The sequence below is a fragment of the Citrus sinensis genome, chromosome 6, assembly GCF_022201045.2.
Source record: "Citrus sinensis cultivar Valencia sweet orange chromosome 6, DVS_A1.0, whole genome shotgun sequence".
Lineage (NCBI taxonomy): Eukaryota > Viridiplantae > Streptophyta > Magnoliopsida > Sapindales > Rutaceae > Citrus > Citrus sinensis.
Genome location: NC_068561.1, coordinates 4,086,425 through 4,215,573, shown reverse-complemented (window position 1 = coordinate 4,215,573; position 129,149 = coordinate 4,086,425). Strand labels below are relative to the sequence as shown.

The following is a 129,149-nucleotide window of genomic DNA, read 5'->3' as shown; positions in this document are numbered from 1 at the left end:
CTAAGCCCACCCGCTTGAAGATTTCACTATCCAAGCCTCCCAAGATTTCAAGTTTTTACAATTGACTTCCAATGTGTCAATGAACCTTTACAATCAAGAGATTATCTCCCCAAGTGTTTCTCACACTTGTACACTCACAATTTGATAAGAAATAAAAATTACAACAATGAAACTCTCTTTAACAATGGATATACAAATGATAGCTCAATGAAGATTTAATCTATGATGATTTTCAAATTTGAAACTCAATATTAGTTGTGTGCACTTGTTTATGCTTGCTTAGGTTTTCAAAAATGAATTGGTTTTGAGTTTATATAGTTTGAACTCAAAAACTAACCGTTATACACTTTTTGGTCGTAACTGGCTTACCGTTTATGAAATCCGGTTAGCCGCTTTTATGTTACCGTTACAGCAAAAATTTAAATTTCAGAATATCTGGTATGCCGCTTATGAAATCCGGATCGCCGTTTATGCTCCATAAGCTTACTGCCCAACAACCGGATTACCGTTTGTCAGGATCCGGTTAGTCGCTTTCAATTCGGATAGATTCTGCCCAACATCCGGCTTACCGATTTTTCACATCCGGTTAGCCGCTTGCTACATTAACTGCTACAGTGAACTATTTTTTAAAATTATAGTTTGGCCCCAAAACTTTTCATAATTATACTAGGACCCAAAACGTTATACATTTTACAAATATGTCCAATTTCAGAATTTCTAAATAATATTGGCTATTCCCAAAACTTTCTGAAATTATGATATGGTCCAAAATGATATGAAACTTTTCAAATAAGTCATTTTCTAAAATTTCAAGCAATACTTATTGATTTCAAAGTTTTCAAAATTCTTTCAATTAAACCATAAACTTGAAAACAACCAATTTCATAAAATCATTTTTCCATTAAATATGAAACCTTTATAATGAGAAAATAATGATTTATTTAAAAAGTATAAAAAATAATTTGAGCTTAAAAGATTAATCATTCTTAATCTTGTTTGTTATCATCAAAATCAACATTATGGAAACATATATGTTAACACCTATCCTAATTCCCCATCCTTAAATAAGTCTTTTCAATTAGTCTTTGAATGAAAAATTAGAAGCTTTCTCAACTTTTCTATAATTTAAAGCTCTTGCGGAAAGGTAAAGTGGATGTAAAATAAAGACCTTGAGAATTGATCAAGATAGTTAATTTATCTGCATCCCATTCATGAATTATTGTAGGGATAATGGGATTCAAAGGTAGTTTACTGCTAGCTGAAGTCCACAACAAAACATAGTGGCAAAACAGAAAAATGGTATCATTGTAGAGATAGCGAGAAGCATGTTAAAAAGCAAAGGCATCCCTAACAACTTCTGGGTAGAGCCATGTCATATAGTTGTGTACTTTCTCAATAGTTCTCCTACAAAAGCTGTCAAAGAAAAAACTTCATTTGAAGCTTGGCATAACCAAAAGCCAACTGTTGATCACTTGAAGATTTTTGGGAATATTGATTATGCTCTTATTCCAACTCAAAATAGAGAGAAGTTTAATGAAAAAGATAAAAAATATTTGTTTGTTGGCTATAGTGACGAGTCAAAAGGGTATGGATTGTTGATTCCCACAACAAATAAGCTTGTTATTCCTAGAGATGTGGTATTTAATGAGGCATTAGCTTGGCAGTTAACTTTTTTAAATCTCCTACATCTCCACCAGATTCTTCATAGTAAAATAATTTAGAAAAAAATTCTCAAAATTCAGCAATAGATGGTTCTTCAAATGATGAAAGCCCTCTAAGGAAGATAAAGTCATTGAGAGAAATTTTAAGTCATGTGAACTTGCTTTATTTTCTTGTTAGCCTTAAAACTTTAAGGAGGCTTCAAGAAATTAAGATTAAATCAATGTGATGAATGAGGAAATGGCCACCATTATGAAAAATAAAACTTTGATAGCTGGTTAATTTTCCAAAAGGAAAAGAAACATTTAGGCTGAAATAGATCTTCAAAATCAAGTACAATGAAGATGGTTCATTTCAAAAGTATAAGTTTTGGCTTGTTACAAAAGCTACTCTCAGCGATTTAGAGTTGATTTTATAGAAACTTTTGCTCTCGTAGCATGAACACACACTATTCAAATTGTTCTTGCCTTGGTAGTCCAGATGGAATTGAATATGTTTAAGCTAGACGTAAAATCTGCATTTCTGAATGATGGAAATTGAAGAAGAGGTCTATGTTGAGCATCCCAAAGGATATGAAGTGGAAGGTAAAGAAAACAAAGTTTATCAAATTCGAAAAGCCTTATATAGCTTCAAACAAGCCCTTCAAACATAGAATAGTAGAATTGATAGATACTTTATTAAAAATAGATTTGATAGAAGCTCAAGAGAACCTTCTCTCTATGTTAAAAAGGAAGGTATTGACTTTCTTATTGTTTGCTTCTATATTGATGATCTAATTATTGCAGCAATAATTTGAAATTGGTGGAAGAGTTTAAAAAAAAGTATGTTGGATGAATTTGAGCTGAAAGACTTGAGCTTAATGAAGTATTTTCTTGGTATTCAAGTGAAGCAAACCAAAGGAAAAAAATCTTTTTTTTTTTTTGTCAAGAAAAATACATAGAAGATTTGTTGAAGAAATTCTACATGTTCAAATGCAAACCAACACCTAGTCTTATGGGTTTGAATGAAAACTTGAAGCATGACAAAAAAGAAGAAAAGGCAAAAGCTTGGTTGGTTCGTTGATTTATCTCACCAACTCAAGACTTGACATTATGCATTCAATGTTCTTTCTAGATTTATGAATAACTCAAGGAAGTCCTGTTATATTGCAGCAAAGAGAATTTTAAGGTATCTTCTTCGAGGTACAAAAAAGTAGGAGATCATATATAAAAAAATAAGACAATTGCAAGCTTGTTGGTTTTACTGACAATGACTGAGCTGATTCACTTGATAATAAAAAAAGCACATTAGGTTATTTATTTTTTCTTGATACAAATGTAATTTTATGAAGCTCAAGGAAGCAGAAGTTAGTAGCTTTATCCTCAGTTGAGGCAGAGTACATTGCATCAATTAGATTAACTTGTAAAGTTGTTTGATTAAGAAGCCGCAACAACAATTTATTGTGACAACATGTCAGCCATTTGCTATGACAAAGAACCTTGTTTTTCATGCTAAGTCTAAGCACATTGAGCTGTGTTGTCATTACATCTGTGACTTAGTGAGCAAAAGAGAAGTTAACATGGAGTTTATAACATTAATGAACAGGCAGCAGATTTTCTGACCAAGCAATCATCATTGAGAAGTTTAAAAATTTAAGAAGCTACTGAAGATTACCAATTAAGAGGAGGTGTTGAGATGTAATTAATTAGTAATATAGTAAATTAAGCAAGAAGTTTGAAGGGTTTTATGGCTTGTTTTCAACATGAATTAGAGGGCAGAATTTATGGTTGCAATGTGGCTTGGGAAATCTAAAACGTGATTAACTTAATCTCTAGAATTTTGTATATCACATATAAACATGAACTCTAATTTTACTCAAAAAGTACCAGAGAAAAGTTAAGTAATAGAGTTAAAGCAATTTTCCAGCAACAAACTCTATTCTAAAATAAAATTTCTTCTGCACTTTCACTTGCACCAAAAAATATTATTATGATAGTTCATTTCCTTTCGTGCATGTGAAGACTTGTCCTACAATAATAATTTGCATATAGAGCTCATTAAAACCTAGCATACCAAAGTATCCATATGAAGCCCGCTATAATTGACTATAAGAAATCACTTTCTCATTAGTAAGACTTGAACACTCCACCTTAGAGTTAAGAGGAGGTGTTATAGCAACAAAATCTTTTTACACATCCTTTAACCTTAAAATTATTAAATTTTGTAATAAATAGGATAAACAAATGATAAATTTAAAAATATTTGTCACAATTATATTGAATGCTTTAATAATCTCCAACCAAAATAAACAATATTTCAGCCTTTTATATTATTATTTGATGAGTTATTTAATAGAGGAGATATGCTTTGCAACACGCAGTTGTTTGTTTGTACACCACTACAAACATCATCACCTAGCTAAAAAATACATGTTTTTATATTCTTTACTTTTGTTGAAGGGCCAATAAGCATTATTTTTGGAGTAATGTTATATCTACAAATGCTTGTACAAAATATTTTTGTACAAATTGATGTGGTATTACAATATGATTAGTTGTATAAAAAAAATAAAGGGTAAACATCAATTTCCACTAGTTAGAATGATGTTACTCTCAGAAGTATGAAATTTTTAATTTATCCCTCAACAACCATTAACACTTTGTTAGTTTTAGGGATGGGTGTTCAGTTTTGGTTGACTCAAACAGAACCGAACCTGAATTTTTATTCAATTTTTGGTTCGGTTAGAGTTAACCCTTAAAACTAAACTATCTACACTTACAAACTCGATCGGTTTTGCAATTCGGTTCGGGTTAATGGAAACCAAATTGCAAACAGATCAGGTTATAATTTAAAAAAGAAAGCTTACATTAAAAAAAATCCCCAAACAACCAAACTTGATCAATATCAATCCTGATTTCCCAAAGTCACAAAAGAATTAACTAATTGTAACTCATCTCTCCTCTCTCAATTCCCCAAAGTCACAAAATAATCAATAAACTATAACTCATCTCTCCTATCTATCACGTCTGAAGCCATCAGCTATAGCCACCCGCTCCACATTGGCACGACAACACAGCCCACCACGGTAGAGCCATTGACAACCTCATAAGTCCCCAAGATACTACAGTCTTATCTCTTCTCTCTGAAATCAGCATAACTAAACCGAATCGAATTAACAACCCGAAATCAAACCGAACAATGGACCCGACCCAAATCGAAGTGAATATGAAATCGAGCCAAGCCAATCTTAAATAATATTTCAACTAATTTGGGATGAAATCTTAAACCCAAATAGGTTGCAACCTAAGCCAATAATCATAAAAAATGAATTGAAAACCAAAATGCACACCCCTAATTAGTTTTAATAGCCAAAAAGATAAAATTATATTTGTACATTTTGTTAACAATTAACTAATTGATAAAAAGTCAAAAGTCTTATCTTTTTATATAGTAAAGATTGTTTGTTAAATATCTAAAGTCTGAAATTTTATTAATTAAAGACATTTTTTAAATTTACTTCTTTGTTTTTTTATAACTTATGTTTGATTTTCAAACATTTAATTTAAATAGAAAATGTAAATTTTGTGACTTTTATCTTGGCAGTCCTTCATTTTATCCTATTAAGACTCAGAATATGATTATCATGGCATGTTGCTTGTTACACAATTTTATTAGGAGGAGATGCCATGTAATCCTTTTGAGGAGTCATTTGATGCTGTAACTGGGATCGAATCACTTGGAAGCTCAATATCGAGTATCAAAACTTCGGAAAAGTGGAATATATGGAGGGCAAACTTAGCTCAACATATGTATAATCAGTGGACAACAAATAGATAGATGACATGGAAAATGGATGTAATACTCATTTTTATTTTTATAGAATTTTGTTGTACTTTAGTATCTATTGAGACTTTTGAAACTTTTGAAACTTCATTGACAATATTATTTTGAATGTGACACAGATGATTTATTTTATTACCACTTGTAATTTAATTTGAGTTTATTTTGTTTGATATTGGTGCAATTTTTATGTATATGTATTGACTTTTTTATGTCTATGCATGTGCATAAGTTGGTTACTTAATGCTCTGGTTATGCAAATTAAAAATTTTGTTTGATGTTGTTTTGCACCTAATTGACTATATTTTTATTGTTTAGTTTTTGTTTTAATATTTAAATAGCATCACAACCTCCAAAGTCAAGATTTTGGACCTCAGAAGAAAATATTAAGCTCGTGGAGTCTCTTTTAGACTTGTATCATGATGGGAAATTTATGCTGACAATAACTTTAAAAGTGGCTACATGAAAACTCTTGAGACTACTTTGGAAACAAAACTGCTTGGATGTGGTACAAAAGCAAAACCACACATTAAATCTTGCATAAAGACTTTAAAGATACAATTCCGACCCACAAATGAGATGTTTATTGTTATACTTGCTGGTTACTATTTTTTTTTATGTGTTTTGTTGTTTTTACCGTTATACTTGTTGGTTACTACTTTTTTTGCTGTTTTTAGTTGTTTACTTGTTGTCTTTACTGTTATACTTGTTGGTTACTACTTTTTTTGCTTTTTTTGTTGTTTTACTTGTTATTTTTGCTATTTTTTTGCTGTTTCACTTGCTATTTTTGTTGTTTCAGCCATTGTTTCACTTGCCATTTGCTGTTATTTTTTGTTTTTTTTCTATTTACTTATGTTTTACTTGTTGTTTTACTTGCTGGTTACTATTATTTTTAATATTTACTTCTTGTTCTTGCTATTTTTACAACTATTTTACTTAATTAAATGCAATTAAGCTTGCTTAATATTATAAGTCTATAATTAAACTGATGTTATACTTGCTGGTTACTACTGTTTGACTTATTGTTGTTGTTGCTATTATTGTTTTAACTCGCTGTTTTTCACTTTTTACTCATTGATTGCTAATGTTATACTTGCTAGTTCTGATGTTTATTATTGTTGTTTTCCACTATTTTATCTTTTGTTATAAAGTCATAAAGAACAACAAACTTCAAGAATAAAGTTTTCCCATATTATGAGCACTTATGTATGATTTATGGTAAAGACTATACAATTGGAAAAAAAATGCTGAAGCTCCTACAAATATGTTGGAGGAACTTAAGATGACAAAAACGAACAATGAAGCTCAATGAGAGAATTTGAATGTTGAGAATGTGAGAGATGATGTTGATGATATTCTGTCTTTCTCACTTGCTTCACAAAAGCGTCCAAAAATTTCAAACAACTCATCAAGAAGACGGAGAAGAAATGAAGATTCAGAAGAGTTTGGAATTTGAAATTTGATTAAATATCTTTTATTATTTCATTTGAGCATTTGAAATTTACTATTTTTGTAATAATATTATGAGCTATTTTTGAAATAATATTAATGTTTCTTATTTTGAAAACAAAATACATTTGATGAAAGCATTTGGATAATAATTGGTAAAAACATTTTTGACGATAATAAGCAAAAACACTATAAATGTAGTTAGGACATTGAGAATGAAACATTAACTTTGAGGTTAATTTTAAAATAGTTAAACATATCTGTAGTTTTATAATTAATTTAATAATAAATATTAAAAATCTAATACAAGGGTAAATTTATTCGAACGAAAAATTATAAAATTCCTTTCCTCTACTAATTTTATTTTAAACTGAATAAAGGAAATTAAACTCTCTACTTTTTTCTTATCATTTCCTTCTTCCTCCTCTCTTTTCCTCTTTTTCTCTTTTCCTCTTTTCCTCTTTTCTCCTCTCCTCTCTCCTCCTTTCCTACAACCGAAGATGGCCTAAAGGAATCGGATTTTATAGTTTTGATTTACAAGATTGTAACCCAAATTTATAAATATCCTAAACCCTAATTCATTAATAGCCAATTCACAAACACTTTAAACAGTAATTCATAATGCCCAATCAAACCCAATTCATAAAACCATCATAAACCATAATGATACACAGAAAATTCCACGGCCTAAGCCTTAATTCCACAGCCATTGGAAAAATAATGGCAAAGCATTACAAAAATTGTAAAAAAGTTTGATTTTACAATTTAAAAGCAAATGGGTCAAAACAATTTTTCCTTCAGACGTATGCCATCATCTTGTTAACTGAAACTGGTTACATTTTACGAGTAATTCTAAACCCTAATAAACTTACAATTCAACCTTGCCGTGCAGTAAAAGAAAGAGACAATAACACTTAAATCCGTGTACTAAAAAAGGAGATAACATTTAAATCCCTCAACTTTTATGATTTCTCATGCAACAATATAGTTATCCATTTGTATTAAATCCATTCCTCTAATGAAATTGTTATGGTCAAAACTTAATATTATAAACTACAATTTAGAGATTTAATAAGCGGTTTCTTTGAAAATTCAATTATAAAATTAAATCTTTTTTTCGTAGACCTAATTAGACTAAAGTAACCATAGGCTCTATGACTAGAATGAGATGGAACAGAGCATAAGAAATGAGAATAGATTTGAGATAAAATTAACAACTTCTAACTTAAATTTTCTATTCGATATTTTTTTTAATTAATACCAATTAAACATGGGGTGGTGATATTTCTACCCCATAAATTCTATAAATCCATCCACCTCTAGAAAATAAATACAAAAACTTCATATTATACAAAATTCATTGTTTCTAATTAGCCAATGCCACTTTATTAGTATGATTACTAACCTTTAATTAAACTAACATATTGCCTTTATAAGACAATACTCTTGTAAATTATCAACATGTCAAATTTATGTTATTGAATGAAAATTATTAGGCTTCATTTAAAAAGTTAAATTGTAAGTCACAAAATTAAATACCTAAAGAATTGGATAAAAGAATACATAATCCTTCAAGTAATTAGGTCATTTTATTTCATAAAGGTAAAATAATTAAATAAAACTTATATTAAAACAACTCTGATAGTAAAAAAAAGGGGTAAAAAACCTAAGTAAAAGAAATATAAGAGTGATTTAATTAATTAATCATATAAATATTATTATTAATCTATATTTATTAGAAATAATGTGAAGTTATTTTTTTTATACTTTGAAAATGGGGTATGTTTACACAAATAATGGGGTAGAAATATCCCCATCTTTAAAAATGTGGTTGGGAAATCTGGTGAAATAAACCTAAACTATTAACCTAACTTGAAAATCTCTAGTGACCAAGATTGACAAGGAGGAGGAGATTGTATCAATCTGATACAAATGAATTAAATTTATCCTAATTTGAGGGAACGTGAAACCATAGGTACTCTAACGTAATTATGGTTGATATATTGTCAGAAAGGAAAAGCGAAGGAAGGGAAGAGATTGAGAAAGCAACACGTGTCGGAATCAGAAGGATTCATGGAACATTCGAAAATGGGAAAACAAAACAAGTTACAAGTCCAAGTCCACATTTGAATTTTGAACCTACGACTAAAAGACTACTTCAAAAATTATTTATTCATTTATTTGATTAATTAATTTTTTCAAATTCTTTAAATAATCTCAAAATTGACCAATCAATTCTAAAGTCCAAAAAGACCACTAACACAACCCCAGTTCCCCTTTTCCCTCCTTTTACGCCGCCTACTATTTAGAAAATAAATAAATAGGACCTTTCTATGGTACAGGTTCTGTAACAAACATCTCCCGTCATCCCAACATCCGATTTTCTATTGTTTAGTTTCTCACTTCACATCCAACTACATCCAACGGCTGATGCTGCAGTCTGTAGCTTACAGATTCTGTAAGCTAGTCAAGTCCAAATAAATAAATAATTTTTACTTTAAATAAATAAATAATTTTATTCTGTTATAAAACCACCGGCTTTTCGTTTTCTACTTCCCAATTACGGATTCGGACCCTACAGGGAATCTGAATCCTAACAAACTCGTGCCCCTTCTTAAACGACGCCGTTTTTCCTCCTCCTCCTCGCTTCCGAGTCCTAATCTCCCTCTTTCTCTTCTTTCTAGAATTCTAGTTCTTTGAATTCTAGTTCTTTGATCCTCCATTTGAGTTTTAGGAGAAGAAGAGACCAGAAGAGAAGAGAAGAGAAGAGAAGAGAAGAGACGAGACGAGAAGCGTCGATGTGTGTAATAACGGAAGGAGACAACCAAAGCGACGGCGTTTTGGTGCCGCCGCCGAATTTCTCAATGGTTGAAGAAGGCATTTATCGATCCGGCTTTCCTCAATCCTCCAATTTCCCTTTCCTTCAAACCCTGAATCTTCGATCCATCATGTAAAATTTTTCTCTTCATTATTATTTTTATTAATTGTTTCTAATTTCTTTATAATTCATAATTATATTTTTCTCAAGATTTAAATTTGTCAAATTTTGAGCAGATATTTGTGTCCAGAGCCTTATCCAGAAGAAAATTTAAAGTTTCTTGCTGCTCAGAACATTCGGCTCTTCCACTTTGGAATTGAAGGCAAAACGGTACAGTTTTTGCTTTTCTCTCAAAGCCCTGTGTAGAATGAAATTAGCAAATAGCTTCGAAGTAAATTTATATATTATTCGGCAACTTATGATGGGGTTGTCTAATGAAGAATTGTTTGTTATTTATTTATTTATTTATTTTTCCGCTTTTTTTTCATAATTTCTGTATGCATCTACAGGAGCCCCCTGTATCAATTCCCAAGGATACTATCATGGAGGCTCTGAAAATCTTAATTGGTACTGACATAGTTTCCTAGATAGTTAGCTCTATATTCTACGAGAATCTTTAATTTTGCCCTTCTTTTCATTTTTATATATGTATATATAAATATATATCTTAATTATATTCTTTTTTGTCTGTGTTTTTAGATGTAAGAAATCATCCAGTTTTGATCCATTGCAAACGCGGAAAGGTATGTTGAGTGATTGCTTAATTTTATCATTTAATGCACATGTCGCCGTCATTGCTATTTGAATAAGACTGGCTTTTTTTCATGCTGTTGGATCGATTAGGCAGTCATTATCATTTTGTTATGGGATACATTTTTAGTATATTAACCCATCTTCAGGTCTTGCAATGCATCTAGAAAGCTAATTTAACTCTCAGCTATTATGTTAAAGGGGACAAGGTGGGAGCCATTTTGTTCTTATGGATTACATGAACTACAATCGACTCCATTCAACATTTTAATCATTTGTTGTTCACTAATTGTTTGAATTTATGTGCTTCTTATTTTGAAATTAGTCCAATGAAAAACATGAGCTTCTCTGGCATTTCTGTCATCTTATCTTTATTCCACTAGTGGTCTTTTTTAAAGTTGATGTGAATGGATAGTCTAGATAACGCCTTTAAATTGAAAAGTAAAAGGAAGTTAGTCATTTGTTCAGTTCAATCCATTTGCACATTTGCTATCCCCTTTTTATGTAGAAAGCTACAAATATTCTTTATTGAATGCAGACTATTACTATTTATATTTTATTTGTTTGCATTACAATCTTCATCTGAATGCATTTCTGGTGAGATTTGGTTTTTAGGTCTCCTTTTGATTGCAATTAATAAGGCATTTTAATGAACTCGTAGCTTTATGAGTTTAGCCAACGTTTGTAATGTCAGCATTTTTCTAATGTTCTATCCTCTTGCTTTTACTTCAGCATCGGACGGGTTGTCTTGTTGGTTGCTTGAGAAAATTGCAGAATTGGTGCTTGTCTTCTGTGTTTGAGGAGTACCGGCATTTTGCCGGCTTGAAATCCAGGGATACTGATCTGAAGTTTATGGAGACATTCAACGTCATGTGCCTGAGGCAGTGCCTATACAGCATTATCTATCAATATCAAGGATACGGTTCAAAGAAAAGACGGCTTCTTTACAGAGAAGAAAATCTACAGAAGCTGCCTCAAGTGTCTCCAATTTAGCACGAAGCTTCAGCAATCTACTTATTTTGGTTTTCTCATACACATCTTTTTTACATAATTCATTTGACCATAGTTTACATTAATTGTTTTATCCTCAAATTGCTTATAAGTTGCTTCTGTCCAAATATCAATTTACATTCTTTTATTTCATTGTTCTGTGGCTTACTCCCGATATTCTGTAGTTTTGTTCTACAATACATAGAGATTTGTGTACACTTAATCCCCCACCCCCCCAAATTTTATGTTCTATGTGAAATTTTTAACATTAGATCTTTGGGTAATTTTACTCAGCCCCTTCAATTACTGATAAATATCTTTGTACCTGCCTCCTTATTATGTGAGGTTAATGTTTAAAAAAATAATAATTATTATTTTAAAATTAGTTACCAAATGATTTTTTTCCCTCGCTTTCCCTCTCTATCCCATTTTTTCTTTTTAACTTTAAATTTAAAATTGGCTCATCTCATCTGTATAATTGTATTTTACAACTCATTTACTTTCATACAACACTCTCATGTAGGCTATTGTTCGATTGCATTAGCGTTCCAAATAAATCTAAATTAGGATTAGATTTGTACATAATTCATGTTTGATTAATTTAAGTTATATGTTTTATTAATTTAGTTTATAACATAATCACTTATCAAATTGTTTTTTAGGTTGTCTGTTTGATAAAATTAATCCAGTCATGTAAATTGAAATGACCGAAATGGATAAATTATATTATTTTGTTTTATTATAGATAATTCAAATTTATTTCAAAGTTTTAGAAGAGCAATTGGCAAGCAACACGGTCATGAAATAAAGAATGGAGAGAGAGGAAAGAAGAAACCCAATAGATCATAGATTAATTTTAGGAGATTACTAATTTTCCCTCTATTAAAATTAATATATGGTACTTATTAGGCTACAATTTTTATAATATCTAAAAACCTCCATGATACTAGAAAAGTAAATTACTGGCTTGGGTTTGACTTTTTCAAACCTATGCCCATCTTTATATTATTGGTGACAGGTTCAAACCTTTTAAAAGTTTTTTCAAATTTAGACAGATCAGACTTGAAGCAAGCCTCCATTGGGCTAGATTAGGCCTGGGTTTCTATGAATTTTTTATATAAATCTTTAATAAAGATAAAATAGAAAAAATAATTAAATTAAAGATAATTATTTGATACATACTAAATTAATAGTGTAATACACAAAATAATAGGAACACAATTTTATAATAAACCACAAATATTAATATTAAAAACAAAATATTTACGGGTCATTTTCTTCTTCATCCTTCAATTACACACAAAATTTTAGTTGTGGATACTTATAAGGTCCAAATTTAAATTATAGAAATTTTCTTTTGCGCTATCACAGAAAAATCTAAATTGTTCAAATCTGTAATTTATTGTTTCAAACGTTTGTAAGTACATAGAACTCCTGAATGACCTCCCATCTTAGTGTCGTGGGCTTCAAAAAGTAATGATTGACGGAGTCGAAGAGGAACTACAACTTGGCCCTTGAAGAAAATCATCCTGTTACGCATGAAATAAGGGTCAGCGGGTTGAGTCAGGGCTTGATGTGTAATTTGCTGCATGTAATCATCATCTTAGGCAGCCGTTTTTATTTCGTTCCAAATAGATACCTGCGCCACAAATAAACTGTTAAGAGCATAATTGTGAGGTCGTCGTGAAAGGGCGTCGGCGGCAACATTCTCACGGCCGGGTCTATATTGGATTTCATATTCAAACCCCATCAATTTGGCCAGCCATTGTTGTTGTTTGGGTGTCGTAATTTTCTGCTCCAAAAGGTACTTAAGGCTGCATTGATCGGTTTGGATGATAAACTTTCATCCCAGCAGATAAGGTCGCCACACACAGATAGCTTCTATAATCACCAACATCTCTTTTGCGTATGTGGACCAAGATTTTTTTTGTGATTCCCAAGCCACAACTCATAAAAGCGATGGGCTGCCCTTTGTTGCTGGAGTATTGCGCCGATGCCATCACCGAATGCGTCTGTCACAATAACAAAAGTTTCATTAAAATTAGGCATGGCTAATGTAGGTGTACTTGTCATTGCCTTTTTTAAATTGATAAAAGCTTTGTCCGCTTCTGCAGTCCATTCAAACTGCCTTTTTTTTAGAAGATTCGTGAGTAGTCAAGCTAAAACTCCATATCCTTGGACGAACTTTCTGTAGTAACCCGTAAGGCCAAGGAATCCCCGCAACTCTGAGATGTTCTTCGGTTGAGGCCAGGAGACCATGGCCGCAATTTTTGTCTCATCTACTTTTACCCTGTGGCTGGTAATTATGTGGCCAAAGTACTCGAGTTCTTGTTGGCCAAAAGTGCACTTGTTTGCTTTAAGGAAAAATTGATGCTGTTTAAGAACCTCCATTGCCTGCTTAACATGAGTAAGGTGGCTACGCCAAGAGGGGTTGTATATCAGTATATCATCAAAGAAAACAAGGATAAATTTCCTGAGATAGGGACGGAAGATAGAGTTCATGATGGCCTGGAATGTCGATGGTGCGTTGCATAAGCCAAACGACATTACTAAGTATTCGTAATGTCCGTTGTGTGTGCGGAAAGCCGTTTTGTGTATGTCGGCTGAGTTTACACGTACCTGATGGTATCCGGCCCTTAGGTCCAGTTTAGTGAAGTACGCTGCTCCATGTAACTCGTCCAACATGTCATCGACTGTAGGGATTGGAAATCAGTCTTTAACAATGGCATTATTGAGAGACCGATAGTCGGTGCAAAATCGCCAACTTCCATTTTTTTTTTGACAACTAGTACTGGTGATGAAAAAGGGCTGGTACTAGGCCGAATGAGTCCCGAATTCAGCATCTCCTGGACTTGTTTTTCAATTTCGGCTTTCTGGAAATAGGCGTAGCGGTATGGCCGTACGTTGACTGGCTCAGTTCCCTCTTTCAATGTGATGTTATGGTCGATGTCTCGTCTAGGTGGCAGTTTTGTTGGCTCTTGAAATAAAGTGTTGTATTCCTTTAACAAGTCTTGCATATCTAGAGTTGTTGTGTTGAGAGAGTCTTCTACATTCACATGGAAACAAATGGCAAAACCGAACTGCCCTTGTCTCAGCTCTTTGGTAATTTCGGTCAAGGATGCTGTTTGGATTGATTGAGGCCCGATGCCTTGTAACCGGCAACTTTTGTTCTCCCAAGTGAAATCCATGGTAAGTTGTTTCCAGTTGCAAACCACTGAGCCTAGCATCTCAAGCCACTGGACTCCCATCACCATATCCAGCCCTGTAATTGAAAGTGAATAAAGAGTCAAAGTGAATGGAACTTCTTATAATAATACCTTAACCTGTTCGAATTTTCCCTTGCATGATAGCGTTTCTCCGTTTGCCACTCGCACCGAAAATCCTGTTGTGGGAATGATTGGCAGTCGTAACATGTTGGCCATTCGCGAGCTGATGAAATTATGAGTTGAACCGTTATTGATCAGAACCATAATCTCATATGGTCCTACCTTTACCGTGACCCGCATGGTTCTTAGGGTTGCCCATCCAGTGAGGGCATAGAAAGTGATTTTTGGATCGGTTGGCTCTCTAGTGTCAGGTTCTGTGCATAAAAATTCAGGAATTCCCTCATATGTAGTTTCATCATTCATTGTCTCACTTTCAAGGAGCAATAACTGAGGTTGGGTGCACTTATGATCTGCTGTAAATCGATCATTGCAATTGAAGCAAAGTCCCATTGCTCGACGCCGCTGCATTTCGTCCCAAGTCAGCCGTTTGATGGGTCTCGTTGGTTGGGCGCGGGTATTGTTTGTTGGTGCTAGTGGTGTACGGTTGAGGTACTGTGGTCACAGCAACTTCCTTTGTTGCGTCAATTGATCATCCTTCATAAGTGCAAGGCTTATAGCTTTTTTTAAAGTTTTGGGCCGAAACATCCGAATTTCCTTTGAGATTTCCGGCTTCAATCCTCCCATAAAGTTCCCGACCAAGGCCTTTTGCGTCCAGCCTCGTACCCGGTTCCCAAGTCTTTCGAATTCCCTCTGATAATCACGTAGTGACCCTGTCTGCTTAACCCTGGACAACGCCTCATCATAATCTTCGCACTCAGTAGGGCCAAACCGTGCCCAAAGCTCCTCCACAAAAATTTCCCACGTTACTGTCATTTCCTCTTCTTGATAAGTTCGTCGCATCCACTGCCACCATTGGTTGGCCTCTCCTTCTAGGTGAAAAGAAGCTAAGGAGACTTTCTGTTCGTTGGTTGCTTCCTGGTACTCGAAAAATTGCATGATCCTATTATACCACTCCGTTGGGTCATCACTGGAATATCATGGACACTCCAGTTTGGTAAGTCTTGATGCTAGCTGATGGTGGCTCCCTTCACTATCTCCATGGCTAGGCTGTGAGGATCTGGCGTGATCAAAATTGTTGTGACTTGGCGTCCCTTTTGAAGTTGAAAGTGAATTTACCAGTTTGCTCATTGTTTCTTCTAGGCGGTGCAATCTGTCAGTAAGCCCTAGTTCCATACGCTTCATTCCATCTTGCAAGCTTCCGATCTCAACTTCCACACGCTCTATGCGTTCCTTGTTGGTTGACATAGTAACTTCGCTCTGATACCACTGATAGCGGTCCCAGTCAAAGCGTAAGTGATATATTTCTACTTAGGGTGAGAAATAAGACCACAAGATATTTGAGTTTTTGGATAATAGTCAATGCCCTTATTCAAGTCTGTTGGAGCTTATTTATACTTGAAACAACTTAGCCAAACAATCTAACTATCACTCGAGATTGTAGGCAGGTACTAAGCTAACAACTTGACTTATTCTTTTAGCTTAACAAAACAACCGAATATGAATTAAACCAAATAATAAATCTCCATTAAATCAGCAAGTGATCCAATGTTGACCGAATCAACCTATGATCCATGTAGACTGCTCCAACGACCATTTTCCAATCGTGCTGCATGTTGCATGTAACGTATGCATGAGTCTTGAGTCATGTGACCGTTCGACTTCCAAGCATCCATGCATAATTCAAACGTACCCAGCATACTTGTTGCTAGGCTTTGGAATCCTTGACGACCTCCGCGACGTATCAATGATATAATTAATAATTAACATTTTTCCAAGTTGTTACTAATAACGATTATTTTAAAAGACTGAATTAATCTGTGGGCAAAATCTAGAATAATAATAATAATAATCGCAGACGACACACACCCGCAACCATGAGTATCCCTGGCCCATTGCAGGGACCAGGCATGGACATTTGTTAAATTTGGCTTTTTTTTTCAATTTGATTTTGATTTTAATTTTTTTAATTTATGAATTATAAAGCTCAGGCTAACTAGCCCATTCATAATGGATTTTAAAAGTTTTAACCTATGCCAAGACCTCGAGAAGTTGGCTGGGCTTAAAGCTTGCAGGCCTAGTCTGGGCCCTTTGAGAGCTAGATTGGCCCAAACTTTTTTATTTTTTTATTATCCCTATGTGGTACGAAAAATTTAAAAGAAAGATGTGTAAATGGGTCATTTGATTGATAATTTATCTTGGTAATATAGAATATATATTTATTATTAGAAAAATACTTAAAAAGTAACAAAAATTCTAAGAAAAATATCTTATTATTGATTTTTTATTAAATCAAAATATATATTTTCTTATTTTTAGTTCTTAAATTTTTATTTTAAATTCCATTGACATGAATTATTTAATTTATAATAAGTATGAATAAAAATATATTTAAAAAAGTAATACTGCAAAATTATACTCTCAAGGAATTATTGGTTACTATGACAATAGTAAGATAATTTTTTATATATTAATTTTAACTAAGGGAAAACTGACAATAACCCTTGATTTTATTCATATTAAGTAGGGATGGCAAATTAAGAACTTGGACCGGACTTTTTTAAGCATAGGCCCAGGCCCAAGTTATTGACAGTAAGCCAAAGCCCTCCAAAAGCCCATCCATACCTGATGGGTCGAGCTTGGGCCTAAAACGCACAGGCTTAGCTAAAATTTTTAAAATGAATTGTTAATAAATTTTAAAATAGGAAAAAAAGAAACACTTAAATTAAATATGATTAATTAATTATACAATATATAATATACTAATAATCAAATATGCAAAATATAAATTTATAAAATATAAAGCCTATAATATATAAAATAAAAAAATTTTATTTATAAAATTTAAAGGGGTCAAGTACGGATTATTCTCATGAGCCCATATCTAGGTTCATTCACTGTGGGTTTTTAAATTTTCAGTCCATGACTAAACTCATTCGCTGTAGACCTAGCCTAAAACCCGCAGGTCTGAACGAGTCCAGACTTTTTGCCAACTCTAATATTGTAGAAAATAAAAAGATGAACTTTTTTTTTATGATTGTATAATCCCGACATGGTGTAAATGAATAACAAATGGATAGATAATGAAGCACAAGTTAACTCTCTTTTTATAGTTATATAATGTCAATACGATGTAACTGAATAATAAATGGATAGATTATGGAGCATAAATTCTTATAAAGTAATGGGAGTTTTGGAGAAATAAAGGGCTGCTGGTGGGGATAAAAAATGTTGTTAGGAAAGCAATTAGTAAGTAAAGAAATGAGAAAGAGTAAAGATGAGATGTACAATAAATGATAGAATGATTTTGGTCGTTTCATGTTTGTACGAAATAATGGCTTGCTTTTTATAGTTATATAAGCATAACATGAAGTAAATGAATAATAAAAGAATGGAAAATAGACTTCTTATGAGATATTGGAAGTTATGGGAAGTTAAAAAGAGTTACTAGAAGGGATATTAAGATTTTTATGTTATAAAAAATTCATATTAAAATATTAATAAAGTCATGAAACAAAGCAAATTATTTTATAAAAAAATATTTTTAATTTCTGTTTCATTGTATTTTATATATTATTAACAATGATTACCAATAAAAATAGCATTTTTTTTCTATTCGTGTTTCAAAAAAAATTAATATTAAATACTAATTAAGTAGCTATTAAATTTATTTACTCACTATAATAAAAAGAGTAGATTTTCAATTAAATGAAATTTTAATAAACATTAAACTTTCGATAACTATCCTGTCGCTAACAAAACAATCATCATCTCAGTGATGGAAACTAACCCTACATTAATACTAAATAGTAAACAATTTTGTGATCTATACCAGTGTGGTATCGTTGCCATCAAAATAGGAATGTAAGAGTTGGACACACCACAAGAATGAGAGAAGACTATAAATTTTAGAGTATGTTAAAGTAACTATATCCAATTAATGCATATATGAAATGTGTAGTTCAATTAGATATAATTACAATTAAATAGTGATTTTTTAAAATAAATGCATACATAATATACAAGCATTTATTAGGCGTATTACCTCTAATTTACTCTAGAATCTCCTATAAACCCCCACTCATTTAAATTAATCATAAAATTTGTAATATCAATATGGGTTGTGTCAACATAAAGTCAATTCCTTCTATAAAAAAAAAAAAAGTCAATTCCCGTTGCTGGTGACAAAACAAAATACTGATGGCGTTTTTTCTTTTAATTTCCTTTAATTTCTTTAATTAGATTCTCTAATAATTGGATTTCAAGAAGCTTCTCAACGTTGCTTTTAAGAAAAATCTGATTATTTGAAAATCAAATTGTTTTTTATAAGAGAATTATTGTCCACTTTTATTGAAATAATAAAAGTAAACATACTTATGCAGGCTATAAACATAATAAAGAGAAAACTTAAAGAGCAAAAAACCTAATTAGATCACTGATATGTACAATCATAAAAGACATCAACTAGAAGAGTAATTTAAAATTTCAAAGTATAAGCAAGCTTATTCCAAAATTCCCCTCAAGTTGGTACATAAAATTATCTTGCATTCCCTTCGCCTGCTTGTTATTAGGAAGAAAGCTTGACTCGGTAGACTTTTAGTGAGAATGTCGGGCTAACTGGTTAGAGCTTGATGATACATACGAGATTTTTAAGCAATTCTTTAATATACTTTCTTTGAGAAATAATAAGACCATATTTTTATCCAGCCACCTCAATGGCTCAATCTCCAGACTAGCCACCGTAATGGCTCAATCCCTAGGAAGTATCCAAGTTGTCCCAAGTCTCTAATCTCAAATTTTCTTGCAAGATAATCTTTTAGTCGCATAATTTCTTCTTGATCAGCTCTAGCGATAACAATATTGCCAACATAGACAAGGGATATATCTATCGCTACCTTGCTTCTTGTTGTAGTCCATTTTTTACTAGCTAAAACATAAGAGAAGATTGGTCTACTAGGACAATTAAAGAATAATATAAAAATTTCTTCGCAAGACACTTATGATGGGCTAGGTGTTTTAAGGACCTACAAAAAGAAAACATTGTTACAAGTCTGCGCCGAGGCGGCTGGCAACAGTACTCCGACAGTCAAGTTAAGTTGGTTTGAGAATGAAGGGTGACTAAAGAGCAATGATATAAAGAAGATGAGTTATCAAGAAGAAGATACTTTCAATGGCGTCTTTGAATCCATATGGGAAAGATTTATTGGTCTAGCTCCTCCTCAAGTAGGGCATGATGATATATTTGTCTTACACAAAAGTTGGAGCCTTACGATATTCTCATGGTTGCACATGTGTATTTTTTTAATTGGTGGGTTCTTGAGTTTGTTTGGGATTAAGAATACGTTACAAATGGTAGGCCTTTTTTAGATCTCAAGTACCTTAGAGAAATTAGGTGTTCTTTGATTCTTGGGGGTTGTTCACACATATTGATCTCCTTGGGACCACTGGTTGAGGTGATGTCCCTTTCATTGACAGAGAACCATTTGACTTGCTTAGAGAGAAAGTTGATTAATTGGAGCAAAGCCTATTAGCTCATGGAATGGGTTGTCACAAATGTAGAGGTCTTGTCACACCAAGGCTAAGAGGTAACTGGGAGAGGGAAAAGAAAAATCTTGAAACCTAGAATTGCCTAGGTCAGCTGTGGTCTCCATTTTCCTTCATTTCCCATTTGGTGTTCCCTTGGGTATTCTCTACATCCCTAGGGCTCCAAGCCCTCAAACGGTAAATTTAATGGGTTCTCCCCAAGAAAGAGGGTTCTTAAGTCTTTGTTTTGTTTTTTTAGACATGTGGCACTCCATCATAAGTCCCAAAATTAACCGTCAATACTATTTAAAAATAATTATAAATTCAAAAATTGAAGTTTAGAAAATTAATCAATTAAATCTTTCTTTATTTTATTTTATTTATTGTGACTTGGGTATCTTGAGCATACTTGACCACTAAGATTTTTCATTTTTGGAACACATTAAAATTTCAGTTCATAACATCAAACTTAGGTGTAATAACATACGTAAAAATACAAGATTTGTTTACAAACAATCTATTACAATAGCTAATTGGTCAATCCATTGTATTTTCACATTGAAGATCAAGATGACAGCTATTGCAACAACCAATAAAGGCAATTTTATAAGTAAGATGCTCAACCGTAAACTATTGTCTTATAACCGCACGATCAAAGTAATAAATAGTAAACAACAAATTATTATTATGATTATGTGGTTATTAGCAGTACTCTAAGGTAGAGCAGCTCCACCATAACTAAACCGTATAAATAATATCTCTTCCAACAATTTTTCGTAAACATATGTGATTTAATTTCTACATGTTATCCCCTTGGCTCTTTCATAGATTCCTCTTTTTAATGAATTTGGTGATTATAATTGATATCTAGATCGTTTTTCTGTAAACATTCACAAATTATAGCATGAAATCTCTGGATTTTAATCTCTGATCTAAGAAAATTATACAATGTCACACAAAAACAGAATAAGATATATAGAACCACCACAATTCTGAAAAAAAAAAAGGGATACCTGTGCAACTAAAGATTGCTTGTTTGATTGGACAAATGAACCACCACAATTATAAAGATTTGAGTGGATAAAGAAACAAATAACACAAAGGGAAAAAAAGAAAAGAAATAAAGGAGGCTTTTGTACAAGCAGGAGGGAGAAAAGAGAAATGAACAGGGGGAAAGAGACAGGAGCCAAAACATTAGTAAGATTGTTTTAAGACAAGTCTAATTGGATCATTTTATTATTATAACATTAATGTATCACAATAATTTATAATAATAAAATAGTATCAATAAATCATTTAAAAATTTTGAATTTTGTTATGAAACAAAAAATTTTATAAATATTTTAGTACTTTCATCTGAGAGAGTGATCCAATTAATTTATTTTAAAACAATTTTAATGGTTGAATATAGTAAGAAGCTTAAGTATAAAAAGAATTTTAATTAATTAATTATCTGATTGTCCGCTTTATTTGAATTTTATAAAAATAATATGGATTTAGAGAGTGCGCTTACGGTAAATATATATAACGAAGCAATCACATTGTATGACACAAGTCTTTAGTTTGTAGGGTTTTTTTTTTCTCTCTCTTTTCTCATCGTCCTCCTCCTCCTCCAAACCCTTTATCGAATCCCAGCCGTCGGATCCTCGACATCAAAGATCACGATGACCGGAAAGGCGAAGCCGAAGAAGCACACGGCGAAAGAGATAGCGATGAAGGTGGACGCAGCCACCACCAACAGAGGCGGCGGCAAGGCGGGTATGGCCGACCGAACCGGCCGAGAAAAGGGCGGCCACGCGAAATACGAGTGCCCTCTCTGCAAAGTCACGGCGCCTGACATCAAATCTATGCAGATTCATCACGACGCTCGTCACCCGAAATTACCCTTTGATGAAGCTAGTCTCGTCAATCTTCATGCTGCTAGGGTCGACGCCGAAAGCTCGAAGCCGAAGCCTGGCATTCGAGGTAGCCTCAAGAAGTGAATGGTGGTGGTTATTTATTTGCTCTTACATAAATGTTTTAAGAGTTGTTATGATGATGATGATGATGATGATGATGGCTTTGTGTTGCTTAGAGATGTCTTCTTGTTGTTTGATGTTTTCTTTGCATCCTTTTGGCTTTGTGAATGTATTATACTGTGACTTTAATGCCATGATGTTATTGTCTGTCTTTATGTTTATTAATATTATGGTGGTGATAATTGTGATGTTATGGTAATTTTAATTTTGGGTCATAAATGCTTAAGCTTGTTGTTTCTTGTGTTGCCTTGTCTTTTAATGTATCGTGGCTGAGTATATGTCAGAATAGGAGCTAAATAAAGATTAGCTAACAAGTAAATGTGGGTGTATACTTAACAATTTGATTGCCGTGTTTACGTGGCCTAACAAGGTTTAAGCGTGTGGGATTCCAAATAAGGCGCACGCGCTGGTTATTAAAGTGGAAAAAAAAGAAAGAAATTGATTTTTGGTTTTGGAAGTTTGGATTTATTGGGGGTATGTTTGAAATAGAGGTCTTGTGATATTTGCGAGTGAATAAAATGACTGGCTGTCAAATATAAGTGGGTGGATGGTAAACATGTTGAGTAATATTGGGCATGCTGTGTTTGGATGTTGAGCAGAACCATAGCCTTAGATATTTTCATTTCTAGGAGAAAATGGGTTTACTGTGTTTGAAAGCATGTTGATCTAACAGTTGTTCGAAAGGATTTTCAATGTTTGAAAGCATGCAATCTTGAGATGCTGAGATTGTTGGACTATGGGTTATTTGTGTTGATGATGTTGTGGGCAGTGCAGTGTATTTTGTTAAATTCTACAGTCAAGAATGCCAGCTTGTTTCTTCTCTGTGTGTAAGTTTATTTTATTTGGATGTTGTATGCAAAATTTCTTTATTTCGAACTTTCGTAATATTGAATGAAAAAAGATTTTTAGCCTAACACTACCTGCATGTGTTGCGTTGTCACTTTTTTCTTTCTTTCTTTTTTCGGTTGTCATTATCGCATGAGAAGTATTTCTATGGCTAGAAGGACGAAAAGTTGCAGTCATGATTTTTAAATATTATCATTGCCTCAATGGTTGACAAATGCATTAGAATCCTGTGGTATTTTTATTTACTTCTGAAAATTATATTAGCACTTGCAGTGCTTTTTTCTCTTCTTTGTTGGTCTTGTGATCTGAGCGTAATTGTGTGTTGATTTGGAATCATTCTTCATATCGAGTCTGTAAATAAGAATTTATACAGGAGCAGAAGTTGATGCTTCAGGAATCAGGACCGTGTTCCTGTCATTTGAGCCTTACAGAACTGATGATCTAATTAGATTTCTCAAAATCACTGAGCTACCTAACTCTTACTTACCAGAGCACTTGTGATGCAGGTTGCCCTGTATTTGCAGTTAACAAATATTAGTTTTCAATCACCCTATGTTCCATCTATCTCACATACAATTGGTGAAATAGAAGTAGTTATTTTGGAGCAAAGGTTCAATAGCATGAGTAGACAAGCAGTTAAGCTAGTTTAGGTAGAATTTCAAATCTCATACCACTCTTATGCTTTTGCAGCTCAAGTTATTTGTGAATGGGAGTCAATCTGATATTGCTATGGCTTCTTATTGAATGGTATGAACTATAGTGTCTTTGCTTGTGAGTAATCAGAATGCTGTTGCTTTGTTGTAGTTCTTCAATTTTAGTGTGTTGAAGGCATTTGACATGTGCATAAAATATAATTGTTGTCGAGTTCAACTTGGATGGTTTGTTGCTATCAATTATCGGCACTGAAATGTAATGTGTGTATTGTTGACATGAATTATAGGTGCGACTTGCAAGTTGTGGTTTCTTGCTGAGTTTGTTCAATTCTATGTTTCTTGATGAGAACTTATGGAATGGTCTATGCATCTGGATAATGATATGAAATTGTCATTTATTTCATGATTTTGTTCAGACTATATGTTTGACAGCTGATTGTGTTTGCATTGCGAATTGAGTAATTGAATGTAATGCCTTTTACCCAAACAAGTATGGATAGCTTAAATTTTCCTAATATTTTGATACCTGATGCGATTATTTTCATATCGAGTGACACATAATGTGCGTGGATTTGAGGACTGTTTTTGTATTCCGACTTTGTAAGTTTAGCATGGTATAGGGATGGCAATAGGATTTAATGCCATGTTTATGCTTTTTTAGAAGTGATGACTTCTAAAAGTTTGTTAATGGCAATCACGGCATCATGCTCATCTGTAACGGCTTCCCTCATTCGTTATCGTACTTACCGTCTTTGCTTCTGAAACTTTTTACACCATAATTCTAAAGATATTTAAAATTATTTAATTTGAATAATTTTTTTTAATGTTTTTATTAATTAAACGCACGCATACTAATCAATTAATCAATGGAGTTAGGTTTCGGTTTTATATTCAATGTAAATCATCTATTGGTATCGAGTCTTATTAGTATTAAGCCTAACAAAGAAGTTTAGGTATGTTCACCGTTACTCGTCTTTCAACAGCAATTCACCGTTACAGCTCTTTCCTAGTGCCCAAAATCGGCTCATGTTTTACACATTCTCGTCTTTGTTCTTGTTGTTGCTGCTCCGTCTTTGCTGATGCTACTGCTTCGTCATTGTCGTTGTTGATAATATAATCAACTATTTTTTAACTATAAATATGACTTAAATGTTTAGTAAAAATTGTTTTTGAAAATAGTATTACTGAATGTATATATTTGTTATTTTTATCTTTCTCAATTGTATTTAGTGAACGCATTATTATTTTCAATTTTAAAATAAAAAATAATAGCAGACACATATAAATTTAAAATATAGCAACTATAAAATATTATTTATTTTTAAAAAATACCAATTAAATACCAAACAGGTACTCGATTATTTAGTAAACTAAAAAAGGGGTGTGGATAAAGCTCCGGCCCGATCCAGTTAAGTAAGCGTCGGCTTTACAGGGGGCCAATTGAGGCCAGCCAGACCGCTCCTTTCCATCATCAACGGAAGAAAAAAAAGATGTTTTGAGGTTGACATAACTGCTTAACATGGGGTTTTTAATTAAAGATGCCTTAAAAGTAGGGTATTTAGTTAAATATACTCCATGCTTAAAAATTATCTAGATATATATTTTTATGTGTTATATTGTCTAAAATATTCCTAAAAAAAATATAAAACACACACAACTCACCTCTAACACTCTTTACTTCTCATTCTTTTTAACTCCACACAACAAAAACTCACTCCACACTCAAAATCACTCACAAACAGCTAATGCACTGAGATTTTTATTTGCAGTTGGGTGCATTATTCATCCCATAAATAAGGTATTTGAAACTTTTTTTTTTATTTTGTGTTATCTATTCAATTTGTTGACATTATATTATTTTTAGGGTTTTGTTTGGTTTGTGATAAACTCTAAAGCAACTCATATTTTCATTACATTTGCATCATATGATTATTATTTGATGGATTTTATAACTACATTCGTTAAAACCTGAAGTTGTTGTCAAAATTTATTTATGCACCCGACATACACGACAGCAGTTGTGTATGTATGGATTTACACGAATGTAGTCGTGAAAATGTGCAAAAGATTCTAATTATTATGACACTTTATCATTCTATTGGTGCAAAAAATATTTTTTTTCACTATTTATATCCTTTTACTATTACTGGACTATAGACTATAGTTGTGTGTGTTAATAAGTTATACGACTACTATCGTGTATGTATGAACTTACATACTATAATTGTGTATATATGTAAAATATTCCAATTGTTATGAGATCCCAACATTTTTTTAAGAAGAAATATCTCCTCCGATTATTTACTAAGTCATGTATTTTTGCAACTTGCTCGACTTCTATCATGTATGTATGAATTTACACGACAACAATCATGCAAGTTTGAAAGATATAGTAGCTGTTATGACACCTAGTATTCTGTTAGTACAAAGATTACAATTTTTTTTATTAAATATATCATCTGACTATTTACAGAACTATAGTTGTGTATTTTAACAAGTTACACAACTATTGTCATGTAAACTATCAATTACACGACGTCAGTCGTGTAAATAGGCAAACAGATCCATTTTTATAGCCAAAATTTGGCTATTAAAATATTATTTTTATTATTTTTACCTGCCTTTGATTTTTCTTCATTTCAAACTTTCTAGATAATTGTGGCTTCAATTCTTAGACTCAATCTTTGTTGGGGCCTGCTACTAACATGTCACCTACGTACAACAACAAAAATGATGAGATCATTATCTTCAAACCTCTTGTAATATGCACAATGGTCTGAACTGAATCTGGTGTATCCAAGACTCATGATGAAGGAATCAAATCTCTTATACTAGCACCCCGGCACCTGTTTGAGACCGTATAAAGATTTTTTTCAACTTGCAAACCAATTTCTCCTTTCCTATTTCAGCAAAAAATTTTATTTGGAGCATATAAATTTCTTTTTTAAGTTCTCCGTGAAGAAATGCAGTTTTCACATCTAAACTGTTCTAAATGTAGGTCAAATGTAACACACATTGTCAAGACTACTCTTATTGTTGTAAGTCGAACCACTGGAGAAAATATCTCGTTAAAGTCAATACTTTCTTTTTAAGCATATCTTTTCACCACCAATTTTGCACGATACCGCTCCACTTGGTCATTGCCATCACGTTTGATCTTATAGACCCATTTGTTTCTAATGGCTTTTCTTCCGTGTGGTAGTAGTACAAATTTCCATGTCTTATTCTTGTGTAAAGTTTCAATTTCTTCCTGTATTATTGTCATTCACAAAGTAACCTCTGAGCTGTTTAAAGCTTCATGGAAAGTTGATGGCTCTCCATTTTTTGTTAGAAGACAATATACAACATTGATCTCTGTGACATACTCCGAGTGCCACGCTGGTGGTTGTCTCTCACGAGTTGATCGACGAACTTCTGGAGCCTCAAACTCTACTGGTTCTTGTTCCTCGTGCTTTGGTACTACTTCAGAAGAATTGAATATTCTTTTTTCGGATTATTTTTCACATATATTGGTACAGTTTCTAACTTTTCTTTTACAGTGCTATCATCCTCATCTCTTCTTTACAATTGATCTTCTACAAAGATAACATCTCTGCTGATGACAATCTTGTGGGCAGTGGGGTCCTACAGACGATACCCATTTACTCCATCAACATACCCTAAGAAGATACACCTCCTAAATTTTGGATCTAACTTTGTTCGTTTTTGGGTATTGTACATTATGTACACAAGATATCCAAATGCATGTAGGTAGGAGTAATCAGTTGGCTTTTCAATCTATATCTCCATCGGTGTCTTCAATTCAATTACCGTGGATGGTGACCGATTTACTATATAACAAGCAGTTTTGGCTGCTTCTGCCTAGAATGAGTTAAGTAGACCAACAATTCTCAACATAGCTCTTATATTTTCTGTAAGAGTTCTGTTCATCCACTCTACCACCCCATTTTGTTGAGGAGTATATGTCATCGTGAATTGCCTCTGAATATCTCCTTACTTACAGCAAGCAATAAACTCACCATTTGTATACTCTCCGCCGCTATCTGTCCTCAAGCACTTGATCATTTTTCCGGATTCAAGTTCAACCCCCACTTTGTACTGTTTAAACACTGGAAACACATATGATTTTTTCTTAATTGGGTACGCTTAATATCTCTTGGAATAATCATCAATGAAAGTCATCATGTACTTTGCACCTCCCATAGATATTTCTGGTGATTCCCAAACATCAAAGTAAACCAAGTCTAGAATGCATTTACTTCTAGCAATAGATCTACTGAATTTTAATCTTTACTGCTTTCTTGTAACACAATGCTCGCAAAATAGTAAGTTTACCGATTTGAGCCCTAGAAGCAATTTTCGCTCAGAAAGAATCTTCAAACCTTGTTTCGACATGTGGCCAAGTTTGAGATGCCACATCATCGTTGACTCTTCTCCGTTTGATGCAACACACGCATCAGCTTCCTATAGTGTTTCTCCTTTAAACATGAATAGATTAGCACCGAGCTTTTCTGCCTCAATCAATACAAGCGCGCCTTTAACAATCTTCATTATTTCATTCTCCACATGAGTTTTGTACCCATGACTATCCATTTTTCCTAATGATAATAGATTCATCCTCAAACCTTTGACATGTCGTACCTCCTCAACTATGCGAATTGTACCATCAAACTTTTTTATTTTGACTATACCAATACCAGCGATCTCCAAGGCATGATCATCACCCATATATACAGATCCTCCTGAGATAGATTCATATGCGTGGAACCATTCTCCCCAAGAGGTCACGTGCCAGGTAGCTCCTAAGTCTATAAGCCAAATGCCAGACAACCATTTTCTGCCTTCTGAAACAGTTGTTGCCTCGCTGTAGAGAATTTCGCTATCATTTGAGGTACTTACTACACACCCCTAAGCATTGGATGACTCAGGTTCCTTGCCATCTCTTCTCTTCTGGTTGTTGCAACAGTCTTTCTTGACGTGCCATTTCTTGCCACAATTGTAACATTTAATATTCTTCTTACTTCTAGATTTTGATCTACTATGATTGTAACTCCCACTAGAGCCACATTCCATTGATCTCCTTCTCGTCACCAATAGCGCTTCTGCTTGTTGCGAACTTACTTGTCCGTCTTCCTTAATTTTCCGTCTGCTCTCCTCATTTAATACGGAGGCTGCAACTGAAATACTAACTAGGCAACCCAAGAGGGGGGGGGGTGAATTGAGATTTTAAAATTATCCTAGGCAAACCACACAACAATTTAATCTAATGCCTTAATAAATTCGAAAACAATAAATTCAATAAAAGCACAATAATAAATGAGTAAGGGAAGAGAAAGCAAACTCAAGGATTTTTACGTGGTTCGGCAATCCCCGCCTACGTCCACGCCTCCAAGCACACCGGGCTTGAGGATTTCACTAAGCTAGCCTCCCAAGGCTTCAAACGCTTATAATTGACTTCCAAGGTGTCAATGGACCTTTACAACAAGAGATTATCCCCAATCTCTTAACCCAATTGTATCCCAACACTTACAATCTTTTAACTTGATTTTACAAAAAAGATTACAAATGAATCTCTCTCACACAATGTGTTTGATCACAAGTGAAAGCTCAATGTGTGAATGAATGAGATGAATACAAAGATTTAAAGCTCAATGAAAGTTGTATTCTCTATATTTTGCTCAATGATGATCGTTGGAATTCTCCTTGTTTGAATTGGATTGAGCTTATTTATAGTTGGAGCTGAAAAACTAGCCGTTATAGACTGTCGGACAGAAAACGGTTCGCCGTTAACCCTAAACGGTTAACCGTTTCGGTCGGTCAAAGTTACCGTTGGGCTAATTTTCAAATAAACGGTTAGCCGTTTAGGCTTACCCTTTCGCCGTTAATTTCCAGAGACCTGCAAAACAAATTTGGTTTAACCGTTCTTACTAAACGGTTCAAGGTTAGCAAACTGGAAATAATCGGTTAACCGTTTTTAATAAACGGTTCACCGTTAGTTTCCAGAATCATCATATTAACAATACTTTAAAGAACATGCTTTCTGGAAATTATCGGTTAGCCTTTTTAAATAAACGGTTAGCCGTTTTTAAATAAACGGTTAGCCGTTTGCTACAGTGATTGCTACAGTAACCTGCACAGTGCATTATTTTCTAAAATTACAGTTTGACCCCAAAACTTTACAAAACTGTACCATAGCCCAACACGTCATGAAACTTTGCAAATAGGTCCAATTTCAGAATTTTTAAGTAATGCTTTGTTAATCCCAAAACTTTCTGAAATTATGTTATAGCCCAAAAATGCTATGACACTTTTCAAATAAGTCCTTTACCAAAATTCAAGCAATACTTGTTTATTTCAAAGTTTTCAAAATTCTTTCAATTAAACCATAAACTTTGAAAAACAACCAATTTCATAAAATCATTTTTCCATTAAGAATGAAACATTTATAATGTGAAACTAATGATTTATTTAAAAAGAATAAAAACAATCAATTTCATAAAATTATTTTTCCATTAAATACAAAATATTTATAATGTGAAAATAATGATTTATTTAAAAGAATATTAAATAATTTGAGCTTAAAAGATTAATCATTCTTAACTTTGTTTGTTATCATCAAAATCAATATTATGGAAACATATATGTTAACAGCAACATCGTTGAAAAATAGACTGTCCGTTGGATTGTTGTTCATCAGATTGATGATGAGTTGATCATACCAACGTTGTGAGTTGTGAGTTGTGAAAATAGAGTTTTTGAAGGTGTTGATGTGGTCGGCCACCGATGTAGATTCTACTATTCGAAGAGTATAGAGTCTCATTTTTAAGAAGATCTTGTTGTGTAGCGATTTCGCCTCGTACAATTTTGTGAGAGTATCTTATATTTCATTTGCTGTCTTTTTCTCTGCCACAGTGGATAATACTTCATCCGCAAGTGCTAAGTGTAGATAAAAAATGGTGTTGCCATCTATCTGTTCCACTTGTCATCAGTTATTTCTATGGACCTTTCTCCAATTGTTGCCAAGCACTTATTTTTCCTCAATACAACTTTTATCTTTATTTTCCACAACAAAAAATTATTTTCGTTGAACTTCTCAATTTCGTATTTTGCCGCCATCGCTTTTCACCACAAACTAACTTTGCTAAGATTGGCTCCCACTGTATACGTGAATAGTACCGTATACGTGAATAGTATCGTATACGTGAACAATACTGTATACGTGAATAGTGCCACTGACTCCAAAAAATACAACCAATAGGTCTAATACCACTGTTAGGAAATTGATGGATGAAGTAGGGTCACAACTAAAATGAAATTAGAAGAAAATAAATAACAAGCATAAAAGAGGACAACGGAAAATTACGTGGTTCGGCTTTTAGCCTACGTCCACAGGCAAAGACAGAAGGAAAATATTTCACTACTGATATACAGATTACAAGTATTGTAATATTTTGGTTCACTACCCAAAACCCAATACACCCAATCTCTCACTCACTAGACTCACAAGAACTTTATAATTTTAATATCTTAAAATTACTCAAGCTCTCTGCTTTCTCTCTCACAAAAAATTGAATGGAAAAACGAAATGGAGAGCTCCCTTTTTATAGCCAAATTTTGACTATTAAAATGTTATTATTATTTTTAACCGCCTTTGATTTTTCTTGTCAAAGTTTCCTTTTTCTTTCCTTGAGTGGCACCTTCTTAGACTACAATTTGAGTCGTTTGTTTTTTTCTTCTTCTTCAAGCATTTCACCACCACAAAAAATGACGGGCCGTGTTGAAAATATTAATGGTTTGGCACCGCCCATCTAGAAGGGTGGTGCCAATCTAGAAGGGTGGTGCCAACCATGACTTTGACATTAAATCGGGTTGATGATGGATCATGAGGCTCTGTTGCAGCAGATGCAGATGATGTGGGCCAGTTGAACCGAGTTACACAAGTAGCATTGCTGTTACTTCTCTCCGACACTTCATCAAATAAAGCTGCCGATCCAAGCAACGGTTGGCAACTAGGCTGAGGTTCTGGGTGATTGTGGACACCCTTGTGGATGATTTTTGTAATTTGTTTATCAAAGGAATGCTCCACCTTCTTTTTCACATGGCTGTTTAGATGGGTGGTACATTTATGATAGCTCCTTGGATATATTCACTACCTTCCACCTGTTTCTGCCCATATTTTCTCCTGTTGTACTTGTCTTCATAAGTCTTTACCATTTCCAGCAGAAGGTGTGTTCCCTTCTGGCTGGTCTTCTTCCAAAAGGTTATGTGCACCAATATCTTCCTCGTGGTCACAGGGGCGGAACCCCATTCAGACTGGAGGGTGCCATGGCACATGCTGACTTTTGTAGAATCAATGAATTCCTAAATAAAATATGATAATCATGAGTTTTTTTTTGTGTAAAATCTTCATTTTGATCTTTTAGGATTACAAATTCTCTTATAAATTTTAAACTTAAAAAAAATGTCATTTAAATTATATGATTCCATAAATATTAATTCTGGATTGCAAATTCTCTTATAAATTATTAGTTTATTTTTAACAAATTCTTTTATCTTTCCTTTGATAGAAATAAGTGAAGTTAATTTCTTTGTTGATGTTTTATAGACTTCGTTTTATTTAAATTTGTATTATCATCACTTTTTAAAAATAAAAGAACTTTTATACTGTGAAACTAAAACTTTTACATATTACACCATATTCAATTTTTGAAAAATTCATATAATCAATTTTGAAATGATTTAATTTAGCCCTCCGCAGGGTTGGTCTCCGAGCTCTGCCTCTTCTTGTGGACAAGATCATCCTCTTGTACGGTCACTAAAAACCGTACTCTCGGGAACATTTCATTTGCATATTATCACAGTTACCATTCACAATCACGCTACTTGAAACCTGGACATCATTTATTTTATCAATGGCGCAAGTCTTTCATGCATTCTCTTTCGGAAGCTCCACTGAAAATTTGGAACCAATAGGGAGATCCACTGTAAAAAGAGAGTGATAAGCAACGTTAGCTGTCTGAGCATGATTGAAAGGAGAATGACTTCTAAACATAAGCATAAATGAAACATAATTTAATGTTAAGCATCCACCCCACTTAAAAGCCTAAGTTTACAATTAAGGATAACGATTAGTATTCAAGTTCTAACACACCTTCTCAAAGAGCGAACCGCGTAATTTAGCACAAATATCACAAATATTACTACGAATACATAAGCTCAAGTTATTATATTTTAATTAATTTATTGAAGGGATCTGAACATACCTACTAAATCAAATTGATTTTAATACCATGTTAACTACACAACCATCCTAAAAGCTAAAGCTATAAATAACGCCTAACAATAATATTTAGGATTTATTTATAACGCTGTATGAGTTTTTACAACATTGATAATGAGGATGTTGTGGACTGTTAGATTTTAATGGTGTATTTACTAAACTAGAATCGAAATTGGCATGAATGGGGTAGGTGAGAATTAGAATCGGAATCGGAATGAGTTAGATTGTAACAAATTATTAAAAAATACTTAATGAACTATTGTCATAGTGATTATTTATTCAAAAATTATTATTATTATTAATTATAATAATTAATATATTAATTAATTGTAAAAATGTTTAATTAAGTAATTGTTAATAATATATCAATATAATAACTAATTAATAATAAAATTAATTATAATTGAGGATACAATGGGTATTTTTGATTTTTTGAGGGGCAAAATAGTCATTTATGGAAATAGAAAACTCATTCCCACCACCGCTCTTGGGAATCAATCTCCCATTTCCTATTCCCTAATTGGGGTAGGCCCCATGATACTGATTCCAATTCCCAACTCTATTTTGCGAAGTAAACGTTGACAATGATTCTGATTTTATATTCTAATTCTCCAATTTAAGAAGTAAATACACCATAAGTGTTTTAATCTCTACAATTCATTTAATATTGTGATGGTGGATAAAAATTAATTAATTAAAGAATAGCAGGTAAATTTTTGGTTGCAAGTAAATGTAGATTTTTTTTTTAAATTTTAATTAATTGATAAAAGAAATTTTCTATTGGGATAAAATTCCCATAATCAATAGTGGGATCATTGGATTTAAATATTAGAATTTTCATCCTTAATTTAATTTTAACGGATAAGTAATTATGTGACTAGTGATTTCCAAGTTGTGGTACTTTCACATTTTAAATTATTTTTAATCTAGTCAATTCATAATTTTTTAAAGAAGTCACATAAAAAAATACAAATAATTTTGAAACTAAAATTATTATGTACAATCTATAACTTTGCAACTTTACATATTTTCTTTTACAGTTAGAATTACACACAGACACACAGAGATATCAATAATACTTCATATAAAGCTATTTCATATGGCCTTATAATAATTTATTGTACGAATTTAGTTATAAAAACATTAATACTCAAACAATAATGATCATAGAAGGCATTGTGAAAAATTATTTGACCTATGCTTTATTAATAATACTTATATGAGTCACAACAAATGAGAAACATCTCATTTAACAACTATAGTTAAAAACTATATATGTGTATATAACTACATGATGGCTTGGATGTATAATTTTAGAGTTATGTTATTTTAACTTAAATTTTTTAACACAAAATATAAACTATTAATTTCATGTAATTCAATGGTGGATGATATTATATCATAGAATGTTGTTTTGACTTTCAATGTCAACCATTAGATTGTGAGAGATTAATGGCTCAAAATTTGTATCAAAATTTAAATTTAAAATATCCTAAACCATGTTTTTATAATGAAAATATAAAAAATATATAACAAAATTTCTCATTCTTTCCCATGTAAATATTATCGGAGGTAATATTTTATTTATTATCACCATTAATTATCATAATAAGAGTAATGACTCTTAGTAACATAAAATTTTATAATTACACTATAAAGATATTAATAAACTAATCTTTCATGGAATATGTATGCTAAATGAGTGTTAAAAATAATATATACTTTATAATTAATTATACAATGTTCCTTAATATTATATAAAATAATGAGTATTTTAATATGTGATATTAAGTGTTATTAAAACATGGATGGTCAAGTACTTTTTAGGTTACAAACAATCTCACCCATGAGTTTATTAATGCAATTTATGACATTCACTTAAATATATATATTAATTCTATCATTTACAGTTGTTACACCATATCTTAAGTTTATAATTACAACTTATTTATTTGATTTGTGTTAAGTGATCCATTAGATATTATATCTTATACTTAAACGTAATAGATTTTGAAACATTTATACTAAAAAAATTATCACATTACAAACTTAAAGGGGGGTTGAAAGGTAATTTTTAAATAAAACATTCTATTCAAACCAAATTGTTTTAAATATAAGAAGAGTCAAAGTTAGTTTACAAAAATTCTCTACACCCTCCAATTCTTAGCAAATTGGTTGCAATTATCTTTAAATTATTTATATTTTTTAAAATACAGATATTATGCAATTAATTAAATCTAATGGTACATGATTGAAACATAATTGACGTTAATAAAATATTGTGGCATCATAGAGGACCCTAACATTTAAGCTCTGACATAAAATGCCAAAACCTTTTTTGAAATGGAGTTTTATCATCTAGGTCCTTGAGCTTTTGCATTTTGTTACATTAGGCCATTGTTTGCTACATTTTAATAAATAGGTCTCAAACATTAACTTTCTCCATTTATCGTTGATTGCGGGGTCTATTTTTTATTGAATACTTGGCAGTGAGCTTTCACTGTTTCCCCCCAACCATCGGTGTTTCTCCCCCCCCCCCCCCCCTCCCAACAAAAAAGAAAAAGAAAAGAATCACCATTGAATGGGCCTAATAAGTAAAACATGATATGTACATTTTGTCTTTATTAGAACATGAAAAAATAAGGGTGGGCATGGGTTGGGTTGGATAGAATTTGTGAAAATTCAACTCAATCCAATCCAATCTAATTAAATAAACATGTTCAACCCAATTAAACCCAACTCTTAAATTATCGCGTTGAATTGGGTTGAAGATTTAAAGTCAAATTAATATTAAAAAATAAATTAAAAAAAAGATATAAAAGTTGAAATAAAATTTATTGAAATCAAATATAAAAATCTTATATTATGAAAATCCTACCCATTATCTAGTATTTGATAAAGAAAACTAAAAGAATATAGAATGAACAAAATAGAAAAGTATCTTAATTGATTGAGAATTGAGATTTAAGAGAGTGATTTTATTTTTGGAATTAGATTCTAGAGAAGTAGATACAAGAACAAAATAATCTCTTTTATAAAAGAATAAAAAGAGGATAAAAATATAGATTAGCCGTTTCGATTTTTAGGATTTTGCAATTGAAAATTATCTTCTTCTTCTTCTTATTATTATTTATGTGGGTTGGGTTGGGTTACATGAGTTCATCATAATTGACCCAACCCAACCTAATTATTGATTGGATTCGAAAAAAATTGACCCAATTAACCTATAATAATACACTCAACCCGTCAAAATTAAATTGAGTTAGATTGGGTTAGGTTGGGTCAATTGGGTTGAATTGAGTTTGCCTACCCCTTTGAAAAAATATGGAGATGGATAATAGAATTCTTTTAATATAGCTTTTAAAATGGAGTTTATTTAAATAAATTTTTTTATTAACAGAACTTTTATTAGTAGAGTTTTTAAAAGTAGAACTTTCGCCGAAATTTTTTTTTTTATTTGGTTGATGATGAAAGTTTGTATTAAAAATGATAAAATATTTTAATATGTAAGTTTTTAAAAGGTATGTTATGAAATAAATGAAATACGATTATCAAATAAATAAAAGATATTTTAGATATTTTATGATTTTAAAAAAGCTTTGCAATCTTTACTCCTAAAGCCAAAATTTAAGTTTTTACTTATAAAAACAAAAAAATTTATTTAATCTTTAAAATCTCCGCTTAAAAAATATCCAAACAATATAAAAAATTAAAAATAGTTTAGTTTACTCACTCTAGTTGCTTGCCTGTTAAATGAGATTCTATAAATGCAGATTTATATGATAAAATAAAGAACAATGCACAATGTACAGTTGCAGGGTAGCCAGTTCTGTAATACAAAATATAAAGTTGATAAATATGGTGGTAGCCACAGCACCGTAGCTTCTCCTTTCTTCTCTCATTTTCCCACACACATTTTGACACACAGAGTTCATATTCAGGAGAATCTTGAAAAAACAAAATAAATTCATACAAAATAAGAGGATCCCTCCAAAATAATGTTGAAATAAATTAAAAAATATAAATTTAAAATAGATTCTCAAAGAAATTGAACGATGTCATTTCACTTAATATTGTGTTAATAAAGATTATTGTCAAACCACTTGGTTTAGAGAGGACAAAATATCTACTTTTTTTTAGGCCAGAGTCAAACTATCCGAATTTTACCATGTACATTTTAAAAAAAAATTTTAATTATCTTTTGCAAATTTATAATGTTAATTTTTTTTTTTTACTTTTTGTTGGATCAGACCGTAAAATTTGGGCTTATAAGATTTAAAATTATAAATTTATGCTATAAGTGAGTTAAATATATGTAAAAATAAGTGTTATATATACTTAAGTATTTTTTAGACTTTCGGGCTGGACTCCGACTTTTTAAGTGAAGTCCGAGACCAATCCATAACAGCAGACTCTAATCGGGCAAGCTTTCTCTGCAATTTATAAAGTAGAGCGTAGGAAGCAAAAACAATTATTTAGAAATAACTTATTAGTTATCCTAAATATATTATGCTTTATTGTGTTTCTCATTTGGCTCAGAGGTTCCACATTTTACATATAGCATAAGCACAAATGGATTCAGCAATGTTCCACAGATTTCGAGAATTAGAAAATATGACATTGCTTCAGCACAAAAATATAAAGTAGCAGAACATTGTCAAGGATCTGATTACAAAGAAATTCTAAATGTAATATTTTGAGAGTTTTTGGTTTGTTTAAATGGTCACATAAATCTCCTTAGTTTCATAAATGGTCACGCAAGACCCTTTTTAACTATTATACCCTTTAATTAAAGTTAAAATAAATACAAATGTAAATAGTAATAAGATAAAAATAATAAATAAAATATCATATGAGACAAAAATATTTTTTCTATAGTAACCTATAATTGGTCTACCCCAATTGATTTTATTTATATCAAAATCTATTAATCCAAAAATTGGCTTTGTTATACTAATAAAAATGAAACTACAAAAATTATATATTATTATGAATATTAAATAACGTAAAATTATTAATTTATTACAGAGATTTTATTGTTATTGAAAAATATAGTACAAATCAATAATATCAAAATAATTTATAAAGTTTTTATTAATTTATGTATTACATTTTTTTATTTTTTTATTTGTATTTATTATAGTTTATTTATAGTCATTTTTTTTTATTGTTATTATCAAAGGGTATAACAGTAAAAAAGGAGTCAGTGTAAGCATTTATGAAACCAATGAAATTTATGTAACCTTTTATGCAAACCTTGATAGTGTGGGTGGATTTTTCCCTTATCCTTATTACTATTTGTTGTCGTTTGAATTTAATGATCTTATCCCCTAAAAATCTAATCTCTTTCAGAATAATTTCTTTTTGTGATTTTTTATTTCGAAAGCCTATTTTTAGGCCATCCGCATCTGGACCTTTTAGATTTACGTTTCTATGGGATCATTTGTGAAGTTGTGAATTTGTTCGAGGTCTACTGGACATATTTGAAACCCAGTTAAGCACATGCAACTTATAATGTAAAAGTGGCCATGCGATTGCCCCAGTAAAAATCTACAGACGTAGAATAAAGCAATACAGACATGCAAGCAAGCTAAAACATTTTCCTTTTGCTAATGAGAACATGAAAATATATTTACAGGATCCTTAAATTCATATGATGGCCATACGTGCGAAAATTAAAGTGTTATGCTTCATTCTATTGATGCTATGAAAAAACATATTTCGTGCCACGTGCTTTACATTGATCATATCACTCGTCATGCAATAAAATATATTTCTTATGCAGTATAAGTGGAATCAAGTCATTCTTTTGGGACTTACTTAGAGGGGTTTGGTGTGGATGGTAAGAGAAACGATTTAGACTAAGTATCTAATAAATCTGTCGAGACCCAGATCCAATGGACTTGTGCGGGATTTATTAGATAATATAGCAAGCAAAGAACTTAGGTTATAGTATTTAATACAACTAGGGACCTATTTGATAAATTCCAAAATTGTAGACAATTCTTATACGTGATTATCATGTTACAGTTGTTTATTATCTAAACAATAAAACTTAGATTAAAATTATAAATTTATTTTAATCACAATTACGCCATTATTTATCTAAATATATATTATTTAGTAGCATATTAAAAGAAAACCACTTGAATTGCTATATATATAACTACCAAAGGGCTTAGGTTATAATATTTAATACACAACTAGGGTTTTATTTTGATGAATTCCAAACCAAAATTATATATATTACTTATACGTGATTATCATGCTATAGTTATTTATTATCTAAAAATTAAAAAATAAAACTTAGATTAAAGTTATCAATTTATTTTCATCACAATAACGCCATTATTTATCTAATTGTATATTATTTAGTAGCATATTAAAAGAAAACCACTTGAGTTGCAATGTTTCATTTCTTCATGCAATATCCATCCGTAAGATAAGCAATATCCAATTAATAAAAGTTTAGCCTAAATGAAAGTCCAAGAATAAGCAAATTCTGTGACTTTTAGGCTATTAAAGTAGAGCCAACATGCATTGCCGAGACGGGAGGGATCATGCAGAAATAAGAGTAGGGATGGCAAAAATCCCCACGGGGACGGGTACCCTCGGGGATTTTCCCCATTCGGGGAGGGTATGGGGATAATTTCATACCCAATTTCTTATTCGGGGAGGGGACGGAGAAATTTTTTTACCCAATTTCTTATTCGGGGAGGGGACGGGGATGAGGTGGAATCCCCATCCCCTACCCATTTCCCCATTTTAATTTTTAATTTAATTTTAATTTTTTAAAATTACTAGTAAATAAATTATAAAATTTAAATTATAAAATTATAAATATTGGTAAAAATAAAAAATATCAAAATATTTATATTATTAAACTTTTAGGCCTAATTAGCTAATTAAAGTTCTAAATTTTTATTTAGGACATTAAAAAGACTGAGTAGATTCTATTAGCCAAATTTTTTTTTTAATTTTGATATTCTTTAAATATTTTAAACTTAAATCTATTTTTTATTTAATTTTAGATGTTATAATTGCCCACAGCGAATCACAATTTTAATATCTAATCTAATCTAATCTAATATTTACTTTTGATTTGCTCCGATTTAACTATTGTGTTGTAAAGGGAATAGTCCACATTTATAAAGTGCCCACGCCACCATTGAAAAAGTTAATTTTGAATCTAAATTTGATTTTATTTGTAACAATTTTGTATTAGACTATTAATTTGTTCATGATAGTTTGTAAAATAAGTTTGTATCTCTTGTATGTTGCGTTACTTACTAATTTAATGTATGTGACTTTTGTAATAGATATTAATGTAAGATATATTTCGAACTTTACTTTTATTTGAATTTTTTATTTTAATATGATTAACTCAAAATCGAAAAAAAAATGTATTAGTTATTCGGGGATCGGGGACCCTCGGGGATCCCCTGTTATTATTCGGGGAGGGGATGAGGATTCTCTCAAGTAATTCTGACGGGGACGGGGAGGGGATGGGGACATACGTAAAATATCGGGGATGGGTACGGGGAGATCGGTCCCCTCCCCTCCCCTCCCCATTGCCATCCCTAAATAAGAGAAAGAGAAACAGTAGTTAGAATAGTCCTTTGTTACGGAAACAACATTATACTCTTTGAGTGTCATCCCTTCATTATCGGTATATTTTAACTTATTTTTCCATAGTTTCTTTCTTGTGTCTTTATGCAGTTGTTCTTTCCTTGAACTATGAGAAGCTGCAACACGGTCTTTTTCTAGCCTATTAGTACTTCAAGAAGGACATGGACTCAATTTTTAAAGAGTTCTGCTATTTGAACTTTATGACGACAAAAACGTGGGTTCATTTGTCTATTGCTTCAACTCCATTCATCATCCTTTTTCAATTACTTTTTTCATTTAAAAAATAAAATAATAAAAAAAATATTAAAATAATGAACAAGAAACCACAAAAGTAACGAAAAGAGATGACAATAGCAGCACTTTTTTAGTTCCGATTTTTCTTATTGTCAGTACACTGGGATTGATACTTTCATTACTTCCCTAATCATATTAATACACATTGTCTGGAATGTTTAATTATGCTTTTAGTAGTAATTTATAGCCAAAGTCATTATGTCTATGTCCAACACTGCTAATTATTGTAGAGGCACTTCTGTGACTAGTGACGTGTCCCCTCGACTGGATTTAAAAAAGAAAAATGATAAAGGAACTAAAAGAAGACAAAGGGACGACAGAAATGCAGCGCCCACTGTCAATCTCAGTGTACTGACAATAAGAAAAATCAGAACTAAAAAAGTGTTGATATTGTCATCTCTTTTCGTTACTTTTGTGGTTTCTTTTTCATTATTTTAATATTTTTTTTTAAATAAAAAAAGTAACTGACAAAGGATGATGAATGGAGTTGAAGCAACAGACAAAGGAACCCATGTTTCTGTCATCCCTTTGTCGTCATAGAGTTCAAATAGCAGAACTCTTTAAAAAATGAAAAATGATAAAGGAACTAAAAGAAGACAAAGGGACTCTCTTTTCATTTTTTATCTCCTCCCTCCACAACCAGATTTTCCTTTCCTTACTTTACTCCCCTCATTCGTTCTTCCCTTTCCGTTCATCTGGAAGGAAGAGGAAATCGACCCCTAGCAATTGGTCATCATTCCTGGGCGGCTGGTGCTTTTCCCTCATTTTCACAAGCTTGGTTAGCAAAGTACGATTCTCATTGGCCACCAGCTCAGCCTCGATCTATGCGCATTCATCTCCATAGCTCCTCCACTCATTTTCCTCGCAGCTTGTTCTTGCCCAGTCCCTTCTTTTTTTTTTCTCGCCCAGCCCCATTTGCTTCATTACCGGACGATGCCTGCTTCTTGTTACCGGACGACAACCGCTTCTTGTTCTCGCCCAACCCAGATCTACAATAGACACGATCGAGTCTTCTTCATCTACGACGTCGCTGCTTTGGTGGAATGATCTTGTTATGGCTCTTCAAGCTTCTAAGAGACTTCTAGCTGTTGCTTGTTGGTGCAGTTCTAGTGACCCATCCGTAAGTATTTTTTTATTTGTTTTTATTTTATCTTGTGGATGATAAAATTTTGAATCTTTATGAACTTTCAATTTAACAATGTGGTATCGTCGTATCATTTATATGACCATCCACTTAATTGAATTAATTAAATGTGAAAAATAATCTATGGAATGTGAACGGTATCTAGCTACTTGACACTGGGAGATTGTGACATAAATCGAAATGCTGAGCACATGTGTTTTATGTGTAATTTGGATACAAATTCTTGATTATCAAAACAAATGGTACTGAAAATCTCGAAAATGGCAAAATGGGTAGCATGTGGGTGTTAATCTCTTAACACAATTTGAATCTAGAAGTAGGAAATTATTGTATTTGTTATAATTTTTGGCTTTGAAATGCCCACTGTTGAAGAGTCCATTCAAATGAGACATATGTAAAATACAAGCAGTTTCACATTTTGTAGCTGCGGTTGTGTACATATCAATATATAGTTAATAAACCCCTGTATTGCATATCAATATATTATCATTAGGAGTTTTTTAGCATAAATGTATAGAATATTTATTTGTGATAATATTTGATCTGAATTTTTCCAATGTAGAATTCAAATGCCTACTCAAAGCTGTTATGTTGTTTTCAAAGGACGAAAGCTGGGCATATACAATTCTTGGCCTGAATGCTAGATGCAAGTAAATGGATTCAAAGGGAATTCTTATCAATCTTATAAATCTTTGTTGGATGCTGAAATAGCCTACAATGATTACAAAAAAAGGCATGAAAATTGCCAGAGACATCCAATATGTTAGAAACTATAAAATTTATTGTGGAAACACTCGAAAATGGGGTGCAAACTGAAGTGTCTACATGTGACAAAGCTGTGCAAACTGATAAAGGCAGAAATGATTGTATTTTTCTGCCTATATTATCCATTGTATGTTGTATTTTAGGGATAACCGTTGCTATATGTATTTTGCATAAATGAAATTGTACCCTGTGTTATGTACAAATTTAAATAATTTAAATAAAATGATTGTTATTTATGAATTGTAACGTTTAACTGTAAGAAGGAATAACATTTTCCTGTAGACCCTATTCATGTTTAGAGATATTATGTGTATAAAAAGAAACAACAATAATGCAACGATACACAAGTCGCTAAATCTAACATATATCATTGATCTATCACTACAATTGCAAACATTTAAAGTCAAATCTAACATAATTTAAAAAATTTAAAGTTCAATTTAACACAAAACATTATTCCATCACTACAATTTCAAACATTTAAAGTCAAATCTAACATAATTTTAAAAATTTAAAGTTCAATTTAACACAAAACATTATTTCATCACTACAATTTAAAGCCAAAATACAAGTCAAGTATCATGATTGTTATCTTTATTACGCTGCTACTGCTGTAGTAACTGTTGGAAATTCTCACTTTGAGATCCTTGATAAGTCATCGAAGGAGAAGAATAATGCAACTGCGAAGTATACGGTGGGACTGGTTGCTAGAATACATAAAAATAAACATCATATTACATTACAGAAATATTAAAATATATGTATTCATTAACGACTTGTAAACAACAACTTATTGTGTGCCAATTATAAGGAAATGACTTATAAATGTTGCTTCCACCGAATTGGATTGGTAGATAGGTACCTAATCAAATAATAATATATATATAAAATTCATATAAAAATCTTAAAACTAAAATTTAAATAATTTAATTCTTACATTATAATAGCCCATAGTGCTGCATTGGTTGAGATTTCCGTAAATAGTACTTCCTTGTTGTAGCGTCTACATATGCGCAATCTTATACTTAATTACATATCCTCGAAATAAAAGAAAATTTTAAAAGAAAAAATTCACAAAATTTACCGTGGCTATGTTGCTCCCTTGTATGGAGATTTCATTAGGCACATGATAAGATAATGGGGCATTTTCTTTTAAATCCTACAAGATTATTAAAGACAATTAAACTAAGACCAAATTAATTAGAAAAAAAATATATTTTTTTAATCATACCTTATTTTTTGTGCAGACTTGTTCTTTTGAACAGATTTCTTAGGAATCGAAGATTCTTTCTTTAGGTAAGGTGGACGGCCTTTACGACGTGTCACTACTGGATCATTCAGTGCAAGTTGAACATTGTTGCTGCCACAACTTACTTCTCCAATAATAGTTCTTTCCACACTCTCACTGTGAATTTGTTTGTTGCTGCTACAACTTGCTCCACCAGTATTAGTTTTTCCCACACTTTCACAGCGAATTTGCTTGGGTAGATCCTTCATTGCTTTCTCAATCCAATCCAACACCGTTTTATAGTTATTTTCATCATCAGAGGCTATGTCTGCAACCTCACTGAAAGCGTTACACATTTTTTCATATCTTTCTTATTGGATGGACAAATTCAGCTTACTATAGCATCTCCTCACATCTTTCCTCCACCTTGATAAAATGTATCTTTCTGGAAGTAATTCAACTGAGTTACATATCAGCATTGCAAGGGTGTGTCTACAAAGAATCCCCCTAAACTGGAATTTTGAACAGATACAATTAACTTCACACTCAGCTTCTTAAAAAACAACCTCAAAGAAGCCTCTCCGACCTTACCCAAATGATTCAATTATTTGATATATTGATCCTACAGAATCCGAGATATCACAATACATCAGAGCAGTCAATTCTTCTTGAAATTCTTAAACTTGAAAATGGTGTACACCTCTTCAACTTGCCTCTCCATCTCATATCTTGATACACATGGTGTCCTTTTACTGAAACACTTGGCATCTGCTTGCCATTCTAATTCAGCTTTCCTCCTCAATGCATTTTTATATTGCTTTACAAACTGTTTCATATTTGTTTTTGAGTTAACAAACCCATCAAAAAATGCATTCATACTTTCACTTCGCTGAATTGTTGACATTACTGCCTAAAAATAATCTTTTAAATAGCATGGGACCCAACGATGCCTCTCCTCATACAAACCATTTAACCAATCATTATCTCATAAATCATATTCTGTAATCATGCAATGCCAAGCTTCCTCAAACGCATCAGAACTCAATGAATCATAAACAACAGAAAGCAAGGAAGATATAATACCTTCACGTTCTTTAAAAGTCCCTAACTTCTCAGGCACCTTCTTCATTATGTGCCATAAACACCATCGATGCCTAGTAGTAGGAAAAATATTTTCAATTGCCTTTTGCATTGCCCTGTCTTGATTTGTAATGATACCAAGGGGAGGAGAATCACACATGCATGATAGCCACGCCTCAAATAACTACGTAAATGTCTCTGTATCCTCGCGTGAAATCAATCCGCATCCCAACAAAATAGATTGTCCATGGTGATTAACTCCGACAAAGGGCGCGAATGGCATGTCATACTTGTTGGTAAGATGTTTAGTGTCAAATGTGATGACATCTCCAAAATATTTGTAACCTGCCTAACTCCTCGAATCTGCCCAAAACACATTCTTTAATCGATCCTCTTCATCCAAATCAATGCTAAAAAAAAATACATTACATTCTGCTTGCTTTTTCTGGAAGTACTTTAAAAGCGCCATAGCATCTCCTTCCTCAAGCTGTAATCGCCTTGTTTTGTCAACAAAATTTCTACAATCTTTTTTCTAAGAATGACACATTTTCATACCCACCAGCTTCAACAACAATAGAATTGAAATTTTGGGCAATTCTAATTCCTCACAATCATTCATTTCAATTCATTTTTTAGCGCTTGCACTAATTCTGCGATTGCATGGGAAATACCTAACTTTGTCTGGACTCAATCCATGGTTGTGTTGAAGATTTAAAGTTCGAAGAACCCATTTTCCATCTTCATTTAGATACCCTCCAATTTTTGCATCACAACCATTTTTCACATTCGGTTTCGACTTCAATGCATTAGTTGATTTACTTTCTGACTTGCCTCTACGTCCACATGCAAATGTCGCATATTTTACTATTCCATTGGTCCCCTTCTTAGTACCTCGAACCTTCACAGGAAACCCCTCTTGTTTACCATAAGCTTTGTAAAATGCAAACATTTCTTCATGATTATCAAATAACATTCCAAGAGCTGGCTCATATTTGTTCGGTTCCACAATTTCATCTACATCGTTAGCTCTTGTTTCTTGCAACTCTTCAAATGCATGCTCATTTTCCAAATTCTCCATTTCTACAAAATAATTAACATTTGTATTAAGAAACTTATATAACATTTTTGTCCAGCAACGAAAATTCCTAACAATTTAAATATATAAAACACATCTACAAATTTTTATAATTTATTCCATTGTCTCCAGCAATTTAAATTAAAAAATCCTAACAATTTAAATATATAAAACACATCCACAAATTTTTATAATTTATTCCATTATCTCCGGCAATTTAAATTAAAAAATCCTAACAATTTAAATATATAAAACACATCCACAAATTTTTATAATTTATTCCATTATCTCCAGCAATTTAAATTATAAAATCCTAACAACTTAAATATATAAAACACATCTAGAAATTGTTATAATTTATTCCATTATTTTCAACAATTTAAATTAAAAAATCCTAACATATATAAAACACATTTAGAAATTGTTATAATTTATTCCATTATTTCCAGCCATTTAAATTAAGAAAAATCCTAACATATATAAAACACATTCAGAAATTGTTATAATTTATTCCATTATTTTCAGCCATTTAAATTAAGAAAAATCCTAACATACATAAACACATTAAAAAATTGTTATAATTTATTCCATTATTTCCAGCCATTTAAATTAAAAAAAATCCTAACATATATAAAACACATTCAGAAATTGTTTTAATTTATTCCATTATTTCCACCCATTTAAATTAAAAACAAAATCATAACAATTCATAACAATTTAAATATATAAAAAGCAAAAATCTAGGAATTTTTACAATTTAAATTAAATATTCTAACCATTTAAATATATAGAACACAACAAAAAATTTATTTGAATGTAATAAGAGTCACCAACTTACCAATTAATCAGTACCAATTTTATCAAGTTGCCTCTGTTTGCAGATCCAGATCTAACTTCTTCCTTGTGATAAGCGAGATGCAGAGAGGGAGCCGATTTTTCCTTGTTAAATGCAGATGGCTCATGTTAAATGAGAGGTGAGAGATGGAGAGAGAGAAGACAATAAGAAAAATCGGAACTAAAAAAGTACTGCTATTGCCATCTCTTTTCGTTACTTTTGTGGTTTCTTTTTCATTATTTTAATATATTTTTTTATTATTTTATTTTTTAAATGAAAAAAGTAACTGACAAAGGATGATAAATGGAGTTGAAGCAACAGACAAAGGGACCCACGTTTTTGTCGTCCCTTTGTTGTCATAGAGTTCAAATAGCAGAACTCAAAAAGGAAAATGATAAAGAAACTAACAAAAGACAAAGGAAACGCGTGAAACGGCAGTGGGCGCTGCGTGTCTGTCGTCCCTTTGTCTTCTTTTAGTTCCTTTATCATTTTCCTTTTTTAAATCCAGTCGAGGGTACACGTCAGTAGTCATAGAAGTGCCTCTACAATAATTAGCAGTGTTGGACATAGACATAATGACTTTGGCTATAAATTACTGCTGAAAGCATAATTAAACATTCCAGACAATGTGTATTAATATGATTAGGGAAGTAATGAAAGTATCAATCCCAGTGTACGATATTTGAAAATTCAAGAATACAAATGCTTAATTAGAAAACGTGAACCAAAATCATTGAGCATCACATTCTAATTCCTTCTCCCCAACAACAGAGTGATCCCGAATCTTGGCTAAAGCATCCTCTCTGATTTGTTTATTCCGACTCTGACGTTCGTCACTGGCCATCTCTTCAGGAAGCGCAGTAACTAGTGTCTCAGGCTTCACCTCTCCAAGAAGAACCTTTCTCCAGAAGTCAGGATTTTTTGGATCCTTAACATTGAACAAGAAAGGACACATGTTCTTGAACAGCACAGATTCAACCGACACAGCAACTCCTACAGGGTCACAAGCTCTAACTTGTTCCTTCTTCTCCATCTCTTCAACCTCGCCAGCAACTTTAGAAAATGCCTCTGCAAGACGTTCACGGATCAATGTACGTGTAGCATCAGAGCACTTGATCTCCACTGCCGATGCAGTCTTTCGGTCTTGTTCTTGTTTAGGAGGCTGACTTTGTCCCAGTGGTTTCTTCATGAAAGGAAACGCAGCTTGGTCCTCTCCTTCAAATTTTCTCTTCTTGTTAGTTCTTGATGATGGCGCCTTGAATTTCTTTGATTCAACACTTACACGGTTCTTCATTTGGTTTGTTGACAAACCCATGATAATAAACTCAATCAAAAGGGATGGATGATGCTCGCTTTCTTGATTTTTGTTTTTGATTTTTCGGAGACGGACTGAATGGTTGAAGAATAAAGTTGCAATAATAAGAAACAGTCACAAACGGAGCAAGCAAAGTGAATTTTGAATACTTGTTTGATTAGGAAATTATTATGTACATATTTATAGAAGATGATGATTTCCAAAACCCAATTTGTTTCCAAAATCGTTTCCTTATGATAGAGGAATTCAGCAAGGTAGTTAGCTTCCTAAATCAATTAGGAAACCTCAACACATTAAACCCTAGCTTACCTGGTGACCATTATAGTTAAGTCGGTTAGTCAGTAATATTTATTTTTATTTTTATTTTTGTTTTTCTGTAAATCAAATGTACAAGAAAAAAGCCAGCATTTAATTATAAGATCAATACTTTCGATTTTTTTTGCGCAAACATGATCTTTGCATCTGGATTTAACGTTGGTAATTTTTAATTTTTAGATCATGGATTTCATGGATTTATTGAACTCTCAGATATAAGACTTGGTGATATTAAACATCCGGATAGCCGCTTCACGGAACTTAAGCTTCACAGACAACCTTGCCTAAGTTGAAAATAATTTATGCACCAAGTTTTAGTTGTAAACTCTGCCAATAAATTAAACAATATACTTTGCTTGCTTAACAAGTTGATGGTTGGTGATTTCTCTTTACTCTTTATCTCTTCTTCAGAAGTGTAATTTCTTGTCTTTAGTATTTTTTTTCTTTATATTCCTGTCAACTGGGTAGAATACATGGTACAATTTTTGAGTACTTGGTTAATTTCCTCTGCTTCTACTGCTGTCATGTTGTTCAGAAACCAACTGTTATTAGTCCATGCAAAAGTCCAAAATACCTTTCTAGATTGTTCCAAGTGAAACTTGAGTTTTGCAAAAGTATCCAAATCCGAGATATAAATCTCGGCGCTTGATGGTACGCACAAAGCCTACTTGAAAATCCGTGGACGTTGTACTCCCCACAATCTTCCTTTCTCAATATCTGTAATCCAAAAATAATAATTAAAAAGTGTATTAGTACGTAATCATGACAGAAACTCTATGAAGCTAGCCTTGACATGCAATGAATGTGTGATTTTGGGCTGGTCAATATTTCACTGTAAACGTTACTGTGTAAGGTGTTTGAAATATTGAACTAAGTGTTTGACCAAAGTTCTCGATGAGGATCCTTGCACCAGCACTCGTCACCTCACTTATATCTGTACAATGACTTGGCATGACTCAGCACTTGCCGATGATCTGTTCAGATGATACAGCTCACTCCCCAAATCATCACGGATAAGCTCAACGAAGGTAACAACACAAAAGAGAGTTGGTGCAGCAATTAATAGTATAAACTACTAAATTGGTACTCTTTTCATGATAAATGGATATAATTATTGAATATTAAAAAAATTTATTGGTGTAATTTGGATTTGTTTGCTATAATTACTTTGCTACAGCGTTGTATTTGCAGAAATTACGTAGGAAATAGTTACAAAAATTACAGATCACTGTCTGTGATTACAACTTTGCTTCAAGGACTATCGTCCTGCCTCCCTTCGGCTTCAACATTTCAACTTCAATCAACATTAATCCCTTTACTGTACCAATATTATCAGATGTAATTTTTTTTATTGCCACCGTTAACTAGCATCACAAAAATAATGACTCTAGGTAACATAAATTTTATAGTTGCCATCCAAAAATATCAATAAAATAATCTTTCATAATTCATAAACTACATCTAATTAAGAATATATGTTAGATTTAACTTTTATGAACAACAAAGTGATATTAAAAAATAAAATGAATGTAGGCTCACAAAACTTAAATTTTAACCATAATTTCATGGTATAGCTATATATGCCAAATGGGTGTCAAAAGTGATAATAGTTCATGATCAATTATAAAATGGTCCTTTAGATATATAAAATAATGTGTATTTTAATAATGATAAATTGCATTAAAATATCAGTAATTAAGTATTTTTTATATTACAAACAATCTCACCTAGAAATTCTTTAATACAATTTATGTTGTGCATTTATATATGTATGTATGTATGTATGTGCATATGTATATTGCAACTTATTTATATGTTTGCGTTAGATAATCTATTAGATATCATATATTACATAATTAATAGTAATAAATTTTGAAATGTTTATATTAAAAAAATTAACAGCATTGCAAAATTTAAAATAGGGTTGAAAAGTAATTTTAAAATAAAAATATTATTCAAATAAATTACTTCAAACCATAAGGGTAGTTATAGTTATTTCACAAAAATTATCCACCACTTTAAATCGTTAAGAAACCGGTAAAAATAATTATTAAATAAGTTATCTTTTTTTTTTAACACAAATATTATGTACTGCTAATATAATCTAATGATGCACATCTATTCTATTATTGATGTCATAAAAAAATTATAGCAGGTATCATAGAATGACCCAATTTTTAGTTATACAAGATTTTCCTAGAAAATGAAAACAACTTCACATAGGATTTTGATAGCAACATTTCGGACATAGATGGTCAAATTAACCAATATCCATTATCTTTTATCTTGCGTACTCGTTGTACATGCGAGCACATATTGCTAGCTCAAGTGATCAAATACGCAGTAGGAACTCTCTATAGATCATCATGGATGATCTCAAGGGTGGTAACAAGAAAAATGAGAGTCGTCAATTGTGAAGGACAGCAAGTTGCTATTAGCCATAGAACGAATTAACAAACCATGTATAATGTAGCATACGAATGAAGTTAAGTGGAAAGCAGCCAGCTGATTGCTTCATTGAGGTCTCGTGCATGCTTCACCTGCATGCTTGTAAGCTAAACGTGGCTGATTTTCAAAAAGCAACAGCAAGATGCTTGCTTTAATTAGAGCATATGCATGCTTCACCTGTGTGCTTGTCATGCATGCTTGGTGGCGGTGGGCATATATAAAGTGAAGAATTGAATTAGCTCTCACCATTTCCCATAAATCAAACCAAAAAAGAGTAACTCGAAGAGATAAGAATTGAAGGGAAAGGAGAGAAAGAAAAATGAAGAAAACAGAAGAAAAAAAGAAAAAATAAAGAAAAGAGAGGCCAAGAGTGAGAGAGAAGAAAAGAAATAAGAAAGTTATAGGAATTGAGGTTGGATAGTTTGGATTAGTTGATAATGTATTTATGAAATTTAAACAATTATGATTTAGTTTACATTATACATATTAGTTTTTATATCAGTTCTAACGGTTAATTTTTTAATCTTGTATAGGAGAAATTCAAGTATCTAGGAACTCACAAGAGCCCAAACGAATCTAGGGTGAAACAAGATATGTGAGTAGATTATGATGATGATGATGATGATGATGATGATGATGATGATGATGATGATGGAACATTTGTGTTTGATAACATGATTTAGTATCATGTTATGATTATATGCATGCACATTATATGATTGATTCTGTCATGAGGTGTGATTGCTGAAATAATAACTAGACAACCTAAGAGAGGGGTTGAATTGAGTTTTTAAAAACTAATGCAAAACGAACCACACAACAATAATCTAATGCCTTAATAAGAACAAAAATAATAAATTTAATCAAGCACAATAATTAAAAAGTAAGGGAAGAGAGATTAAACACGTGATTTTTACGTGGTTCGGCTAACCATGCCTACGTCCACGCCTCCAACCTCACCAGGCTTGAGGATTCTACTAAGCAAGCCTCCAAGGCTTCAATCACTCTTACAATTGACTTCCAAGGTGTCAATAAACCTTTACACAAAGAGATTATCCTCAATCTTTTATCCCAAGTGTATCCCAACACTTACAACCTCTCAATTTGATTTTAAAAAATATTACAAAATAAATCTCTCACACACAACGTGTTTAATTACAAATGAAAATCTAAAGTGTGAGTAAGTGAGATGAATACAAGAATTTAAAACTTAAAGAAAATTGTATGCTCAATAATTTGCTCAATGATAATTGTTGAAATCGTTGTTGTTTAAATTTAATTGAGCTTATTTATAGTTGGAGCTAAAATATAGTCGTTGTTGACTTTTTACTCAATGTCTGATCGCCGTTAACTAGATATCGGATCGTCGTTTTCAAGATGTCAGATCGCCGTTAGTATCTAGAGGCTACTCTTCAATTCTGTTCGATGTCAGCTAGTCGTTGTCAAGACGTCGGTTAGTCGTTTGTTACAGTGACTGATACAGTGAACTATTTTATAAAATTACAGTGTGGCCCAAAAAACTTTATAAAATTATACTATGACCTAAAGCTTTATAAAACTTGTCAAATAAGTCTATTTCTAGAATTTTAAGCAATATTTGCTAATTTCAAAGTTCTCAAGACTTTTTCAATTTAAATCATTAACATAAAAATCATAAAATTACTTTTTATTGAATATAAAGCCTTTATAATATGAAAACTATATGAAAGAATAATTTGAGCTTTTAAATCAATATTAATAAAGTTTGTTATCTTCAAAATCAATATTAAAGAAATATTTATGTTAACAATTGCCAGTCACCATATGTGTACTGTTCTTATTAAGTGTTGCATAGGCATATTGAGACTTAAATTACTCTGTCTGTACAATGTAGTTAAATTCCATCAGGTATTTGAGAGGTTTTTCCCCTACTCTGCTCGCGCGATGATGATCCTGACAATTATGATAGTTATGCTTGGATACTATTTGGTGCAATTTTGTCATGTATGTACGTATAATTTTCATGTTTGCTAATGCATTATATTCAGTGTGGAGTTATCTCATGTGACTATATATAAGGACTAGTACACTACTTTATATATATATATATATATAAAATTATATTTTGATTAATCAAATATAATTTAATCAAATTCTATTTTTAATTATATAAATTAAATAATTTTCTATTAAATTTTATCCATATTTTATATTTTGAAATTTTGATTTATTGTAGACAAACATGAGAGTTTGGCACAATAAATTCTAAATATCTTAGTATAAAGTATGATAAAATGATATTTTGACTTACTGTAGACAAGTTAAGTTTTGTCACATTAAGTACTTAATTCATAATAAAATTAATGGGAAAATAATTGTAATTTATACTATTAATCTTTTGGGTAATAAAATAAAAATAAAAGGAATTTATTAAATTATATTTATTACTAAGAGTGGATCCATAGCCCTAACTATTTTAATTTCATAGTTTTTCTCAAATTAAATTGCATATATTTAAATTTTATTTTCATTTTTTAGATAAACTTAAATAAACAAATTAAATCATTTTTCTGTGGATCGACTTTGAACTCATCGAGATATAATATAATTAAACACTCTTATATTTGAGTGTAAATTAAATACTTTTAAGTTGTGTCAAGTTTTTGACGTTGTTGCTGGGGAAAGATATTTATTTTGTTTTTTGTTTTTTTTTTTACTTTTTGTGTAAATTTTCATTTACCCCCATTTTCTTTCTTAAATTTTATTATATCCACAACATCTTCCTGAATCTCACTTTCACCCCAAAAATCTCGTTTCTGGCTCTTTCTTCTCATAATTGCAGTTTGACCACAAATTATAGAAAAATTTTGAATAGGTCCCTTGCCAAAATTTCCGTAGTACTCAAATTCAGACCTATAACTTGAACTTCTTAGGACCATATTTGGACTTCTTTAAATCTTATTTGGACATAATAAAAAGAATATTGACTTTAAAAATTACTACAAAGGCCCATTAATTTGAATTAATCAACTTGGAATAACATGCTAGAACATTTTTTGAAAAAATTCTTTCCACCTCATAGAGCCACTTCCTTTAAAAGGCAAATCACTTTTTTCACTCAAAAAAATGGAAAAAACATTATACCAATATTGGAATAGATTTAAAAAATTGCTCAACATATGTCCACACCATGGTTTCGAAACTTAACGATTTGTCACTTATTTCTACAAGGGCTTAACACCCCAAAATAGACAAATTGTAGAAATGACGTGTATTGGCTACTTATTTCTACGAAAATTAAATTGCAAACATTAAAAAAGAAAGAAAGAAAGAAAAAAATAATTATCTCAAAGTGTAGACTTTTTTTTTCAAATTTGAAAAATTACCAACCAATTAAGTGATTAATTTAAATTAATGGGTCTTCGTGGTAATTTTTAAAGTCAATATTCTTTTTATTGGGTCCAAAAAAGTCTAAATATGGTCAAAAGAAGTTTAAGTTGTAGGTCCAAATTTGAGAATTATGGGAAATATTGGCAAGGGACCTATTTAATTTTTTTTTATATAATTTTGCAGTCAAACTACAATTATGAGAAAATGAGCCAGATTATTTTTGGGGTGAAAGTGAGATTCAAAAAGATTTTGTGGATATAACATAATTTAAGAAAGAAAAAGGGGTAACAGAAAATAAACACAAAAGTAAAAAAATAAAACAAAATAAATACCTTTCCTGATAATGGTGCCAAAAACTTGACACGACTTAAAAGCATTTAATTTACTCCCTAGTATAAGAGTTCTTAATTATACTATATCTCGGTGAGTTTGAAGTCGATCCACAGAGAAATGATTTAATTTGTTTATTTAAGTTTATCTAAAAAATGAAAATAAAATTTAAATATATGCAATTTAATTTGAGAAAAACTGTGAAATTAAATAGTTAGGGCTATGGATCCACGCTTAGTAATAAATAAATTTTAATAAATTCCTTTTATTATTATTTTATTGCCCAAAAGATTAATTGTATAAATTACAATTATTTTCTCATTAATTTTATTATGAATTAAGTACTTAATGTGACAAAACTTAACTTGTCTACAGTAATTCAAAATATCATTTTATCATACTTTATACTACGATATTAAGAATTTATTGTGCCAAACTCCCATGTTTGTCTACAATAAATCAAAATTTCAAAATATAAAATATGGATAAAATTTAATAGAAAATTATTTAATTTATATAATTAAAAATAGAATTTGGTTAAATAATATTTTTCTACTAAGAGTTTCACCTTCCCCTAACTATTAGTATTTAGCTAAACATAATTGAAATAAAGGGAATTATTAAAATTAAAAAATATATAATAAAAAAATTAGAAAATTTAAAATAAAACTAATTTTATTTATTGAAAATATATTATAAAGAGAGAAAGAAGAAGAATTTGAGGGGAAAGAAGAGAAGGAAATGTGTGTAGAGGTGTGTTCCCCTCTCTCTATTTACACTAATACAAGATTAATCCACACCACACAAATAAATAAAACTAATTACATCTTAATCTTATATTTATCCCACTAACAAAACATATACCTAACTAAATCTACTCAGGTACATCGAACACATTCCACTAACAATTACCATACCTAACATGATAAAAAATTATAATTTCACAATTACCATATTTACTGTGGTAAAAATTTATAATTTTACAATAAAAGTCGTGAATCCTCCTCGACAATGACCTAATTTAATAAATTCCTTTTATTTTTATTTTCCGCCCAAAAGATTAATTGTATAAATTATAATTATTTTTCCATTAATTTTATTATGGATTAAGTACTTAATGTGACAAAACTTAACTGTCTACAATAAGTCAAAATACCATTTTACCATATTTTATAATAAGATATTAAGAATTCATTGTGCCAAACTCCCATATTTGTTTACAATAAATCAAAATTTCAAAATATAAAATATGGATAAAATTTAATAGAAAATTATTTAATTTATATAATTAAAAATAGAATTTGATTAAATCATATTTTTTTACTAAGAGTTTCACATTCCCCTAACTATTAGTATTTAGCTAAACACAATTGAAATAAAGGGAGGTGTTAAATATATATATATATATATATATATATATATATATATATATATAATTAAAAAAAAATTGGAAAATTGAAAATAAAACTAATTTTATTTATTTAAAATATATTATAAAGAGAGAAAAGAAGAGAAGAAAATGTGTGGAGAGGTGTGTTCCCCTCCTCTATTTATATTAATACATGATTAATCCATACCATACAAATAAATAAAACTAGTTACATATTAGCCATACATTTGTCCCACTAACAAAACATAAACCTAATTTAACCTACTCAAGCACATCCAACACATTCCACTAACAATTACAATACCCAACATAGTAAAAACTTATAATTTCATAATTACCACATTTACCGTGGTAAAAACTTATAAATTTACAACAAAAGTGGCGGATCCTCCTCGACAATGACCTAATTTCTCGAACTTCCGGGATCCAAATTTGACATTCATACATTTGTTTGGATCCTTAAATTGTGTGAAATTATTATTTTTACCTAATAAAATACACAAAAATATACAAAATCAAATATTTAAAAAAATAATTAGAAATTCTTAATATATTACATAATTACAAATGTAAATTATATTATAAGCACAAAATAACTTTTTTACCCCTTAATTAACATACAAATTTTAACACTAATCAGGCATGTGGTGTAGCTAAGACACATAAGGTGATAAGCTAAAATGATCTACGTGGTGAGTTGAGGTGGTCATGTGTAGAAAATAAGGAGAGCTTAGAGGAGCCTACAGGAGTTAATTTAAGGAGTTGAAATGGGGAAATGATTTGAGCTTCGAGTAGCTCAGGCGAACTCAGAGATTAACTCAGATAGTCTCGCAGAATATTTAGTGTAACTAGGATAGCTCAGGTAGGCTCATATGTGAAACACTATCTCGACCTCAAATTAAAAATATAGTAAAATAAACATAAATATGAAGAATATACAATATTTACGTGTTTCGGCCTTTGACCTATGTCTACATGAGTAAATCATCACCGATTCACAACATAAATAAGAGATTATGTGAAATTTTACAATATCCAAGATGAATAACACTACCTAGATAGCTACGTAAAGATGTTTAGTGTTGATAAAGATAAAGATGGTGAATAAAGATATGGAGAGTGATAATATGATAGAGAAAATTATCAAGGTAGAGAATAGAAATGGACTTCCAAAAATGAAGAAGTGGGAGATTATCTCAAAAATAGAGAGAGAGCCCCCCAAATATTGGCGAACAAGATATTTATACACTAGAGGTTAGTGATAAAGAGAGTGTATAAATTTAGGGCTAAATTTCATGATTAGGTCAAAATAAGAGAATATTTTTAGCATTATGCATTGTATTTAAGGAAAAATAATAAGAATATTCTTTTTATTATAAGTTTATTCTTTTCATAAATATTTTAAATTCTTTCATGGCCATTTATTTCCAAAGAATAAGCTGACAGTGAAATTTAAATAAAATTCTATTATAATTTTATGTTCTTTTTTTTTAATTAAAAAGATAAAAAGTGTTTTTTCCAATTGTTTAAAAGGGTGCTAAAAGGCCTGGTCATTTGTAACACAAATATTAACCAGAATGCTAGTCCCGACTCGTGATTGGGAAAATGTTAAGGGCAGTTCAATCAATTGTGAAACCAAAATTCAAAACCAGAGTTCCAAGAAATTTTCATCTGCACCTGATTTCTTTTTCGTTGAAGATATAGTTCCAACTTTTACTGAAAATGACCTTTTTCTTCCATTATCTTACAACAAAGAATCGTTTTTCAAAGAGAAGAAAATCTCTTAAATCAGCAGCAGCACAAAACAGCAGCAGCAGCAGCGGCCATGATGACGAACAGCAGCAGCTTGCAGCATATCGTTATTCAACCATAATTGATCTGCCAAGCCACATCCTCATTGACATTCTCTCAAGACTCCCCTTAAAATCAATCTTTATTTCAAGGTGTGTTTGCAAAACCTGGCACATTTTAATTTCAGATCCTCTTTTTGCAACACTTCACTTTGATCGAAACAGTGGATCAAATCCTGAGCTTTACCTTAGAACTGATTTTTCGACATGCATCTCAAGAACCCTTCACTGGGTTGATCTTGAAAGTTTCCCTGGTTATAATCATGCACAATGCCAATGGGCAAAGATTAATGCCCAATTTTACCTCCCTAAACGTTACCCCAAACCCAATCCCAAGGCATGTACCAGTAATGGTAACAGTAATCGGGGTAATAGAAGAGCAGGACGTGAGTATGATATTGTGAATTCATGTAATGGCTTTCTCTGTCTTCGCAAACCATTTCATCGAAACCCTTGCATTATATGTAACCCCATTACTGGGGAGTATGTTACCATTCCTAAACCTGCAGCAGAAGATGATAAAAAAACCTTAAGGACTGTTATTTCTGGATTCGGCTACAGTTTTAGAAGTAAGCAATACAAGGTGCTACGCTTGGTCTTTGACGATTTCTTAAATAGAACAGCTGAGATATACGCCCTTGGTGGAGCTGCATGGCGGAAAGTTGGAAATGCTCCTTGGTCTCCTATTGCGGGTCTTTTCCCCACCTATTTAAATGGAGTTATTCATTGGGTTTGTGATGACATTGAAGATGATCAGAGTTGTTCTGATTGTATAGTTGGTTTTGACTTTGAGGATGAGAGATTCTGTGTGATTCCTGCACCCCCTCACTTTGCCGAGAAACCAAAGACAAGGGACAATTTATATGATATGAACTTGGGAGTATTAGGGGGTTGCCTTTCTATATGTGATGTTACTTATTTTGCTCCTCCTGACATCTGGGTGATGAAGGATTATGGTGTCCAAGAATCTTGGATTAAACAGCTTTCGGTTGACAACGGCTATTTTGGTATCTGTCGGCCCATTAAATACTTGGACGACGGATCTCTTCTGCTGTTCTGTAAAAGACGGGCTTTGGTTTTATATAATCCTGTGGAGAAAAATACTAGATATCTTCTGATACATGAGGACCAGTCAATGATATTTGAAGCAATTACCCATGTGCCAAGCTTTCTTTCACTCAAAGATGTTGGGGGAGACAATCTAACTGTTCAAAATATCAATTCAAGGTAAGCTTCTGCCTTTTTTGAGGATTAACTGAGCTGCTATATATATAGCTTGATAAATATGTGGCTTGAAGGTTATGTTCTATTAATCTTTAAGTATTTTGGTGATGGATGGTTGAAATATTTGATTGCAGAAAATGAACCTCGGTAATGTTAATTGCAGATTTTAGACTAAATGCAATACTTCTGTTAACTTATAGAGACTCGCATAGGTAGCATATGGTTAACCTCTTTTGTCAGAATCTTCCCTTTGCAATCTATTGTTTCCTCACATTTGTACTGCATTTGGATGTATGATTTTTGAACCATTTGAATGACGAAAATTGAATTAGTAAATTCTAGTCAAATATCTGTGCTTATGGTATTGAGTGGTTCCGTAGAATGGTGCTTGCGTCAGCTCGAGGTATGAGATTTGTTAGTTTGTTTCTTTGATTGTCTGGGATGTTACCTCATGTATGGAAGGTAGATTTGTGTCCCAAAATGCTTTATAGCATTCAATCCGAAAGGCGAAAATTTTAACAATGTTTAAGAATACTGTTATTCAGAGAATTTGAACTTAATAAGTTCTTTATCATGTGATTATGTTCACTTTGAATATTGCTTTTTGGTGTTGGTATTGGAGATCAAACTTTCTGTCTGTATACTACGATTAAGAGTACTTTATCATCAAATCTACTCCAATCAATGGGCCAGCCCAAACTAGGATAACAAAATTATTTAAAATGTTTTAACCTGTAACAAAAACACTTCTGGTGTCAATCTAACATGATGTCTGTTAATGCAGGTCTGATCAGTTCGAACCTGAAGAGTCTGAAACACTTTTCCTCATCGAAATGAGAAAAGCAGGGGAATTATTATATTAACTTGGTTTCTGATGAGAGAACCAGAGTAAAATTTAGATGGTGGAGATGGTTGTGTATCTTAATGCTCTCGTTGCTATCAGGTCTGAATACTGTGAAGTATTATGCCAGAAATCTTCTAATGTAGTAAAAACAACAGGCGTTTTTTCTTGGTAACCTGTGTTATTCAAGATGATAAGTATGTCACCTATCGATTAGATTCTATATTTCGTGCACAGAATCTTACAAGTCATCAGCTGAAAATACCAAATGTTTACACTTATGGATCTCCTATTTCAATTGTTTTGTGGGATTGTTGTAGCCTCCATATATTCATTCGCATCACAATATTTGATAAGGAGAGATAAGTAAACAATAACATTATTTGATACAAACTAAAAGGCAAATGAAAGTGCATGCTGAAGAGTATTAGATAAAGTCATGATACAATGAGCTCTCAGGATTCCCAAGTTGCATCCATAAAGTGACAGAGGTGGCCAATGAATTACAACTATATTTGAAAAAGCAAAACAAAATTTTTACTCTGAAAAGTTTCTTCCTTATTCTACTCTTCCTGATGAAAAATGAATCAAAATTGTAAGCTACGCTCCTGTTGCTTTTTCTTCTCCTTTGAGAAACATGGATTTATTATTTTCATCCATGTATAAACTGAATTTATGCCGTGATGAGCAAAAGCCATCATAAATCAGCAAAGTTATTTAAAATAAAATCGACATCCGGGGACAGTATAGCACGCTTGTTAAGCTCCCCAGCAACGCAAAAATGCTTCTCTGCAGTATTAATGACGACAACATCCTGTGCAAACATACAATCCATTCCTGGTGTAACCTGCACCCATGCAAAACATTGATTTACATTATACATCCAGCAGCATCTCAAAGTTATTGTATGGTGTCATTAATTTCTGCATGTGACTTGATGAAACAAAAGTTCAGATTACTCAATATGAGGGGTTTGTAAGAAAAAGCTTCATGTGCTAATACTATGTATTTCCATGTGCATTCCTTGAGTCACTATGAAGTTTACTCACATTATAAACAGTTTCACCAAGCTTTAGCTTGACAGCACCACTTCTGTATACTAGCAATTTACCCATAAAGGCTCCTGGTAATTCACTCAAACTACTCGTCTTCTCCTTAGCAGTGGCACCCTCATGCTTACTCGAGCTTTCAGTTACCTGTCGCTCATTCCCTGTTGCTGGCTGCTTTTTCAAAGGCAGTGTTGGTGGTAACTGAAGAAAAATCATGTTTGGTTCCAGATTCTCCTCCTGCCAACAAACCGTCAGAAAGAGTACAAAGAAATTATGCATGCAGGAGTACTTGAACTTGTAAGGTTAACCAACCATTAGACCAAGCTCTTCAGCTGGGTTCATGGAACTTTCATCATAATTTATGGTTTCAGAAGCCTCCCCAAATTCCTCCTCGTCAAGAAGTTCTACAAAACAAACAGTTAAGTATAGTTGTACTGTTTATTAATCCACTTCAAGTTTGTACATAGCATAATGTGAAACCTCAACTCTAGAAAAAGAAATGGCTCAAACCTAATATCCAAAATACAGATTTGAGTTTACGTAAATGGCAATGCCTATTTCAGTCCAAATGAAGTAGAATATTATCCAATATCCTATGATTATTATTCAATATCCTATTACTCTTAGGTGAATATTTTTCTTTAGAACACACCTGGACTTCCAGAATATGGTCTCCTCAGAGGAAGGGATACAGGATAATAACTGTAATAATCCTGCAATAGCAAATTAGGAAAAAAAAAAAATTTGAGTATGCTCACAGTCACGGAAATAGACAGAGATAGAAGAAGAAATCCGATAATCAGTAAGTCACATGAATTGTGAAACTAAGACATGGTTTTACCTACCCATGGTTCCTGGTATTCTTTCCCCAGCCTGGTGCCTGAGGCATGGGCACCACCTGCAGAATCATCAACAAAAGTGTAATTGCTTGAAGCGTCTCATTACCAGCTAATAAAATTGACTGTGCATTTAAGGATAGCATACCATTCACAGCAGAACCTTGACCTCTACTACTGCTACTCCCACCTTTTGGAATACCATATGATTTTATAAAAGTTGATGCACCTCCTTGACCAAATGCAATTTGTGATGGTGCAACTGCATATTTTAAACCAAAAGAAATAAAGAATTAAAAATCATTTTTTGAAGCAAATAATTCAGAGATATACATGATGTCATTCAACTGCTTTTCAATAATATATTCAACAGAACAGAAATGGTGATTGGTAACAGGTCTATAATTGAATGCCAAGATAGCCAGGCATTGTCAAATCATCAGTCGATCAAACAGATACCAAGAGAAGGCTTCATGAACAACAAACCAAAGTTTAAATTGATACTAATTTAAGATAACATCGATAAATGAATCTGGGTTATAATATATGACGCACAATAATATGGTTATAGGTACTTGCATTATAGGATCTTACATATGCTTTCAAGGGCTGAATTTGCCAAACCAATAAATACGGCTTTAGATCATGGATGCATAACCATGTCTTTAACAATGGAGTCTATTATATCATCAGACAAACTTTGCAAATCACAGCATAAAACCATCAAATATATAGGACAAGTTGGACATTTCAATGAAGACAAGTGATACTTATGTTAAATATATACTGCTGCCGTTACATTAGTACTGTTTGGACAAACACACACAGGATTACTCAGTTAATTAGCTGTCACTGTGAGACTATGCTTGCTAATTTGAAGCAGAAAAACCACAAGAGAAGATAAAACATAAGCAGCAACGGCAAGATATTTGACATGAAGCTTGGTTCTAAGAGTGAAAAATGTAGCTTGAAAAACTACGTTACCTTTTTTTTCAACTTTAGGCCTTCCCTTAAGAGCACCTTGCTAAGAAAGAAGAGAAATAAGATATGAGAACAGAAAAAAAAAAATTCGTCAAACTTGGATAAATATAATGTCCAAAAAACAAATTGACAATCACATTTGCATTGAAACGTTGCAGCAAGTCCATGGCCTGGGCAGCATCAGCATTTTCAACCATTTCACTGCAAACAAACATAAAACATGAGACGACTTAAAAAGGAAGTAAGAAGCAGAAAGGGCATATGCATTGAGTAAGTACGTTTTAACTTCAGCCTTTGGTACCCGCCGGGGGGGAGCTTTTGGTGCATACTTGATCTGCATAAGCTCAAGCCAATTCATCAGAAAATATATGTGCACAAAATAATGTATCATCAAATCATCAGTTGAATGATTTTCACATTGGCCCACTTCACTAAATACATTAAATTTTATATTTTCATCCAATTTGTACATCAAAAATTTATTCAAAAGTAATAATAATGATCTGTAAATGTAGCTCACGTATGAAAACAAACCTTTCTGGTGGCATTCGAAGTGCTCTTAGGAGGTTCTGGCTCCATTAGAATCAACAGAAATCTTCAAATAAACGAAGAAAACATTAAAAATAAAAGATATTAGAAAGTTACACCTGCATTTTGTTTCTACCAAATATGACATCTTTTTCTTTTTTTTTTTCTTTTACTCTAAACTTGAGTCTCAATCTTTTTATTTTGATAATGTAAATCATCAGCACATTATAAATACATTCAAAATATTGTTAGAAAATAAAAAAAAGGAATTTAAACTAACCGTGAAATCTGAGATTATTTTTCAGATGGGTCTCTCGCGCCAGGGATTATCGACGGCGGCTAGTTTGGTCGGCGGCAGTCCGGTCGGGTTCTAGATCTAGGCTTCAAGGTCCCGGGAAGCTACCAAATTTGACATTTATATACCCTTGGGTATGCCGTGTGAACTTTTCTTAGAGTTCAGCTATCCGCACCCCCTAATAATTCTCATAACACCCTACCATTGTATTTACAATTTTAACCTTAATTAAAATTACATAAAGACGAGTGTGATTAATTGTTTCTCTTTTCGGCAGCCCCTTACACCATTTTTTGCCCTAATTTCTTTCATTAGAAGTAAAGTCCTTGTGATTTAATAAGTTTTTCGAAGTTTAACAAGGTTCAAAGTTCTAAACTAATTCAACACTCTATATTAGGGATGATAAAAATTTCCACGGGGACAGGTACCTTCGGGGATTTTCCCCATTCGGGAAGGGTATGAGGATAATTTCATATCCAATTTCTTATTCGGGGAAGGGACCTGAAAATTTTTTTACCCAATTTCTTATTCGGGGAGGGGACGGGGATGAGGTGGAATCCTCATCCCCTACCCATTTCCCCATTTTAATTTTTAATTTAATTTTTATTTTTTAAAATTACTAGTAAATAAATAATAAAATTTGAATTATAAAATTATAAGTATTGGTAAAAATAAAAAATATCAAAATATTTATATTATTAAACTTTTAGGCCTAATTAACTAATTAAAGTCCTAAATTTTTATTTAGGACATTAAAAAAACCGGATAGATTCTATTATCCCAAAACTTTTGTTTTAATTTTAATATTCATTAAATATTTTAAATTTAAATCTATTTTTTATTTATCTTAAATCTATTTTTTATTTATTTTTAGATATTATAATTGTCCACAGCAAATCACAATTTTAATATCTAATCTAATCTAATATTTATTCTTGATTTATTTCGACTTAACTATTGTGCTGTAAAGAGAATAGTCCACATTTATAAAGTGCTCACGCCACCATTGAAAAGTTAATTTTGAATCTAAATTTGATTTTATTTGTAACAATTTTGTATTAGACTATTAATTTGTTCATGATAATTTGTATCCCTTGCATGCTGTTTTACTTACTAATTTAATGTATGTGACTTTTGTAATGGATATTAATGTAAGATATATTTCGAACTTTACTTTTATTTGAATTTTTTTATTTTAATATGATTAACTCAAAATCGAAAACAAACAAAATGTATTAGTTATTTGAAGATCCCCTGTTCTTATTCGGGGAGGGAATGAGGATTCTCTTAAATAATTTTGACGGGGATGGGGAGGGGACGGGGACATACGTAAAATATCAAGGATGGGTACGGGGAGATTGGTCCTCTCCCCTCCCCTCCCCATTGCCATCCCTACTCTATATAGAGAAAGACTAATTTTACAATAAACATATCTGCTATTATTTCAAATTAAGGAATTAATTAAAAGAAAAAAGTACAGATTTCAATGTATTACAAGATAAAATATATTACATTTAAATACATAATTTTATGTTTTTTTAACTCATCCCTTAATTTTATAAGGAAGAGATTCCCTTATTGAATCAGCAGCTTCTTAAAACTATGCTATTTTGACACTAATTTTCATCCATTATATCTAAACGAGATGTATGGCCAAGATTTGATGAGATTCAATTAAGTTTTAGATTAATATTAATTTCTCTCTCAATTATTATTGTCTCTCCTCTAGCCTTTTTGGCTTCCATTTTTTCTTATTAATAATATTTCTGTTTTCCTCGCTCCAGTGGACTCAAAATTACTCTAAGAAACAATTAATCACCGCGTTTTTGCTAGAAAATTAGGATATATATATTTTTTAAAATAAAGGGAGGTTCCACTGTATTGCTTTAATATGATCAATGTCTAAAGTTCAATTGTTTGCTTCTACGTAAGAATAAGTGGAATGGGTGTACATCTAGAAGAAGAAGCTTGCGTAGAAATCAACTTCAATCAGAGAAAAAAAAAAAAAACACATGGAAAACAAAAAAATTAACGGTTTTAATTTGAAAAGAAATTTAGTGGTTTTAATTTTGGAAAAAGAGAGTGAAGTCGGGTCTCGGATCCATGGAGAGAGAGAGAAAAACATTTAAATCTTCGACACTAAATTCATTCGATCTCAACTTTTGATAAGTTGTTGATCTAATAATTAAAAAAATTGTGTAATTTTAAGAGATTATTGATTTGTTTCTATTTTCGTCTCTCTCTCTCTCTATACACACACACTACGTTTTGTTTGAGAAAAAATGGGAAGTCAACAAAAAGATGCCACATGTCTTTGAGAGTAAAAAATAAAGTGTAGTACTAGGTGTAAAGAAGCACGAGATAAAGACGAGAGAATTTTGTCCTCTCTCTCTCTCTACCTGCTCACTCTCTCTCTCTACCATTTTCTTCTTTATTTCGCTCGTCTTTCTCTCGTACTTTTCTTCACCGAGCATTTTCCAAAAATAAACGAATATCAAGCGGAATTGGCCTATCCTAGAATGCCGGAGACTAGGGTGATGCTAACAAAGAATGCAGTGACGGTAATATTATTCTAGTGGTGAGGGCAAAGTAGAAAGGAAATTGATTTATGAATGGTCACGGGAGAGGCTGTTGTCACCAAAAAGGAATATTGTCTCCTTAATTAAAGAAAAGGAACTAATGAGTAACCAATTCGCCAAAAGGAGGCAACAAGGACTTGCCACATCCATAACAGTAAAAATGGCTCACTTAGAGGTGGCTGGACCACCCTGCCACATCCTTACATGTGTACGAGTGGACAAAATATATGAATTAACAATCAAACTCACTCTCCAAGCAAGCACACATGAATTGCAGAAATCATGATAAGGACAACAATGTCGTTACCTAGGGAGGGAAGCTACTAGCTAATAGGATATCCCATGGTGACAGGAAGACCTCAGGGGCAGTTTATATATAAATACTCAAGTTTTGTCTCTCTAACTAAGCAACACTCACACACAAAAAAGGGGACAAGGCTCGTTTTCAAATCTTGAGCTCATTATATTATTGAGGGTTGGCAAACCCTTGACAACTGAATAAACCAAAGACGAACTTTACATGAATGTTGGAGTGTGGTCGCTGGTAACCAGTAACTCTACCTTTAACCTTTGTATTTTCTATTTTTTGCAGAGTAAATAAGCTTCCAAACATCATCTCAGTCTTGATTCTCACTACATTCATCAAACCTACCATCTTTATCCTCTAAATTTCATCAGAGATCTAAACAGACAATGCACCCTTAATCACACCAGGCATCAAACCCCAAAGTTATAAAAAAATAGATTGATGGTTGTTTATAAAACTAAATCTTATAAAAATGTCAAATTTAATCACTTCTCGACTGCATTTTCCTTTTTTTTTTAAAATAATTTTAACACTAAAAATAAAATGGATAATTAAAATTTTATTATAAGAACTTAAATATTAAAAATGATTTTTAAGAGGAGCTACAGTGTCATTTATGCCAAATGAATAACTAGGCAACCAAAATCCAAAATAATAAGTAACATTCTACTTCTATGGAAAGCAAAGTTCATATTTCAGCACATCCTTTTGGTATTTTCCTTATTTAGTTGCTTGCTTTCTTTCACTTACTCCTTTCTCCAAATCAAACTCACTTCTTTCTCTTTCCATATCTTATAATAACCAAACCACATTATTCTTCCATATTCCTTTTCTATTTTTCTCCTCTCATCTTCATGGCTGCTGCTTTCTCTTTTACAACAATACTATTGCTGCTGCTCTCTCTTCTACAACGAATAATTCATGGACATGGCTGTGACTTCTATCAAGGAAATTGGGTTTATGATTCATCATATACTCTTTATACCACATCAAAAGACTGCCCATTTATTGAGAAAGAATTTGATTGCCAAAGGAATGGTAGGCCAGACAATGAGTATCTTAAATATACATGGCAACCCACTGGCTGCAACTTGCCAAGGTAACCTAGCTTGCTACTCTTCATTTCCTTAATTTCTATAGTATATAACAAACTCTTTTAATTTCTTTATTTCTTTTTTATTATCAATCATAATGTTTTGATTACGGCTTGGCTACCGTACATTATATAAACATAACTGTATTGCTATGGTCACTTATCTATGTTACATTTTTCAATAATTCCATCATGTTTTGCGAACGATGAGTTATCTATAACTAGATTAATCATAATTAATGTTAAATTATATTTCTTTAGTACTTGTTTGGCATAAGTGTTTATCTCATAAGCTCTTTTCATATTTTTGTCGTTGTTTATTAGAGGTTGATTTTTTTTCAATGTTAAAATGTCTAAAAGATTCTTTGCTTATTTGACAATCTTATTTCATTCATTTCATTATATAATTTTAAAAAAAATTACATTTTTACAATTTTTAATAAGAGCTCTCACTGACAACCAAACAATTATTATTATTATTATTTTATAAAAACTCTACTTATAAAAGCTCTATTAACAAAAACTCTACTTAAATAATTTTTATTTGAAAAGTTATACCAAACGAATGTTAAGTTTTATATTAGTGGTGGTAGGGAATAAATATTACTATCTAATTGTTTAGTTTATTTGTAAGACGAAAATTAAGAAACTCAAAAGAAAAGGAGAAATAGATGTTTTCGTTTCTAGAATCTCATTATAAATGGCTATTACAACTCAAATAAATTAACCTCCAACACTCGGAGAACTAATTCAATTTTAATAAGAAATTTCAAAAATAAGAACGAATAAGAATTAAAATGCTTTAATTTCATCAATTATATTTGTTGTTGAAGCCTTAGCCCTAATCAGTGATAGATTTAGGTTATGTTTGGAATTGAGGTACTGTAACTTTTAAACTATACTTGTTATGGAAAAAAAAAGCTGTAACTCTAGAACAAAAATTAATAGTATATAGTAAATATAAAATTTAAATAATAATTTTGACAAAATTATTAAAGATATAATAGATTTTCTATTATACAAGTGAAAAATCATATTAACATATCTTCCAAGTTACAGCAGTTAGTGTTTATCAAACACTTTAGTGCTGTAAATAAAAAGGTACAATTGTCCAACCTCTATTCCAAACGCACCTTTAGTTACATAATGATCGATACATTTTTATAAAGTTTAAATAGAAAGTTCTACATTTGCCTCTTTACTTTTGGCGCATGAATTATTTGATTTTGGCATATATGGAGGTGTCCACGAGAAAAATAAAATAAAAACAAAACAAAATCCCCATGACTTTTCTATCATTTTAATTTGGTAATATGTTCATCAGTTTATACACATATAAAATCTTGATTTGTACTAATGAATTGTTTCAATTATAGTTTAGAAGAATTGTTGTTTTGGGGAACTATTATTTTTCTTTACATCTTGCATATCCATTAATTCCTTTTTTTGTTTCCCCTGATCAATGTTTAGTGTTCGGCTTTCTTATCCACTAATTAGCACAATTTCATTATTTTTCTTGTGATGTATTTCATAACTCCTTAGTGTAGACATATTTTGAATATAACTGTAGACATATTTTAAATGAACTGATACCCCCCTTTTAGTCTGAACTTACCTAGCTTTTAATGTATGGTCAATATTTACCTCTTTATATTTCTGTTATTTATTTATTGCCAATAATAAACTTATCTTTGTTAAGATAAAAACTCGTGCCAGGAAAGACTTATGATCACATTGACAAAAACATTATACATATTTTGTTTTCACGGCATTGTTCTTAATCCTTTATGTTTATAAAATATTTAATTTTGAGAGAATCATGTTGATTGTAGTTAAATGAAAAAAAAAACAATATAATGCGTGCACGGTGAGTTCTGAAGGGCCCCAAATTTAAAAGCAATTGCTCAACTTCTTACTATAAAGCCAATGCTGTTGTTATGTTGCTGCTTTCGTGCAATTTGATCTCAAATAGCCGTCTGTTTTTTTTTTATTTTAATTTTATTACAATGAATTGATGCGTATAATCCAAAGTCTAGCCAAATTTCTTAAATTAGTTATGTGATGATGTATGCTGGGATCTCCTTCAAATTAAATATTTAGAAAAAAAAAATCAACTTTCATAACACACATGAGATCAGCAAAAAATTGATAAATGATCATGACTTTTCTAATGCACTACCATTTATTTTCACTTATGCACACCGATTTTTGTAGTAACTTTACTTATCTTCCCTTATTCCCTCCTTTTTTGAAATCTTTATATTTATTTATTTTGTCACACAAGCATAATCATCTCACTTTATCGATAATTTTAGTCAAAAGTTTGTATCATTCATATACAAGTTTGATTCCAATTAATTATCTCTTAATAGTTACTTTTTTTTTCAAAAAAAAAATCTGTTTGAAAAACAGCTTAGTTTTGGATTTGATTATATGTGTAATTGATTTGTGGTTTATTTTGTTCTTGCAAAATGAATTATTATTACTATAGTTAAAACAAGAAACACACGCACGCGCATATTTTGAGTGGAGAATAATACTTTGTTGACTCTTAGAAATTGTAACAGAAAGGCTATTGAAGGGTAATTGCTTGCATGTGTTTCTTTTATATATAAATATATAAATAGAGGGGTAATTGCTTGCATGTCTTTATTTTATATATATATATATAGACAGAGAGAGAGAGAGAGAGAGAGAGAGAGAGGGCTATACAAAGCCCAAATCAATTTTTAATCTCTACCCCTTCAGTAATTGAACTTGAATAGTTAGCTAAATAACAAGCTTAAAAACCACTTAATTCAGGATAAAGATCCTCTCCTAATCTGAGCTCTCATGAGTTTTTAATGATCTTGTGCCATGTGTATTTAAGTGATAGTGTATGGATATGATTTGACTTCTTCATTTTCTTTATTTATTAACTAGCAATCACTCATGTGTATTTTTACTCATGAGAAGATCAAATCATGAGAGAATCTTAATCCCTCAATCCAACCCTTCGATGCAACTTAGTTACATATTTCAATTATGGAGACATGAAATTTTTTTGTTAAGAGTTGGGCTTTCTGTTTTTCCTTTTAATCCTAAGAGTAAACTACAAGTCCACTTACAGACGTCCACAGCAGAAAAATAACTGATCATACATTGTTAGTTCTAATAATATAAATGATATTTACTCAAATTAACATCATTGATAATTTAATGTAGGTTTAATGGTGAAGATTTCTTACAAAGATTTCGAGGGAAAAGCATCATGTTTGTAGGAGACTCACTAGGTTTAAACCAGTGGCAATCGCTCACATGCATGCTTCATAAAGCTGTGCCAAATGCTACCTACAAATTAACCAGAACTGGAGGACTTTCAACATTTATATTTCCGGTTAGATTTCTCATCACTCTCTTGTATACTGCTGATTTTCATTCAAACTAACGGATAATTAATTATAAGTGAAAAAGGAGGTTAAATCAAACTTTTTTCTTTTCTTTTTTTATATTTTGACGTCATGATATTATCGAGGTATGATGAAAACTGTAGGAGAGCAACTAATGAAAGCTAAAATCCGTAGGGCGAAAGTTTAATCTCTCTTCCAAATATGATGCTAAGTTATTGCTACAAATGGAGTGGGCGTATAGGGCCAACACTAAAGTTTACGCTCAAGTCATGTTGATGAAAAGTTTGATATGCTTTGTATAATTTATATATATATATATATTAATCATATCTTATATTTTTGCAGAGATATAACACAAAAGTAATGTTCTCTCGGAATGCATTTCTTGTTGATATTGTACAAACAAGTGCTGGAAGAGTTCTTAAACTTGGCTCTATTGAGAGTGGGAAATTGTGGGAGCAAAATGATGTATTGATCTTCAATTCATGGCACTGGTGGCTTCACACCGGAAGAAAGCAACCGTAAATTTCCTCTCACCAGCGTGTGTTTTTTGTTTTTTTAATACTACTTTTAATCATAGTTATTAATTGATTTAGCTTAGTAATAATGGCATCTATTGATATGCCTTTATTTCTTTTAAGTTATTAGCTTTTACATGTCTCAAACTCTTTGGAGATTCAAGAGTTATAACAATCGAATAATTTGACAGATATACAATGAAAAACTAGAAAAATGAGACATTATATTTGGTACGCTATATCTTTAAATTATTAAAAAATAATTTTGATTTATTTTAATTAATTTGAATAAAAACTACTTATTTTCCTTGAGCAACAATGTTGCAGGTGGGATTTCATTGAAATTGGAGATGAAATGATTAAAGACATGGATCGGCTCTTAGCTTATGAGAAAGCACTGAACACCTGGGCCAATTGGGTTGAAAACAATATTGATCCAACGAAAACTGAAGTCTTCTTCCAAGGCGTTTCACCAGATCATGCAAAGTAAGTTTGGAGTTTAATAATTAGGTTATTGTTTATATTGACAATGACATTTTCAAGTCACTCTTAGAATTTTTTTTTTTTCAATTTAGCCTTTGATAAATTTTTAATAACCAATTTTAACTCAGGAATTAAAAAAATAATAGGATAAAGATATTGTTGAATGATAAATGTGGATTGTAGAAAAAAATTGATTATCCTAGTTTAAAGGCAACTTTTATCCTTCAACGATGTGTTTTTTCTATCACTATTTAAATACCATAGATGAAATGGGGCATTATATACAAACAATAATATATACATATACCTGAAACAGTGGAGCTGACTGGGGGCAACCAAAAGCAAAGAGTTGCACAAAAGAAACAGAGCCAGTAATTGGATCCAGTTACCCAGGAGGTAAACATAAAGCAGAGATAGTATTAGAGAAAGTGATAAATAAAATGTCAAAGCTTGAGGCAGTGAATTTGCTGAATATCACCACTCTTTCCCAACTAAGAAAAGATGGGCACCCTTCATTTTACGGTATTGGTGGCCACAGTATTCCAGACTGCAGCCATTGGTGTTTGCCTGGTGTTCCTGATACTTGGAACCACTTACTTTATGCAACTATTATTCAAATATAGTTTAGCAAAAAAGAGAATGTTGGAATTAATCCAGCATCTTTATTTTAATGTTAAATTGTGTTTTGTTGCTTTGTCGTTCCAACAAGTGATACAAGAGTTATTCATATAATCCATAAATTAAGGGATCAATAATTTATCAAATAAGATTGATTTTATGCTATTAATAATTTTTGATGAAAGAGCAATATTTTCTTCTTTTTTTGGCTAAAAAAAGAAGTGATATGGGGACATTTTGAGTTTTCAACTTCATAGCTTCCTTAAGATTCAAACTCTTAAGCCCTATCAAAAAATAAAATTGCGATAGTTAAAGCAAATTACTTAGGTAGTCTCTATATTTTCAAAAAATATCCAAAACTGTTGGAATTATATAGATTTTTTAAAATACTAAATCTCACATTGGAGGAAAATGAGAGTAATTAATTTTGTATTTGATATGAAATTAGTTATGTGTTCTTATCAAATAAAAAATAAAAAAATAGTTGTGTTTGTTTTAGTTATAAATTAAAATTGAATAAGTCAAATCCACATGTGCTTTGAATTATTTAAGTTGAATTAAATTAAAATACACATGAATGACTAATTCAAATTAAATAACAAAAGTGGATAACTAATTAAAATTAAATTAGGAAAAAGAGCTATAAAAAGTTTATGTGTGTGCGTGTGAAAGACATATGAAGCCTTTGATGATATCTGCTACAACAATAAAGGAAATATTAAAATCCAAATATTTTAATACATGGTTGCACTTCTGTCTCATATTTTTCTTTTTTAATTTTTTTTTGTTTTATCGCGTTTGAAATTCGTTCACGGTAGTTGCCATTAATTTTATCCTAGAGATCAAATTGCTTTGTTTTTCCTTCTTGCACTAGGAAATTTTCCTTTGAGGTGTGGAATTTTGTCTTAATGGCAATTGCTCTTGCACACCTTGGTAAATCCTTTATCTGATGGTGGGATACAACTTCTATGCTGTAGGATGCAACTTTGTGGTTCATCGCAGCAATTTGTGGTTTTTGGGTGCAACTTAACAATTATGTTGTTATTCTCAAACCATTGTTCGTCGTCATTGTGTTTGCTAATTGGAATCATTGTTACGATTGATTTTGGAGTTTAAAAAATTAATACTAACTAATGTTTCCAACAATCTTAAGACTAAATTTACAAGTTTTGATTATAGCTTCAAATAAGGTATGCAAACCTATTGCTTATTATTATTTTTTATTTATAGAAATACTTCTAAGTTTTGGGATTTATTAAAATATATATGGTAGTAGATCCCAATCTCAATAGTATTCTATTAGCTAAGTCGATAGTAGGTTACTATAAAACTTGTAGTAAACAACTTAAATTGATTTTGAATTAGAAATTTTCATGTGTTACAATAGACATTTAAAGGAATTGTTTGAAATTTGTTTCAATAAAATTGGATATGAATCGATTTATAATGATTTTTTGACCAAGTTTCCACTGGAAATATCTAATTTTAGCAAAATACTTGAATTACGAAACTACGTTATTGTACTTAGACTTCTTCACAAATTATGAAATTTGGACCATTGTTTCCTATATATGTCTAGTATATTTCTTGAAATTTTCATGATTTTCCAACAAAAGTAATTTTTTTTTTTTTTGAAATTAGTAAGGTCAAAGCAGAAAATTGTTTGCCAGGTTTTATAAGATCTAAAGCAGAAAATTAGTACTAAGGGCTATGTAAACAATAGGATTGATAAACAATGCCATTGTCTGTCAGAAAGGGCCCTGGGATGGTATTGAAATATTCCCTACCATTATCGGTTCTAAGGATTTGTATTTGTTTATGGAACTGAATTTTAACTATATTATGAAATTTTTTGAAAATTCCTTCGATCCCTGATTTCTCTCTCATCAAACACACCCAACAGATCCTTGTATGGTCATCAATGTTCGCAATAAACCACTTAGTACCTATTAAACTTTGCACCCTTGAAGTCCCCAAATATCACTATGAACAAGAGAAAAAAGCTTAGATTCCTTATAAAACAAACTTAGATTCCGTACCTCACATTGTGGCGTCTTTGGTTGGTTTTCTCGAATCTTCGTTTCGATCTCCTAAGTTTGCGTAGAATTGCCTAGATCATAGTAAAGTTTACGCACTACATCTCATAGTTCTTTTGCAGTTGGCAAAAACGGAAAAGTCTGCCCAATATTATGTTCCATGGAGTTCACCAGACATGTCAGAAAATTCTATGTTGGAGTTGTTTTAGAGCCTGTCAAATAACTCGTCTTCTCGTTTCCTCCGGTAAGAAGCTTCACGGACTGATACTATTGTAGAAAATTGTGTCCATTCAACAATTGTTACGTAGTCTGAAGGGAACGATTATCTCCTGAACCTTGTGTTGGACCTCAGTTGTTAGACTTTGTGGTTCCTATAGGTACTTAATCATCATTTATGCCTGATATCACCTCCCAGGAAAAATTTTAAAAATATAAGAATTATTTATGGTGTAAAAAGACAAGTTACATCAGCTCAAGGAGGAAGTCATCTGGTCGCATGTTCCAGCTCGACTAGTGTTCAATGAGGAGATCATGATTAGGTCGCATTAGTTTTGTTTCGTACCTCAGATCATTGGGTTATTATTAAAAAGTATGTTCACGATTCGATTCGATGGTTAAAGCGATCATGCGTTACAACAGTAGCACATTAATTACATAAACGGACGTATTACCTTTTGCATTCAAATGATGCATTCAATTGAATAACGGTCGTGCATTGAAGATTAATTGATACTTGAATTGCCTATAAGAATAAAGAAATATCTTGAAATGAGGGTCTTTTTGGTGGTTAAAAAATATACTGAAATTACAGGTGTGTGAGATATTATTCTTTTTTCAGATAAAGACCTAATAGCTGACTTGAGAGTCGGAGGATTAACGCCAAAAACATCCAGTACCCCTGACTGTTTTCTGTTGTTGCAGATCATTAGAAGCATCAGTACAATTCAAATTCCATTACAGCAATTGAAATACAAGTGTGCAACCCAAGAGGGGGGGGGGGAGGTGAATTGTGACTCTAAAAATTATTTGATTATAAAGTAAATTATCATGCAAATCTAAAATGAATTTAATGCAATAACAATTAAATCAATTACAATATAAAAAGATAAGGGAAGAGAGATTCAAACACGAGGATTTTTACGTGATTCGACTAACATCGCCTACATCCATGCCTCAAAGCTTTCTGGGCTTGAGGATTTTACTAAGCAAGTCTCCAAGGCTTCAAATGCTTACACTTGACTTCCAAGGTATCAATGAACCTTTACACCAAGAGATTATTCTCAATCTCTTAACCCAAGTGTATCACAACACTTACAATCACTCAAAATAAAATATTACAAATTGTTTTTCTCTCATACAATATTTAAGATTGCAAATTAACGCCCAATGTGTGAATAGATAAAACAAGAATATGTTTAAAGCTCTATGAAGATTGTATTCTCGAATATAAGCTTAATGGTCGTGTTGTGATCAACTTTGTTTGAATTTGAATGAGCTTATTTATAGTTGGAGCTGAAAAACTAGCCGTTATAGATTGTCTGCTCGAAAACGGTTGGTCATTAACCATTAACGGTTAACCGTTTAGGCCGGTCAAAGTTACCGTTGGGCCAATTTTCAAATAACAGTTTGTCGTTTAGGATTACCCTTTAGCCATTAAATTCTAGAGACCTGCAAGATAAACTTCAGTTATCCGTTTACATTAATCGGTTAAATATTTGCCCGAAATGATCACTCTGGAATTTATCAGTTAGCCGTTTGTAATAAACGGTTCGCCGTTTGTTTCTAGTAACCTGTAGAACAAGTTAGCCTTATCCGTTTCAGTTAAACTTTTACCGTTTGTTTCCAGTAACAAGATGAACACAATTTTTCATTTTGGATTTTAATCGGTTAACCGCTTCAATAAACGATTCACGATTTAATTCCAGTTGCCTTCTCAGCATTTTGTGTTTTCCGTTTTTGTTAACCGATTAGAGCTTAAGCAATTCGTTACTCTCTGGATTTAATCGGTTAACAGTTAAAATCAAACAGTTCACCATTTATTTTCAGAATCATAGTGTTAGCCAGATATTGCAGAGAATCATTTTCCAATTTCAAGTTTAACAGTTATCCAACTTTTATAAATATAATTGAAATGATTATAAGGCTTTCGTTTATTAATGAATAGCTCTAACATTTTAATGAAAAACATTTAAAGTTGTTTTCATCAAAATCAATATTATGAACATATACATGTTAACAACAACAAGAGACAACAATCGATCAAGAAAAATTAGATCGTTGACAAGACAATCTGTTCACCATCATCAGCTCGACCAGATTTCGGCATCAACAAGAACAATCTCCTATAATCTGGTGAACAAACCAGATCGAGAAAACACTGGTCTTCACCTCTAATACCCTTAACAGAGTTTAGGGAAATACAAATCTTGTATTCTACATTAAGAAGTATGTTCATACAAATATACATTTATATACAAATATAAATTAGAGCGTTGACAAGGCAATCGAGTCACCATCATCAACTCGATCAGATTTCGGCATCAACATTTTAGCTCCGTCTGTGGGTAGCGAAATAAATGAAAAAAAGCTACGTCTACTGAAGTAAATTGACAAGTAAGACGAAGAAAATGAACTCAAGAGGGAATGGAGCTCGCAGGACATATTCTGGAGTTGGAGAAACTATTGTCCCTCGAGACGTGATGAATGATAAATGAATGCTTGGAACGAATGAAGAAGAAAATGGAAGCCCTTACTGGCATCCTTCAAGGGTTTAAGAAAGGGCAGTGGGGAAACGCTGAGAAATCCTAGACAGGAAACCCCAATCTCCCTGGCACAAGCGACAGGCCTGCCTCAAATGAGCAAGGTTACGATGAAGGTGTACGCCATCATAACAGCCAAGATGCTTGGATTGAGGACCAGTTGGTAGGAAATCAGGCAAGTTGGATCCAAGGAAGGAAGAGATTGTACGGGAAGGAGAATTGCGACAACACCCAAATGCTGTCAAGTAATAATGTGGTCAGGTTACAGCGCAAAATCATGATCGAGCTGTGGAGTTGGAGGGGGAAGTTCTTTAGATGGCTCAAGCGATAGACAAACTCTAGGGACGATGGAAGGCACCAAGTTGGAGGATTATGCTGGACTACGAATCACCTCTCTAGAGAAGGTTATGAAAACGGTGATCCCATGGGATTTTCGGTTCCCTGATCTCAAGTATTCGGGAACGAGTGACCCTCTAGTCCATGTGGAGAGTTTTAACGATATGACATGGGTGCATGGCTTGACACAAGCTCAGAGGTATAGGGTATTTCTATTGACTTTATACAGGTGTGCGGGAGTCGTATCGAAAACTGCCTATAGGAAATGTCAGGAGCTTCGAGTAGATGTGTAGGAAGTTTACAGGGCAATTCCACGAGGTGGTGGCTCTAGAAGACGACATGATGAAATTGTTAGCAGTCAAACAAAGAGAAAACGAGAACCTTAGGGAGTTTATAAACAGATATCATCGAGCAGTTCTAGACCTCAGGGCCTTCAATCATCCGCAAGCATTGAAGGGGCTTAAAGAGGGAGTAAAGATTGGGTATCTTTAGAACAATTTGAGAAATCCAACCATACAGTTGTATTTTACCGCTTATGAGTAGGAGAAAAGAGACGTTGAGATTGAGGAGGAAAAAACGGCTAGGTTGAGGGTTAAACAACTCGAGAATTTGAGGAAAAATGAAAAGAAGGTCCAATCAGCATAAGGGAAAGTGAACAATTCTCCCAAAAAATATTGTTATGGAACTTTTCTTTGTTAATGTAAGGAAGAATAAATAGTTCTAGTTAGGGAACTTTTCCTCCTTATTAACATAAGGAAAAGTGAACTTTTCCAGAAGAATATTCTAGGGAACTTTTTATCCATGTTGACCTAGGGTAGTTTTTCCTCTTTATTAGTCTAGAGATTTTTTTTTTTAGCATAGAGAAAAGTGAAGTTTTCTCGACGAATATTATGAGGGAACTTTTCCTTTTTATTGGTGGCCTAAAGGAGTGTATCCTCCTTATTCGCACCAAAACAAAAAAAAAAGAATTATTTTCTGACGAAATATGGTGATGAAACTTTTTCACCTTATTAGTGTTAGAAAAAAGTGAACTATTTTGAAAAAGTATTATTGGAGACTTTTCCTCCTTATTGGCCTAGGGAATTTTTTTTCCTTCTTCTTAGTATAGTAAAAAGTGAGCTATTCTAAAGGAATATTATTATAGAATGTTTTGTTCTTATTGGCCTAGGGAAAGTTTTCTTCTATGTTGGCCTATAGAATTTTTTTCTTCTCTTTCTTAGAGTAGTGAAAAGTGGACTACTTAAAAGGAGTATTATTGGGGAACTTGTCCTCTTTGTTGGTCTAAGGAAGTTTTTCCTCCTTGTTAGTGTAAAAAAAATGAATTATTTGGAAAAATATTAATAGGAAACTTTTCATCTTTGTCAATATGAGGAAAATTAAACTATTATGAAGGAATATTGTTGCGAAAATTTTTTTCCCTTGTTGGCTTAGGGAATTTTTTCTTCCTTATTAGCATAGGGAAAAGTATGTATTCTGGTGAAATATTATTATGAAACTTTTTCTCTTTGTTGGCCTAGATAATTTTTGTCCTCGTCATTTGGTTAAAGAAAAGTGAAATTATCTCCGAATAAATATTAATGGAACTTTTCCTCTTTATCAGTGTAAGGATAAAGTGAACTATTTCAGAAGAATGTTATTAGAGAATTTTTCTCAACTATTCTCCTAACTAATGTCTCAAGAGAATTTGAGTTGGTTTTGAATCGACGAAATCAATTTCACTAAACTGTCTATTTGAACTGGAGTTCTAAGAGCAAATGTGAGTCATTCTTCTGATCGATAAAATCGACTCTACTAAACCTTTCCTCTCAAATTCTTATGACGAAATCTACTTTTGCCTTGACATAGGAGTAAATGTGAGGTAAATAATTGATTCCACTAAACTTTTCCTCTTAACTGAATTTTTGGTATAAATATGTTTTTCCCTTAACATAGGAGGGAATATTAATTGTTTTTAAACTTTTCTCTTAAATTGAAGTTCCAAGATAAATTTACTCTACCCTGGACATAAAAGAGAACTTTTTTTGTTCTTTGAACTTTCCCTTATACTGCAGTTCTAGTGGGAACTGAGAATTTCTCAAGGCAATTTGATCGGTTTTAAAATGGATTTTGAGATTTTTGCAAGCGTATATGACAATGTATAAGATGATCAAGAGTGCTTATGAAACAGTAATGAATATGGATTCTCGTGAGATGCATAGATATAAATATTTATGTATACGAATGCTCATTAGTGCAGTGCATGAGTCTTTTGAGACTACGGAATTTTTTTACATTTTGTGATTAATCACTTGAGTATATGAGTTGTACATTATTAATTAGATCAATATTTTGAAAAGTTGAAATTATTCATAAAGTCATAATAGCTAAAACAGAATGTTCCTCATCTATAAGCCGCCAATCTAAATAAGAATTTAGATTAGTTTGGAATGTATTTTAGCTTTTTCCTAGGGGCCTGCTATCATGGCATAATTTGTTGTGAAAGCCACCTGGAAATTTTTTCTAGATGTCTCCTTTGGATCTTTTAAAATTCCTTATGTAGGCATCTTGGAATCTCTATATCACTATCAGTTCCAAGGACAAAATTTCTTAGAGAAAATTTCAAGAAAATTTCAAAGGTGGAATCATCCTTGCATAAACCAATAGATTAAAAAGTCCTAAGATAAAATCACTAAAAGAAAAATCTTCAAAAACCAACCCTAACAAAAGTATAATTTTTAAAATTTGAGTCATGAGGGGCAATTATTGGAACAAAAGTAAAATAGGCTCAATTAGAACCCAAATAAATATGGTTCATGTAATAAATATGAAGATATTGATAAAATTTCCTAAGATAAAACCTCTTAGTTTACAAGGTTCCTAGGACAAACCACCGAGAATAAAACCTCTTAGGTTCTAAGGTTCCAAGCCTCCAAGATTACTAGGTTCCTTGGACAACACCTAGGACAACCTCCTAGGTTCCAATGTTACAAAGTTCCTGGTCTCTGAGGTTCTAAGATTCCAAGGTTACAAAGTTTCTAGTCTTCAAGGTTCCTAGGTTCCTAGGTTTCTAATCTCTACGGTCCAAGGATCCAAGATTCTGAGGTTCTTGGCCTCCAGTGTTTCTAACTTCTAAGGTGTCTAGGTTTCTAGTTTCTAAGGTTCCTAGCATCTAATGCTCCTAGGACCAATCTCCTAGGATATACTTACTTGGTTCCTAAGTTTCAACGTTCCTAGTACAAACTACCTAGGATAAAACCTCCTAAGTTCTTAGTTTTCTAACCTTTGAGATTCCTAGGTTCTGAGGTCCCTAACCTTCAAGATTCCTAGATTCCAAAATTCTTAGGAAAAATCACTTAGCTTAAACCTCACAAGTTCCTAAGGCTCCAAGGTTCCTAGGACAAATCGCCAAGGATAAATGTTTAAGGCTCTATGATTCCGAAGTTCCAAGCCTTTAAAGCTTAAAGGTTCCTAGGTTATGATATTCCTAGCCTCCAAGATTCCAATGTTCGTAGGTTTTGAGGTTTTTAGCCTCTAAGACTCTTAGGAAAACCCACATAGGATAAAATCTTTTAGGTTCAAAGATTCCTAGTTTCCTAGGACAAATTACATAAGTTAAACCTTCTAGGTTTCTAAGATAAATCCCTTAAGATAAACCTCTTAGGTTTTAAAGTTCCAAGATTTCTAGGATTTTAGGAGAAACCTTCAAAAGTTCCAAGGTTTCTAGGATCCCAGTATCCTAAGAAAAACTACCTAGCATACACTTACTAAGTTCAAGGACAAACTACCTATAATGAACCTTCTAGTTCCAAGGTTCATACAATCCCAGATCCTAAAAAAAACAACCTAAGATTGAAATATTTCCTTATCCAAAGACAATGTTGTATGTCCGTATGTCACTTAGCATGGACACCAGAAGACAAGTATCACTAGGAGCCAGAAGACTAACAACTATAAAAGCAACTAGGACTCAAGTCAAATCAATTTTACCTATAAATTTGCTAGGTGCTCTTACTTAAAGACAAGCAAAAACTCACAAGAGGGAGGAATTGATGTTCTCTTTCTAGATTTTCTATCTCTAAAATTCCTCACTTTAAATTCATATTTTCAAAAATCTAGTGATTGATTTGATCATCACAGTATTTACGCTAGTAAAACAAGTCTTTGATTTTTTATCTTTTCTTTGTAGATCGTTCTCTAACAAAGTTGTCCTTATTATCTAAGGAAGCAGACTCCTAGGAGAAATTCCAAAGCCCATTAAGACCTGGCCAAACAAGAAATTTATCATTATTTGATCCAATAAAAAGAAAAATCAATCCTAAGAAGGCCATTCTTTTGGCAAGAATTACCGCCTAGTAAGTTAGGTCAAAATTTACACCAACAATAACAATATTCTATGTATATTTTGTGTAGAAAGAGAAAGTGCCTCTATGAAAGCTCAAATTTTGAATTAAGGCACAAATCCACTCTTGACCCACAAGCTGCCCAATGACATCGCTTTCTATAAGTGGATTTGCTTGTATTTTTTTCATTATTTTTAATTTTCTTTTCTTCTCTTCTTACGTACTTTTACTTTGTTTTGTGATTCTGTAGATTTAGCCATGGATCTTACCTTAGTATCGAGCATCATACAATTGTGAACTCAAAGAAAGTAAGTTTGTCTATCACAACATTCTACTGCCAAAAATTGGATGGAGAAATCAGTATAGTTCCTAGCCTTATTAAACCAAAGACTCTGGCGTTGTTAAAGAGAATAACTTATACAGACTATCTCAGGAGATCTCCTGCATGCAAACTACGTAGTAAATCATATGCTAATAACTTCAAAATTTGAAATGAGGATGGCAAAAGCTATCAACATACATGTGAATTTTAATGTTACATACACATGAGATTACTACATCTAAGATAATTTATTAAACAAATCTGATTAGATGCATCCCTGCAAACATTATTGTGCACAACGGGTCATGTGTTACCTAATGATTGGCCGAACTGTGGGACGTCAACCAACAATCAGTGAATTAGGTGACATGTGGCCCATCACACATAATAACGTTTGTGATAGGACACACCTGATCGAGACTCATTTATTACAAATGTTTCTTTTGTTTGTTTATATATTGACTATTTTAAATTGTGTAATAATTTTACACTTCTCATGTGATATCTGAAGAGATTTCATATCAAGTGATATGGCATTCATCTTTTAATCGATAAAATTCTACAAGTATGAAATTACTTATATATTTAACTATCACACCATTCAATTGATAAATACCTTTAACACGTGGAATGGAATCAGTATCTAGTGTAGAGTTACTCTTAAACGAATTGATATTTTGATCTTATTTTGTCACCAAAACTCGCTAGGATAAATTTGTAAAGGACACTGTCACATGCTAGTTAAAGAGGAGAGAGGAATTAAAACCAAGGCCTATACAAATCATAGTCTCACAAATGAATAGAAATTACGAACGAGGTTTACTTTCCAAAGTACTTGTACTTCATTAGTCTACCCATATAAGGCCAAAAGCATTTGAAGCCACCAATGGTAATTCATTCTTAACATAATCATTATCATATGTCAGCCACCAATGGTAATTCATTCTTAACAAAATCATTGTCGTATGTCAGCCACCAATGGTAATTAATTCTTAACATAATCATTATCATATGTCATCACGAACCAACATTACAATTTGATCCACAATAGACAAACAAATCAAGAAGAAGTGGGATTACCAATTAGAAAGGGAAATTTACAAAATTAACCCAAATTTTTTTATAATTTTCACAATTGGCCCTCCAAATTTATTTCTATCAACATTAGGCAAACATCTCAAGTAGCAAAAATACTCCTCTCATTCTCACTAAGCTTCCTCTCTCTCTAATCAACGATTTCTCTCCCAAGTTGGTCACTCATCGCTGGCGGCTTCCCGGAGTCCATCCTCCGTAGCCAACATCACCAAACTTTCGACCAAGATCTGAAATGTTCTATTGTGTATTCTTCTTTTATGTTGTTGTTTTTTTATTGTGTTGGTGATGGTGTGGTAGTGTCATTAAGGTGCACCAAATTTAAAACCTTACTACTAGTATAAATAATTAGTACAGAACAAGTAAGGATCGATCCCACAGAGACTATGCTAATTATATTTATTATCAACTCTAAAGTAAGACTTAAAATAAAATAATAATAGAAATAATTAATATAAATTAATCTAACTAAAGAAAATGCCAATTAAAAATGAGATTTTTTGAATTTTTAACTAAATAGCAAGAAATTAAGAAATTAAACTATGAAAACAAAAATTTAATAAAAACTCTAATTAAAGGAGAAAGAAATAATAATGATGAAAACTTTGGTTAAATGATCATTTGCCACCACCAAATATGCACATAATATATCAATTATATCATCAATTTATATTGAAACTATCAACCGTAGACAACAATAAGCTCTGTTAGTCTGAATCTTTCCTTAGTGTGTCGTTAGGCAAAACAAGCTCTTCACTTAATCTCTAACCATTAAATAATTTAAAACAAGCTCTTTAAATTTACGATAATAGAAGCATTAAGCATAGAAAGATATTAGGTTGATCTAGTCAATAAACACACAAGCTCGGATTATTTAACCTAGGTTATATTCTCCAATTGAAATCATTGATTCCAACATGCTACTTATGATTAAAATCTCAAGACAATTACGAATCAAAAATTTTAATCTAACAATAGAATTTATTCAAGTCCTTTCTAATTGGCCACTCAAACAAGACGAGAATAAAATCATAAACATTAATTATAGAAGAACATAAACAATCTCAATTAAATAAATTGAATGATAGAAATTAAAAATTAATCATATGACATGTTTGGGGTTTTGAATTCACCCTCAACCAAATAGAAAATCTAACTTAACATAATTAAATTGGGAATAAGAGAATTGATAAAACCAATCATGGAGATTAATTCAAGCGGCTGCCTTTTTCTTCAATTCCCTTTAGTTGCTGATTTTTTTCTTCTCCTTTGCGGCTGTAAAATTATTCAGTTTCTCTTGCTGCCGATCCTCTCTTAATTTTGCCGCAAGTCTCGCTTTTATTACGTGCCCTAAATCCTCACATAGAAAGGATTAAAAACAAAAGCCAAGCCGCCACTTTTCTTTGGATTCATGTGCAAGGCCATTTTCCCTTTTTGTTTCACTTTGCTTTCTATAATTCAATGCCATGCACATGACTTATTTAATTAATAAGCCAATAACAATTTGGCCAAAGCCCATCACAAGAATGCGTTTGCCTTATTAATTAAATTATTTCCAATGCTAATTCTTCTCATCTTCACGTGAACTTCAATTAGGCCTTGGCTTCTTTGATTTTCTTCCATTTTAACTCCCATTACTTTCCTTAAATTTCTAATTAGTTTCTTCTTTAAGCTCTCCTTATTTGAATATTCTGATTTAATTCCTCTTTATTCCCAAAATGCACCTAAAATAACAAAATATAAAAATTAAGATAAAATTAACATAATAAAATATAATTTACTAAATTAAAAATTAACTAAAATAACTAGAATATTTAAGACCAAAACAAGAAAAAGATGGAGAAATTAATAGCAAAATATATGAAAAATATGGACTTATCATGGTGAGTGAAGATTGAAGTATTTGTGATGTTGGTGGCATGGGTGAAATTGTTGGTATGGGTGATGGCACCAAAATCGTTGGCTCGGTGCCGGCCATGGCTAGCCATCGCACTTGATCAGGGTGACAGGCACGCCTGTCGCACCTCGCAAGCGCGCGTGACAGGCGCACGAGAGAGCTTGTCACTCGCGCGTAGTGCGACAAGCTGCCTATCGCACTAATTTTGCATGTCGCACCAAGTTACAGTTTTTTTTTTTAATGTGAAGTTATCATTTTGTTATAAATGCAATATAATAATGTTATAAATATAACATATACATGGCGAAATCAGAAGAATCGAGAAACGAACTGGGCATGATGAAGTTAGCTTATGCCGATCACTTCCTAGGGCGAATTTCAAGTATGTGTAAAATAGCTACAGTTGTAAAAGCCATCCAGAAAAACTTAACAAAATGGCAGTTGCGTCTGTTCAAAGAAGACATATTTGGGCATTTCTTAGAGTGCCGAAACTTTCCGTTCAGTGGCGTAATTTTGAACAATTTGTTGCTAAAGCAAGTGGCCCATGGAAAATACAGGAAAAACGATCAGTTATGGTTTCAAATTAGTAAGCTTTTGATATGTTTATCTATTGGAGAATGGTGTCTGGTTACGGGACTTTCCTATGGTGAAGATACCGCACTAAAAAAGCCAAAAACGATGCATAGGCTACTGAATACGTATCTTAATGGTTTGTCTCGCAACATCAATCTTAAGCGATTTGATGTATTATTTGAGGAGTTAGACTTCGAGGCTATGGACGACATTGATGCATTAAAGATCGCGCTCTTTTATTTTGCGAACAGAGTTCTAAATGGAAGAAAAGGTCACTGTCAGATCAATTTCTCATTGCTTAACGAAGTAGATGATATAGATCACTTCTGAAATTGTCCATGGGGTCGTTTGTCGTGGAAAACAATATATGACAGTCTTGACAATGCACTGACCGGCAAAGACAAGAAATTTAAGAAGTCTTGGTCATAAAAGCCAAATCATAAAATTGAAAAGTACAATGTTTATGGCTTTACGTCTAAGGTTCAAGTGTGTTGATTTTTTTTTGGATTAATTAGTTTTATAACATTAACTATTTAATGGTAGTTTTAATAACTTTCTCACTTTGGTTGTTGCAGGCTTAGATTTTCGAAGCGATCGGAGGTCTGCCGTCAGCATGGGTTGTTAAAACGAAGAAGAAGATTCCCCGCATCGTGCAATGGAAGCCCATGGATTCTTCTAAAATTAACTTTGCTGAAGTTTATTCTTTCTTAAATGACAATTCTCATCTTGTAAGTAATATGTATTGGTAGACGCATAATACTACTTTTGACATTACTAAATTCGAGTTCTTTACACTTACTTAAAATTTTGGGTTGAATTCATGGCAAGGGGACATATTACAAACCCTTAAGCCAGATGCAAAGGATAATCGCAAAACATATTGGCAGACTGTGAAGGATTACGTGCCACGTATTCAAAGCTGGGTTCATAATGTCGGTATCCTATAACTACTATTATTTGTTTAATCAAAATTTTTGGCTTATTATTACTCATTTTAAATGTTATTTTTTACATCACCAACCTTCAATTAACGCATCACCCGTTACGAGGCAAACATAAGAGCATGACGACATACCGAGCCCAACACTAAAGCAGCACCACGACACATTTGAAGATGAGCTGCCTGTAGATGACCATCAGGAGCAAACAAACAAGTTTGATAACACACATGATTCTGAGATTATAAATTATTTATTTTCCTCATATATAAATCATTATAACAATCTCTCATTATAAAGAATTTTTTTGTAACAGTCGAGGACAATGCATCATTATGATTACATGAGACGGCAAATGGACAAGATTGATCGTAATATTTATGAACTTAAGTCATCTTTTGAGGCAGATCTTAGAGAATTTAAAAAATTTCAAGAAACAATGGTGGCATTTATCGATTCACTTACTAAACGGTCATACAGGGATTTTCCGACTGGACACTCATATGCGATGAGAAAATTTTAAATTAACAATTGTGTTCGTTTAGCTTTTAATATGATATTTGTTTAATACGTTCATCCTGCCGAATCGACAGGTCCCGGATGACTGTAGAGTGTATACTGATGTTGGCAATCAGAATGTTTATACTCCTATGTCATTGTATACTTTTTATGGGGATGTTAGAGGGGAGAGCGTGCATGTCTTCATTGAGGCGCCTCCAAGCATTAGTAAGTTCGACTAAGCATACAAACCATCGTATGTTTTTAATAGTTCTTACTTGATTCTTCCATTGAAGCGAGAAAAGAACGTCAACCCTCTACTTGCACCCCAAATCATGGGCCATGCAATTGACAAAAGTACGAGTGTGGATATAAATCCACTTAGAGGATTAGAGGATCTAAGTTTGTATGATGAGTTTGACCGATGGTTCGCTAGCGATATCATAGTGGATCAGAGAGTCCAACAGTCGCACTCGTTCTTTCAAGTAATTTTGGGCCATGTTTCGATAGGATGGCTAAGTGACAATGTAAATTTTTTTTTTAATTTCTTGGAGTGTTGTGAATTTGTGTATTATTTTTTTCGTTTTAAATCGACATGTTTCTGTTCTTCCACAGCATATTCGTGAGTATTTTCGCTTGATTAGCGAAAAGTACCGGTAGTATCCAAATGCCTTATCTCAGCGTGTCACAGATACAGACACATTTTTTAGGTAATGTGTTATCATAATTTATAATCACCAGTTTTTTATTTCTTATCTCTTAATGCCTTGAAGTTTTGTTAATTTATGCAGTTTTTGGTAATCTATGTACTAAGTGTTCTTGAATCAGTTATGGAACAACAGGGATTGTACAGTCGATTCATTAGTATATAACAACAGCTTGAATATCTATATTGGTGGGTGGCAGCACATCATTTCCAAACTAATGACGGATGTCGATATAGTGTGTATTTTGTTGTATTTTACAGACACAATCCAATGTGTCTTTTTGTTGTATGTTTTTCGATTTCATATCTAACAAACATGATAAATTTACTAGAATTTTTTATATACATGTATTCATCCCTATTAACCTAGACCGCGATCATTGGGTACTAGCCCGAGTAGACTTTTGTAAGAACAAAGTCTGAATTTATGACTCATTACTGACATTTCAAGACGACAAAAAGTACAAGTTTCAATTCAAGCCGTTTGAAGTTATCTTCCCTCGATAGTTGGAATATATTGGATTCTACAACATCTGACGTGAACTGCGGAGTGCCGACCCCTGGAAAGTTGTCGCAGTTAAAGGTGTGCCACAACAAGAGCCCGGTACTGGCGATTGTGGTGTTTTTTTGTTGATGTTTACGATGTATTTAATGTTCGGGCTTAAATTAGATTTTAACGGTAGTCATGGGAACTACTTTTCAAAGAAGAATGTAGTTGATGTATTTAATGATGATATTGTATTGTAAGCTGTTGTAGTAATTCGAATGTTGATGCATGGATATTTTTTCCCCCTGAGCGTAATTAAGTATATATAATTTTAATGCTCACATTTTAATAATAAATAAAATAAAATTTTATGATATATAAGTGTCCAATACAAAAAAAAAAACAACTCTTTGAACATAATTACTTGAAACAATACAACTAACTTCGATTTGACGCAATAGGATTCTTACATCGCTTACGGTTATGTCTCGGTTCATTACACCGCCTGCATCTAATAGTCTTCAAGTTAACGTCCTTACCAGCCGAAGGTATTCTGAGTTCTTTACGACGACCAAGTGGTTGCGCCTCTACTTGTGGATAAACATGCATCTCTCGAATTTCATCTAGAACTTCCCAATTTGCTACGTCGCCACCAATTGGCTCCACTGCTTGTGCATAATCCATCGCCAACAATTCCTTAGTGTAAAAATCAGAACAAATGCTTATGTAATCCACTCAGACAATTAGACAAGCCGCAATTGCATAAACACAGACAAGTTGATCAAGTTAGAATACTTTATAGGAGCAAATTTTCTTTTGTATGTCAATTAAGCCTTCTTTAATACCACCACCTACAACTTGGAATCGATGCGAAGACACAGGGTGAACAATCATTCTTTCAACCAAAGTTCTCCTCTCAGTAACTATTTCACCCACCCATATTGTTAGCCGAGTACTCATTGATTCAGCCATAATTTTCCTATCAAATAACCATTGCTGCAATGTTTTCTAAAATGATCAACAAGATGAGTAATAGGAAATTTTCGCGGTTCCCTTATGAAAGAATTAACACTCTCCGCGATATTAGTGGTAAGTATATTGTACCTCCCACCTTCAAACTAAGACCTTGTCCAATTACACATACATATATTATTCTCTAAGTAATCAGCCTCACCCGAGTGGAGCATCCACAACCCTTCAAGTTGTTTTTAAATTCTTCGTGTCCATATGCTTTTGTTGCATTAATAAAGGCAATCTGAAATTCATCCCAAAAAGCTTTGGACATCCTGAATTTTGACTTAATGTTACCTTTCACATGGTAAAAACAAATGTCATTAGCTGCATTGCGAAATACTTTTAGAACGGCTCTCCTAATGACAGTGCATCGATCAGAGATAATTACTAACCATGGCCTATCACTCCATATAACTTCGTCATAAACAATTCCCAAGCATCATTGTTTTATGAATCCATGACCCCAATGGCTAACAAATACAGTTGATTATTACCATCCAAACATGTTGCCACAAATATACTTCCACGATATAGCCTCTTTAAATGAGTACCATCTACAGCAATTACATGCCGAATGTACTGCATAAAATCCTTGATGGAAGATCCAAGTGCTACAAAGTAGTACAAGAAATTATCATTTTCATCCCGCTCGAGGTGAGTGACTATACCCACATTCGCTTTAGTCAATATGTAAGAGTATTTGAGAAGTAAGTTGTATGACTCTTCAGGGTTTCCTCAAACTATTTCAAGACCAACTTCTCTAGTCTGATACGCTTGCTGATATGTTAACCGCACAACGTATTTCCGCTGCATATCTGCTCTGATGTCATTCGGAGTGTATATCTCTTTTTTTATATATTTATTTGCGATAATATGACCCACAACTTGGCTCCTTACTTGACGACGACTATAAACCAATACATTATTATGACAAGTGTGTACATTGTCAATTTTTCTCACCACCAAAGGAACATTCTACTCATTCGAACTTCTAATTGCTCGAATACGACATTTACATGATTTCGAACAACAGTGGCCTCGAAATGTGTCGTTGTGGACCGTGCAATCTTGAAATCAAACTTATCCCTAAAGACAACCTTGCACAGTTGTAATATTAACTCATTCTTCTCAGCGAATAGCTTACACATTGATATCATCTGAGTTACAACTACTAAGAAAGTTTAAAGTAACCATGCTCGAAGGCAAAATTGGAGCAAGACTTGTGAAGGGGTCGACCTTCCTTTTCGAACAAACCATTGGAGGAATAGATCGATTGTCTCTGTTATTCATAGGAATATCATCTTCACGCTCATCCGCATACTGAGACACAGGAATATTGAAAGAACTTACACCCCCATCATCACATGCACTATTGAAGTGAGTGCCCTTCGTACTATTAGAAGGTTTTACATAAACATTATCTGCTTCTGTGTTGCTAATGTCATCAATAGGATCATTATTGTCGCGGAAATCATTGTTGTAATACGGAGAATATCGTTGCTCTAACGACGTCGTTAGTGGTAACACATCTTCTCCAACATCCACTAACGTAATGTCATTATCATCAATGTTATCATTATTGTCGTGGAGTGGAGAGTAATATTGCTGCAACGACATCATCCTTGGCAGTACCTCCTCTTGAATATTGGGGCCAAACATATTTGCTTTAAATGAAGTTTCAATTTCGACAGGTGGCTCAAGATCTTGGCTGAGAACTCGAGGAGATGTGGTAACAAATATAGCAATGCATCCATAGTTGGCCACATCAAATGTCATATGTAACATAACATTTACCATTTCATTATTAAATATGTCCATGGGTAGTGAACATGCACAAAAGATTGTGTTACTAGAATTCAAAGTTGTTTTCATTTTGATATTATATTCATTATGATTTATTTGTAAGACATCATATACTCTTGTCAAAACTTGATCAAACATACAATTTTTTCGAATAAGAAAAACTGTATTCTTAACATTCACATACTCCATACGGCTATCTGCTAATGTTTCCCACCAACTATTGTAACACAAGTGAAGCATAACTGAATCCATTAAACCTGAAATTATTAAAATATATATATATATATATATATATATATATATATATATATATAATTACGCACCATGAAACATAATAAAGAGAATAAGCAACACATTTTTATAAATAACATTAAAAAAATTAAAAAAAATTATATATTAGTGCGACAGGGTGCATGTCGCACCAATTTTGGGGTGACAAATTGGTGTGACAGGGTGCCTGTCGCACTAAGAGATAGTTGCATCGAAACATACAATTTTTCCGAATAAGAAAAATTGTATTCTTAGCATTCACATACTCCATACGGCTATCCGCTAATGTCTCCCACCAACTATCATAACACAAGTGAAGTATAACTGAATCCATTAAGCCTGAAATTATTAAAATATATATACATAATTACGCACTATGAAACATGATAAAGAGAATAAGCAACACATTTTTATAAATAACATTAAAAAAATTAAAAAAAAATTATATATTGGTGCGACAGGGTGCATGTTGCACCAATTTTGGGGCGACAAATTGGTGTGACAGAGTGCCTGTCGCACTAAGAGATAGTTGCATCAAAATTGTCTCTTGGTGCGATGCGACAAGCAAGAGACAGATTCGGTGCACCTGGCACACCTGTCGCAGTAAATTTGTGCAATAGGCACCTGTTGCACCAAGAGACAATTTCGGTGCAACTCTCTCTTGGTATAACAGGTTGCCTTTCGCACCAATATACAATCGCACTGAAACTCTTTTATCGCATGAAATTAAGTTGACAAACACCTCTTAACACTTGGTGATGCAAAAAAAAAAAAAAGTATAAACAATCTAAGAAACATTTCATCAAACAGTTTATACGCAATACTTCCACAAAACCAATTTCCTTTCAATTAGCTTTCAATTAGCTTACCTAGATTTTGGGCTCTAATTCACTTTGTTAGAATCGTATCGAATTGATGTTGGATCCAGATGGATTCGACTGTATTTGATCGGACTTCACTTTTACCATTTGTTGTCGTCATTTGCCGTTGCCGTTTGCCGTTGCCGGTGATGATTCAAGAGGGCAAGGTTGGGTTTGATTTGATAAAGAGGAAGAGAAGTTGGGATTGAACTAACAAGGGTAATTTTGGAAAAAAAATCTTATTTTTAGCTAATTATGATAGGAAAAAGTTTCAATTGTTAAATGTGAAAAATAACAAAATTCTTTAGTTATTTTTGTAAATTTCCCAAATAGAAATTACTTGGCCAATCAAATCATGCCCAAAACCAGATGCGCTAGGTGCCAAATATATCAAGCATGAGAAATATTACACGCTTCACACGTTTGGAGTAGTGGATGTCTATCCGTTTTGCGTACCGCTTAAAAATTTATCGATTTTTAATTAGCATTACTACATTTTCAGTCAAATCGCCAGCAACTTTCCCACAAAAGCTTCCAAGCAAGAAGTTTGTCCTGTAAGGTAAGTGGTCGAAATAAAAAAATAGAGAGAAAAAAAATTGGGTATCTATCAATTTCTTGAACTTCAGATTAATGTGAGTGAGAGTTACTGTCAAAAAACTCAAGCCCTCAATATCATCGTAATATAGGCAGATAGTTGTTGAATAAAATTTGTAAATTAAGAAAGAAAATCTATGGAGCTAAAACAACCAAATATGGGGAGGTCTCTCCCAGTGCCTTGTGTTCAAGATTTAGCAAAGAAGCCACTAACAAATGTTCCACCGCAATATATTCGGGCCGATCAAGAATCTCCGTTCATATGCAACGCCGATTTGGCCGCAAATGTTCCTGTCATCGACATGTCTAAGTTGCTTTCAGCAGATTTCATGGATTCAGAACTTCATAAGTTTCACCATGCATGCAAAGAATGGGGCTTCTTTCAGGTGAGTGTGTATATATAAATATCTGTGTATGTGCGTGTACACGTTGACTAATACCCGTATTTTGACCGTATTAAAGTCGCGCGTTTAAAACTTTCATGTTTTTCATCAATCGAGTGTTGTTTTCTCCGTAGTAGTAATTATAGATATTAGCTAGGGAGATCAATGTTTATTGTTGGAAAAATAGTGTACAAGTGACTATTTTAAGATATGATTTTAAATGGGATCTATTTGGTGTCAGTGAAATATTTAAGGTGATTCGAATACTTCTCTGTAAGTATTTCGAAATGATATTTATATGATCAAAATGATGTTCGGGTGAATGAGAAATCGATACTCGATATACACCCATGAAGTTACAAAAATTAAAAAAAAAAGGATGAATGAGAAATTGGTAGTTTTTGGTACTCGATACACGCCCATGGAATTACAAAAATTAAAGAAAAAAGCAGTTATCCCGCGTGGAAACGAAAGGTAAGGTATGAACGACTTATATGTGAATACTCATGTACATTTACACAAGAATAGAGGCATAAAGGTTCTCTCTTATGCGCCCCTGCGCAAGCAATTGTACTCATACTATTGTCTAACATTCCTTCCCCTGTTTCCAAACACAACAAAAACTCGAAAAGACAAACAATTTTTATTTGTAATTCAATTTTTTAACGCTAGTTTCTTTTCACAGTTGATAAATCATGGAGTAAGTAATTCATTGATAGAGAAAATGAAGGTAGAGATTCCAAATTTCTTTAATCTTCCAATGGAGGAGAAAAAGAAGTATTGGCAGCAACCAGGCGATATTCAGGGATTTGGGCAGGCTTTTGTTGTGTCTGAGGAGCAGAAGCTTGATTGGGCAGATATGTTTGCTATGTACACTCTTCCAACTTATTTGAGGAAGCCCCATCTATTTCCCAAGTTGCCTGTCCATTTCAGGTTATCTTCTCTCTCACATATTCATTAATTTAATTGAGTACGGGTTCTTCAATTTTAGCATGCATCTTATAATTGAACTAATTTTCCTTGCCTGTAGAGATACCTTGGAATCTTACTCAGCAGAACTTAGAAATCTTGCCTTGAAAATTCTTTACCAAATGGCAAAAGCTCTAAAAATGGATCCCAACGATATCAAAGATTTGTTTGAAGAAGGAGTGCAAATAATGAGGATGAATTACTATCCTCCGTGTCCCCAGCCGAAGCTTGTTATGGGCCTTACTCCTCATTCTGATGCCGGAGGTCTAACCATCCTCCTCCAAATCAATGAGATGGATGGCCTTCAAATAAAGAAAGATGGATTATGGGTTCCTATTAAAGCCCTCCCTGATGCTTTTATTATCAACATTGGTGATGCTTTGGAGGTAATAGTTTATGGCTGTCACTTGCTATAAGTTTTTGGCCAAGAGGTTTATCCAATATGGTATCAAAGTTAAGGTTTCAAATTTGATTCGATTTTTCGAATATGCAAACTCTTTTAATGATTTCTTCAAGAGGGTGTTTGTTGAAACTTATTTTAATTATTGAATCCTTACTTATCAACTTAAATTTTTAGGTCAAGCTGTTTCTTTAACACAACAATTGAATTTATCTTTAATTTTTTTCAATTTTTTTTTTTCTTTTCTTCTCCTCTTATGTACTCTTACTTTGTTTTGTGATTTTGTAGATTGTAACTAATGGATCTTACCCTAGTATAGAACATCGTGCAACTATAAATTCAGAAAAGGAAAGGATATCTATCGCAACATTCTACACCCCAAAATTGGATGGAGAAATCGGTCCAGCTCCAAGCCTTATGAAACCAGAGACTCCAGGGTTGTTTAAGAAAATAACTTTTGGAGACTATCTCAAGGGATATCTTGCACGCGAACTACATGCAAAATCATATATTGATAACTTCAGAATCCGCAATGAGGATGCCAAGAGATATTGATTACATACACGTGACTATTTTTACATCACGTGTACATAAAACGACTACCTTACAAGTGTTTCTTTCTTTGTGTTTTACTATTTTAAGTTGTGCAATAATTAGTGGATTAAAGCCAAACTCATGAGAGAAATGGTGGGTATCATTTAATCCTGTAGCTGTAGTTTCTGATGCAGAGAGTTAGCCGTCGAAGCAAAGTCATGCTGTTACATGTCTAAGCTTGATGGTAAAATAAACATAGGTTTTGAGAAAGATAAAAGCAAAAGCTGACCCATTACTTAAGCATTAGAAGAAGAACTCGCTGAGTTAAATTTGTTACATACACTCTCCCTTGCAAAATTCCCAAGATGCTAGTTAAAGAGGAGAGAGGATTAAACCAAGGCCTGTAAATCACAGTTCCACAAATGAATAGAAATTAAGAACAAGGTTTACTTTTTCAAAGGACTTCATGAGTCTACCCTCAAAAGGCCAAAAGAGCAATAATAATTTATTCTTATCGGAATCATTATTATCATCATCACCAGAAACAACATTCCAATTTGATGTGCAATAAACAAACAGATCAAAACGAAGTCGGATAGATTTTTGACACACCACACAAGTTCATCTAAAATTAATAAATGGGCTCGGGAAAACAAGTTAGGCATAATAGTAGGGGAATACATTCCAGGAAAAGCACCTGCAGTTTTGGTATTTGCAAAGGAAAGGACTCATACAGATAACTCTGCCCGAGAAATCAAGATGCCATCTGTGTCAGCATAAAGCCATTCGCCATCACTGATTCTTGTCCCACCAATAGTTATTGGCACATGTTTCTCCCCAATCCCCTTCTTATTGGCTTTCATGGGATGAGAAGCCAGTGCTCTCACACCAATATCACACCCATTAATTTCATCAACATCCCTAATACACCCATTCACAACTATTCCAGCCCATCCGTTATTCTGGGCTTGTACGACAGGGTTACCCCCCAATATAGCGCACCGCAAACTCCCACCCCCATCTACAACAAGAACTCTTCCATTACCCTTCTCCTCAAGAAACTCACGAATCAAAACATTGTCTTCAAATACCTTGAGGGTGACTATTGGTCCAGAGAATACTTGGCGCCGACCATATATCTGAAAAATTGGCTGGAGAGCACGTAGCTCGCCACTCACAATCAGCTGTGGGTTTGCATCACATACTTCAGCAGTCGTAACTAATGCCATTTATTCTAAGCACCTTCAGAAGAGAAAAAGCATTGCATATTAGTTTCCTAACAGGCATTCACAAATGTACATTAAATAGAAGACATTTCAACGTCCGTCAAAATTCATAATGTCATTATTCATGTTTCCAATATTGAACGAAAACATAAGAGCAGAGCATAACCTTGAAACCAGACAATAAAAATGTGATGGAAATGTCAATCAACTAGCCAGAAGAGAATTTGAGATCAGCTGTCTTCTCCATAGACATCAAGAAGGACCAAAGTGTAAACTATTAAAAGCAAATATTTGCAAATATCTGCATATTACACCTTAATAAAGTTGTCTAATAGAATTTTTTATAATTTTTGCATGTGGTGGTGGTGGGGGGCGGGGGGGTGTGAATTCCATAAGAAAATTGTGGATCACTCTATCATTTCAACCCCTCTCAAGAAGGCTTAGGCTAGATTTCTTCTAGTGTTTAATTAACTGACAGAACCAGTGTATTTGATTTGGAACTGCAGATGTCATATGACTGAGATGAAGGTACTTTTGCATGCAGAAGTTTCCTTCAGGTGGTCTTGTCACGACAGCCAGCAAGTTCTAAATCATTTTCTCATAAATAAAGCATGTACCTACAATTTTTTTATATCCAAAATAAACCTCAGTGGCCATCCAAAAACTACCATAGGCATGTCTACTATTGAAAACGTGATAAATTACAATGCAAGCTTAAGAAGAGATTAGCTCTTTGAAAATGTTGGAAATGACAGTATAACTACATTGAAATAACAATTCAGAGAAACGATTGGGTCAAATCACAATAAAATAATAAAAGAAGCAATGAAGTACTAGTCAAAATTTTACTGAAAGGAGTAAAGTTGAAAACATATGTGAATTTTTATATCTTTTTTCATTTTAAAATAGGAATTGAATGAAGAAACTCCTCCAACTTCAATCTTCCAATTTCAAGTCAAGTCAAATATTCCAAAATTTGCTCCTGAGTCAAATTCGCAAAGAACATTACAAGGCAAAACATCTTCGCCCACTGAATTCCCAGCTCCTAGTTCTTATTTTCTTTTCTTTTCTTTTTTTTTAATATATTATTTCACACTGCATCTATTGCTAACCATTTGGATTCAGCTCAGCCATCAGCAATGAAACTCTTTATATGCCTTTTCTTTGTGCATCCTAATAACAAACCCAATATAAATGCATTGAATATTTGGCTACATACCCAAAAAAAATAATCATACTACTCTCCCAATTCAATTTTCATCCTCATCCACAAAGCACAAAGATTCCCATAAATGTAATGCAAAGACCTTGATCAATACCCCACCTGGCCACGGAACCAGCCACATACAGATTAATGTGGACAACTGCATCCACTCAGTCCACAATTTTTCCTCAATTTTACTCAAAACCATTTTCATCACCCCATCTTTTTTTTTTTTTCATTTACTCAAATTACATTAAAAGAAGCAGATCAGAAAACATAAAACTTTCAAGTTCTTTAGATCAACAAAATTTACAGCACCACTCAAAAATCTATACAGAATCAGAAACCCTTTTGAATTTTTTTCCCAGAATAAAAAAAGAATGCTGATAAATATTAGCAGATCAATATATTTGACGAAAAATTGATACCAACAGCAGCAATCAAGATAACAAATTAATACATGCATGTAAAAAATTAAATCACTGAGGAACAATTCAAAGCATCATAGTGTTTCAGCAATCAAAATATTAAAGAGATTACAAATAAATTAAGAGTAAAAAAATTAATCGTACCTCAAACAAAGCTTACTGAGATTTGAGAAATATGCAAAGTGTTCGTGTTGTGTTAAAAGCTTTCTCTATATGAATGGGAGTGGAAATCGAATCTTTTGTAAGGTTTTAAGCGCGTGGGAAATTTTTTTTAATATTTAGTATTAATAACATTTAGGTCCTTACGTTTTATGATTTCGCGTAATAAAACATAATTTTGGTTTCTGTATATATGATGGGTCGGTCTATTGTTTTCAAGTTAGTCACTAATCAGCATTAAATTACTTTATTTTTAAATTTTAATTTATTTGTTAGACTTATAATTATTGATATCGAGCATATATTTTACATATTATTTTGTTCTTCAGGAACTTGGTCAAGCGATTTTTAAATAATATTTTTTACTACTTAAGTTTTTAATTCCAAAAAATCTTATAATTACAGTTTATTTAAATAAAGTAGTATTTATAATTACATTTTATTTAAATAAAGTAATCTCTAAATCATTAGAGTAATATGTCACTCTTTCTTAATCATTAAATCATTAAAATTTGATTATAATTTTAGAATAAATAACTTTTTTATTTAGAGTTAATAATATTTACGTCCTTACATTTTATGATTTCGCATAATAAAACATAGTTTTGGTGTCTGTATATATGACGGCTCTAATATTTTAAGTTAGTCAGCATTAGGTGACTTTATTTTAAATTTTAATTTATTCATTAAATTTTAAGTTAGTCAGCATTAGGTGACATCAAGCGTATATTTTATATATTATTTTATTCTCAAAGAATTGGTTGAGTGATTTTCAAATAATTTTTTTTTTACTAATCACTTAAAATTTTAATTGAAAAAAAAACTTGTGGTCACGTCTGTCAACATTTTTTATTATTTCAAGAACTTTCGTAGAACAATTTTACAATAATACTCATGATATTATAAGTATTTTTAATAAAGTAATCTTTAAATCATAAAAAAAATATATGAATCTTTTTTAATCATTAAATCATTAAGCTATTATTATAATTTGAGAATAAATCTCATGATATTGTAAATATTTTTCAATAAAGTAATCCGTTAATGAAAAGGATTGGGCTATTTAAACCCATTAAATCTCTCTCAACACCCATTTTAAAAAATAAATTTACTATAAAAATTTAAAATTCAAAATCACCCTTCAATAGTTTCTCTTTTTCTATCTTACAATTGCATGTTCTGTCTCTATTCTTACATTCGACAAACTAAACATTCAATTTCACTCTCTTTTCAATTTAATTTTTTGATCTTTCTTAATATATCGTGATCTCTATTTAAAGAGCTTTCTATATACGAGAACCTTTTTTTTCAATATTCATTAGCTTTTGTGCTTGGTATAAATTAATTTCTTGATATTCATCAACTTTCATGCTTATTAAAAATTTATTGATATTTATTTTTAAATAGTAGGTGTTTGTTTCTCTCATTAATGATACCAATTATTTGCAATTTAAAGAATGTATCTGAATGAATTGATAGAATTTATGAAATTAACAAGAGAAAGAAAATAAAGGGTTAATTAAGTAATTTTACCAAAAATTATTTAAATAATAAAATTCTTAATTAAAAAGAAGAAAGAAGAAAGAAGAAATAGGTGGGTTCAAATACCCACCCTAATGAAAAATATTTATAATATCATGCTATTATTGCAAATTTTGTATTATTGCGCTAGTGTTACTTTAATGATTTAATTTCTAAAATACTGTTTTATTTCTTTTTTTCCCTAATTTTTACATTAAAATATTTTTAATACGAAGTGAAGTATAATTTTTTGCGTTAATCCTCACGCGCTGTACAGAAACGTGAGAAACATCATCATTATTATTATTATTATGAAAAATCATGAAAACTGGGGATTTTTAGTCCTTGTCGAGTAATAATAATAATAATAATAGGATAACGAAATGAATGGTTAAATGAATCTGGGCGGCCATCCCGCTGCCTAATGGCGTCAATGATGGCTATCATGCTGATGTCAGAATTTCGTAAACTAGTGGACTCACATGCGCCTCCACTTTGCCGCTCTGTTTCCCACTTCCAAGTTTCAAGGGGTAATTTTTAAAAACCTATCCTGAGATTTGGGTTTGTTACAAATAGATGGTGAGAATTTATTTATTTATAAAAAATCTCCTACCGTCAGTTAACTTTAATATTGACCGTTAATTTACTGTACAAAGACAATATTACCCTTAATAACAATTTGTAGACGGAAATAACTAAAAAAAAATTAAAATTGTTGGCTATTTTATCCTCTTTAAATTATTGATATTTTCTTAAAGTTTCTACAATAAAGATAAAATTAAAAAATTCTCTTTAAATTATTAATATTTTCTTAAAGTTCCTATAAAAAAGATAAAATTAAAAACTTGAAAATGAAATAGTTATAATCTTTACCTATGATATTATAAATCTTTAGAATTGACAAGAATAAAATTGTCAAAAAAATAGGGTTTGTGCTTTTTGCGCCAACAATTTTAATTTTTTTTTAGTTATTTCCGTCTACAAACTGTTGTTAAGGGTAATATTGTCTTTGCACAGTCAACTAACGGTCAATGTTAAAGTTAACTGACGGTAGGGGTTTTTTTTACAAATAAATAAATTCTCGTCATCTACTTGCAACAAGCCCAAACCTCAGGGGAGGTTTTTAAAAATTACCCAAGTTCCAAGTGCCATCAATCATTTGGGGGTGTGATTACGTGTAGCATTGAGGAATGAAAATGAAAAATAAAAATTATTAATAGAGTTTATTTGTTATATTACCAAAAAAAAAATTCAATAGAATTGGAGTGAAATGTATAAATTTTGGAAATAAGGAACGAAAATTTTATTTTGATTGGAGAGGTGGAAATGCGGATGATGAATGAGAATAATGAATAACATTTGTGTTCTCAAGAGAAATTAAAAATTTCTTTTACCTAATTTGATAATAATAATAATAATAGTAATTATAATAATTGTTATAGTAATAGTTATAAAGTTGGTATTTCTTAATTTTAATATTAATGGTAAGGGTCCCTCTATGATGTCGTAATTTTTTTCAATATCAATAATATTTCAATTGTGTACCTCTAAATTTAATCAATGATACACAATATTTGTATTTAAAAAAATATAAATAATTTAAAGATAATTGTAACGGTTTTGCTAAGGATTTAAGAGAGTGGAGAATTTTTTTAAAGTATCTATGACTCTCTTTAAAGTTTGAAACAATCACACTTGAATGACATGTTTTATTTAAAAGTCACTTTTCAACTCTGTTTTAAATTCGTAATGTGATAATTTTTTTCTAACATAAATGTTTCAAAATCTATTACTATTAAGTATAAGATATAATATCTAATAGATTATATAACACAAATCAAATAAATAAGTTGTAATTATAACTTTATATATGATGTAACACTAATAAACGATAGAATTAAGTACATATATTTGACTTAATGTCATAAATTGCATCAATAAACTCATGGGTGAGATTATTTGTAATCTAAAAATACTTGACCACTTATGTTTTAAAATAATTTAATAACGCACATTAAAATACACATTATTTTATATACAACTAAGGATCATTGTATAATTGATCATAAAGTATATATTATTTTTAACACTCATTTAGCATACTATTCTATGAAAGATTATTTTATTGATATTCTTTTATTATAATTAAAAAATTTTATATTATTAAGAATCATTACTCTTCTTATGATAATTATGGTGACTGAATACATAAAATATTACCTCCGAAAATATTTACATGGGAAAGAATGAGAAAAAAATTATATATTTTTATATTTTCATTATAAAAACATGGTTTATGATATTTTAACTTAAAATTTTGATACACAATTTGAGCCCTTAATCTCTACAATCTAATGGTTGATATTGAAAGTCAAAGAAACATTTTGTGATATAACATCATCCACCATTGAGTTATATGAAATTAATAGTTTATATTTCGTGTTAAAATTTTAAATTAAAACAACTTAACTCTAAAATTATATATCCAAGCCATTATGTAGTTACATACACATATATATATTTTTTAAATATAATTTTTGAATAAAATATTTTTCATTGGTTGTAACTCGTATAGTATCATTAATAAAACATAAATCAAATAATTTATTACAGTACCTCCTATGATCATTATTGTTTAAGTATTAATGGTTTTATAATTAAATTCATACAATAAGTTATCATAAGGCCTTATGAAACATCTTTACATCTTTATGTAAAGTATTGAAATAACATTGCCTGTTAAGTGTGTGTGCGTGTGTATATATATAATCACTTACGCAAGAAAAATTAATCGACTCTAGAGAAGTCTAGGAAAAAAGCAAGAAAAATTAATCGACTCCAGAGAAGTCTAGGAAAAAAAAAACACAAATCTAGAGTCGGCCCGTGGTGCACTTAGATTTGTGTATTTTTTTTTTTTTCAATTTTAGTTTATATAATTTTCAATTAAAAATTATTAAATTAATAATGTAATTAAGAATAAGCCGGATCCAAATATCCGAATTTTCGGATGCAAGCACATCCATTGTCCGGATCCGAATCATTATGCCATCCTAAATGCGGCCTGACTTTAGAGAAATCTACGATCATCGTTTATTCTTAAAAAAGCTCACTATAATTCTAGAGAACTCTAGAATTCGGGCCCGACTCTAGAGAAGTCTAGGATCATCGATATGTGCACAGCTTCTGGCATTCTAGAGTAGGGATGGTAAAATTTGGGTATGGGTTTATCCTTTTCGGTTTTGGATCCGGACACTATTTTTTTGTTTCCGGACCCAGATTAAAACCCGATTTTTTCTCATGCGGGTTCGGGTCGAGTTCAACCCGGAAAAATTTGAGTTTTCGAATTCTGGATTTTGAACCCAGATCAATAACTCAAAAAATTACAAGTCCTAAAATACAATTCAAGAATGCTAGATCACATACAAGGTTATCGCGATTTGTGATAGAAACTAGAAAGAATGAAAGATATAAAAAAATGAATCGCGATTTTTTAGGATTTTTTTTATGTTTCCAATTTATATTAACTAATAAAAATAATATTAAAAAATGAATCCGGTCCCGAATCCGGATTCACGGGTTACCCCAAATCCGGACCCGGACCCAGATTAATCCGGGTTATTAAAATTCATTTCGAATCCAGATTCTTTAACACTCTTCTACGGATTCAACCCGGCCCGGATTATCCGGATTCGTCCGGATCCGGACCACATCCGGGTATTCTAGAGTTCTCTAGCGTTGGCTATGCACCAGCACACATCCACATGAAAAACTTAACCTAAGATTTCCTTGAATCTCCACTCTCCGCCGCTTTATAAAATGCCCAAATAAAAAACCATAAGAATCAAAACGACGAGATTCGTCTGCGCATCTGTCTCTCCATCTCCCTTTTTCTAATTTCCACGGAAGCAGAAATGGAGCTTTTACCCGAAGGTTGCATTGCCAACGCTATTTCCTTTACTACTCCTCGTGACGCATGCAGATTGTCTTCAGTTTCAACTATCTTCAAGTCGGCGGCCGAATCCGACGCCGTTTGGGAGAGCTTTTTGCCGCCCGATTACTCTACTCTTCTTTCGTCTTCTTCTTCTTCTTCTTCTTCTTCGCTGCGTTCCTCCTCTAAGAAGGAGCTCTATTTTAGCCTCTGTCATAACCCTATCCTCATCGACGAGGGCAAAAAGGTTGGAACATTTGCATACCTTATAATCACTTAATTCCTTTTATTTTCTTCTTTGTTCATAACCCATAATTGATTTTAATTTGGTTTTAATGTACGGTTTTTTTTAATCATTAATCCGAATGACTGAATCCATTAAATTTTTCAGTTTTTTTTTGTTGAAGATGCTTTTTATTTGAAACTGATTTCTTTTAAAACACCTCAAAATACACTTCTAATTATCTAGTTTTGGTAAAGATCTTCCAGCATTTGTTGACTTGTTTCGGTAGAATTTTACTGTATTTGTTAGAATTCATATGGGGAGCTTGATGTGTACAACCGAACCATATTATGACAATTTGGTTCGGTTTGGTTCGGAGTAAAAAACCAAATGGTTCAGAACCAAATTACTGAATCAAATGGTTCAAGAAAAAATTAAAATTCAAATTCAAAAATAGTTCTTTTTTTTATTTTTGTTTGTTAATTAATACATGATACTTTATATATCATAGCATACACTTTATTTTATTGTTGAATTTTGTTATTTTAATTTATTATTATTAGATTTAATTATACTGGTTATTATTTATGGATTTCTAGATTGTTTTGAGAATTTATTATGTTAATTTACTATTGTTAAATTTTATTATATTGATTATTGTTTGCTAATTTATAGACTCAAGATTATTGTTGTATTAATAGTGTATTATTATATTATTTTTTTATTAAATAATGAATATATAAGATAAAATCAAATGGAACCGAATTGAATTAAATTATAGAATCGAACCGAATTAAATTAATTTGGTTCGGTTCAGTTCGGTTCTATAATTTAGTTCGCATTTGGTTCATAAATTCATGAACCATTTGGTTTCAGTTTCGTTACCAAACTGAATAGTGTCCACCCCTAAATGATGTGTGTTTTGGTGCTGCATGTTCTTTGTTGCAAGTGCTTGTGACACCACCAAAAGCATGTCTTTTAATTAAATGAAATCAGTTGTTTTGGGCCTCTAGATGGTGTTTTATCTTGTGGAGGAAAATTTAATAACATGTTGAAATCAACAATAATATCTTTTGGGAGTGAAAAAGCAGTTGGTAGTGTGAAAGGGAACTTGATTTGCCTTTTTCTTGAGAAACATTTGATAACTGATAAGTGATCTTATAAAATGTGCTTTAGTACTTCCACAAATATTTTTAATTCAAAAGTGATCTGTCCGAAAACTCCTCTAAACACTTTTGAAATTGAAGTGCCTTTTTTGGTAAAATTTTACCGTCATTTTCATGCGGTTTTGTCTTCTTCTTTCCTTACCTTGTTAATATAAGCAACGGTGCATATCTAATTGTGACATTCAGCAGAGCTTTTCACTGGACAAGCAGAGTGGGAAGAAATGTTACATGATATCCGCTAGGGATCTTCTGATTATCTGGAGCTCTACATCTGCTTATTGGAGATGGATCTCTATTCCTGAGGCCAGTTTTTTTTCTTTTACTCATTGCTTTTATTTGTTTAGGTATTATTCTTTTTTGATGAGTAAAGTTATATTGGCTATATCCAAAAATAGGTTTCTGGAGGTGGCTGAGCTTATCCGTGTCTGTTGGCTTGAAATCCGTGGCAAAATTAGCACTCGTAGTCTGTCTCCAGGGACACTATACACTGCATATCTTGTGTACAAGCTAACAGCAGGATCGTACGGGTTTGAATATCAACCTGTAGCTGTGAGTGTTGGACTAGTCAGTGGTGAAACCCAAACACAAACTGTATATTTGCATGAAGAAAGAGGGCTGAGGCAAGGTTATCATGGCTTACTTAATCGCAGCAGCAGTCAGGCTTCAACGCCTAAAGAAAATGATGGCTATTTTCCAAAGGAGAGAAAAGATGAGTGGTTGGAGATCGAGTTAGGTGATTTTTTCAACGAAGAAGATGTTGAAGATGGTGAGCTGGAAATGAGCGTTTTGGAGTTGGCCGGTGGTCACTGGAAGTGTGGCCTCGTTATTCAAGGTATAGATATCAGGCCAAAACTGGGTAAATGAATAAGAGGATCATTTTCCCCTGTAATCTGTATCACATTAGCATTGTGATGGACATCTGCTAGTTCTTCATTGTGTTAATTGCATCGTCAAAACTATGTTGTATTGTATTTTATTTTTTATTTTTCCATTTCTCAGAATGTAATCTTCCTCTGAACTATCCGTATCGTCAAAACTATGTAGTATTGTATTTTATTTTTTATTTTTCCACTTCTCTGCATGTAATCTTCCTCTGAATTAACCCGGTAAGATTATAATAATTTTTAGCTTCTATGCAAATTGATAGTTATTACAATTTCACCTCGAACATTTTCTTAGAAGAGACCTGTAAACTGCAGTGTGTATGCAGCTTACATCATTATTTTCTTGTCGTTAGTAACTTGAGGGTCGGGGTTGAATGGTATTTAAAATAAAGCAAGGTTATTAAAAATGTTGTTAAGTTTTACCCATTGACCCACGATTCATCCATCAAGCGTTCCCAAGCTTCTACAGCAGTCAATTTATTAAGCTCCTCTGCTTTTTCTCTGTTCACATAAGCTTCGGCAAAATGTACCACATGATGGGTAGACTCAAACTGGGCTGGGCTCAGTGAGAGTGTGCCCTGGGCTGTGTGCTCGGTAGAGTGGTGCGCACCGTTGCAGTTGAGCAGGCTACAACAGGCGATTTCTGTGTTGGAACCCCAATAGCAATTACAACTTGCCTCCGGCCTCCATCTCTTGAGTATTTTTTCGCTGCCTCCTCACACGACTTTTTCTTCAACTTGCCCAAGATTTCTAATGACACTGTTCCTATCGATGAGAGAGAGAGAGAGAGAGTAACTTGCAACAATTTTGAGTCCAAAACAAACTAAACACATCAATGACAATATAGTTCATTCCAATTCTTATTATTAAAGTAAATAATTTATTTTGATTTTGATTTCCCATTCCGATTCTACCTCATTTTGATTTTAATCCATTTTGTTTCCTACCCATTCCCTATTTTGATTCTTGTTCATTTCAATTTTAATCTATTTTCATTACAGCTTGTTCTTATTACTAATTGATGAACACACCACTGGAGTTTTGAATAATAATACTTGACCCAAACTATCTCCAACTGAGTAACATAAACAATGTTAGCCTATGTGTACATATAGTGTATCATTTTAGTATGTTATAGAAACAAATTAAACACTATCATTTTACCTGATAGATTAATTGATGTTTACCTTAAATATAATTAAAAAAAATTGTTGAGTAACAGAAAATAAGTTACAACCAAAATTGTGACAGATGCAACATTCATCGTGTGCAAAGCACACGCTTGAGCTTCACCACAACTAAAATTACCTTTTTAAATCATAAAGATGGACGGAGACTAGTTATTTTTTTTAATACTAATACATAGGCCTATTATATCTATTACTGAATTATATCTATTACTGATATTACATCAAAAATTATAATTGGTACTGCCTACTCAATTATTTTATAATTGAAAAAAGATTAAAACTAACTCTCATAATTCTTTTATACATAGTCAAACCCTTATTCTCACACATAGTCGAATGGAGGCTAGTTATTACTGGGAGAAGTAAGATTTTCTCATAATCTATTTTTTTTCTTTAATTTTAAAAAAATCTTATGACGTATATCTGTTAATATCAATTAACGATAGTGTACATTAAAATTTAACACCCTCTAAGATGCTCGATCTAAGAGCCACCAATAACCCATCTGAATTTTTAATTTTTGACAAGAAAAAACTTATATAAATACTTAATCTGATTCCCGATTACAAACTTCTGGCCAAAAATATCAGTGTTATAAGTTTGTGTCTTCAAATAAATGGTCCGTCAGTGTCTCTAAGAAACTTAGTCCATGGAAAAATCCACTCTCACATCTTATGGACCACAAAAATTCTGCAATATTGACAAACAAAAACAAATTTTGGAAACGAAAAACAGATTACTGAACTTCCGACATAAAACAAATAGCCAAACAGCACTAATTCTTCATTTCTTTACCAGCAAATGAGGCTTCACAAGGCTCAAATCTAGTACAACTTCAGAAAAATAAACTAAAATCAACTGCATTTTTAATAGAAGAAGCAGATTTTTATTTTTTTACTAAACCATATGTAATGTCAAAATTACAAACTTAACAATAAAATTCCATAAAAGCAGCACATACGAAAAGATAAGGTAACGTCAACAACAAAATGCTAATCTGTGTAGAACTCTCGCATATCCAAATTTATTGGAATAAAGAAACCGGTGAGAAGATACTGTGTACCCTTAATGTCTTGAAGAACTCTCAAATGCCCAAACTTATTGGAATACAGGTTCCGGCACACAAATACTGTGTTTCAAGGGCCTGCGGCTTTATTAAGTCAACTTGTGAATGGTCTTCATGTCAATGACTTCGTTAAGGGTACCTTTTTCGAGGTGATCCCACCACTTGAACAAGAAATTGTCCACAACCAGTCTGAACCAAGGAGACAGCTTCAAACCTTCTTCTCCAGCATCTGCTTTCCTCAAAAGCTCTTTTAACTGTTCCCGGTTGACATATTTATACTCGGCTACTTCATCAGGATTTGGGTTAACACTAACATCTCGGACAATGAAAAGTAAGTAGTCAACTGCCAATTAATGTGAGAAATAACAGTCAAAATTACGGTTTAAAGACTTTCCAAGAATAAAAGTTATTATTTCCTGCCAGTCATCCTAATATTGATACTCAATAATTAAGTTATCAGTCAAAATGAAACATAAAATAGATCTAGATGAAGACATTACGTTCATGCTCCCCCCACTTGCCATCAGAAGGGGCCTTGTACAGAATGCGACCCAGTGGAGTGAACTCATCAACTGGCACATCTTCAGCACAAATGCCCAGCTCATCCAAAAGCTTTCTTTGTGCAGCATTCCTCACCCCTGATAAGCAAATTAAAGAAAAGAAAAACATCTTTAGAATCAGTTGCAGTTACAAAAGATCAAATAGACTTTCAATAGAATGTAAAAGATGCAAATATACTTACCAAGAGCGTTCTCCTCAATAAGCTCAGATTCACGGTACAGAGGATGGCTGCAGCAGGTGTTAGTCCACACAAGAGGGAAGGTAACTTTGGTTCCAGAGCGTTGCTGTCCAGACATGACAGAATAAGACACAAACCCCAAGATCGAAAAAATATTAGGAACGCATTTGTGCATGCAATACTACAACCCTCAAGATCAATTCTTACAGCCTACTGACCTGCTCAAAATGATGGATACCTTCATGTAAGATGCACGGACATTCCTAAGATGGCTTTAGCCCTTGGTTTAGGATGCTTTGCTTAATTACTGAATAAATTTCACTCAATATTTATATCGGTCTTACATGAGAGGATTTTGAACTTGCAATAGTTTTAACACTATGCTAACATATCATATCCTTTCACATGGTCCCCAAGTCAGATAAATATCTTTTTCATATATTACTGCAATTCTAATCATTTCAACTAGTAAGTTGTTTTTTTCTTTTTTTCTCCAAGACTTACAAATTAAGATTTATGTGTCATAACAAAGAGAATATTACTATCAGTCATCTCCCATGTCAAACCGCAAATTTGCACAACCCAATGACAGTCCATTGACAAACAAGTTTTTACCCATAGAATACAGAAAAGACATACCTGAAGGAGTAGCTCATATTTTGAGTTAAACAAAAATACGCTGAAGGCTCTGTGTAGCAAATTCAAAGACTCAATCTTTTCCATCAAGTGACCTGCATTTTTTTAAAAGATTTACTTTACATTAATTGCATAGGAATTAAGAATTTATACAGAGCAGAATACAGCATTATATGTCGAAAGCATGCAGGAAACGAGACAAAACACCCACACAGTCCCCAAGCAGAGAAAAGAACAAGAAATTTGGCATCATATTAAAACATTTTAAACCAAAGCGAAAGATTCTTGCTCTGTTAATTTTTTTCCACTCCTTAAATCCAGAGGTAATTATAGAAGGAGCTCCAAATATATATAATAATCAGGCAAAAAAGTGTACCAAAATTTAGTAAAAGCATAAAAGCCCATAAAATAAGTCATCAGTGATAAACATGAAGAAATCTGACTCAAAAAATGTAAAACTGCATAAGCAAAAAGAGAAATTTAAACAAATATATCACATTGCATGCATTTCTTTTAAGAATATACAGAAACAGAGGGTTCACTTACAGTTGTATTTGTTTTCATGACCAACAACGCGATCATTCTCATCCACCAAAATGCATCTGTCAAAAGTATCAATTACAAAAGATCATGAGCATGTATCACTGATATATCACCGGATACTTTATAACCAAATGCTACAGGGCCATGTTTCAGACAAGAAGAGAAATTTTGATGGTTTTACTTCAAATTGAACGCCTTTATAACAAATCAAATACAAAGGGTATCAATAAAAGTTAGATAGGCCATAACTTATTACAAGATAACCATATAACAATTAGCAAGCTTGCGAAAATTTAATGCATCATATGTACAAAATGATATATATCTCATCCTTGCAGTATGCAAAATGATGTCTTCAAATCATTAGCGTTAGGGAAAAGATATATAGACATACATAAATAAATTTACGTAAACAGATCAGGAAAGACAGATTTGATTTATACAATCCAAATCGAAATCTTTTTCCAGATTAGCTTTTTTCAGATCAGCTAAAATTGTATTTAAAGTCATTCCTAATATAGTAATTGATTTGTTGTGTATTTACCTGAGATTTAATCATGTAAAAAAAATCAAAATTAACAAAAATTTATCTCCTAATATATGAAAATTTGTCCTACGGATACGGAAATAAATAAATAACACTAGTTTCTTTTATTCCTTTATGGTAATTTATGTTCCACTCATAAGGTCAATAAATCAACGAATCTTTAAAATTTTCAAAATGAGATGAATTTAACTCTTTTTTTTAAAAAATAAAAAATAAATATATTCAATCCATTTCATCCTATAGAAGATTATAAGAATCTCCTAGACAAACATAGATTCAGTTCAATTCTACAACACAATCGACAGAATTGGATCCACGAAACAGGAAAATAACATCCGAGTCCCCCTATTTTTTATTTTCTCGAATCAGTACATAGTTTGAACTTATGTATCAAATAGGTCCCTAATAGTAGTAGTGGACAGTAGTAGTCAAACATAACGGCTCAAGGATCCTGATGATAATAACAGATAAACATAATTTTTATAAAACAGAAAATTCACAGTGTCTTAAAAAAGGCTTTAAATATTTGAAAATCAGATGAATTTGAATCTTTTAAAAAAATTAAAAAATAAATTCAATGCACAAGTTAATAAAAATCTCCAAAACAAGCATAGATTCAGTTCGATTATTAGAAAAAAAACACAATCAACATAATTTAATAATCTGTAATTTTTTTTTCTCAAATTGGATCATAATTTCAATTTTCGTATCAGATAGGTCCCTAGTAGGCAGCCGTAGCAGTATCCTAGTAGGTAACGTAACGTCACCTTTAAAAGCAATCTCAGAAATTTAGTCAAACGTGATGACTCGAAAATCCTGCTGATTGATTAATTAGAAAAAAACGGAGAAAGAAATTGTGAAAAAAAAAATTAAGAATTTAAATTAAAAAAAAATCATACTCGTCTTCAAACATGAGGCGGCGCTGGACAGCGTCCATGCCGGCATCAGTAGTAGCGTCACCCATAGTGCTGATTGCGCGAGCGGAAGAAGAAGAAGAGCTAGAACGAGAGGCACCTCTCAAGGACAGAGGCCTGCGAATCGAAGAAACCCTAGGGGCGAAATGGGAAGAGGAGAAAAATAGACGGGACTTCGAGAAAGAAGAAGAGTTGTTGATTAGTGAGGAGCAGAGTTTGGTTGTGGCGCAGTTATAAAGCGTAGTAGTAGACATTGGGACCTCAATATGGCAAGAGCGAATCTGCCATTTTAAAGCATATTTATTGAGCAAATTTTTTCATTATTTTATTCTTATCTAATGGAAGTGGACCACCGTTTTTCTTTGACTTATGCTTTTACATTTTTACCCTCACTTTATGCTAATTTATTTGTTATGTTTCCTTTATAGGTAATTTCTTATTAGGGTTTTTCTTATTTTTTAGATCGAGGGTCCGAGTCTTTCCGTAAGTGTGGAAGTTTATATATATTTATTTTTTTCTTTGATTTCAAGCTCTCATATTGAGGATTCAAGACTTTTCATTAATGTGAAAGTTTGTTTATTTAATTTTTTTCTTCAACTTTTTATTCTCGCACTGTAGTTCAACTTTGGTACGTCGAGTCAAGTAAATTTTAATACAGTGACTTAGGTTTCGATAATTAGACCGACTTCAAGTGGTTAGAGTTTGACATTATACTAATTTTAGATCTCGACATATATAATTGACGGTATTTATCAACATTTGTGTCGTAATCTCTAACTTAATATTAAAAAATTAAAAACTACTTTGGGATAAGATATGAAAGGAAAAAAAAATGAAATATACAGATTCATATTGAAATGTATGGTAATGGTAATCAAATTTAGAAAAGTTGAATTTGTATATGAGTTGGATCATTTCTTATTAAGATTTAAATTAATTGATATTAGCAGGTAATTTAGATAAGTTAATAGACGAGTTTGGACTATTACAACAAGTGTCAATAAACACAAATCATATATTATATAGTTATTTAAAAATGGTATGCAAGTTGGTTTATTAATGTTTCAAATCTACGTAATCCCATGAAAGGTTTTATATCCATAATTATCTAAATTATAATTACAAAACTTATAAATTCAATTAATATGGATTTTCATTTTAGGTAATTCAGTTTGTACATGGATTGGATGATTAAATCTATTTTTTATTTTTATTTTTATTTTTTAAGTTAGAAATCGTTAGAAAATGGAAGAATGATTGAATTTACTATTAGATTCTTAAAATAAAATTTTCCATAGGATATCCGATATTGTTTTATTAAAACTCACCAAATTTTTTTAAATATTTTTCAAATAAATAAATTTCAATGAGCGTAGGGATGGTGTTGTATTGATCTGAAGCCGTGACCAAATTGATTTAGTTGTAGTGATTATTTATTGAAGAGTAATGTTTAATATATTCTTGTTTATGTAATTATTATTTCAACTTTTGAAGAAACATACTTTTTCTCCAATTTCATATTAACACACATTGGTAAGTGATGCAAAGGGTAATGAGATGGATAGCAATTGTATTTATTTTTGAGAAAAAAAAATAGAAAAAGAAAGAGGTTAATGTAATAATAGCAATTCCGTATATATATATATATATATATATATATATATATATTATAACAAGATGATGTTTCCTAAGCATAACTTAGTTAGTTGTGAATTCTCTTTAGAGGCGATTCTAAATTTTTGAAAAAACATAAAGTAAAATTTTTACAAGAGGATTGATCAAAATTTCTATGGATGCTGTGATTTGTCTAATGTGTTTTAAAATGAATATCTCACATGATGACAAGATCTGCGGAAGGATTTCATACTTTCGAAATAGGTGAAGGATCTTTTCAAAAAAAAAAGAAATAGGTGAAGGACAAAAAATCAATGTCATCAATCAATTAATTTTAATTAATTTATCTTGATGCCGACATTGAATTGATGATTCTCAATTATATTTATTGTATTTTTTAATTAGCCAATCATATTGTGCCACATTAATTTACACGTGATTAATTGTATGTATTTATGGTTCTATAATTATTCTTTCTTTTCAGAAAAGGAAAGTGTAATTATATTTTTAAAAAAAAAAGAAAAGAAAAAGAAAGTGTAATTAACTATGTCACGCAAATATTAAAAAATATAATTTCTCTAAAAGCAAATGATCCTAAAATTCTTAATTAGATTATAAAATTTAATTGTATTATCTGAATGTAAAGATAAATATATGATCGCAGTTTTGAAATATTAAAAAATAAAATAAAATCGTATAAACCATCTTCGTACCTTAAACTTGTTATATCATCATCGATGTGAAATGATGTTTTTTTTAAAAAAAATTCTATCCAAATAATAATAAACACGGTCCAATAAATTTGTCTGGACTAAGGCCCAGTCTGATGCCTAACGAATCTACAACAATTTATCAAAATTGAAATTCAGCATAAAAATCTTAGATTAAAGAAAATAATAAATAAATAAATAAACTCAAATGTTCAAACACCAAGAATGTGAAAAAAAAAAAAAACAAATGTACGATCAACTCAATTAAGGTAATTTTGACATTTTCTAAAATAATTAAACCACATAATATTCACAATTATCTAATGATAATCAACCAACAACAAACATCAGAAGACTTTCTTGTAGTTTGATGAAGATTTAATTAATATAAATTATTAATCAAGCATGGGGTAAGAACACCAACCATTTTATTTTTCAAAGAAGTGATAATACCCAACCTTGACCATATGGATTATATTTTTAATCTGTCGCCCACCATACCCGAAGATGGACATTGGACAGTCTCTAGTCAAATTTGGCAGACTATATAAAATCAAAGTCAATTTTCCTCCTTATTGGACTCTAAAAGATACACAATGTTGAGAAATTTTTATAACTCTATTTCATACAAATTGACTATTGTTTGGGTACCAAAACATATGATGATTTTTTTTTTAATTTTTGCCATCAAATGAGCTGGGTTTAATTTTTAAAATCTTTGTATTACTTTATACAAAGAGTTCTTAACAACTAAATATTAACTATTGTCTACATTGTCCGCACAAACGTACACACATGCACGTGTATGTGTAAACATATTTGTTTCTAAAATAAAAAAAAAAGTGTTTTTTTTTTAATTTTGAGTGAAATACAATATGAAGTATAATGATAGTATGAATTTATGTATTTTATAGTTCAGTAAAAAATCTATTGAGCAAAACACAGAAACATACACCTACCAAGAAGTGAGATCTCTACCCCAATACATAAAAATATATCAATTTCTTCCCACAAATTTAATAGAGGAATAACTTAGATTCTCTAAGTAATGATTCAAACCAAAACTTTCACCAAAATATTGGATAACACTTTGGCCAAAGGCACAGAGCAGCAAAATTATAAGAAAATACTTAAATAATTAATTAAGCATTTGAAATTTGCAATTTGTGCATTGATCGTGTGAAATTTCGATTTAAATAATTAATTAATAGTTCGATTATGTTACCACATGGGTTAAAAACACCGTTTTTTTTTTTTTTTTGGCTTTTCCTAAGCCACCATCAAGATCTAACCCAAAAATAGTTCAATCGCTAAGAGGTTTCTGCTGGGTTATTAACACTATATATCCCCAATGTTTGTTACGAAATTAAAAAAGCGAAAATGTTTAAGATTTTGACGTATAAATCCATAATATTATAGATCTTTTGCAATTAGGTATATTGACCTAGTTAATTTACTGCAAAATGATTTATTCTTACATTTACATTAATATGTTCAAGTTAAGACTCTTTCTTATTACTTATTTAATTTAATATATAGAAAAAGTATGTATTAATTATAAATCATATTTTATGATCAATTTGAATATAAATTTAATTTCATATTCTTTAATTTGTAGTTATTTTTTTCGTTTCATAATACTTATTCAATAAACAATCAATAATTTGAACATATAATAAAAATATATTAATCTACATATAGTGTTCATAATGTGGTTTTTTTTAATTGAAGGTATCAAAAAGAAAAAAAAATTGCTCTTCATTTATTTTTACAGCTAGGAGCTTGATGAATAAGTGTAGAAGTTTTCTTATTAAGGATTTAATGGTGCGTTTACTTTATGGAATGAAAATGTGGTGGAATGGGAATGGCTAGGAATAAAAATGAACTGGAATGTGAATGAAATTTTAATGTTTACTTGGCAAAAATAAACGGGAATGAAAATGTACTGGAATGTCATTGATGTGTTTACTTAGCAAAATAAATGAGAATAAGGAATGTGAATGAAAATTAATTTACCAAAATACCCATAGTATTAAAATAATATAATTTTATTAACTAGATACATCTATAAATATTATTATAAAAATGATATTAATTAAAAAAATAAAAATAATAATAAAAATAAATGTTAATAATGATAATATTAATAAAAATAAAAATAACAATAATTAATAATAACTAAATAATAAAGTTAATAAAATTTAATAATAATAATAATAATGACATTTAAAATAATAAAATTAATTGTGATTTGAACGAGGGTAATTCGAGAAATATAAAAAAATTAAAAGGATACAAAAGTCAGTTCAAAGAATGAGAATCCCCATTCCCAACCTCCCATTCCTTATTTCCAAATTATGTGGGACCTACACATTTTATTCTTATTTTAAAATTTTATTTTTCTAAGTAAACATAAATTTTATTCTCATTCCCTAAACCCTCAAGTAAACACACTATAAAGGCAAAGTCATTTTATACTCCACACTTAGTAGGGTTCCACCTCTCATGTTCGATAACTTTGGGTCAATTATACAATTCAATTACTAATTATTAGAGATATGGAATTGAAACTAGTGAGCATGCAAATAATTTAATCAATTTTTTATGTAAATAATTTAATTAATTTTTATGTAATATTTAAATTAATTTATTAGTAATAATAAAAAAATGATTTTAGCAATAATATATTTAACATTTGGGTAGGTGTGTGGAGCAATTTGTTTTTTTTTATAAAATTGATGTTGGGTGTGTGAAAAAAAAAAAGTTTGATTATCCATGTGGCAACATAGCTTTGATTTGCCGATTAATTAAATGTCACATTCAGCTGAACGTTTTGTCATATCTCCGCCACCAAACCCCTTAAAGAGTAGTTGGGAGGATGAAGGAATAATGGTCAAACCAAACAACAGCTGAAGACAGGCAAAGGAATTCGAACGGTAAATGCTAACCGAGTCTTGCCGGTTCAAGTTAAATTATTGGATTTAATTTTATATCTTTTAAAAAAAAAATTCAAAGAATGAAGTTATATGTATTCTAAAATTTACTTTGATACTTTAAATTTAAATAAAAATTTTATAACATATATGTCCTTAAATCAAATTATTGATACAGACGTATTAGATCCACGACTTAAGGTTGGGGTTATACTCACTCAAAATTTCTTGCTATACTCTTTTTTGAATTGAAATTTTTATTATAAAAATATAATATGATCAACTACTTATTTGACATTATTTTCTCTCCCTTCATCCCCTTCTCTTATAAAAAATTTATTGTGATATACGAAGTAAATATTGCATTTAACAAATGCAATTGTTTAAAAATTAACAAGTTTAGAAGTATTGTAATTAATTTACAACAAATTGAAAGGAACAATACCCATCTTGTACTAGAAATTTTCTTGTTAAATCTAAGAAGCACAAACTTTGAATGATAATAATAGGTAAGAACTGATAATATGATAATGAAAATTAAGAAAAAAGATAAAGTTGATTTAACAAGAAAAAAGAAAAATTGAAAAAGAGAATGTAATTTAGGCTTTGACATTATTATAGTAGAGAGATAAAATAGTTAATCAGGGGTAATTTTTTAATTTTTGAGAATTAGTGAATTAAAATAGAGTGGAGCTATTTAAATCCACCAAATTTCTCTTTACATCCATTTTAAAATTATATATTTATTATTAAAACTTAAAAATTCCGAAATTACCTTGTACTAATCTCTTTCTCTCTCTACCTTATAATTGTGTATTCTCTTTCTATACTCTCATATTCAGTAAACTAAACACTCAATTTCACTTTCTTTTGAATTTGTTTTTTTTTTACTTTCTTAGTTTATCATAATTTCTATTTCATGCTTTTTATATATAATAATTTTTTTCTTGATTTTCAATAGCTTTTGTATTAGGTAAAAATTAATTTCTATATTCATTAACTTTCATGGGTTATAAAATTTTGTTGATGTATAGCTTTAAATGATGGGTTTTATTCCTCTTAGTAGTGATATCAATTATTTATAGCTAAAATAATATATCCGAATGAATTGATGAGAATTTATGAAATTAAGAAGAGAAAGAGAAGAAAGGGTTAATTAAATAATTTTTAAAAATTATTTATATAATAAACTTCTTAACTAAAAAAAGGTATAAAGATTAAATTATTGGTTTCAAATAGCTCCACCCATTAAAATAATAATCTATAATTTAATAATTTTTTTAATTTAAAAAGTAGATGTTTAAAGAAAATTATTGCATTCAAATAGTTCTACCTAGTTCTTAAATACAAAGAGAAAAACATAAACATAACAAGAGACAATTTTACCTCATCCTCCTAACCAACATGTCCTCTACTAATCATTGACACTCAATAACAAGCTTTAGCAATCCATAAATGCATTTTTATGTTTTTAAAAATATTTGGATACTAACAAAGTTAATGACTGATGAGGAATTTGTGAGTTTGAAAGTGTTTGTGATCAGATTGCTTAGGAGCAATAATCATAAAAATCATGGCATTGGGATGGATTCAAAGCTAAGCAAAGATAAATTATTTGCTTCTGCTGCGATAACAAAATGATTTGAGAAAATTATTAATTACTCAAATTATCTGCCCAGAATTTTTTTTTTCCGATTTGAAATTTGACAACTTCACTCCACCATTGTAGAAGCCTGATAAAGAAAAAGAGATAATAGTTTGCGGATTTTAAATATAGGTGTAGTAAATGAGTGTTCAAATAATAATTAGAGTGCATATAGGCTCATTTTTTAAAATAAGTTCCTGTTAAATATTATTTCCGCAAAAATGTATTGAATTATTTATATTTGTGATTGAAATTTTTTAGTTGTATTAGACAGAATATTGTTTGAAAACTCCTAGTATGATTTAGTAAAAAGTATGTGTTTGGAGAGAAAAAGGAAAATGTAGCAGAACGCCACGTGTGGATGAGCGAAATAACTCCGGCATAATTCGAGGTACCCCGTATAATTCCGGTATAATTTGAGGTACCCCGCATAACTCGAGAGTAAATCAAGGTACCCCACATAACTCGAGAGTAAATCAAGGTACCCCACATAACTTCAGTATAAGTCGAGATACCCCACATAACTCGAGAGTAACTCGAGGTACCCCACATAGCTCGAGGTTCCCCGTATAACTTCAGGTACCCAACATATCAGATTTAGGAAAATCCTCTGAAAAGCGTCTGCCATGAGAAATGTCTCCACCTCTTGAAGGATAATATTTAATTTTGTCAGAATTAAATATTAAAACGTCGTACTAAAAAAGTGGCGACAGCCACCTGCTACCTCTACCAAAAGTGAAGGATGTTGTCCCAAGAACAGTAGTTCTCAGCCGCCTTACCCGACAACCACTGCAGAGGTACTTTCAACCACTCTTCAGCCCACGCCACGTTTCCAAAGGATAAGATATACCGTGAACGCCTTCTTGATTCCCAAGCATGCACATAATGGCCCAAAAATTATAAAAAGGTAAAAAGACGTGAAAGGCCTAAAAAGGGATAGCCAATAGCCATAAAAGATACGCCACGTGGCAACTGAGGTACTACATGTATAAAGGTGTTAAGGTTATATTCTCCATCATATTATTCATTCACCCATGAACACTCACACTCCTCAAAATAAGTTTTTTTCAACCTTAAACCTTGATTTACAGGGGGCTGACAAGTTCTCTTTGCCATAAAAAAGTTTGAGTTGCTAACTTGAGCGTCGGAGTGTGAACGCCGGGGTACCCCGGCTTCACCTCTAACCTCTATTTCACTATTTTGTAGGTGTGAAGCCCATTTTGAAGGACACATTTTTTTGTTCAAACCTTCACCATTGTTACCAGTTCCCTCTTCCCTTCTTACCTCCTCCGAATTCAGAAACACCGCACATAACAAACCAACGAGGTACCTCGTTTCCCCTTAAAAAAACAAATTCATTGTCTTAAATAGATTTACCTTTTCCTACCCCCAAAATCTGTCTAAAACAATATGGCAATGGCATGTGACCCCATAGCATCCTCCAAAGCATCACCTTCCCGTATCAAACCGAAGAAAGTGTCAAAAAATCCTAATAACTCAAACTTCGAATGAGAAAGTACCTAAATGCCCTTGCCTGAGGAGGAAAACTCTCAATAAAGAAACATTATTGGAGTGTTTACTTTGATTGGCAAAAAAGTTCAGGCCGGGCTGGATCGAGACATGAGCCAAAAAATTTAAAGCATGTACAGATAGAGCCTGAAAAAAGGGCCTAGGAAAAAAGTCCAGGCTTGACCCTAGATTTTTTATTTATAAATAAAACTTAAATTAAATTTAAATAAAAAAGAAAAAATTTAAAATATTAAATTAATAATTTTTTATAATAGTATTTATGATTTATTATATTATGATACTAGTATTTTATGTATTGGACTATTATTCTATTATGTATTGGATAATTATCTTTAATTTAAATATTTTTTATTTTATTAAAAATTATTTTATATTTAATGCAAAAGCTCAGGCCCTGCCCAAGCCTGTTTAGACTGGCTTTTGAAGGGCTTATGCTTTCTTATCAATAATATGGGCTTGGGCCTAGGTTTGGAAAAATCCATCTCTAACCCATATTTTGCCAACCTCAATGTTTACTTCTTGAATTGAAGTGAGAATTTTGAGGAGTTGAAATCTTGAAATTGAGAGTGTAGATGAGAGTGGAGGTAGAATGTTTACTTATAATTGTATGAGAGTGTAAATTGCCAGTTAGAATCTTAATTATGTATTTATTTTTTCTTAAATTAAGAGTAAATTATTACAAATTATAGTTTTACCCTTGATTAAATAATATATAGCTTTTAATTAGAAAATGAATAAGAAAATATATTTGTACAATAACCTATTTATTTTATTATTAATTTTAATTATATAAAATTGTTATTATTATTATTATTTTTAATGATGAAAATTAAAACATTTTATTAAATTTGGAATATGATTCTTTGGGATTCAAGGGTTTGATAAACTTTGGAATATGATTTTTTGTCCCATTTTATATATGGTAGGATTGTAATATTTGAGATTTTTTAAGGGTGTTTTCAAAATTGAAAGGAAAGAGGGTGAGACTCTCGCCTCCCATTTTCCATTCCCATTCTCACTCTAAAAATAAATGGGAACTGTAATAAATAAATGATTATAAAAACTCTTCCACCCCAAAATCTGAATATAAATTGCGAACACAATCTACGTGTCCAAACGACCTAAGACCACTCACAGTCTGACAGTCTCCTCCTCGACTCGTCAGAGTATCATTGGGAGTCCCTGCAAGTGTTGCTTCTAATTAATGGTAGTTTTATTTAATTTCCTACGTTCTCAGCTCAAAACCCCCCATCTCGCAGGCTAAAACATTAGCCCATGCATACATACAACACTGTAAATATATCCATCCTTCAGCTAGCCAGACAGAGGCGACAATGTTTTATTTTAAAACCAAAAAAATGCTTGGAAAAGTGATATGCTTTATACTCTTGGAATTTGGAATACTTCTAATTTTCCAACGTGCTTAATCGCATTAGTTCAACTTTGTCATAAGAAAACGAATTGAAAATCCCTTGAAAAATTAATCTTAGTCGTGATATTGACCAAGGGTTTGTTTGGCTTAACTTTTGGGAGCTATCATTGATATATCACGAGATACTTTATAGCCAAATACTATAGAGCCATGTTTTAGACAAGAAGAGAAATTTTGATGGTTGTACTTCAAATTGAATGCCTTTATAACAAATCAAATACAAAGGGTAACAATAAAAGTTAGATAGGCCATAACTTATTACAATTAGTAATTAGCAAGCTTGCGAAAATTTAACGCATCGTATGTGCAAAATAATACATATCTCATCCTCGTAGTATGCAAAATGATGTCTTCAAGTCATTCATGTTAGAGAAAAGATATAAGGTATTGTTAAGATAAATTGAATTAATTAGTCACGTTTAGTTTTAGTTAAGCAAAGTTGTTAGTCTTAGTTAGTTAAGTAAGTTTGTTACTGATGCTAACATGGCAGCTAAGCTAGCTGAATTTGTTATACCGTTAGCTCAAACAAACACATTGTATGCATGTAGTGTGTAGAATATTCGATACAGCCTTGTATAAACACTTGTAATTCAACTTATCATAATCATAATCGAATTCAACATTTTCTCTCTGTTTTCTCAATCATTTTCTCTGTAACCAAACAAGTTTTTTTCTCTTTAACATGGCATCAGAGCTTTCTCTATAAGCTAAAATGGCTTCTACACATTCTAATCAAAACACAATGACCTCTATTTTTTCATTTACCTTCACATTACCAATTAAGCTAGATCGATCTAATTACACAATCTGGAAATCTCATATCTTTTATTCAGTTCGTGCTAATGGCCTTGAAGATCTTCTTGACAACTCAAAATGTTGTCCAAATCAATTTCTTCCTAATGATTCTAAAGACTCAACGGTTGAGAAACTCAAATCAATCCAGTCTTCACAACTTGGAAGAGGAAGGATCAAATGTTGCTGAATTGGTTAATGTCACCTATTAATCTTGAGATTCTGAGCCTTATGGTAAACTCTGAAACCTCTCTTGATCTTTGGATGAGTCTTGAACAATAGTTTGGATCTGAAACTTTTGCTAAGAAAGTTCATCTAAAAATGATGTTTAATAACCTTAAAAAATGATCCATGTCCATGACTGATTTCTTTGGAAAATTGAAAACAATAATTGATGAGTTGGCTGTTGCTGGAAATCCAATCAGCTATCTAGATTTCATTACTCATCTTATCTCTGAATTAGGTCAACCTTATCACCTTGTAGTTGTGTACATTAAAGAAAATCTTGCTAAAATGACCATTAATGAAGCATATTCCATGCTTTTAACTCATGAAGCCAGGTTGGAAGCAAATCAGTTAAGTGCTAGCAAAGAGGTAAAATTGAATTGTATTACTAGTGTTGCTTAGACTGGACCTAATAATAAAACTAGAAATCAATTCAATAACAATTGGAATAAAAATGCTGGTAATAACACTAGAGGCAAAGGTGGCTATGGTAGAGGTTATGCACAAGGCCAAGGGAGAGGTAATTGGAATGGTATGCAACCCGGAAATTATCAAGAAAGATGAGGTTGTGCTACTGGAAATGAAGGTTATATTGCTGGTAATGGTAACTTTGCTAGGATTGGTGGTTTTAATAATGGCAAGAATGTCTTTGATCCAAACAATACTACTGTTGTGTTCTACCAAATCTGCTTTAAACCAAAACACACTGCAGTTGAGAGTAGAAATAGGTTCAACAAAGATTTTGTTTCTTTCTATAATCCAGGCTATAATCTAGCTCAATTCTTAGCACCAAAAGCTTTATATCCAAACTTTGCACTAAGAGTTGTTTTTTTGACAACATCTGAAGGAGAAATGATTGATCAATGTTGGTATATTGACAATGGAGCAATACATCATCTCACCAATAATTTGCAGAATCTGAACCTTGGGAAAGAATATTGAGGTAATCAAATACTTCGTGTTAGGAATGGTCAAGGATTATACATTTCACATATTGGATATACTTTCTTACCTATATCCTATTTCTCATCTTTACATTTACATGACATCTTATATGTAGCTCAACTCACCAAAAATCTCATCAGTGTTTCCAAACTACTTGAAGATAAAAATTTAATCATTAAATTTGTTGCCAATATGTGTTTTATTAAGGACAAGAAGAAGGAAGTGCATTTAGCTCAAAGGATTGCTAGAGGAGGATTGTATCAACTACTGTCAAAAAATGACTTTGTTCCTCACTCTTATAATCTGACTTATGTCCCTAGTTCTATGCACTCTATTTTCAATAATTCAATTTGTAATCATTTTGATACAACTATAAATAAAACATGTATTCTAACTGAAAATTCTCAGTGTCATACAAACACTGTTAGATTAATAAAGTCTGTAAATTTATTTCATCAGTGTTTTTGGTCATCCTAGCAAACATGTGTTGAAATGCATTTTGTCTGCACTATCACTCAACTATCCTACTAATGTACTTGATTTTTGTGATACTTGCCAATATGGAAAAATACATCAGCTTCCTTTTTATTCAAGAAGGATCAAAACCAAGGCTCCCTTAAAACTTATCCATACTGATCTTTGGGGTCCAACACCCTTACCTTCCTTACATGGTTATAAATACTATATAAGCTTTGTAGATAACTATAGTAGGTATTGTTGGATATTCTCTTTAACTCTCAAATCAGAAGCTCTAGACACCTTTAAATTCTTTGAAAACTTAGTTGAAAAACTGATTGACTATTCTGTGAAAGTTTTACAATCAGATTAAAGAGGTGAATACAAGAGTTTTGAACAATTTCTTAAACAATAAGAGGTAGTTTTTAGGCATAATTGTCCTTACACACATCATCAAAATGGTGTGGTAGAGAGAAAGTACAGACATATTGTGGAAACATGGTTAACTCTACTTGTTCAAGCCAGCCAAAATGCCCTTATCTTTTTTGTGGGAATCATTTCATATAACTTCATTTCTTATCAACCGAATGCCAACTCTTATTCTAAACAACATATCACCATTTACCAAGCTTTATGGCAGAGAGCCTAACTATAATTTTCTTAGAACATTTGGTTGCTCATGTTTCCCTTTTCTCAGACTTTGTAGTAAGCACAAATTTGACTTCCATACACAAAAATGTCTCATGATTGGTTATAGCCTTATGCACAAGGGATATAAGTGTCTTGACCCAACTAGCAAGATTTATGTTGCTAGACATGTAAAATTTAATGAATATGAGTTTCCATACTCATACATTTTTCCTTCTTCTAATCTAAATCAAGATATCCAATAAAGTCTATTTCTTTCTTCAAACATTCCCCTCACAATAATCATTAAAGACATAAGCAGTACACAAGCTTTTCTCAGTCCTTCAGCTCCAGGTGCAGCTCCAAATTCTGGTTATTATTAAATACCATTTATACATCATTCTCCAAATACCTCTCCATAAAGTTCATCCTCACAGCTATTCTCCACTAATCATTTTACTCAACCACCTCAAACACAGTCACTACCAGCACCAATTATTCAAAATACTCATCCCATGGTAACTAGATCAAAAGATGGAGTGTTTAAACCCAAAACATACCTAGCAACAGTTCAAGAACTTGAACCATAATCTATAAAAGTAACTTTAGCAGATTCCAAATGGGGACTAGCTATGGAAGATGAATATGAAGCTTTGCACAAAAATAAAAATTGGGTAAAGAGTCAATTGGGAAGATTGTTAGCAATAAATAGGTATTCAGAGTTAAATATAATCCAGATGGCAACATATCCAAGTATAAGGCAAGATTGGTTGCAAAGGGATTCTATCAAACACAAGGTGTGGACTTCTTTGAAACCTTTAGTCTAGTTGTTAAGCCATGCACAATTAGAGTTATCCTTAGCCTTGTTGTTATGCATCATTGGACAATGAGGCAATTAGATGTTAATAATGCATTTCTTCATGGCATACTTACTGAAGATGTCTTCATGCATCAACTTGAGGGCTTTGTTTATCCTTAATTTTTATCACATGTATGTAAACTTACCAAAGCACTTTATGGACTCAAACAAGCACCAAAGGCCTGGTATGATAGGTTGAAATCTTCCTTATTGTAGTGGGGATTTATTACTTCTAAATTAGACACTTCATTATTTATTCATCATATGAGAAAGGATATTGTTGTAGTACTTATCTATGTGGATGATATTTTGATAACTGGCACTAACTCTGAGCTTGTAGAAGGAGTTATAAATCAATTGGGCACATAATTTCCTTTAAAGGACCTTGGAGAGTTTAATTACTTTCTTGGTCTTGAAGTTACTCTATCTGTTGAAGGGTTTCATCTCTCACAGACTTAGTATATTATATATAAGAGATCTACTGAAGAAAGCTCAAATGGTATATTGTAAAGGATGTCAAACTCCTATGAGCTCAATAGAGAAGTTAGTCAAGGACAGAGGAGCTGTTTTTGAAAATCCCTCACTATACAGAAGCTTGGTTGGTTCTTTACAATATGTTACTCTAACTAGGCTTGAGATTGCATTTATAGTGAACAAGCCCAGTCAATTTCTTGCCTCTCCATCAATTTTTCACTAGCAAGCTTGTAAAAGAGTGTTGAGATACTTGTAGAGTACAATAAACTATGGCCTATAGTTTTACACTTTTGGTTCTCTCAATCTCACAACCTTTTTAGATGCTGATTGGGGTTCAGATTTAGATGATAGAAGATCAGTGGGAGGTTATTGTGTTTACTTGGGAAATAATCTAATATCATGGTCATCAAAGAAACAACACATAGTATCCAAAAGCACTGTTGAATCTGAGTATAGAGCTTTAGCTTTAGCTATAGCTACTGCAAGGGTACTATAGATTATTATTTGCTTAAAAAATTAAAGGTTTCATTGTAGCAAATTTTGGTTCTTCAGTGTGATAACAAAAGTGTTGAAGCCTTGGCCAGTAATCCAAATTATCACTCTAAGGCCAAACATATTGAACTTGATCTTCATTTCAGTAGAGAACATATAGCTAAAAAGGAACTTCAAGTCAATCATGTTCCTAGCTATGAACAAGTTACAGATATTCTTACAAAACCTTTAGCATATGATCAATTCAATTATCTACGTGTCAAGCTCAGTTTTCTTCCCAGACCTTGAGCTTGAAGGAGGCTGTTAAGATAAATTGAATTGATTAGTCAAGTTTAGTTTAGTTAAGCAAAGTTGTTAGTCTTAGTTAAGTAAGTTTGTTACTGATGCTGACATGGCAGCTGAGCTAGTTGAATCTGTTATACCGTTAGCTCAAACAAACACATTGTATGCATGTAGTGTGTAGAATATTTGATACAACCTTGCATAAATATTGTAAATTAACTTATCATAATCATAATCGAATTCAACATTTTCTCTCTATTTTCTCAATCATTTTCTCACTAACCAAACAAGTTTCTTCTCTTTAACAGGTATACATAAATAAATTTACTTAAACAAATCAAGAAAGACAGATTTGATTTATACAATCCAAATTGAAATCTTTTTTCAAATTAGCTTTTTGTTGATTCAAAAATTACATTTAAATTCATTCCAAATATAATAATTGATTTGTCGTGTATTTAATTGAGATTTAATTCATTTAACAAAAATTCAAAAGTAACAAAAATTATCTCCTAATATATGAAAATTTGTCCTACGGATACGAAATAAATAAATAACACTAGTTTCTTTTATTCCTTTATGGTAATTTATGTTGATTAGTGAAGAAGAGAGTTTGATTGTAGCGCAATTATAAAGCAAAGTAGTAGACACTGAGACCTCAATATGGCAAGATCGAATCTACCATTTTGAATCATATTTATTGAGCAAATTTTTTTCATTATTTTATTTTTATCTTTTTTTTAATATTGTTATACAGGACTGTAGGTATTACAATTAATATTTACAAACAGATTCTACAATTGGGACCTTCTGTTGTGCAAATTTTAATGAACTCGCAAGCGCACGAATCTATTATAGTATAGATCAATGGTGACGAGTGTCGATCCCACGAGGAGGTGGATTTTAATTGTGTAGAATTAATTTTGTGAATGGGTGATTGGATTTGTGGTGGAAATGATTTGGAATATGCTACAACTTAAATTAAAATGGCGAGAATAAATTCTAAAATTGGTATTGAAATGGCGAGAAGAAATTGAAGAGAATTCTATTGAAATAACGTACTTGGGTATCTGGATCCGTATCAACATGCATCATGGGCTAAATAATCCGTATTAATGCCAATTAAATCATGAGGGGGGAATCCACACCTCATGAACCACGCTCTAATCAATATGGTGCTAAGGGCTTATCGTGCCAAATAATAATAACCTTATACTAGAGAGCCGGTGTAACCAAGGCGGTATCTAGACAAGACTATTATTATTTGTCGACGAGAAGTCAAAACATCCACAAAAATTAGAGGGGAAGAGAAAATAAATTTACCGAATTAAGCCCATGACACATGTTGATACTTCACCTTCAACCCAAGCTTGAAAGAAAATTAGCCACTCATAATTGAACTAGGGGCAAAATAGAAATTTATTAAAATACGAAGAAAATACAAGATGGAGAAGGAATTACAGAAAATGGATCCCAAAAATGGATTCAGAGATATCAAATTAGGGGGGAGAGGCCCCCTTTTTATAGATACATGGAGTAAATCATGGCCATCGGATTAAAAACAGTTTGGACGCTCAGGATTGCGCCACGTCATCAGTCAACAGTCCACGGTTTGACCACGCGGATGAACAGTAACACGGTTTGACCCGACTTTGAACAGTAACGCGGTTGGTTGAAAATAATCTTGTGTGATGCATGCACCGTACACGAGATTTTTCGTCCACTGATATGCTGCCACGTCACCATCAACAGTACATAAGAATTTTAGTCCAACAGGATCGTGACACCTCATCAGTCAATGCCACGTCATCATCCGTCTATGTGAACAGTGTCGTGAACAGTAACGTAGACGGTATCGTACACGTGAATAGTACCGTACATGTGAATAGTGCCATTTTTCCTTTTATGCTCCTCCTAAGGTTTTTGACCGTCCTGAGTTCAAAAGTGATGTCCGTTTTGCCGTCTGATTTCTCCTTTATTGTGAAATGACTATAATGCCCCTAAAATACATAAAATACTTAATTAAAATAAAA

The 129,149-nt window shown here is 31.9% G+C and overlaps 11 protein-coding genes across 12 annotated transcripts; 6 read left to right on the top strand and 5 right to left on the bottom strand.

The window, feature by feature from the left end:
• Positions 1-9,477: 9,477 nt before the first annotated feature.
• Positions 9,478-11,638, top strand: LOC102621872 (tyrosine-protein phosphatase DSP3-like). The gene is made up of 5 exons (XM_006480360.4): positions 9,478-9,877; positions 9,982-10,075; positions 10,255-10,312; positions 10,445-10,488; positions 11,228-11,638. Exons 1-5 carry the CDS (start codon positions 9,726-9,728, stop codon positions 11,486-11,488), a joined length of 609 nt encoding a protein of 202 aa, XP_006480423.1. The 5' UTR covers positions 9,478-9,725; the 3' UTR covers positions 11,489-11,638.
• Positions 11,639-21,877: 10,239 nt separating this feature from the next.
• On the top strand, positions 21,878-22,514 carry LOC102622160 (protein METHYLENE BLUE SENSITIVITY 1-like). Its single transcript, XM_006480361.4, has one exon. The coding sequence runs from the start codon at positions 21,996-21,998 to the stop codon at positions 22,311-22,313; it is 318 nt and encodes a 105-aa protein (XP_006480424.1). The 5' UTR covers positions 21,878-21,995; the 3' UTR covers positions 22,314-22,514.
• A 22,332-nt stretch (positions 22,515-44,846) lies between these two features.
• On the bottom strand, positions 44,847-46,346 carry LOC112498594 (protein FAR1-RELATED SEQUENCE 7-like). Its single transcript, XM_052443730.1, has 2 exons — positions 45,945-46,346; positions 44,847-45,014 (listed from the first exon to the last, which is right to left on the bottom strand). The coding sequence occupies exons 1-2, from the start codon at positions 46,344-46,346 to the stop codon at positions 44,847-44,849; spliced, it is 570 nt and encodes a 189-aa protein (XP_052299690.1).
• A 1,562-nt stretch (positions 46,347-47,908) lies between these two features.
• LOC107177325 (transcription elongation factor TFIIS-like) lies at positions 47,909-48,493 on the bottom strand. The gene has a single exon (XM_015530987.1). It carries the CDS (start codon positions 48,491-48,493, stop codon positions 47,909-47,911), a length of 585 nt encoding a protein of 194 aa, XP_015386473.1.
• A 9,420-nt stretch (positions 48,494-57,913) lies between these two features.
• Positions 57,914-60,552, top strand: LOC102622762 (F-box/kelch-repeat protein At3g23880-like). Its single transcript, XM_006480363.4, has 2 exons — positions 57,914-59,422; positions 60,204-60,552. The coding sequence occupies exons 1-2, from the start codon at positions 58,068-58,070 to the stop codon at positions 60,280-60,282; spliced, it is 1,434 nt and encodes a 477-aa protein (XP_006480426.1). The 5' UTR covers positions 57,914-58,067; the 3' UTR covers positions 60,283-60,552.
• A 102-nt stretch (positions 60,553-60,654) lies between these two features.
• Positions 60,655-64,098, bottom strand: LOC102622464 (uncharacterized). Its single transcript, XM_006480362.4, has 11 exons — positions 63,935-64,098; positions 63,661-63,721; positions 63,405-63,460; positions 63,264-63,327; positions 63,130-63,169; positions 62,294-62,407; positions 62,155-62,207; positions 61,962-62,022; positions 61,622-61,713; positions 61,310-61,546; positions 60,655-61,107 (listed from the first exon to the last, which is right to left on the bottom strand). Exons 2-11 carry the CDS (start codon positions 63,703-63,705, stop codon positions 60,958-60,960), a joined length of 912 nt encoding a protein of 303 aa, XP_006480425.1. The 5' UTR covers positions 63,706-63,721; positions 63,935-64,098; the 3' UTR covers positions 60,655-60,957.
• Positions 64,099-67,643: 3,545 nt separating this feature from the next.
• LOC102625359 (protein trichome birefringence-like 43) lies at positions 67,644-72,941 on the top strand. Its single transcript, XM_006480451.3, has 5 exons — positions 67,644-67,934; positions 71,133-71,304; positions 71,663-71,838; positions 72,163-72,321; positions 72,635-72,941. Exons 1-5 carry the CDS (start codon positions 67,690-67,692, stop codon positions 72,939-72,941), a joined length of 1,059 nt encoding a protein of 352 aa, XP_006480514.1. The 5' UTR covers positions 67,644-67,689.
• A 20,417-nt stretch (positions 72,942-93,358) lies between these two features.
• LOC102623070 (protein SRG1-like) lies at positions 93,359-95,864 on the top strand. Its single transcript, XM_006480364.4, has 4 exons — positions 93,359-93,826; positions 94,509-94,756; positions 94,854-95,178; positions 95,481-95,864. The coding sequence occupies exons 1-4, from the start codon at positions 93,578-93,580 to the stop codon at positions 95,745-95,747; spliced, it is 1,089 nt and encodes a 362-aa protein (XP_006480427.1). The 5' UTR covers positions 93,359-93,577; the 3' UTR covers positions 95,748-95,864.
• A 346-nt stretch (positions 95,865-96,210) lies between these two features.
• On the bottom strand, positions 96,211-98,889 carry LOC102623345 (putative 4-hydroxy-4-methyl-2-oxoglutarate aldolase 2). 2 transcript variants are annotated; one of them, XM_006480365.4, is made up of 2 exons: positions 98,729-98,889; positions 96,211-96,968 (listed from the first exon to the last, which is right to left on the bottom strand). In XM_006480365.4, exon 2 carries the CDS (start codon positions 96,953-96,955, stop codon positions 96,455-96,457), a length of 501 nt encoding a protein of 166 aa, XP_006480428.1. In that variant the 5' UTR covers positions 96,956-96,968; positions 98,729-98,889; the 3' UTR covers positions 96,211-96,454. The 2 variants fall into 2 exon arrangements, with proteins under 2 accessions (XP_006480428.1, XP_024955580.1); XM_025099812.2 differs by lacking the exon at positions 98,729-98,889 and adding an exon at positions 97,119-97,189.
• Positions 98,890-104,079: 5,190 nt separating this feature from the next.
• Positions 104,080-106,679, top strand: LOC102623840 (F-box protein At2g02240-like; the record flags this gene model as incomplete). Its single annotated transcript, XM_052443570.1, has 3 exons — positions 104,080-104,439; positions 105,771-105,888; positions 105,952-106,679. Coding segments are annotated over 3 exons (972 nt in total), but the record flags the coding sequence as incomplete, so codon positions are not given.
• Positions 106,680-108,408: 1,729 nt separating this feature from the next.
• On the bottom strand, positions 108,409-112,385 carry LOC102624321 (isopentenyl-diphosphate Delta-isomerase I). The gene is made up of 6 exons (XM_006480369.4): positions 112,086-112,385; positions 110,643-110,698; positions 110,100-110,191; positions 109,464-109,566; positions 109,222-109,359; positions 108,409-109,064 (listed from the first exon to the last, which is right to left on the bottom strand). Exons 1-6 carry the CDS (start codon positions 112,352-112,354, stop codon positions 108,811-108,813), a joined length of 912 nt encoding a protein of 303 aa, XP_006480432.1. The 5' UTR covers positions 112,355-112,385; the 3' UTR covers positions 108,409-108,810.
• Between the last annotated feature and the right edge of the window lie 16,764 nt (positions 112,386-129,149).

Bases quoted from the DNA above. Each gene is read 5' to 3' on its own strand.
- LOC102622160 (XM_006480361.4), top strand. From the start codon at position 21,996: ATGACCGGAAAGGCGAAGCCGAAGAAGCACACGGCGAAAGAGATAGCG.
- LOC102621872 (XM_006480360.4), top strand. From the start codon at position 9,726: ATGTGTGTAATAACGGAAGGAGACAACCAAAGCGACGGCGTTTTGGTG. The intron at 9,878-9,981 runs GTAAAATTTTTC...AATTTTGAGCAG, and splicing joins CTGAATCTTCGATCCATCAT to ATATTTGTGTCCAGAGCCTT. The intron at 10,076-10,254 runs GTACAGTTTTTG...ATGCATCTACAG, and splicing joins TTGGAATTGAAGGCAAAACG to GAGCCCCCTGTATCAATTCC.
- LOC107177325 (XM_015530987.1), bottom strand. From the start codon at position 48,493: ATGGGTTTGTCAACAAACCAAATGAAGAACCGTGTAAGTGTTGAATCA.
- LOC102625359 (XM_006480451.3), top strand. From the start codon at position 67,690: ATGGCTGCTGCTTTCTCTTTTACAACAATACTATTGCTGCTGCTCTCT. The intron at 71,305-71,662 runs GTTAGATTTCTC...ATATTTTTGCAG, and splicing joins TTTCAACATTTATATTTCCG to AGATATAACACAAAAGTAAT. The intron at 71,839-72,162 runs GTAAATTTCCTC...ACAATGTTGCAG, and splicing joins CACACCGGAAGAAAGCAACC to GTGGGATTTCATTGAAATTG.
- LOC102624321 (XM_006480369.4), bottom strand. From the start codon at position 112,354: ATGTCTACTACTACGCTTTATAACTGCGCCACAACCAAACTCTGCTCC. The intron at 110,192-110,642 runs GTAAGTGAACCC...AAAAAAATGCAG, and splicing joins TCATGAAAACAAATACAACT to GTCACTTGATGGAAAAGATT. The intron at 109,567-110,099 runs GTATGTCTTTTC...ATGTCTGGACAG, and splicing joins AATATGAGCTACTCCTTCAG to CAACGCTCTGGAACCAAAGT.
- LOC102623345 (XM_006480365.4), bottom strand. From the start codon at position 96,955: ATGGCATTAGTTACGACTGCTGAAGTATGTGATGCAAACCCACAGCTG.
- LOC102622464 (XM_006480362.4), bottom strand. From the start codon at position 63,705: ATGGAGCCAGAACCTCCTAAGAGCACTTCGAATGCCACCAGAAAG. The intron at 62,208-62,293 runs GTATGCTATCCT...ATGATTCTGCAG, and splicing joins TCAAGGTTCTGCTGTGAATG to GTGGTGCCCATGCCTCAGGC. The intron at 62,023-62,154 runs GTAGGTAAAACC...TTGCTATTGCAG, and splicing joins AAGAATACCAGGAACCATGG to GATTATTACAGTTATTATCC.
- LOC102622762 (XM_006480363.4), top strand. From the start codon at position 58,068: ATGACCTTTTTCTTCCATTATCTTACAACAAAGAATCGTTTTTCAAAG. The intron at 59,423-60,203 runs GTAAGCTTCTGC...CTGTTAATGCAG, and splicing joins GTTCAAAATATCAATTCAAG to GTCTGATCAGTTCGAACCTG.
- LOC102623070 (XM_006480364.4), top strand. From the start codon at position 93,578: ATGGAGCTAAAACAACCAAATATGGGGAGGTCTCTCCCAGTGCCTTGT. The intron at 93,827-94,508 runs GTGAGTGTGTAT...TTCTTTTCACAG, and splicing joins AAGAATGGGGCTTCTTTCAG to TTGATAAATCATGGAGTAAG. The intron at 95,179-95,480 runs GTAATAGTTTAT...GTGATTTTGTAG, and splicing joins ACATTGGTGATGCTTTGGAG to ATTGTAACTAATGGATCTTA.
- LOC112498594 (XM_052443730.1), bottom strand. From the start codon at position 46,346: ATGGAGAATTTGGAAAATGAGCATGCATTTGAAGAGTTGCAAGAAACA. The intron at 45,015-45,944 runs GTTAGGTATTTC...AATATGAAACAG, and splicing joins ATGGATTGAGTCCAGACAAA to TTTGTAAAGCAATATAAAAA.